The following is a 144,179-nucleotide window of genomic DNA, read 5'->3' on the forward strand; positions in this document are numbered from 1 at the left end:
CACTCGTCTATGCCAAGAAATATGGAAGACAGCTTCCTGGCCAACCAACTTAAAAAGATCCATATTTATGCCTATTCCCAAGAAAGGTGATCTAACTGAATGTGGAAATTATAGAACAATATCATTAATATCACACTCAAGCAAAATTTTTCTGAAGATAATTCAAAAACAGCTGCAGCAGTGTCTTGACAGGGAACTGTCAGAAATTCAGGCTCGTTTCAGAAGAGGACGTGGAACCAGGGATATCATTGCTGATGTCAGATGGATCCTGGCTGAAAGCAGAGAATACCAGAAGGATGTTTACCTGTGTTTTACTGATTATGCAAAGGCATTCGACTGTGTGGATAATAACAAATTATGGATAACATTGCGAAGAATAGGAATTCCAGAACACTTAATCGTGCTCATGAGGAACCTTTACATAGATCAAGAGGCAGCTGTTCAGGCAGAACAAGGGGATACCGGTTGGTTTAAAGTCAGGAAAGGTGTGCATCAGGGTTGTATTCTTTCACCTTACCTAGTCAATCTGTATGCTGAGCAAATAATCTGAGAAGCTGGACTATATGAAGAAGAACGGGGCATCAGGATTGGAGGAAGACTCATTACCAACCTGCGTTACGCAGATGACACAACCTTGCTTGCTGAAAGTGAAGAGGACTTGAAGCACTTACTAATGAAGATCAAAGACCACAGCCTTCAGTATGGGTTGCACCTCAACATAAAGAAAACAAAAATCCTCACAACTGGACCAATAAGCAACATCATGATAAATGGAGAAAAGATTGAAGTTGTCAAGGATTTCATTTTACTTGGATCCACAATCAACAGCCATGGAAGCAGCAGTCAAGAAATCAAAAGACACATTGCGTTGGGTAATCTGCTGCAAAGGACCTCTTTAAAGTGTTGCAGAACAAAGATGCCACCTTGAAGACTAAGGTGCGCCTGACCCAAGCCATGGTGTTTTCAATCACATCATATGCATGTGAAAGCTGGACAATGAATAAGGACGACTGAAGAAGAATTGATGCCTTCAAATTGTGGTGTTGGTGAAGAATATTGAATATATCATGGACTGCCAGAAGAACGAACAAATCTGTCTTAGAAGAAGTACAGCCAGGATGCTCCTTAGAGGCAAGGATGACGAGACTGCGTCTTACATACCTTGGACATGTTGTCAGGAAGGATCACTCCTTGGAGAAGGACATCATGCCTGGCAGAGTACAGGGTCAGCGGAAAAGAGGAAGACCCTCAAGGAGATGGATTGACACAGTGGCTGCAACAATGGGCTCAAGTGTAACAACAATTGTAAGGATGGCGCAGGACAGGGCAGTGTTTTGTTCTGTTGTGCATGGGGTCGCTATGAGTCGGAACCGACTTGATGGCACCGAACAACAGTTTCCTTGCCCCCTTACCTTCTCATCTTTGGTTTAGAGCGATTTTTGACGATTTAGTCTCCTACAGATGATTTTTTAAAGGAGCTCATTACTCATGGGTGACATGCTTTATTTTATGAGCCAGTCTCTTATTTAGATAAAAGTTGACCTCAAGGGATAATTTCAGTTTAAGGTTTAAAGAGTATCTCAGGGCAATAGTCTCAGGGAGTCCTCCAGTGTAAACCAGTCCAATAAGTCTGGATTTCTTAATAATTTGAATTCTGTTCCACATTTTTCTCCCATTCTGTCACATGCATCTATTATGGCCTTGATCAGAACAGTCAGTAGTAGTAGCTGGGCACCATCTAGTTCTTCTGATCTCAGAGTATAGATGAGGCCTTGGTTTATGTAGACTATTAATCTTGTAGACTACTTCCTTATCTGAGTCTTTGGTTTCCTTCTTTCTCTTTTGTTCCAGACAAATAGAGAACAATAGTTGTATCTTAGAAGGCTGCTCACAACCTTTTAAGACTCCAGACACTACACACCACTTTGGGGTGTGGAACATAAACTTTATGAACTATATTATGCCAATTACCTGAGTTGTCCCACAAGACTATGGTCCTAAGTCTTCAGACCCAGAAATTCAATCTCATAAGGTGTTTGGTTATATCCAAGAAGTATCCATAACTGTGTCCCCACGTGGTTTATTATATATGAATATATATGCGTGGATACACACGCCTGGATGTACACATACCTACTGATACATCTATCTGTGCACACATATATACCCACATATTCATACCCATATACATATATGCCTATATACGTATTTGTATAATCACAAGAATTTTTTGTTTGTTGTTGGTGTTGCAAAATCCTTCAGGGCTTTTCAAAGTCTTCTATCTACGTTATCTAATTCCATTCTCACACACTGTAAAGTAGGTAGTGATGTTCCATTTTACTGATGAACAAACTGGGAACCAGAGAGGTAGTTGACTCATCTAGCTAGTAAGTTGTGCTAGATAGTTTGTTTGCCCCTCGGGTTCACTTTCCCTATTCCCCACCCGGCTCTCTTCTCCAGGAGGCTGACCTGCATGGCCCGCATCAACAGCTCCCCTGCTGTCTGGCTTACAGTTGGATTGGGCCAATGGAAGAATCCAAGATGGGAGGGTGAAAGGAGAGTGAGGTAGGATTTTTTTATTAATTGCCTTTGCTCCCTTCCTGTTGGTTCACTATAAGTCAGCTGAGACCCTCAAATGACGGCCACAGCTTCTCTTAGGTGGCCTTCTCCATACTTCTACTCCCTCCAGCCTCCATTAGCCACTCCTTTCCTGTGCTTCTTCAGCCTGATAATAGCTCCCCACACTTGCTTTCCTGGGGGCCCTGCACCATCCATTATTGGTTTCCCTGACGGCTGCAATTGCCCAGTGTTAATGTGCCATCTCTCTTGCCAGGGTCACTTACCCAATTCTTTGGGCTCCACCTCTAAACACTTGCTGGCTCTGAAACCAAATCAGAAGAAAGAAACTCATAGCATCACATGGGGCAGCTCCTAATACCTGTTATATGTAAGGATTTTTCAGGGTACAAAAGCTCCTCAAATCAAGGCTACTCAGCTCATCCGGTCAGCTAGGGAGCACAAGAGTCTGTACCTGCAGACAGCTGTAGCTTTCTCTTTGTAAACAAGCCAACCCCAGCCACTGAGGCATTAGTAGGAGCAAGACAGTGACTCATCAGAGAAGCTGCAGTCACTTGACCCCCTGTGACTCAGACACACTTTGTTGTCAACAGGATGCTGAGCTGAATAAAAACTGAATAAACCCATGCTTTGCCTCGCTCAGGTTCCTGGCAATCAATGAGTTAAAAATCAATAAGAATATTATTCTATCTGATTATACTCTCAATTATTTTCCCTGTAAGCCCTCCAACCTCCCTCTGCCATCCTTCCTCTTTCCACCCCATTCTCAAAAAAAAGCTTATTACTGAAAATGAATCAGATGGAGGGCTGTGCTTCCAAGATAACCAGCAGGCAGCCACCAGCCAGCACTGCACTTCGTTTTAATCATTTTGTGGTGCTTGGTATCCACAACTCCAGAGCCCCACTTCTCCTGGCTTCCAACTTTAGCTTCTGCAAGGAACTCAATTTGAGAGGCAGTGTCCTCAGCTGACTGGCTTCAAATCCATCCTCTTCCCCAGTTCCTCTCTTATTTGAGACTCCATCAGTTTTTGTAAATTTAAGACCTGTGCCATTGACCTAGCCTCGCAAAATTTTTGGTATAATAACTAGATAGCGTGTTGAGCATAACACGTTCAATGAAATGACAACGAGCAATTACCAGGTGTCAAGCATCATGCTGAGGCCTTTACTTTGGTTATTCTGTTCAGTTGTCTAAGTAACCATCAGAGGTTGTGCATGCGTGCATGTATGTGTTCCAGATGAAGACAGGCTCATAGAAGTTAAGCGACTTAGCCAAAGTCACATGGTTAGTGATGATGGAATTTGAACTCAAATCTGTCTCTCAATTCCATACTTCTAACCATTGTCCTGTTCTGTGTATATTTAGTCATTCAAATTTCAAAAGCCAGGATTCTTTACCTCTAGAAAGAAATTCCCAAGAGAAGGCAAAATATGCCCTGTATTTTTTTTAATTAAATTTAGCACCCATTTATTAAGTACCTACTGTGTACTAGGCACTGTGCAAGGTACCAGTGGCACAAAGGTGAAGAAAACACAGTCTCTGCTTTCAAAGAGCTCACAATCTATTAGAGGAACAGTTTCTGAATTTCTTTTAAAAACCTTTGGTTTGCCTTCAGCTCTGGGATTACGTAAAATTTAATTTTTGCCTTCGTTTATGTCAATCTCATAACTGAGAATTTCTGCTTCCTACTCAACAACTTCAGCTGAGAACAGAAAAGGTGATTACTTATGTGGATGTGGGGAAAAGGACCTAGTTTTATGCTAAGTAATTTGGGCCTCGTCTTTGGCTCCTAAGAAATAACCATTGGAGTAATTGGGGGTGCTGTGGTCTGGGACTTCTAGGCTACACCTAAGAATTCGTGCTGGCAAGTAGGGGCTGGCCAGACCAGAAAAAATTCACCAGGGAGGTTGCTATCAACTAGTCTCACAAGGCATGATTTAGCCTATCATGTAAGGATGGCCAATAAAATCCCAGAACATGAAGGCTCAGAGAGCTTCCTGGTTGGTGATAACATCTGCTCTCAGTAGGATAACACCTCCCTTGGGACAAGGAAGCTCCACACTGGGAACCCTCCCAGACCATGCCCAGGTATCTCTTCATTTGTATCCTTTTTGAGTATAATAAATCTGTACCTGTAAATATAGTATACTCTGTGAATTCTATGAGTCATTCCAGTGAATTATCGAACCCAACGGGGCAATGGGAGCCGGCAGATCAGAAAGTGAGAGTGCTGTGTGGACTCCTGAGCTTGCGGCTGGCATTAAGCATAGTGGGAAATCAGCCCTGGTTTTGTGGCCAGCAGGTGAGAAGTTTAGGGTGTCATATAAACTCCCCAAACTTGCAGCTGGTGTCTGCCTATTTGGCAGTTTGAAGGATGGTGCCCTTTCAACTTGTGAGCTCTGATCTAGGCTCCAGTGGCTAGGGTCGGGGGCAGGGAGTGCTGTGGGGGTGGCTGGCGATGAGGATGGGGAAGGGAATGTGAAGATTGAATCAGTCCCCACATTTTGGAAATTGGATTTGTGTTGATCTTTACCTCACAGTGTATATTTTACAAAGAAACTGTACATTGCCCTCACTACTGCTAAAGGGAACAAAGGGACAAATGTTTGAAATAAGAACAGTTCCCAAGAGGCCAAGATACAAGGTCACGACACCCACACGGCAGGATTCATTCAAAAGGCATTTCTCGAGCACTTACTATGAGCCACGATTAATGCTGTGTTTGGTAACGCACACAGGAAAGACTGTCCTCACTCTCAGGGACTTACTATGAGCCATGATTAATGCCATGGTTGGTAACGCACACAGGGAATGCTGTCCTCTCTCTCAGGGACCTATAGTGTAACGGATAGAAAGACAAGTAAATCAGCCTGGCTGGAGAAAAGTCAGTTTGCACATGAACACAGGAGAGGAGAATCTGCTGGATGAGGGAGTAGCAGGGAAAATAGGGGTAACAGGAAAAAAGTGAGACTTCAGCCAAGACTTGAGGTTAAGTGAGAGTTACCCAAGGGGGACAGGTTGAAAGGAGAATTCTAGAAAGGAGACAACTTACACAAAGGCAGGGGAGCCCTAATGGTGCAGTAATTAAGCGCTCGTTGCTAACTGAAAGGTCAGCAGCTCGAACCCACTGGGCATTCAGTGGGAGAAAGATGAGGCAGTCTGCTTCCGTAAAGATTTACAGCCTTGGAAACCTTTTGGAGCAGTTCTACTCTGTCCTATAGGGTCGCTATGAGTAGGAATGGACTCAACACCAATGGGTTTTTATTGGACACATGTGTGAAATTCACACCATTAAAGTCACCCTATCATGTTGTTTTTTTAATCTTTTAAAATAGGTAATATAGTCATGGTTCAAAAATCAAAACAATATAAAAATATACACATTGAAAAATTGTGTTTCCACGCTACCTCCATCCTCCCCACCCCTGCCTCTTAGGTAACTACTCATGATACCAAAAATCAAACCAGCTGCCATCAAGTGGATCCTGACCCACGGCGATCTCACCACCGGGAACAGTCAGAGAAGCCTACTCCATAGGGTTTTCAATGCCTGATTTTTCAGAAGTAGATTGCCTTTCTTCCAAGGTGCTTCTGGGTAGCCTTGAACCTTTGAGTTCGCAGATGAGCACGTTGACTCTTTGCACCACTAGTCCCTCCTATATCCTTTCACTGCTTCTTTATGCAAATACAAATCAATACCAATATAGAAATACACATAATCCAAGCCTTTCTGAAGACGTGTGCATTTTTTACTAGGCTAAAGGTTTGCATTAGCTGCGAAAAGTAAAATATTATCCATTTTAACATTCAAAAGAATGATTTCTTGGACTGTTGTTATTGTTAGCCTTTATGGGTGGAGTGCCCCCAAATACCATTACACATAATGCTCTCCACAACTTCATTTTATAGATGAAGAGAAATGAGGCTTGGGAAGTTCATTTCACCGTCAGGTTCGGAGAGCTAGTGAGTGGCAGAACCAGAAAGACACCCCCTTCTTCCTGCACCCTGTGTTGGAGAACTCACTTACCACTCATCTAGTTAATGGAGCTGGAAATCTCAGTCTCCCTTACTCTTCCACATAGTCAATCACCAAGTCTTATCAATTCAAACCCCTCACTATCTTTCCAATAATGTATTTTTTGAATGCTTATTATATGAATGGAGTTCCTGGACAGTGCAAACTGTTAAGGAGCTCAGCTGCTAACCAAAAGGATGGAAGTTCAAGTCCACACAGAGGCACCTTGGAAGAAAGGCCTGGAAATCTACATCACCCCCGCCCCCAAAATCAGCCGTTGAAACCCCTATGGACTCAACAGCAACAAAAAATAAAAATAAAATACATTATTTTTTTTAAAACATGGAAAGAAAGAAAATTCTATGGCTGTTGTCATTGTTAGGTGCTGTCTAGTCGGTTCCGACTCATACCGACCCTAAGCACAACAGAATTAGACACTACCTGGTCCTGCACCATCCTTAAAATCATTGTTATGCTTGAGCCCACTGTTGCAGCCCCCATATCAATCCATCTCATTGAGGGTCTTCCTCTTTTTTTTTTTCTGTACTTTACCAAAGATGATATCCTTCTCCAGGGGCTGATCCCTCCTGACAACATGTCCAAAGTATGTAAGATGCAGTCTCGTCACCCTTGCCTCTAAGGAGAATTCTGGTTGTACTTCTCCCAAGACACATTTGTTTGTTATTTTGGCAGTCCACGGTATATTCAATATTCTTCGCCAACACCACAGTTCAAAGGCGTCAATTGTTCTACGGTCTTCCTTATTCATTGTCCAGCTTTCACATACATGTGATGCAATTGAAAATACCATGGCTTGGTACAGGTATATGTTAGTCTTCAAGGTGACATCTTTGCTTCTCAGCACTTTAAAAAGGTCCTTTGCAGCAGATTTGCCCAATGCAAAGCATCTTTTGATTTCTTGATTGCTGCTTCCATGGCTGTTGATTGTGGATCCAAGTAAAATGAAATCCTTGACAACTTCAATCTTTTCTCTGTTTATCATGATGTTGCTCATTGGTCCAGTTGTGAAGATTTTTGTTTTCTTTATGTTGAGGTGCAATCGATACTGAAGGCTGTGGTCTTTGATCTTCATTAGTAAGTGCTTTAAGTCCTCTTCACTTTCAGCAAGCAAGGTTGTGTCATCTGCATAACACAGGTTGTTAATGAGACTTCCTCCAATTCTGATGCCCTGTTCTTGTTCATACAGTGCACTTCTTGGATTATTTGCTCAGCATACAGATTGAATAGATACGGTGAAATGATACAACTCTGACACACAAATTTCCTGACTTTAAATCACTCTGTATCCCCTTGTTCTGTCTGAACAACTGCCTCTTGATCTATGTAAAGGTTCCTCATGAGCACAATTAGGTATTCTGGAATTCCCATTCTTCACAGTGTTATCCATAATTTGTTATGATCCACATAGTCGAATGCCTTTGCATAGTCAATAAAACATAGGTAAACATCCTTTTGGTATTCTCTGCTTTCAGCCAGGATCCATCTGACATCAGCAATGATATCCCTGGTTCCACATTCTCTTCTGAATCCAGCCTGAATTTCTGGCAGTTCCTTGTCAGTATACTGCTACAGCCACTTTTGAAAGATCTTCAGCAAAATTTTGCTTGAGTGTGATATTAATGATATCGTTCTATAATTTCCACATTCAGTTAGATCACCTTTCTTGGGAATAGGCATAAATATGGATCTTTTTAAGTTGGTTGGCCAGGAAGCTGTCTTCCATATTTCTTGGCATAGACAAGTGAGCTTCTAGTGCAGCCTCTGTTAAGACATCTCAATTGGTACTCTCTCAATTCCTGGAGCCATGTTTTTCTCCAATGCCTTCTGTGCAGCTTGGACTTCTTCCTTCAGTAACATCAGTTCCTGATCATATGCTACCTCTTGAAATGGTTGAACATTGACCAATTCTTTTTGGTATAATGACTCTGTGTATTCCTTCCATCTTCTTTTGACGCTTCCTGTGTTGTTTAATATTTTCCCCAGAGAATCCTCCACTATTGCAACTTGAGGCTTGAATTTTTTCTTCAGTTCTTTCAGTTTGACAAATGCCAAGCATATTCTTCCCTTTTGGTTTTCTATCTCCAGCTCTTTGCAAATACTTTGTCTTCTCGAGCCACCCTTTGAAATCTTCTGTTCAGTTCTTTTACTTCATCATTTCTTTCCTTTTGCTTTAGCTACTCATAGTTCAAGAGCAGGTTTCAGAGTCTCCTCTGACATCCATCTTGGTCTTTTCTTTCTTTCCTGTCTTTTCAATGACCTCTTACTTTCTTCATATATGATGTCCTTGACATCATTCCACAACTGGTCTGGTCTTTGGTCATTAGTGTTCAACACGTCAAATCTTTTCTTGAGATGGTCTCTAAATTCAGGTAGGATATACTCAAGGTCATATTTTGGCTCTTGTGGGCTGGCTCTGATTTTCTTCAGTTTCAGCTTGAACTTGTATATGAGCAATTGATGATCTATTCCACAGTTGGCTCCTGGCCTTGTTCTGACTGATGATATTGAGCATTTCCATTGTCTCTTTCCACAGTGGTAGTCGATTTGATTCCTGTGTATTCCATCTGGAGAGATCCATGTGTATAGTCACCGTTTATGTTGGTGAAAAAAGGTATTTTCAATGAAGAAGTCATTGGTCTTGCAAAATTCTATCATTTGATCTCTGGCATCATTTCTATCACCAAGGCCACATTTTCCAACTACCGATCCTTCGCATTCCAATCACCAGTAATTATCAGTGCATCCTGATTGCATGTTTAAACAACTTCAGACTGCAGATGGTGATAAAAATCTTCAATTTCTTCATCCTTGGCTTCAGTGGTTGGTGTGTAAATTTGAATAATAGTCATATTAACTGGACTTCCTTGTAGGCGTATGGATATTATCCTACCACTGACAGCATTGTACTTCAGGTTAGATCTTGAAATGTTCTTTTTGATGATGAATGCAACACCATTCCACTTCAAGTTGTCATAGCCAGCATAGTAGACTATTGTCCAATTCAAAATGGCCAGTACCAGACCATTTGAGCTTACCAGTGCCTAGGATATCGATCTGTACGCATTCCATTTCTTTTTTGATGATTTTCATTTTTCCTAGATTCATACTTCGTACATTCCAGGTTCCAATTATTAATGGATGGTCGCAGCTGCAAGAAACAGCTACAAACCCTGTAGAGCACAGTTCTATTCTGCCACACGTGGGGTTGCCATCAGAATCAATTTGGTGACAACTAGTTTGTTTTCATTTTTAGCTCATCAGTGAGAGCATTTTTAAGTCATGTGGCCTACGTTCTAATTCCATGCAAGAATCTAGTCTACCCCAGGTGACCAGGTGGTTATCCAGTTATCTACTTGAACCCTCCAGAGTTGGAGAAGCTTGTGGCCTCAGTTTGTAATCCAGTCTAAGGAGGCTTTAATTGTTGGAACCTCTATAATCACATTGTATCATATATACATTTTTTAAATTAGCTCCTTAGGACCAGAGGCTGTTTCTTATTCATCTCTGAACCTGCTCTAAAGAGGTGACTCAAGAAAACATTCAAGGAATAAATGGAGAAATCCATCTTTCATATTGAGATTAAACGATTCTCCTAGCCATTAAAGTAACAATCCTTTTTCTCTCTCAGGCATATCCTATTCAACTATGTTATCATGTCCAGTTAATAAACAGTATAAGAGTGAAATATTGGGGTCACATCCCAGGAGATGGTCAGGATATGTAGGAGGCCCTGCAGAGCTCTGGAAATAAGCCCTGATCCAGGAAGAGGTGAATGTGCTTCCAAGAAGAACAGCTTATGATCCTGATCCACCAGCTGAGAAGAAATGGGGTTCCTCCAGGGCAGTCACCAACCCAAAAATCACCACCCTGCCCTCTGCCAATCTAGGTTCCCATCACTCCAGTCCCAGTGCCCTCGAGTAGATTCCGACATCACTATCTTCACTAAATTCTTGCTGCCACAAACCAAGGAATCAAAGAAAGTGATACATGTATCTGTGGGGGTGTGTCTGTCTGTCTTCCAAAGACTGCCTCACTGAATTGTGGCCCTTCCGCCACTTTCTCTTCTCCCGGGGAACAACCTCCTGACCTGGACCACCATCACTGCATGTACCTTGGTGTATTCACATACACAGGGAGGGATGATCCAATAAGCAAGGTAAGCATGTGTTTATGGCATCAACAAAACAGGGGCACCAGCTGTCCAGAGCAAACACCCATAGATGTCAAGCAGACAGGACACAAGGAAAATCAAGCACTGCAGTGGAAGGGAACTGTCAGGGCACTAAATTAAATTGATACCAGCTCCAGTGCAAGAGAATGTACCGGCTGGAAATAAAGTTCACGTAAGGTCAAAAGAGAGCCCACACACAAAGTTGTTTAAGCTATGAGGCCCCTACCACTTCAATACCTTCGTTGGTATCTGCCTCCTATCGTCTTTTCTCATGTAATTAAACTCCTTATCTTGGCAGGTCTCTTGGGAGTATACTGTTTCTTTCCAATGAATAACAGGTGGGGGTGGGCTATCGAGTCTAACTCTTACTACAAAAACTCATTCACCTAATATGCAACCGGATCCAACATGAGCAATTACTGGGCAAGAATAAATTATCTTAATACATAACAGGTCTCTGATCCAGTCTGAGAGAACTCTCATGTACCTCCACATCTCCTGATCCAGCAACTCCAGCCAGGAGGGCCAGCAATGCTCTTTGCTTTTGCGCATGTCCTGGTAAAAAAAAAAAACAATGGGAACTCTACTCCCAGATGACTCAAAAAAGCAAGGGAACTCGAATAAGTCAACCATTGTAATAAATTCAATCAAGTTACTTTTTAATTGTACAGCGTTTACATACAGAACTCTGTCCTAAGTTTTATAAACAATAATATTTACAATTTTAAAATATATTTGGCATACACGCAGATGCAATCTGGCATACATTTAATATAACACAAACATGGGTAACAGTTTAATACTAACAGCAAATACCCCAAAAATACTGGAAATACTAATATTTATCTAGCACAAAAAGTTTTAATTTATGTATCGAGTGAGTTTCTTTTTTATTGTCTACTGCAGGAGACACAGTGCTTGATATTACTCTATATGTGCTAATCAGTGAGGTATTAGGCACAGCAAGAGGTTGTAAAATCCAATTATTTATTTATTGTGCAAGATATGTTTCTCTTTTGCACCAATGAGTGTGTTTCTAAATTCATTGTCCAAGAAAGCAACAAAGGACGTTTATCAAAACATTACATTTATATTTTATCAGAATATTTACATATCTCCATGCAAGGAAATTAAACAATTCCTTGAGGAAATAAATTAGATGAATATTTAGATATTATGAATTATATAAATCATTTTATTTTCCATTTCCCTTCAGACTTTCCTTTAAGAAATTGATTAATATTGTTATAAGTCACAAAACAATCTGCCCATTGAAAAAGGGTGCTATTGTTACATCAATTATTTATGTATCTCTGAATATGGGAGTTGAACAATTCCACAAAGAAATAAAATGTACATTTTATGAATTTTGTATAGGATAACGATTATAATTTCCTTTTCATTTCAGACCAATCAGGTATAACCTCACATTCAGTTCTCTTTCATTGACCACATACGATCACGTCAGCGACAGTATAATCACACGATGTATCTGGTCCTGCACAACGTGAACCAAAACACATCTTCAGATTGAGCATTCCCTTGAATGTGTATCATGCTCTTTGCAAGCGCTGTCACCTCCATCAGGTAGTAGTCCAAAGAACTGTGAAGATGCAGCATCAAAGGACAGAAGGTGAGTGTGCAGGTTTTAAGGTATTATTTCAAGATGAAAAACAGTTAGAGATCTGCAAAAGGCCCATCAACAAACATCATACGACAAATAAATGAAATTATTTCTGACTGCCTTTAAATTCATTTGCTTGGTAGAACCACTTAATTTTATATCCGGGTAAAATAAAACATCAACACAATTTCATATCCAGGTAAAATGAAACAGCAACAACTAAAGCTGAAAACAAAAAAGAAAGCTAGCAGAATATAAAAAGAAAAGGATTTGTGAATCCCTAAAGACAATTCCAAATTTAACTTCCTCTTTAAAATATAATTATGAGAAGGGACTTCTTCCATTGAATGCTCAAGTTTAATGGGTACAAATCATTGTACTAGTACTATAAGTGCTTAAGTTACTAACAGCAATATAAATATAACAGAATTTGCTCTGAATTCTACATTCATATCTTGCTATAGTAAAAAAATTAATGGTGTAGAAGGTGAAACTATTTTAGAATCTGAAATTGTCACATCTGCAGACCCCATAAATAACAGAAATATAAATCCTGCTTTGGGTAATAATCTTTCCAATGATGTAAACTACTGGATTGAAAGAAGGTCAAGTGATTGTCATCATCACAGTGGACCATTCAAAAATTCATGTAGAAAATTTCTGAATGGTAAACAAACAAGGTTCTGTAGCCAGAATATATTTCTGGGTGTAAAGATAATGTGAAAATTACAAGACGGAGTGGCTACTGTATTCTCCATCAGTTGGCTTTGTATATTGTTTTGTTTGCAAACACTTCAGCCCTAAATCATTTTAGTCTTGATTTGCTACAGATGGATTTAGCAGTTGGTGCAACTGGGATATGATTGATAAACATGAAAACAGCTCAATTCAAAGAGATTGGATGTTGTCATATTTAAACTGAAGATGGTTTTGGCTTAACTCATGAACTGGAAACACTAATGAAGAACATCAGTATTGGAAAGCCATTTTGCAATGTGTTGTTGCTTGCATAACAACTGCTGAGTGTGGACTATCTTTTAGAGGAAGAAATGAGGTGTTTGAATCTTCACAAGATGGAAATTTTGGGGGTTGACTTAAACTTGTTCTGTTTGATCCATTTTTCTCAGGTCGTATCTCATAATATGGTAACATAGGAAAGGGCAACCCATCGTATATGTCTAAAACAACATGTGAAGAATTTAAAAAATAAATGATAAAGCTCAATCAACTGTTTTCAGTGAAATAAGTACAGCTCATTATTTCAGTTAGTCTGTAGATTCTACTCCTGATTTTTCTCACACGGATCATCTAAGTATTGTGTTAAGATACATATCTCCAACAAGGCAAACCTGTGAAGCCTCTTATCACATTTACTAACTTAACAAGTCACACTGGTGAAGAAATTGCAAACCAAGTACTTCACTATTTAGGGGAAGTTTGCAAATTTTACCTTTCTAAGTGCAGAGGCCAGTCCTATGACAATGCTGCCAATATGTCAGGGCTTTATTAAGGAATAGAACAGATAATTTTAGAACATAATGAATATGCCATTTTCATACCACGTGCTGTGCATTCACTATGTAATACAGTAGATTGTTTTCCAGAAGCAGTTGGTTTTTTCTCTACTGTTCAGTTACTCTATGCATTTTTTGCCACCACTACTCACCGATTGGCAGTTCTTAAAACATTTTAGGCAATGATCAAGTATTAAAACATCTTTCTAATACATGTTGAGGAGTGCATGCTGTAGCAACAAGTGCAATCCTGAAATTGTACACACTCAAATTCTAGATGCCTTAGAAAGTATTGCTGAAGACCAGACACAAAAAGGCAATACCAAAAGAGAAGCTGAAAACATCACCAACAAAATGCAAGCACTAGAGTATGGATTTATGTTGGTTATGTGGAATAATATATTGCAGCATTTTCATTGGACAAGTCATGCTCTCCAAGATTCAGAAGTAAATTTAAAGACATGTGAAGATCTCTACCAGTCATTAACAGGGTATTTATATTACTTAAGAGAAGATTTTGAAAAATTTGAAAACACAAGAAATATTGCCAAATTATCAGTTTGCTCATTACCAAGCAGTTCACCATCACAGACACATTAGAAAGAAACAGGTAAATAATGGAAGTGTTCTGGAAGTATCATTGAGTGCCAGAGATCCATTTCACATAACCACATGCTACACCATCATTGACATACTTTAATCTTGCATGAAAAGAAGGTCAAAAGTGTATGAAGTTCTTTCAAATTGATTTTCCTTCTTAAACAATGTGGATACACCTGATGAAGAGTGTGTGAAGGCGTCCAAGAAATCAGAGCAGGCTTATCCCAATGACTTAAATACAAACATTTATGGGGAAACGTGACAATTTAATTCTTACATGAGAACTAAGTTTACAGATTCAGGAAAGACAAATTTTACTTAAGTAGGCATGTATAAGTCCGTAATAGAAGATAAAATACAATGCATATTTCCCAATGTTGAAAGTGCTTTATACATATTCCTAACTTTAATGATAAAAAAAACTTCACGGTAGAATGCTCATTTTTGATCCTAAAGAGACTCAAAAACCCACAGCATACAACAATGGTTCAAGAAAGACTCCATTCATTATCCTTATTATGTATGGAAGTTGTCTTAGTCATCTAATGCTGCTATAACAGAAATACCACAAGTGGATGGCTTTGACAAAGAGAAATTTATTCTTTCACAGTCCAGTAGGCTAGAAGTCCGAATTCAGGGCACTGGCTCCAGGGGAAGTCTTTCTCTCTCTGTCTGCTCTGGAGGAAGGTCCTTGTCATCAGTCTTCCCTTGGTCTGGGAGCAACTCAGTGCAGGAATCTCAGGTCCAGAGGACGCACTCTGCTCCCAACACTTCTTTCTTGGTGGTATGAGGCCCCCCTGTCTCTCTGCTCACTTCTCTCGTTTGTATCTCAAAAGAGATTGGCTTAAGATACTGTCTAGTCTTGTGGCTCTCATCAATATAACTGCAGCTAATCCATCTTATTACATTATAGAGATAAGATTTACAACACATAGGGAAATCACATCAGATGATAAAATGGTAAACAGTCGTACAAGGGAATCACGACCTAGCCAAGTTGACAGATATTTTAGGGGGACATAATTCAATCCATAACAGAAGTATATATTGTTCAGCAGCTTAATTGTGATGAAATCACTGAAGAATTCGTAAGAGCAAAGAATAGAAAGAAATGATTTTAATTATAACATGTTAGAGATGAAAGATTTGTCTAGAAATAAAATATAGTAATATTTGTTTTCTGATCCTTAAGTTTTATTTTATGACATCTTTTCATGTGTTGATTTATAATTACAGAATTTATTACAAAACTTAAGCATCAAAATTGAAGTTGTCTTAGTCATCTAGTGCTGCTAGATTTAAAACTGATCAAAATAATTTTTGCTGTGGGAGATCAACAGAATTTTACATTGATTGTTGAAAAAACTAACTTCATTGACTCATTTTCATTGTTGTAGAATATGTGGAATATTCTTTTTGTAGAAAATGTGGTATATAGTAAAAATTTCAGTACACAGCATCCACTAAAATGTTTATAAGCCAGGTCATTTCATTCTGCTACAATGGCACACGCTACTTCTGTGTTCAGTTACTAATATTACAGTCATGTTTTAAAAGAAGTTACATCATGGATAGCTAAGACACACACACACACACACACACACGTATCCGTATCTTATATATTCTGTTCAAATGTGTGAGTAAGCAGAGGAGGGGACACCACAGACGATCAGTGTTTAGGGCCCTCACATGCCTTAATCTGGCCCCGAACATACAGAAGTAATTTTTATGCCAAAGTAAAATATTTGGAGGGAAAAAGCACTAAGTGGAGATAATAAATTCACAAGGTTCAAGAAAGTAGAACATATTGAATGAGAGGCAGTCCTGCAGAGCAAGATCTGCTCTTGAGATAACTTTACTTCTCCGAGCTTCTGTTTCCTCACCAGTAAAGCAGGGATAGAGATACCACCTGCCTCAAAGGTTGTTGTGAGGAGTAAGTGAAATATAGCATGTAAAATACTTACCACAGTGTCCAGTACATGTTTGATTGCTAAATATCAGCTCATCATTGTCACCGTCATCCCACTTGGCCCACTGGCTGGGCACAGGTTCTCCTCCCTTCCCAGTCCACAGGTTCCTTCCCCAAACCTGGTCCCCAGGATCACGGCTGTTTCTTGCTCTTCCACACCACACTCCCTGAGGCCAGGCTTAACTCTTTCACTATTCAGGGGTTGTGAAAAGGAATCCTTTGTCTGGGCCCTTTGTCTGGATCTGGTTCACAGAATTGCCAGTAATCCTCTGATACCCACCCCCCCACCCAAGAAATTCTCTCACTCCCTTTTTTTCTCATTTTCCTTGAGGATGGACCAACACAATTTAGGCAGCTCCAAATTAGCTCCCTTCTTATTGCCTTCCGTTTACTCTTCCCTACCTTTTTAACATAGTAAAACAAGGATCCAAATATTTCTTAAAAACCATTTTAAAAAATTTTACTGCATGTTGTTGTTGTTGTTAGCTGCCATCAAATTGGCCCCCAACTCATGGCAATCCCAGGCATACTAAACTCTTCCACTTAATAAATCTCATTTTATCTTTATAGCAGCCCTATGAAGGACTACTATCCCCTTTTTAAAGATAAGGAGACAGATCCAGAGAGCTGATACAACTTGCCCAGGGACCCAAAGGTAGTTAAGAGTGGAGCTGACATTCAAACGGTTCCCTGAAACTCATGGTTGGCCCCTCGGCCACCTTCACCGAGTGCCGAGTCACTCTAGGTTATGAGCCTGAGGAGGAGATGCAGGACAAAATCTCTGTCTTCCTAGAGACGGGGTACTGGGACAGAGGGAGGGAGGGGGGCTGCTGCCCTTGTCTTCTCACTATTCTTACAGTGAAATGAGCTAGATATGCTGGTACACACCAATGGCACTGTGATAGGCTACCTTCAGCTTTCCACTATGATTATAAGAATTACTTCCAAAGAACCTAAGCCATCTCACTCCATCAAGTATTGATGGCACTCTCTGTGTGTTCAACACCTTAGAACACACAGAGACCTCAGACCTAGCCTAATAGCCCCCAGAAGCTTCTAGTCAGGGAGATGACATTAAGAATATGAGACAATATATAATAAATTGTGGAATTGGACAATGAAGTTTGTGAATGTCGAAGTAATTCAGAGAAAAAGTAGATTCGTGAGAGATGGCACAAGAAGGAAGACTTCATGAAGGAGAAGATACTTGAATGGAAATGAGAGAATGTGTTGTGAAAGAAATGAGGATTGGATGGCTAATAACAGATACTCCCAGTGAACTTAGTGTGCCAGGCACATATACATATAACCTCTCAGATTCTAATCAACAGGAAGGCAGGTGCTTTTATCCTCATTTTATAGGTAAGGAAACCGAGGGTCAGAGGTGTTAAGTAATTTATCAAAAGTCAAAAATGGTGGATCCAGGATTCAAAAGGAGGTATATCCAATACCAAAACTGGTGCTTCTTCTACTATCTGTGCTGCTTAATGCTGGCAGGTAAATCCAAGAGCTAAAACAAACATTTTTTGACCTATAAAGACATTCTGCCGAGAGAAAAAGAGTATGGTGAGAAGAGCAATGTAACTAGAATTAGCATACCAAATTTTAATTATGTTTCAGTATCCAACTTGTTTGATAAATCACTTAACCCTTTTCAATTTCCTTATCTATAAAATAGAGAAAATTCTAGCACCTATCTCACATAATGAAATATCGTATTTCATCCTCATAATATTATAAAGATGAAATAACCACATGAATATGACTAACACATATTAAACACCTAATTTTAAGTGTAAATTTTAAAAAGCAATTAAAACACCTGTATCATACTATATACCTCATTGGATTTACCTGAACTCATCTCTAACGACTGTTAGCATTTTTAAGACCCAAGCGGTGGGGAGCACTGTTAGAAAGGGCAGGGAACCTTTGGGCAGCCCTAAAACTATTAGTGGAGCCCTAGTTGTCAAGCGCTCAGCTATTAACCGAAAGATTGGCAACTAGGACCCACCCAGTGGCCATGTGGGAGAAAAATGTGGCGATCTGCTCCCATACATTACGGCCTAGAAAACCCTACCGGATATTTTACTCGGTCACACGGAATCACTATGAGTCGAGAGTCGATTTGATGGCACCTAACAACAACACATTAAAACTCTTAGAAGCCTTTGTGCTCTAAGAGCTATCACTCTCTCTCCAACTCTGACCTCCCAGGCCCCAGGCTGTTACCTCTGAGTGTTCTCTCCTGAGAACAAGGAGTTTAGGAGAGAGACCTCTACCACACAGAGAGTCAAACACCACCTCTGTGAGAGCACGAGCTGGACACACAGCCTACACTCCGTAAATAGTGGTCAAATAGAACTGAATTCCCCAGGTCCCTAAATGTCAGCCTCCGGGACCAACCATTTTGTGGAATCAAGAAATGATATGTCACCATGCCAGAAGGACACAGACATGTGGGTACGTGTGTGTGCACGAGAGAGAGGACACTAGGGAATTGAGGCAGAACCTTCTGTTCCAGTCCCTCCTCCTTGTTCCATAGCCCACTGGGCTGCATAGGAGCTCCTGGAAGCAAAGTGCTCAAGTCTCCTTATAATGGCTGAGTGCCAGGAAGGGGCCTTGAATCATCTCATCACCTGGTCAGCAGGAGCTATTTAAGCCAGAGCTGTCTTAGGAAGAAAAGTGTCCTTTTGTGAATTTCTTGGCTTTCTTCCTAACAAGCGATTATTTATAGTCCAAACCTAATACAATCGGAAATTCAGACTTAGGTTCCTGACTTGAGAAAAAAAAAATGACCACCTTCTATTTATATAACTATAGTTAATACCTTTCTTTCCAAGAGCTCAAAGTACTTGGTGGTTTTCCCTTGTAAATTCAGAAATACATGTTAGGGTTTGGAGGAGCTAGCAGTCCTGCTTGAACTAGAGGGGCCAGTACACTGGGTCACTGGTGTTAGTCTGACTTCATGCTATCCCGGTGTCACAGAGGCTGTTGGGAAAAGACAAGGAAGGGTGTCCTGTCCAATCACGTATGCACTCACTTATTTATTTATCAATAATCATTTATTAAGGACCTTTTTGTGTGCCAAGCCCTGCCCTAAGCACTTGGGAGAGAAGGGAGTTTTAAAGAAAAATAACCTAAAGGACAGGGTTATCTCTTTAAATGAGACAGGAAACCAGGCTGAAAACATGGGGCCTATGGAGTGTGCATGGTCTAAAGGGTAGCCCCGGAACACAGCAACTGAAAGGTTCCCTTGGGTTTTCTGAAGTAGAAAACTTGCATGACTTGACTAAGATTATACAGATGGCTTAAGTCAGGGACTGGCCTGAAATCCAGCCCTGACTGCATTTTAGGTGACCCCGTGAGTGCACTGCAGTGAAGAGAGCTCAGGCTTTAGAATAAATTCTAGCCTTACCCTTTATTAGCTCAAAATGAAACCTCACTAAGCTACTATTTTCTCATCTGAAAAACAGGGATAAAAAATACTCATTGTAAGATGAGGTGGTTATCAGGGTTAAATGACATGCTGTAATTTCCACTTCCAACAAGGGCCAGATGTCCTCTCCTACTGGAAACAACTAAATAAAAGACAAAATACATGAAACAATGGTTTTGAAGGCATTGGGCATCAGGCAACAAAGTACAGTGGTCCTTAAGGGATAGGAATCAAGTGAGGTGAGCCTTATGAGTGTCCCAGCTTACTGGCTTGAGTTTCCAGGCCACAGCGCAGGTGGAGGGGATCCACAAAACTTAGTGGACTCCCTGAGTTGAAGAGACAGAGCTGGGAGTCCAGAAAGACCAGGGCACTTAGAATTTCAGGGCAGAGAGTTTCGTATACAATAGAGGACTGAAAGGGTCCACGAACTCATACAGGTTGAGGGTTAGTTCTTGTTTCCAGAGTGGAAAATCTCATAATTCATGGGGTATTAGGTAGAGTTTTGCCACAATGTCGGGGAAAAATAAACCTTAAACTCTATGTTGCTCTATGTTCCTTACCACAAAGCTTTAAAAGCAAAACCTGAAAGGATCAAACTGTCTCCAAGTAATTTAACTGTGTTCCAGAATAAAGCCAAAGAATATTTACGGGTATACAAATATATCTAGCACTCAACAATGTAAAATGCACAATGTCTAGCATTCAATCAAATATTAACAAGCATGTAAAGAAGCGGGAAATAAACAACTCATAAAAACACCCAGTGCGCTCGAGTCAATTCCGACTCATAGCGACCCTATAGGACAGAGTAGAACTGCCCCATAGAGTTTCCAAAGAGCGCCTGGCGGATTCGAACTGCCGACCCTTTGGTTAGCAGCCGTAAAACAACTCATACTGAGGAGAAAAATCAATCAATCGAAACCAAACCCAAAAAGATACAGATGATAGAATGAGTAGACAGGACAGTAAAGCAGTTATTATAACTGTATTTCATAACATCTAAGAAGCTAGAGGAAAGATCAAATATTTTAAATAGAAATATATATAACACAAAAGATAACCCCAGTCAAGCTCACAGAAATGAAAACTATGTCTGAGATGAGAAATACAATGGAGGAAATTAATGGCACATTAAAGATTGCAGAAGAAAACGTTAGTGAATTTGCAGACCTAACAACAGAAATCACCCAGAATAAAAGAGCAAAAAAGAGACTGAGAAAGTAATAGAGGAAAAACCGAGCTGTGGAATAGCCTCCAGCAGCCTAACATATGTAATTGGAGTCCACAAGAGAGAGAAAAAAGAGGGAAGGAACGAACAGAACAAGAAATATGAAGAAACACTGGTCAAACATTTTCCAAATTTTATAAAAACTATAAACCAATAGATCCAAGAAGCTCACAGAATCCCAAGCATGAGAAACAAAGAAAACTACATCAAGACAACTGTAATGACGTTGCTTGAAAACAGTGATAAAGAGAAAATCTTAAAAGCAACAAAAGGAAAAAGATATATGAACATTATTAGGAACGTCTTTATGTCAATACATTCGACAACTTAGATGAAATGGACAAATTCCTTGAAAGACACAAACTACCAAAGTTCACCCAAAAAGAAGATTTTTTAAAAAGTCTAAATATCCCCATATGTATTAAATAAATGGTGTTTGTAGGTAAAATCCTGCCACAGAGAACACTCCAGGCCCAGACGGATTCACCAGTGAATGGCACCAAGGATTTAAGGAAGAAACAATTCCCACTCTACACAAACACTTTCAGAGAATTAAAGTGGAGGGAATATTTTCCAACTCTTTCTGAGGCCAGCATTACTTTGACACCAAAATCAAATAAAGACATTTTAAGAAAATTACTGACTCACATTCCTCATGAGCATAGACACACGCACAAAAAAAAGCTAAAGAAAAATTTAACAAATCTAATCCAACAGGGGTCCTGGTGGCACAGTGGATAAGTGCTCTGCCAACTGAAAAGTTGGCAGTTTGAACCCACTAGCCACTCCATGGGAGAAAGATGTGGTAGCCTGCATCTGTAAAGATTTACAGCCTTGGAAACCCTATGGGGAAGTTCTACTCCATCCTACACGGTTGCTATAGGGTCGCTATGAGTCAGAATCAACTCAACAGCAACAGGGTGTTGTTGTTAGCTGCCGTCAAGTTGGTTCCGACTCATAGTGACCTTATGCACAACAGAACGAAACACTGCCCGGTCCTGCGCCATCCTCACAATCGTTGTTATGCTTGAGCTCATTGTTGCAGCCACTGTGTCAATCCACCTCATTGAGGGTCTTCCTCTTTTCTGCTGGCCCTGTACTTTGCCAAGCAAGATGGCCTTCTCCAGGGTCTGATCCCTCCTGACAACATGTCCCAAGTATGTAAGACGCAGTCTCGCCATCCTTGCTTCTAAGAAGCATTCTGGTTGTACTTCTTCCAAGACACATTTGTTCATTCTTTTTGGCAGTCCGTGGTATATTCAATATTCTTCACCAACGTCAGAATTCAAATGCGTCAATTCTTCTTCAGTCTTCCTTATTCACTGTTCACTTTTCACATGCATATGATGCAATTGAAAATACCACGGCTTGGGTCAGGCACACCTTAGTCTTCAAGGTGACATCTTTACTTTTCAATACTTTAAAGAGATGCTTTGCAGCAGATTTGCCCAATGTAATGTGTCAAGCAACAACGTAATCTAATAATATTTTAAAAGAATAATGCATTATGACCCAAGTGGGTTCTATTCCAGAAATATAAGGTTGGTTTTAAAAAAATAATTAATGTAATTCACCATAATAACAAACTAAAAAAAGAAATTTCAACAGATGAGGAAAAAACTTTTGACAAAAATCCAACATCCATTCCTGATAAAAATTCTCAGTAACCTAGGAATAGAAGGCAGCCTCCTCAACCTGATAAAGGACATCTATGAATTGACTCAACAGCACACAACAACATGAAAAACTTACAACTAACATTACAAATAGTGGCCAAAGACTGAAAGCTTTCCCCACAAGCAGGAGCAAGGTAAAGATGTCTGTTCCCACTATTTCTACTCAACATTGTACTGGAGGTGCTAGCCAGTCTAATAAGACAAGAAAAAATACAAGGTATCAAGTTGGAAAGGAAAAAGTAAAACTCCTTTTATTCACACATGATTGTCTACATAGAAAACATTATGAAAACTAAGAAAAAAACTACTGGATTAAATGCATTAGCAAAGTTTCAGCATGCAAAATCAATATATTTCCATATATTAGCAAAGAACAATAAATAGAAATTTTAAAATACCATTTATAATAGCATTAAAAATATGAAATATATATGGATAAATCTCACTAAGGATGTGCAAGACCTGTACACTGAAAACTATAAAACATTGCTGAGAAGACTTAAATAAATGGAAGAAGACTCAATATTTTTAAGATGTCAATTCTCTTTTAATTGATCTACAGAGTGAATGCAAATACAATCTAAATCCCAGCAGGTTTTTGTTGTTTGTGAACACTGACAATTTGATTATAAAATTCATATGGAAATGCAAAAGGCTTAGAATAACCCAATTTTAAACAAGAACAAATTTGGAGGACTTACACTATCCGACTGCAAGACTGAATGTAATGCTATGGAAATCATGACAGTGTGTTACTGGCATAAAGACAGCCAAGAAGATTAGTGGGACAGAGTAGAGTCCAGAAAGGGATGCACACATATATAAACAATTGATTTTTTACAAAGGTGCAAAGGCAATTCAGTGGAGAAAAGATCATCTTTTTAACAAATGATGCTGCAACAATTAGATGCACATATGCAAAACCAAAACACCTCTGAGCCATAACTCCCATCATATACACAAATTAACTCAAAATGGACTCAGAAAATTGAAAGTTGTCAAAATGAAATGGAACACCTGAAGATAGATATCCTAGGTACTAGTGAGCTGAAATGTCCTGATATCAGCCATTTTGGTTTGTTTTTTTTTTTTTTTTTTATTGTACTTTAGATGAAGGTTTACAGAACAAACTAGCTTCTCATTAAACAGCTAGTACACAGGCTGTTTTATGACATTGGTTCACAACCCTACAACATGTCAACACTCTCCGTTCTCGAACTTGGGTTCCCTATTACCAGCTTTCCTGTTCCCTGGGCTGGGGTGCCCTTTTAGTCTCATTTTGTTTTATGGGCCTCTTTAATCTTTGGCTGAATGGTGAACCTCAGGAGTGACTTCATTACTGAGTTAAAAGGGTGTCCAGGGGCCATACTCTCAGGGTTTCTCCAGTCTCTATCAGGACAGTAAGTCTAGTCTTTTTTTGTGTGTGTGTGAGTTAGAATTTTGTTCTACATCTTCCTCCAGCTCTGTCCAGAAACCTGTATTGTGATCCCTGTCAGAGTGGTCAATGGTGGTAGCCAGGCACCATCTAGTTGTACTGGACTCAGATTGGTGGAGGCCATTACTGGTCCATTAGTCCTTTGAACTAACCGTTTCCTCGTACCTTTAGTTTTCTTCATTCTCCCTTGCTCCCCAACAGGTGAGAGCAGTGGAGCATCTTAGATGGCCACTCACACAGGCTTTTAAGACCCCAGGTGCTACTCACCAAAGTAGAATGTAGAACATTTTCTTTATAAACTATGTTGTGCCAATTGAGCTAGATGTTCCCCAAGACCATGGTCCCCACAGCCCCCACTCCAGCAATTTGATCCCTCAGGGAGTTTGGATGTGTCTATGGAGGTTCCATGACCTTGCCTTGTACAAATTGGGCTGGCTTCCCCAGTATTGTGTGCTGTCTTACCCTTCACCAAAATTACTACTTATCCATTGTCTATTTAGTGTTTTTCCATCCCCTTCCCTCCCCTCCCTCGTAACCACCAAAGATTGTTTCTTTCTGTGTGTAAATCTTTTCATGAGTTTTTATAGTAGTGGTCTCATATAATATTTGTCCTTTTGCGATTGACTTATTTCACTCAGCATAATACTCTCCAGGTTCATCCATGTTGCGAGATGCTTCACAGATTCATCGTTGTTCTTTGTAGTTGTGTAGTACTCCTTTGCGTGTATGTACCACTGTTTGTTTATCCGTTCATCTGTTGATGGGCATCTAGGTTGTTTCCATCTTTTTGCTATTGTGAACAATTCTGCAATGAACATGGGTGTGCATATGTCTTTTTGTGTTATGGCTCTTATTTCTCTGGGATATATCCCCAGGAGTGGGATTGCTGGATCATATGGTATTTCTAGATTTTTAAGAAAGCGCCATATCATTTTCCAAAATGGTTGTGCCATTTTGTATTCCCACCACCAGTGCATAACAGTTCCAATCTCGCCACAGCCTCTCCAACATTTGTTATTTTCCGTTTCTTTTATTTGTACCAGTAATGCTGGGGTGAGATGTTGTCTTGCTATGGTTTTGATCTGTACTTCTTTTTTTTTTTTCTCTGATGGCTAATGATCTCAAGCATTTCCTCATGTGTCTGTTAGCTGCTTGAATGTCTTTTTTGGTGAAGTGTCTGTTCATTTCCTTTGTCCATTTTTTAATTGGATTTTTTGTCTTTTTGTTGTAGAGGTGTTGGGTTTTCCTGTACATTTTAGAGATCAGGCTTTTGTCAGGTTTATAATAGCCAAATTTTTTTCCCCAGTCTGTAGCTTCTCTTTTGGCTCTTTTGACGAAGTCTTTTGATGAGCCTAATTGTTTAATTTTTTAGAAGATCCCAGTTATCTAGCTTATCTTCTGGAGTTTATCTGTTGTTAGTTATGGTTTGTATCCTGTTAATGCCATGTATTAGGGCCTCTAGCATTTATCCTATTTTTTCTTCTATGAGCTTCATAGTTTTTGGTTTTATATTTAGGTCTTTGATCCATTTTGCGTTAGTTTTTGTGTATGGTGTGAGGTATGGGTCCTGTTTCTTTTTTTTTTTTTTGAAGATGGACATTCGGTTTTACAGGCACCATTTGTTTAAAAAGGCTGTCTTTTCTCCATTTGATGGACTTTGGGCCCTTGTTGAAGATCAGGTGATTGTAGGTGAATGGATTTACACCTGGGTTCTCAATTCCGTTCCATTGGTCAATGTATCTGTCTTTGTACCAATACCAGGTTGTTTTGGCTACTATAGCTGTATAGTAGGTTCTGAGGTCAGGTAGTGCAAGTCCTCCTACTTTATTCTTCTTCTTCAATAGTGCTTTACTTATCTGGGGCCTCTTCCCTTTCCATATAAAAGTTGTCGATAAGTTTTTCCATCTCTTTAAAGAATGTTGTTGGTATTTGGATCTGGATTGCTTTTTATTTGTAAATCTCTTTGGGCAGAATAGGAAACCCTGGTGGCACAGTGTTTAAGAGCTTGGCTGCTAACCAGCAGTTTGAATCTGCCAGGCACTCCTTGAAAACTCTATGGAGCAGTTCTACTCTGTCCCATAGGGTCACTATGAGTCAGAATTGACTTGATGGCAAATGGCTTGGTATTTTTTTTGGTTGAGTGGAATTGTCATTTTCGCAATATTGAGTCTACCTATTCAAGAGCACAGTATGTTCTTCCATTTATGTAGATCTCGTTTGATTTCTTGCAGTAGCATTTTGTAGTTTTCTTTGCATAGGTCTTTTACACTCCTGGTTAGATTTATTCCTAAATACTTTATATTTTTTAGGGGCTATTATAAATGGCAACATTTTCCTGATTTCCTTTTTATCATTCTCTTTATTGGTGTATAGGAACCCAACTTATTTTTGTATGTTTATCTTGTATCCTACTACTCTGCTGAATCTTTCTGTTAGTTCCAGTAGTTTTCTCATGGAGTCTTTTGGGTTTTCTATGTAGAGTATCATATCATCCACAAATAGGGACAGTTTAACTTCTTCATTACCAATTTGGATGCCCTTTATTTCTTTTTCTTGCTTTATTGCTCTACTGGGACTTCAAGCACAATGTTAAATAGGAGTGGTGATAAAGGGCATCCTTGTCTTGTTTCTGTTCTCAAGAGGAATGTTCTCAGTCTCTCTCCATTAAGAATAATGTTGGCTGTTGGTTTTGTATAGATGGATATTGGCCATTTTGAATCGGACAAGCATATGGTCTACTATCCCAGGAATGACAAATTGAAGACGAATGGCATTGCATTCATCGTCAAAAAGAACATTTCAAAATCTATCCTGAAGTACAACCCTGTCAGTGATAGGTTAATAGCCATAGGCCTATAAGAAAGACCATCTAAAATGACTATTATTCAAATTTACACACCAACCACTAAGGCCAAAGATGAAGAAATTGAAGATTTTTTACCAACATCTGCAGTCTGAAATTGATCAAACATATGATCGCACTGATAATTACTGGTGACTGGAATTCGAAAGTTGGAAACAAAGAAGGATAGTAGTTGGAAAATACGGCCTTGGTGACAGAAACAATGCCGGAGAGCACATGACAGAATTTTGCAAGACCAACTACCTATTCACTGGAAATACCTTTTCAACAACATAAATGGCAGCTATACAGATGGACCTCACCAGATGGAATACACAAGAATCAAATCGACTAACTCTGTAAAAAGAGGTAATGGAGAAGCTCTGTATCATCAGTCAGGGACCGACTGTGGAACAGATCATCAATTGCTAATATGCAAGTTCAAGTTGAAGCTGAATAAAATTATAACAAGTCCAAGAGAGCCAAAGGACAACATTGAGTATATCCCACCTGAAGTCAGAGGTTAGATTTGATGCATTGAACATTAATGACCAAAGACAAGTTGTGGGATGAAATCAAGGGCATCATACATGAAGAATGCAAGAAGTCATTAAAAAAGACAGGAAAGAAAGAAAAGACCAAAATTGATGTCAGAAGAGACTCTGAAACTTGCTCTTGAACATATAGTAGCTAAAGCGAATAGAAGAAATGATAAAAGAACTGAAAAGAAGATTTCGAAGGTCAGCTCAAGAAGGCAAAGTATTATAATGAAATATGAAAAGACCTGGAGTTAGGAAACCAAAAAAGAAGAACACCCTTGGTATTTCTCAAACCGAAAGAACTGAAGAAAAAATTCAAACCTTGAGTTGCAACGTTGAAGGAGTCTATGGGCAAAAAAATTGGAAGACGTAGGAAGCATCAAAAGAAGTTGGAAAGAACACAGAGTCATTATACCAAAAAGAATTGGTCAATGTTCAACCATTTCAGGAGGTAGCATATGATCAAGAGCCAATGGTATTGAAAGAAGTCCAAGCTGCACCGAAGGCACTGGCAAAAAACAAGGCTCCAGGAATTGATGGACTGTCAATTGAGATGTTTCAACAAATGGATACAACACTGGAAGCATTCACTCATCTATGCCCAGAAAATTGGAAGACAGCTACCTGGCCAACTAACTGGAAGAGATCCGTATTTGTGCCCATTCCAAAGAAACGTGATCCAACAGAATGAGGAAATTATCAAACAATATCATTAATATCACATGCAAGTAAAATTTTGCTGAAGATCATACAAAAGCAGCTGCAGCGGTATATCAACAGGCAACTGCCAGAAATTAAAGCCAGATTCAGAAGAGGATGTGGAACCAGGGATATCATTGCTGACGTAAGATGGGTCCTGGCTGAAAGCAGAGAATACCAGAAAGATGTTTACCCGTGTTTCATTCACTGTGCAAAGGCATACGACTGTGTGGATCATAATAAATTATGAATAACATTGGGAAGAATGGGAATTCCAGAACACTTAATGTGCTCATGCAGAACCTGTACAGAGATCAAGAGGCGGTCATTTGAACAGTACAAGGGGATACTGCGTGGTTTAAAGTCAGGAAAGGTGTGCATCAGGGTTGTATCCTTTCACCATACTTATTCAACCTGTATCCTGAGCAAATAATCCAGGAAGCTGGACTATAGAAGAACAGGCATCAGGATTGGAGGAAGACTCATTAAGAACCAGTGTTATGCAGATGATACAACCTTGCTTGCTGGAGGACTTGAAGCACTTACTGATCAAGATCAAAGACAATAGCCTTCGGCATGGATTACACCTCAAAATAAAGAAAACAAAAATCCTCACAACTAGTCTAATAAGCAACACCAGGATAAACGGAGAAAATATTGAAGTTGTCAAGGATTTCACAGTACTTGGATCCACAATCAACACCTGTGGAAACAGCAGTCAAGAAATCAAATGATGAATTGCACTGAGCAAATTTGCTGCAAAAGACCTCTTTAAAGTGTTAAAAAGCAAAGATGCACTTTGAGGACTAAGGTTCTCCTGACTCAAGTCATGGTATTTTCAATCACCTCATGTGCATGCAAAAACTGGATAATGAATAAGGAAGACTGAAGAAGAACTGATGGGTTTGAACTATGGTGTTGGGGCAGAGTATTGAATATACCATAGACTGTCAAGAGAACGAACAAATCTGTCTTGGAAGAAGTATAGCCAGAATGCTCCTTAGAAGTGAGCATGGCAAGGTTTTATTTTACATACTTTGGACATGTTATTAGAAGGGACCAGTTCCTGGAGAAGGACATCATGTTTGGTGAAGCAGAGAGCCAACGAAAAAGAGAAAGATTCTCAATGAGATGAATTGACACAGTGGCTGCAACAATGGGCCCAAACATAGCAACAATTACGAGGATGCTGCAGGACTGGGCAGTGTTTCATTCTGTTGCACACAGGGTCACTGCGAGTTGGAACCAACTCGATGGCACCTAACAAAAGCACAACGCAGAAAAGAACAAGGTGATAAATTGGACTTCATCAAAGTTAAGAATATCTGCTCTTTGGACACTGTTAAGAAAATAAAAAAAGCAGCCAGAGAACGAAAGAAAAGATTTGCAAATCTCATATCTGATAAAGAACTTGTATCTAGAATATATAAAGAACTCTGAAAACTCAATAATAAAAAAATTAACAATCCAATTTTTTTAATGGGCAAAATATCTAAACATACTTTGCCGAAGAAGATATACAAAAAATGGCCAATATCATTAGCCATTAACTAAATCTAAATATATAAATATTAAAAATATTTAAATTAAAATATATCTAAATATCCAAAATTAAAAAGACATCTAAAATTAAGAAGACTGACCATACTAAGTGTTGACAAGGACATGGATCAACTGGAGCTTCCATAAACTGCTGCTGGGAATGTAAGATGGTACAACTACTTTCAAAAACAGTTTGGCTGTTTCTGAAAAAGTTAACCATACACCTACCATAGCAATTCCATATGTCCATACAAAAACTTGACATGAATGTTCACAGCAGCTTAATTTGTAACAGCCAGAAACTGTAAATTACTTAAACATTCATCAAGGGAGGAATGGATACACAACTTAAAGTGTAGCCATACAATGGAGTACTCCTCAGCAATGGAAGTCAATCAGCTATTGATACACAGAACAATACAATGAATCTCAAAATAAATTATGTTGAGTGAAAGTAGCCAAACAAAAAAGAGTACATACGATATGATTCCTGTAATATAAAATTCTAGAAAATGCAGACTTATCTATAGTGACAGAAAGCAGAACACTGGTTACATGAGGATAGAGGTTGGGGTGGGGGTGCAGGACAGAGGGAGAACAAAGGGGCATGAGGAAACTCTTGAAGATGTTCATTATCTTAATCATGCTAATTGTTTCATGAGTGTATACACATGTCAAATCTTATCAAATCGTACACGTTAAACACATGCAATTTGTCATACGTCAATTTTACCTCAATGAAGCTGCTTTTAAAAATTACACGATGTTTATATGGCACCTCTCACATAGTAGGTCCTCAGTAAATGTTAATCTCTTCCTTTTAACAAGTATGCTTTACAGCTATGAACTAACAGAATCTGAATTTCTGGTTACAGGAGCTCTTTTCTCACCAGAAGACTGCAGGAACCACGTCTAAAAGGCTAAACTGCTGAATCATCTTTCTTGTCAGTTTTTCGAAGGTTAGCAGCTCTGTATCAGCAATGCCCCAGACAGCCAGGCAGTGAGGAAGGCCAGCCTCGCTTCCCTCCTCTCCGTGTCATCCCCCAAGCCACCAGCGTTAACAGCCTAAGCCAATTTGATGACCCATCGGAAGGCGAGGTTCTCGGGTTTTGTACCCCCACTGCCCCAGCACAGTGTCCGGTACGTAGCTAAACCAAAAATAAAGCAAACCCATTGCTGTCAGGTCAGTTCTGACTCATCGCGACCCCGTGTGTTACAGAGCAGAACTGCTCCATAGGGTTTTCTTGGTTGTAATCTTTACAGAAGCAGATCACCAGGCCTTTCTTCCACAGTGCCACTAGGTGGGTTTGAACCACCGACCTTTTGGTTAGTAGATCAGCACACAATTCTTGTGCCTCCCAGGGACCTCAGTATGTGGCCAGTGCTTGGTAAATGTTGCGAGAAGGAAGAAACGAAGGAGAAGACCAAAGTTTCTACCCCTGCTCCAGCCCGCCTGCATGGTGGCCTCTGGCTCTCCCAACGTGTACTGCCTTTAGATTCTTAGAGATAATTGTGCCAGCTTACTCCTCATGATGGGTGTATCCTGAATTTCCCCAGTCCCACCAGCCTGGGGAACAGGTGAGGTCACACTAGCAGTAATGGAGGTCCCAGCAGAGCTTCCAAACAGGGCATTCCAAGAAGCCCCAGTGTGTCTCCTAAAGGCGCAGAGCTCAAGGCTGGCAGGCGTTGCTTTTGTTGTGGTGCGGGAGAAGGGCCATGAGGGCAAAATTGGTGCAGGGCCACCCCAGAGGGCTCCGACAGTAGCTAATGCACCCCTGAGAGGCTTGGCCTGGTCTCCAAGCAGTTCTGCTTTAGAAGGTTAAGTACAGCTCAGAACAGGAGGCAGCGGGAATACCCCCCCATTTCTGGCCCAGATCCAGCAGCGCTGTGGTGCAAAGACAGAAGGGGATGCATTGCCATTTTGGCATCTTGAGTGGTTTGCAGCTTTGCCAGTGCCAAGGGAGACCAGAGCAAAAGGCTGAGAGGCCGTTCTAGACTCCCGGGACAGACAGAAATCATCGAGGTTGGGGGAAGGGACATGGGCTTTAGGACTCACTATGCAAGTGAGAGCATGAGGTCTAGGAAATTGGAGCCATTACTGCTAATCTGACCTCATCTGCGCCCCCAGGCTGGTGGGCTGGGGGAATTCGGGATACACCCACCAGAAAAAGATCTCGTGGGGAATGAGCTGGCACAGTTATCTCTAAGAATCTAAAGACCATGCCTTAAGAAAATACACATTTTAAAATTCCCAATTAACTTTAAACACTGGCTTTTCAGAGTGTTGTTTTTCTACTCATCACTTTCAGATATGTTGAAAGTAAGCTTATCTATGGGTTCTTATTATTCCTGTAAATGCTTACCTTCCAAAATGCCTTCCAAAAGACTACAAGACCCTGCTGTTATGTGCTGTCGAACGACTCTAACTCACAGGGACCCAAAATGGCGGAGCAGAAATGCTCCCACTGGGTGGGTTCCAAAAGCCAACCTTTCAGTTAGCAGCTGGGCACTTAACCACTGCACCACCAGGACCCCTTATAAGATACTGTAGGCATAGTCAAATAAGTTCATTTCAATCATCTGAATGTGGTCCTCAGGAAAACCTAAAGAGCTGACTCTAATTAACAGGGAAGAAAGGCCTTGACCCACTGCCTTGAGGCCTCGCTCTGGGTGAGCTGAGCTCTGCAATGACTACAGTGTTTCCAATGCAACAGAGCAGTACCTGGGACATATTCCAAATCAAACCCAACCCACTGCCATAGAGTCGATTCCAACTCACAGCCACCCTAGAGGACAGAGTAGAATGGTCCCATATGGTTTCCAAGGAGCACCTGGTGGATTCCTACTGTTGACCTTTTTGGTTAGCAACCATAGCTCTTAACCACTGTGCCACCAGGGATTCCTGGCACCTATTAGGCACTCCATAAGTGCTTACTGAACACCAAAGCCAAAAACCAAACCCAGTGCTGTCGAGTCGATTCTGACCCATAGCGACCCTATAGGACAGAGTAGAACTGCCCCCCAGTTTCCCAGGAGCGCCTGGTGGATTTGAACTGCCAACCCTTTGGTTAGCAGCCGTAGCACTTACCCACTACGCCACCAAGGTTTCCCTTACTGAATAGGAGAATCATTTAATAATGTCCTCGTGAATTGAATCTGTTTGCAATGCTTTGACAGATTGCAAAATGTGTGCCACCTTCCTTGACCAAAATAATGGTAACTTCATCTTGCCTAACAACTTTCTTTGCATACTCTCGAACATTTGCTCATTAACTCCTTCAGGTAGTCTACTAGCACCCACAGGAGACTGGTAAAAAGCCAAGCCTTATTTTAAAGAAGACAGACAGAAATAGCTATTTCAGAGTTATAGATTAAATCACAACCTAATCAATGCTATCGCTACAAAATGTAGCAGACCGTGTCCTTCAGCAGGTCAACAAGCCCTGAGTGCCAGCTTCTCAGCCTGTTCCCACCTAGAACCAGAAAAGCAGACAAGAGTTTGTGTGAATGTGTCCCCTAGATGAATAAAATGTATCATTATAATTTTAATTTAGTGTTCACTTCTGTGCTTTTTAATAAAGGAAAAGCCTTGTTTTGCCACTCTTGGTTTACAGATACTTATATAGAAGGAGGAAACCCTGGGGGTGTAGTGGTTAAGAGCTTCATCTGCTAACCAAAAGGTCAGCAATTCCAATTTACCAGGTGCTCCATGGAAACACGATGGGGCAGTTCTACAGTGTCCTGTAGGGTCACTCTGAGTCAGAATCCACTCAACTGCAATGGATACATATAGAAAAGATCTGACAAATTCAAGCACTTAAAACTCCACAAAAGATGGCAAAGCATCCTGATTTCCACGAGAAAAAGACTTTTTTAAAACAATATGCTTCAAAGAGTTCCAGTGGCCTTCAAAGTGCCTCCCTCTTTCTAGGCCTGGAAGATAGTATCCTGGAGAAACTCTTCTAAGCCCTCCTGGTTATGGGAATCGCTTGGGGGCTTTGAAAAACGCATAATCCTGGGGTCAAAATGGCGAGCCAGTCTACGGTTGCAGCATCGGGCCAGTGGCTGAATGGTATTCCAAAACGGTATTACAACGCTGCAGGCAGGGGTCAATAAACTCAGGTTAGTGCGCGATGATACCGTATATGAGGATGGAGATGTGAAAGAAGCCGTAAGAAGGCTTCCTGAGAACTTTTATGGTAACAGGATGTTTTGCATTAAGAGCGCCCTGGTCCTGGCCATGAGGCACAGGTCTACCCTAAAGAGCAGTGGATAAAACACGAGGATAAACTCTACCTGGAACCATACCTGGAAGAAGTTATTCAGGAAAGAGGAAAGAAGAGATGGGCAAAAAAAAAAAAAAAAACCGTGTAACTGAAATCTGTGGATGCAGCTGTCCTGAGTATTTTTATGAAGTTCGTTCAACCTGAGATGTACAATTTAACAACTATCTGGGCTGCAATTGTATTACTTTAAATAAATATCTATGGTAATCCTAAAAAAAAAAAAAAATCCCTGGGCTGTACCCCTACCTAGCCCATCGCCCCTCTGAAGGCACGCTGAGACTCTGATACTGCAGGCCTGGGATGGGGTCCAGAACTTGCATATTGAAAATGATCCCCAAGAGGCCTTGTTGAGCAGCCAGGTTTGTAGACCACCTTCTACACTGAGCTGCTATATAGAAAATTCCTGGAACACTGAGCACAAAATCAGGCACTGCTTTCCCCTTGTTTTAAAGGGGAGGACTGTATCCCCTAACCTACCAAACCTGATGATTTACGTTGCTGTGTGCCAGAGAGTGGATTCCAACTCATTGCGCCCCTATATGGCAGATACCTACCCTATAAAGTTTCCTAGGCTGTAATCCTTATAGGAGCAGATCTGGTCTTTTCTCCCGAAGAGTAGCTGGTGGGTGCGAACCTCTGGCTTTTCACTTAGGAGCCTAGTGCTCACCCACCGCACCACCTTGGCTCCTTGATGCATACTCAGGAGCTAAAAACTCAAATGCTTGCAGGACCAGGAAGGTAACACACACACATGGAGGGGCAGTGGGGGCCGCAGCAAATGTGGCCATCTAAAAGGGACAGACTGCTCATGTACAGCCGAGTATGAACACAGGCTCCTCATGCTGCCACAACTTCCAAGTTTTCAGAAGCCAGAAATCCAGATTTTATATAAAGTTTCCTGTGAGGGCTAAACCACACACAGCACATGACTGAGAGGCCCTGCGAGCTCTGCTTCTGTGGAGCAGCACAGGCAAAGCCGTCGCTGCAAATTTCACTTCAGCCAACTTCCCCCTCCTCTACTAATTTACTATTGTTGCTGGGTGCTGTCCAGTCAATTTTTGACTCATAGAGACCCCATGTGGCATAGCAGAACTGTCCCATAGGGTTTTCTAGGTGTAACCTTTACGGGAGTAGATCAGCGGGTCTTTCTCTCACAGGTCCCTGGGTATGAACCGTCAACCTTTTGGTTAGCAGCTGAGCACTTAACTGTTGCCATCACCAGAGCTCCTACTAGTTTATTATTATGACAGAAATGACTTACACCATCTTGGCAGAAAACCTGCAGACATGCCAGCTCAGGCCCAGATGCACACCATTACATTTTTATGTATTTAACGCCTACTCGCCTTTTTGGAAGGAAGCAGGATGATGACTTGGTAATTTCAGGTTCATAACTCACGAGCGTCTTAAGTATGCTTCTTCGCTTTAAGCTCCCTCATGCCCTATTAACCTTATCCTATTGCTCTATTTCTGGTCATTATTTCTAAAATCAGGGATGTAGGGAGAAGGGACCCTTGGCTCCATGCAGGGCTTCACCCATTGCAGACACGGTAGGCTACTGACTCATCAGAGAAATGTAGGCAAAGTGGCAGTCTGTCCTTGTCAATGAGAGAAAGCAGGAAATACTGGACCAGATGAAACAGCTGCTCGAGAGTGCCTCTCTCCCAAAGGAAATTTTGTAGAAATCCCACAACTTAAATGTGTGGTTGCTAGTGCCATCTGCTGGGAAGCACGTGAACCAGCTCTGCTTGTGAGTCCTGAAAAGTGAGTTCTGTCTTTGGTTGCTTCAACCAAACCCATTGCTGTCAAGTGGATTACGACTCATAGCGACCCTATAGGACAGAGTGGAACTACCCCATAAGGTTTTTGAGGAGCGGCTGGTGGATTCGAACTGCCAACCTTTTGGTTAGCAGCCATAGCTCTTAACCACTGCACCATCAGGGCTCTTCAATCACTTGAACCCTTTGTCATCGAGTCGATTCCAACTCATAGCGACCCTAGAGGATACAGTAACCCAAAAAATATACAGTAGAACTGCCCTATAGCTTCCAAGGAGCCCCTGGTGGATTCAAACTGCTAACCTTTTGCTTAGTAGTCAAGCTCTTAATCACTGCATCACCAGCACTCCTCAGCCACTTGACGTGGCAGCTTTTATGGAGGCTGGGCCCTTTTCTGCCTGATGCAGCGAGCATCTAAGAAGACGCAGCCAACACCTGATCATCCTCTGTGCTGCTCCTGCGCCTGACGCGCCCATGCTGGAACAGATCAGTTTGCTTGACTGTCTCCCGAGCTAGGTGTTGAGTTGGTAACATGGGCTGTCTTTCCTCCTGGGATCCTTGGCACAATCAGTGCCTGGCACCAAACAGCCTCTTAAAAACAACAACAAAAAAAAGATGCCTATTGAATATATAAAATAAAAACCCAAGTTAACAATCCTGCTTCTTGTTGATGATTGTTGACAGATTACAGGAACCGGACGGCAAGACAAGCCTCAAGTGGGAAACTGGGCTGCACAGGGTCTCCTCTTCTGGGGTCTAAGCGTTAAGCAACTGTCAGGATGCTCGCTCAGGACCCAGCTGGCGGGGGGGTGGGGGGTGCAGGACAACCGCCTCCTCATACCACAATCACCCACCAGGAGGGCAAAGACCTAGGTGTCGGTGGGCAGGGAGAATATTCCAGTGAGCAAGTCCCTGCTGCTGCTTGCATCTCAGGGCAACTGGTGGTCACGGATGAGTACTAACTCCTTCCTCCTTCCCCCTTCCCTCATGCCGGCCATTCACAGAGCCCCCCTCCGCCACCCCCACCCAGCTGCGCAGCGGCACTATCCAGAAAGTATCTAAAAATTCAGACATAGAAGCTGCTCCCTGGACCAATGAAATCAAAATCTCACAGAGGTGGGGCCCAAGTCTAAGCAGTTTTTAGTTTCCCGGGTGTATCTGTTTCCTTTTGCTGCTATAACAAATTAAAACAAACTTATTGGCTTAAAACAAGACAAATTTATTACCTCAGAATTCTGTGGTTTGGAAGTCTGAAATGGGTCTCGCTAGGCTATCTTTGAGGGCTGTGACTGGTAGCTACAGCTTGTTCCTCATTTCATGCTCACTGAGTGCCTGGGCTGTCTCCTGACAGTGGAAGTCACAGGCCGAACGTGCCTTGAAAATGTGTTTTATTGGCCAAGATTTTAATACCAAGATATTTCTGTCTCCCTGTTACACATGCACACACACACACGATGTCTGGCTTGTCTAGCTACACTGGGACAGCATTCCAGCAGGACAACCCTCAGCTGTTGTCTTTACATGGGCATTCACTCTCCAGGCTGCCACAGGTCTCATCCTACCCTGTTTTACTTCTGGTTTGCTTCACATATTTAAGTTACTTGCCTGGCTTGGTAAGCCCTTGAGTTTACAACCCTCCCCTTCTCCAAAGTCTTCATGCCTAAACTTGGGCAGAATTCCGGTAAAGACCCATTGGCCTGTGAACTCTCCAGTGGCACAGATAGCTCTGCCCCCACAGACAAAACCCTTTCCTTACCACGCAGGGAGAGGCCGCGCAGAGTCAGACCAGGGTTCGTGTTAACAGCCTAAGCCACCAACTATTCTGACGAACACTCTCACAGCACGGAGAGCACACCTGGCCTCAGCAATCACACAATCTGCACGGTCTTGAGCATGTCTGAGAGGACGTACGTGTCATCCCAGCCCCTCCCGAGCCCCCTCAGGGTCCGCTCCAAGGCCTGGGCCGTTTCCAGGAGCTCCGGTGCAGCAAGCTTCGGCTCCGGGTGCAGTTGGCAGAAGAGGATCTCGTTGACTTCACCCTCAATTCGCCGGACATACAGGAGGGGGAATACTGCCTTGAGCCCCGCTAGCACTGAGTCCTTCAGCCCAGAGTCTCGGCACACGAGGTTGAGGATAAAGACACCTGTCAGGTGGAAGGAGAGAGTCAGGATGCCTGCAGACCAGGGGGACCATCAGAGGCAAGCTTCAGCTCTGAGGAAAATATCCTAAGAGAGGCAGTGGGTTTGCAGGACACGGAGCACTCAAAGGTAGAAAGGGAAAGGCGTGGGGAATACATGATGATATCATTTCCGCCCCTCAGTTTCTGAAACAATTGCTTTGAGAAAGAATTAATACCACAAGAAAGAACTTACCAGCTCCACAGGGATTATACACCCTTGACATACACGTCATACAGTATCAATGTATGAGAGGACCCAGGTGACCCTACACCAAATCGCAACGCCTGGGAGGCTGTGAACATCAGGGTTAAGAGTGCCAGCTTTCAGGGGACACGAAGCTGGGCTGGAGCCCCAGCCGGGACCTCATGTTATCTTGGCAAGCCTTTGCCTCAGTTTCCCACCTGAAAGTGTGCCTATTACATCCTGCCTAGGGCAGTGCACGTGGGAAGCAGTCAAGTGGTAGCCAGCACCGCCACGCTGGTGGTCGTGTACACTGCTACAACCGCTGCAGAAAACTGCTTGGCACCATCTATGGAAGCTGAACCCACAACCCAGCAATGACAATCCTAGGTGTATACACAACCGAAAGGCATGGAACAGAATGTTAATGGGAGCGCTATTCGGAAAAGTCCAATAGAGGAAATAACCCAAACACCAACAGTAAAATGGATGAGATGTCCTATAATCCAAAAAGATACTATTCTGTTACACAGGTGAGAAAGAATCGATGGATTTGTTCTTTGCTACAATGTTAAGGAGATGTGGTCCGAAGACACTACGCAGAAATAGAATGAACGACGTAGAACAACACTATGGATGAGTACCACAAACATGTCGAGGGAAAGAAACCAGGCACTTAAAGAGTGTACCCTTTGGAAGAGAGGGATGTTACTAGAAGGGGTTAAGAGGTGGGCTTCTGGGATGCTGGCAACGTTCTGCATTTGATGCTGGTAAATTAGGTGTTACTTGGGGAAACTCATTTTCTAAACAAAAATGCTATGTGCATTTTCCATTAAAAAGGTAAATTTTAAAAAGGGTCCTTCCTAGCTGCCCATCAACAGATGAATGGATTATCAAACGGTGGTACGCACACACAACAATAAAGAACAATGATGAATCTGTGAAGCATCTCACAACACAGATGAATCTGGAGGGCATTATGCTGAGTGAAATAAGTCAATCACAAAAGGACAAATATTGTAAGAGAACACTATGGCAAAAACTCATGAGAAGGTTTACACAGAAAAAGAAACAATCTTTGATGGTTATGAGGGAGGGGAGGGGTGGGAATAGAAAAACATTAAATAGACAATAGTTAAATTGTAACTTTGGTGAAGGTTAAGACAGTACACAATACTGGGGAAGCCAGCACAGCTTGTACAGGCAGGGTCATGGATGCTCCACAGACACACCCAAACTCCCTGAGGGACCGAACTGCTGGGCTGAGGGCTGTGGGAACCATGGTCTCGGGGAACATCTAGCTCAATTGGCACAACATAGTTTATAAAGAAAATGTTCTACAGTCTACTTTGGTGAGTAGCGTCTGGGGTCCTAAGAGTCTGTGAGCTGCTATCTAAGATACTCCATTGGTCTCACCCCTTCGGGAGGCAAAGGAGAACGAAGAAAACTAAAGGTACAAGGGAAAGATTAGGCCAGAGGACTAACGGACCACGTCCACCACGGCCTCCACCGAGAACGAGTCCAGTATGACTAGGTGGTGCCCGACTTCCACCACCGACTGCCCGGACAGGGGTCACAACAGAGGGTCCTAGACAAAGCTAAAGAAAAATGTAGACCAAAATTCTAACTCAAAAAGAAGGACCGGACTTGCTAGCCTGACAGAGACTGGAGAAACCATGAGAGTATGACCCCCAGACACCCTTTCAGCTCAGTAATGAAGTCACCCCTGAGGTTCACCCTTCAGCCAAAGACTGGACAGGTCCATAAAACAAAATGAAACTAACGGGGCACACCAGCCCAGGCGCAGGGGTTAGGAGGCAGGAGGGAATAAGAAAGCTGGTAATAGGGAACCCAAGGTTGAAAAGGTAGAGTGCTGACATGTTGTGGGGGTTGCTAACCCATGTCACAGAACAATGTGTGTACTGACTGTTTAATGAGAAACTAGTTTGTTCTGTAAACCTTCATCTAAAGTATAATAAAAAAATTTTTTTTAAAGGACTCTTCCCTCCTCCCTCTCCAACCTTTTACTCTCCATACCTTCAGGAGTCAAGATGCTTTTGACATTTTGCAGGAAAGCTTGGTCCACAAACGCTGGGGGTGGGCAGCTCATTCCCAGTGTTGGGTCCTTACTGTCCACGTCAAACATTATGACGTCGTAGCGAAGCCGTGCTGGGAAAGAGAAGCAAACAAGTCCTCGTCTTTGCTGGATAAAATAACCCTGTTCATATTCCACAGCAAGTCTCCTCCGTGACCTTGGTGAGTACCGGTGGCTAAGTCAGGAGGGGACATGGAGGATGTGGTTTGCCTGGAAGGGCACTGAAGTCACGGGTGTGCACACATCACAGCAGGATGGACCTTCACCTCATCTACCTCCACATAAGAATCTTCCAACAAAGGCACACATTAATGGGATCCACCCTTGTGTGAACATTGCTTAGTTCAGAATTGATCCATACCAGCGGTGTGCAGACCTGGCCGAACTTAGACTCACCTTGGGGGCATCTAAACCTTCACAGAACCCAGGCCCCTCTTCTGACCACCTGAGCAGAAACCCTGAGTGACAGGGGCAGAGGGAGGAGAGAGGGGAGCCTTGGGTGTTTTCTTAAGCTCTCCAGTAACCCTAAATACTGTCAGGGCTGAGAACCACTCATGTACACAAAGCAGCCTTCAAGGCCTTTGAGAGCTGACCCAGCAAACAATAACTTGACCTTAAGGAGATCTGGGGTAACTCAGCATATGTTGCCCCTGAGGAGAAAACGTCCCTGAAATTTGAGATAGTGTATCTTTTCTAGTTATTCGAACAATAGCTGGTTCAAGAAAGAGATGACTTTGCAAAGTGGGTGAGAAGGAACCTAGGATGCACTGGATCTGCTGTCATGACGTCACATAGTTTTAACAGAGGGCAGGACGAACAATGAGACTGTGCGAAGGATTATTCTATCATCAGTAAGTATTTACTCAGGACGACTACAGGCCCAGCACTGTCCATAAGCACAGATCTGAGTTTGGTCTTTCAGAGAGCAGAACATGCTGGCTCATCAAAGGCCACAAACACACAATGGCCCACATCTACAGCCCTCAGCACTCCAATCACCTGGACGGTTGTGGCAGTTAGAGAAGGCAGGCAAGGCTGTTCAAAACCCACCCACAGGTAAGAACAACACCAGCAGCAATCGCGGCTTGAGGACCTCCCACCTGCCTGGCGCCTGTGTTAAATGCTTCACATGTATTTGTTATCTTGGGCATGGGCCCCCAAACTGGCCCTCGTCTCAGCCAGCCAACCTGTGAAACTCTGATATGGTTACGGTTCAGTTTACAGTTAAGATTAAGGCAGTGTCTGCCCATCCCAGTAACAAACCCTAACCCCAGGCAACTTGAATTTGCCAGGCCCGTACTGGAAGCTATTCTAATCTAGTGAGAACTGGAGATCTGTTATGAAATGAGCAGAGCAGCAGAGGGTGCCCTGAGTTCCCCAGAGGGACTGAAGCAGCCTGACTTCTCCTCAGGCACTCAAGCTTTGTAAGCATCCAGGTCACCAGGAGCCTATATACAGAGTTTACAAAACCATGAGAAAGGCGGCTGTCTCCGGTATTGCAGAAAATCAACACGCCTTTTGTCTTAACTCTGGGTACAAATTTTTAGAGCAGAATGGAACCTTAACTCCGGCAGCAGGTTGTTGTTAAATGTTGTTGAGTTGATTCTGACTCATCGCAACCCCAGGGGACAGAGTGGGAACCGCCCCACATTGTTTCCTAGGCTATAATCTTTACAGACACAGATCGTCAGGTCTTTCTCCCACAGAGCTGCTGGATGGGTTACAACTGCCAACCTTTCAGTTAGCAGCCTAGCCCCTAACCACTGCGCCACCTGGGCTCCTTTCAGCAGCAGGAGGACTACCAAAATTCCTAGTGAACAGCATTTGAGTCAGGGTCTCTCAGCCTCGGCACTGCTGACATTGGGAACTCGACAACTCCCTGCTGCGGGAGGTCGTCCTGCACACAGTGGGATGTTGAGCAGCACTCCCGGCCTCCACCCACCAGGTGCCATGGCAGGCTCTCCCTAGGTTGTGACAAGCACAGGCACTGCCAGGTGACTCCTGAGAGGCAGCACTGACAAGCTGACAGGTGCTGATCTACACCAATGCTGTTTTGCTTTTTTACTGGCCTCCACCCCCAGCTGGAGGATTTGCAGGAAACACCTCCAAACACACCCCCCACCCTTTCTTCTCCCTTTCCTCCCCCAGCTACAGACTTTAGTTTCTTGGGAGGGTGAGGAAGCGCAGGCTTACAGGGTCAGAAGAGAAGCCCGTTGGTCTGTTAGCACCACTAGGGCCGCAACAGTCTGTTTCACTTATTGCTGTAGCCCAACACTAGCGCGTGCTCAGCGTGTGGTTGACACTCTGTATGTATTCAGTAAACACATCAACAAATGAACAGGGGAATGACAGGATGGCATTGATGCCACCCTCTTAGAGATGAGTTCTAGAGGCTCTTGCAGGCCTGACAAGCTTGGATCCGTCTTCCCTAAGCTCCCCTCCAAATTCCGCAACGGTAGTACCTTCTCCTCCTCGCGCCAGGCTGGTGACATAGTCCAGACCATCTGCGATGTGGACCTGCATCCGGTCGCTCTGAGAGAAGCCGAACCACTGGGTGGCCACTTCCAACATAGAGGGGTCAATCTCCACAGCATCAACGCAGGACTTCGGGAAATGATCGTGGACAAAGAGGGGGAGGCTGCCCCCACCCAGGCCTACCACCAACAATGCCAGTGGGGTCTCTGTGATAAAAGAATAGAGCATCACTTTGGCATCTGGGAAGCTTTGTACCAATCTTGGGCAGGGCAAAAAAGGGAATCAGGTTCTGCCCAGGAGATATAGGATTTAGAGAACTGGCTTTCTTGTCTCATCCCAGGAATTCAGGAATCAATTTGACATCTGAAAACTCAACCCTGACTTCACAATGACCAGGTCTGGAAGATGAACTAGTGTGTTATTATTATGGTCCTTTAAAGATCCCAAAGCACTCAGCTGACACTGAATCAAGGGTCCCCATGATAAGTGTTATTATTCTCCTCTAGGAAACAAAGGGACAATGACTTAAGAAATTTTTTTCACAATCACAAGGAAATGTAGGTGGCAATGTCCACTGCCCCACTTTGGACTCAGAGGCCACAACCATGCTCTCAGACAACCCAACAACACAAGGAAAATCCATCCAAGTTCCGTAAATTACAGAAAACAAAGGCCCAAGTACCATCCCTGAACACAGACCACAGGAACTTGTCTTGAAGAAAGGCAATAATCACCAAAAGGAGACACACCTTGAGGATTAAATCTAAGAACCTAGACTCCAGGGTCAACACAAAGACAGGTCAAAACATAGGGTGCTTCAATGAGGAACACGCAAGGATCTGAGAGAGGAAAGTTCTGAGTGTAGATAGAAAAACAAACATTTTTGCTCATGTGATCAGATCCAAACCTGTTATTAGTGATAAGGTATGACTGCACTATCTATATATAATACGGGCTTTTTTTTTTTTTTAAAGGAGCAATTCAAGTCAGAATTCCTTCTAACGCTCAAGTAACGTATTACTGAAAAGCCAGAAATTTTCTTAAAATTCCAAGGCACTGGTGACAAGATTTTAAGCCATCTAGTTACACAGGTATACACATATGTGAAAATTCATCAAGATGTAATTAGCGAAGTATGTCTGTTTGAGCACCGTGCTCTTTTAAAGATTTATACGGTATCAACTAGACAACAACTTGAAAGGTTGGACAGGAAGCTTGGGGAGCAGTGAGTTTATGTAAATGGGGGAGGAACCATTCGGAAAAGAAGAGTGAGAATGGTTGTACAACTTGAAGAATGTGATCAATGTCACTGAATTGTACATGTAGGAATTGCTGAATCGGTTTATGTTTTGCTGTGTACATTTTCAACAATAAAAAAATTCATCTAGCTTAATTTAAGATTTGTGTACCTTACATTCCTCAATGAATATATTTTATATCTCACCTTTAAAAAGAAATGAGTAGGAGAAAAAGAATGAGATATTTAGATACCAACACACGAAGCCGTTTCAAGGTTACAAGCTAAGCTTGAGGCAAAAGTTCATTAACTCAGCCAATGGCTGGGATGAAGGAAATGTGTGCATTTGCCAGTCCACAACCACTGTTCTCAAAATGCAATGCAGCTGACACCAACTGCCGATGTCTGTAACCTCACACGCTCCCCTTACCTAGGAGCAGCTCCGAGTTTCTCAGCAGGGCGAGGCCAGCGATCATGGCTTTGTGGTGTTCACAGCAGAGGTAACTCTTGTCAATAGCTGCAGGGACCGCATCTGGCGTGTCAGCAGGCCGCTGCTTCTTCCTATCCTTTTTGCGCTTCTTCTGGGCTAAGTGAGAGAGAAAGAGAAGTGAAGTCCTATGCTTAGTATGCTAATGCAGGGAAGCAAAGGATACCAAGAGCTGGCCTGAACAGATTCACAAGAGCCAACTGTTGAATATGCAGGGATTTTGCAAGCTGGCTGACATCAATGCTGGTAGCCGGAAATCAGCCACAGTGGGAGTATTTATACCATGGAAATTGGCAAACACTACAAACCCAGAGAGACTTGTTAAACATTTAACAGCACAGCGCTGGATATTAGGGAGTCAGAAAAGGCAACGCGGCAAAGCGGCAAAGACACCCCCAAGAGCCTGGAAAAGGTCAGCTGAGGAGCCCCAGCACCTCCCTGCTGAGAAACGTAAGGCCGCTGCCAGGGAAGACGTTTACTCATAAAATTCTTTTAGTAATTTAGTAATCACCTTCTCTGTACCAATTAGTGTTGCAGGGCTTTTATTCTTTTAGCTCTTGTGACTGCCCTATAACAACCCTATTATTCAATTCTCAGCAGGTGGAAAAATTGAGGACCTGAAGAGTTAAGTAAATAAGCCCAGAATCAGTAGGTAGTGCAGCCAGGAGTAGGACCTAGGACTGCCTGTCTCTAAGACCTCTTGTCTTTCCACTGTGCCACACGGACAGCCAACGCGTACCTCCCTGCCGTGCAAGGAAATCCCAGGTGTTCACGTAAGAGGAGAAACAAGAGGCCCCGCCACTGCCCTCTGCCCACTCCCCAGATTGCTCAGGGCTCTCACACTGAACAGACGATCCGTGTTTTCAGAGAACAGCCTCATCCCTCGCAGCATCAAGACTGATGTGCACCACGTGGTGCTCTTCAGAAACAATAAATCGTCTTTAATATGCCTGCTTTCTTACTGACCAATCCTCCCAAGAGGTGGGCCGTTCTCACGGGGAGAACATGATACCAAGAAAGCAAGAAACCTGGCAGCCGTGGAAAAACCTGAAACCCAAACTGGAGGGCACGATGTTCTTTGCAGAATTTTTACTGAGGTTTTAGAGATGAAACTGAACTGGCCCACAGCCAGAGTGGCCACATAACAGGGCAGGAGCTCGATAAACCCCTAAAGAATCCCATCCTGCTGAGGGGTAAATCCACAACACTAGGGTTCTGAATTCTCTCTCCAGCTCCTCCCAGGCAGCCCTGCCAGAAGGACAGACGGTCAGGTAAAGAGAGTGACTGGGAATCAGAAACCCAGTCTCAGATTCCATCACTCAATCTCTGTGCTCGAAAGGGAGGATGTGCTGAGGAGGGGCAGAAGGGAACTTCAGGAGATGGCCTAGGTCTACACTGTTCACCGCGGTAGCTGCTAGCCACCAGTGGCCAAGTAAACCACAATTAAATAAATATTCAGCCCTCTGTCACACCAGCACATCTCAAGCGCTCAGTATCCACACGTGGCCAGTGGTTACTACACCCGACAATGCAGATAGCAAACATTTCCTGCACTGTGGCAAGTTCTACTGAATAAAACTAAATAGCCTCTGGAGTCCCTGGGTGGTACAAATAGCTAACATGCTCAGCTGCTAACTGAAAGGTCAGAGGTTCGAGCCCACCCAGAGTTGCCTTAGAAGAAAGGTCTGGCGATCTACTGTCGAAAGATCAGCCATTAAAAACCCTATGAGCACAGTTCTACACTGACACACTCAGGGTCCCCATGAGTCTGAATCAACTTGACGGCAACTGGTTTTAAATGACGCCTAAGGTACCCGTGAACTCTAAAACAGGTGACAGTGAGTTGTGTGGTGGAGGAGGGCAGAGCTCACCTGCATCCCGTGTTGCTGGCACACCTCACAACGGCCTACTGAAATAATACACAGGAGCACACGAGCAACCTGACAACAGAAGCTCTTTAACTGAAGGTATTAGAGTGATTGCAGTGTTCACTTGGTAAGCCACCACCCTGCTTCCTGCCATTTCACAGCCAGGTCTGCTCGAGAACAGAACATATGCCTCTAACTGCTTATCACCACTCATACCCTAAAATCCCAGATGGTAAGAAAGGGCAACCCAGAGCCACGTGCCTCGGGGACCCAGGTCCATCCACATCCCAGCCAAGCTCTCACCCTAAATGGAGAGTCCACGGCAGGCCCACTCATCGCCACCAACAAGCTCACCTCTGTGAGACACATCCTTGAGCAGCCTGGCTTCTGACTGCACCACGTTCCTGTTGTTGAGGAAGATGAGCCGCCGGAAGAAGTGCTTGTCATCCCCCTGCACATCCTCAACGACAAAGTCACCACTCATAGGGCTGCAGTCTCGGTGCTGGACCGTCCGGATGCCAATGTCCCCACCCACAGACAGAAAGGGCACCTGAAGCACAGCCAGAGACACAGGACAGGGTGAGTCACCAGCTTCAGCAAGGAAGAGCACCTGCAATCCCTCCCTTTTGTGTGTATGTAAGGACCATTGTTGTTGGGTACCAAGGAGTGGATTCTGACTCCCGGGGACCCCATGTGACAGAGGAGACTGCCCATAAGATTTTCTTTTTTTTTTTAATCTTTAGGGAGCAGATTGCCAGGTTTTTCTCCCATGGAGCCACTGAGTGGGTTTGAACCGCCAACCTTTTAGTTAGCAGCCAAGTGCTGAACCATTTTCACCACCAGGGCTCCTTCTACATAAGGACACAAAGCCCATTTCAAGGTTCTGGGCATCAACCAAATTCCAAAGATTTGCTATTCTACTGGAGCACTTTTCTGGGGCCCAGAAGTAGATCTCAAAAGGTTTAATTCATCTTTTGAAAATCAACTAAACACATAACCATTAGTACAATGCAGTTGGTTCTCCCGAAAAAAATCTAAGAGCATTTATCGGTGATCCCAAAAAGGTCTCACAATGGTCCAGAACAAAGAAAGCCAGAGGGAACCCTCAGGAAAGGGCTGTAATTACAAGAAAAGGAATCTGAACAGGATAAACATAATAAAATTCAGGGTAAGAACCACCCCAAATTTAGAGAAATTTCTCTTCCTCCAGTTATTGTTTTCTTCCCATTTTTTTTAAACCTCAGGAGAAAAACACATTTTGCCCCTAAACTTTTCCTTTGGTCCCCCAGTCTTCACATCTTTGTTTTTAAAGACTTCTAAGAATGGTAATTATCATCAGTGACGCCTGGCTTTACAGAGAAGTCAGACATAGTAAGAGAAGGTCACAAATGAACCACCCAATGGGAGCTAGCCTTGCTGAAAGAAGTCTTTCTGATGGACACCAACCTCAAAGCCTGCCCAGGAAGAATCAAGCACACATCCTTCTGTAAGCTCAAGTCAGTCTAGTAGGCAGAACCACGGGCTGAGAACCCAGGTTCTTTTCTTCAGATCTGTTACGACAGTACCGAGCCTCCAGGTACTTGGATTTGCCCCTATCAGGAAGGATAAACTCTTACCATACACCCTGGCTATGAGGTCAGCTGGCAATTACGCACGTGACTGGGAAGGCACAACACAGGCGTCGTCTCCTGACAACACCGCGTCACCATTCTGCACAAACCTTCAGTTTCCTTTCCATTAAAACACCAGACCAGCCTTGCTGATACCCTGAAAACTGTGCTGACCTGTGTCTGGGCCCCTTCCCATTCCACCCTCAGATAACGATGGACCTGAGAAGTAGAATGGCCAAAGAAGTCCCGTGCAAAAGCGGGGAAGAAGAAACGCAGGGTTTGGGGAATCCATGCTGTGAAGTGCCGGAGACTGTGGCGTGTAGGGTGTTTCCTTCCAGCTCGCCCTTGGTCCGAAAGGCCCCAGACACAGGTGCTACTATGGTTCTGAACAAGGGCACCTGCTCACCCTCCTCTAAGTGCCTGGGACAGGGGAAGGTGTTTTTCTGTCCACTTAGCCCTGAGCTGCTGACATACCCTCCAGAACAGACTGGGGTCACCGGCTCTGGTCCTTGCTCCTTCCAAGGCCCCCGCTGCCCTGCTGGCTGCTAAAGTGACTTCTCCAGAGACCTGTGCAGCTGCTGCCAAAGCTCTGCCTTGGTTACCTGCTGCTGGGCGGGCATCCCCGCCGGGGTCAGCTCCATGACTCTGGCCGACAGCTCGGCCTGGATGCTGTCCATGCCTTCGTACTGCTGACCTCGGTGAAGGGCCACTGTGACCAGCCTCCTGAAGCCTGCACTGGCCGCCAGCTGCTTCCGACCCTCCTCCATGCCGAAGAGCCACTCGGTCTCCCGGCCCTGGGGGACTGGGAAAAGGGACTTGGTGACAGGGAGTCCTGAGAAGAGGGTTCAAGCCCACATCTAATGTGCCCCACATGGCAGACAGCCAGCCCCCGCCAGGACCAACATCTCTTCCAACCATGACCCACTGAGGCCTATCGATTCCCTAGTGCGCAAGGCCCAGAGCAAAGCAGCCCATCAGACAGGAGGCAGGGCCAAGGGGTGGATAAGAAGTGTGAGCGTGTACATAGGGGCACGGAGGCAGGCAACTAGTGCAAGAAAAGTAACAAGAATGCTAGTGCAGACATTATGGTTAGCAGTATACAAATACAAACTGATCAGATCCTCACAGTGGCACAAGACGCGGGCATTACTGTTAGTATCACTCCCATTTCACAAATGAAGAAATTGAGACCCAGAAGTTCCATTATTTGCCCAGGTTCACAGAGCTAGTAAATGGTGAAGCTGGGCCTCAATCCAGGCAGATGGCTTGAGTCCATACTCACACCCACTGCACTGTTTGTTCCCACGAGTGGAGTTAACATCATGGAATCTCTCTTGGAAAAACGGCTCGGCCACCAAAAACCAAATTATCTGCATGACCATATCAGCACTTTGCATTTGACTAGAACGTTCTACTTTTGAAAGTATTTCCTCACGCTACCTCTTTTGATTCTTAAGGTAAATCTGGTGTCATTTATCCCTGTCCATAACAACAGATAGCACTTATAAAGCACTTACAACATGCCAGGCACTGTTCTGAGTGCTTTTACATGTCTCACGACTACACAAGACTATCATTATTCCCATTTTATAGACGAGGAATCAGAGGAGCAGAAACAAAAGTAACTTGTCCAATGTCGCACTGCCAGAAAGTGACTATACCAGGACTGGAACCCAAATGGTCTGTTTCCAGAGCTCCTTTTTTCAGCTACTACTCTGTACCACCTCTCCAAAGTCAGCAGACAAGCACAGTGACTTCTCTTGGTGCTGCAGCTCACAGCTCACAGAGCTGGAACTAGAACCCACGCCTTAGGCCAGCTGTCCAGTGTTGCTTCCACTGCTCTATGCTACAAAGGAACACCTCTACACGTGTGATTTGCCTAAGTTCCTATTATTTCTCTCTCCTCCCTATCAACCTTATCCTCACACTTAGTCAAGCCTTTGGAAAAGAAGACAGGAAGGAATAAATCTCAGTCTAAGCAGCAGCTGGAGAGCTACTTTCCCTTCACATGCCTTGCCCCTAGCTACTCTCTCTGGGGCCCTGCAGGATACAAACAGCCAAGACATAGCCATCTACCAAAGTCCGCACCCCAGCCCTAGCCCCAACCCCTGGAAGCCAGCCCCTCCAGGGAAGAGAAGGAGCAAGGCCAACTCACTGATGAAAATGGCAAAATGATTGTCCCTCGATGGTTTCACAGTGGAGCTGTCCACCACGTGGAGGGTGTAGCGCGGCTCCCCCGTGTCCCCATCACACAAGTCCAGAGACACACTCCCCAGCCCAGCCTTGCGGCGTAGCTGGCTGCACAGCCAGGCATACTGCTGCCGTTCCAGCACCGCCTCAGCCAGCCGCTCAGCACTCTCCAGCCGCACAGGCTTGCCCTGCTCCTGAGCACACAGCTCAAAGATCTGCAGGGCAGAGCCAGGGACTGGTCTGAACTTGGTCATGATGAAGGCAAAAACGGGTAGGGAGAAGCGATGCTCTGCTTCCAACACCTGGTCCTGGCTGTTGGCCACCTGGTGCACCCTCACCATCCACCCCTCCCCAGCGAAGTGACCCACTGCTTTCTTCAGGACGTGAGCCTGTGCCAGGGAGATGCAGAGGTAGCGACCGCCCACCTGCAGGACACGGCCAACCTCAGCCAGCATCCTGTCCACCTGCTGCAGGGTCTTCTCCTCCTCGTCTGTCAGGACAGCGTCCAGGGTGCCCTTGTCCAACACCACCTGGAACGAGGCATCGGGAAACTCCATCTGCATCATGTCCATCTTCAAGAAGCTCATGTGGGGCCGCCGGCTGGCATTGTGTTCCCTCATTTGCTTGATGACAGCCTCGCTGATGTCAATGTTCACGATATCCTGATAGCCCACATCGTACAGCTGCTCGCTCAGCTCTGAGTTGCCGCACCCAATCACCAGCACCTGGGGAAAAACACGTACGAGAGGGAGATGGTGATCAAAGCGAGCGAACGTGCTTCAGACACTTCAAGGGATCTAGTCTTGCCTTGGCTGCTGCATGTTTTCAGGAAGTGGAGATGCTACTGTCAGGAGAAAAGAGCATTCCAGAGTTGATCTGGACTCCACCCTGAAACATCACTGGTTAGAGAAACTCACTAGTGAAAACCACGTTTAGCTACAACGATACAGACTATGTGAGAGTGGGCTTTCTATGTTGCAAAAAACAAACTGATCACGGGTGTTCTTTTCTCTGAAACAAGCATCTATTACTCAAGAACTGAGAGGAAATCATAGGCTCCAAATAGAAGTTACAATTGAAATCCCCTGCTGTTTACTTTACTGTTGAAACCTAGGCCTGGTGTGACCCTATTTCCTCAATCCACTCATTTTTTTTTTTTTTTTTTTTTTACTCATGTCAGCTCCACCAGGCAGTAAGTTGTGTTTTGTGAAGACTCAAATCTTACTCCCACCTCAGGTTTCCAACTCATGATATTCAGCTATTTTCTGAAGCACCACCTATAATGCACTGTTGTGCCTCTCTCTGGGGAGGATCTCCCATGTGGTCTTCAAAACTCAACTCAGATGTCACTATAACTGGAAAAGCACGGTACAAAGAGAAGTGCACGCATTCCGAAGCCAGACAAGCCTGAGTTCAAATCCTCGTGTGAGCACTTACTACACCTACCTTATCTGGGGCAAAAAGCTAGCTTTCAGAGTCTCAGTTTCCCCGTTTGTAAAATGCATTGACCACCACTCCCCAGAGAATTATTGAGAATCCATGATCACACACACACACACACACACACCATCCTGTAAAAGTCTTGTTCCCTCCACCAACTTAGGTTTTTCTATTCTTCCTCCTTGTTTCTGTACAACCCCATCGGCTACAGAACCTCCAATGGTTGTACTTACTACTTCCCACATTTAATCATCGTCTCTAGTTCTGGAAGGTGCTCAGGGTTTACGTTTTAACGCTCTCATAGCCCAAAGGCTAAGCACAGTTCTGAATATGGAACTCGAGGGCGCACTGAACAACTATTTGAAAAACAGTTACTTATCAGTGAAACCAGGAGCACTGCCTGCTCCACTGGAATACACAGTGACAGAGGAGCCCAGGGGTCACACTCAGAGAAGCTACAATTTCAGGAGGAGATATCTAAGTTGGACTGCTAAAGACATCATTCTTCCACTAAAACCATTCGAATATGAGCTGGAGGTGGGCGAAATTCTGCTACCTGAACACCTGAAAAACCTCTTAGTGAATTTTTAAATTTGACTTTTTGCCAGAACTGTGCATTGGAATCGTGAAAATACGGGCCCGAATAGGGCTCTAGGCCTGCAACTCTCTACCAAGTGCAGGATTACTGCTGCTAGTTCCTACCTAGGAGCCGTGGTGGCAGTGGTAAAGCGCTCCGTAGCTAACCGAAAGGTCGGTGGTTGGAACCCACCAGCCGCTACAGGAGAGAAAGACGTGGCAGTCTGCTTCCGGAAAGATTTACAGCCTTGGGAACCCTATGGGACAGCTCTACTCTGTCCTACAGGGTCGCAGAGTCCGAATCGACTCGCCCGCAACAGGTTCGGTTTTGGGGCTTGGTTCCCACCTTCCCGAGCACACAGGGCTATCGAGCCGCGCTCCTTACCTTTTCTCTGGGCTTGATATATTTGTGTAGCACCCCGCACAGTTCCAGGTAGGTTCCATACCACTCGAAAGCTTTCTTTCCTCGCAGCTGGAAGAACTTCTCCCAATACTCGACGGAGCCAAACTCCTTGGAGCTTTTAGGTAAGAGATTCATGTTCCCACTGCCTGAGCTGCGTCTTCGAGACTCTCCTACTCCGTCTCAGGTGCCGTCCGAGGGGCTCATCCACACGCAGGTGTCGGGACACTGCAGTGGGAATTCTTGCCACAGGCAAACAACCCCATCGATTTTTCCCCACTCAAACACCTTTACAGGTCGAGCGCACGCGCGCGCAACACCACGCCAAAAACACACTCATCCCCTCCGAGCGCCCGAAGCTCCAGCCCACGTGGTAAGCCCCTCACACTTTCCCAGAGCGTAGAACGCAGCAACCACATCCGGGTTCGGGGATTTCCGATTGGTCGGCCGCCCAGAGCGTTCCAACAACTCATTCGTCACAAATTTCGCTCCTGGCACCCCATTGGTTGAGACTCGCGCGCCACGCCCGCACTTTGTCGCAGGGTCGGAACTTCACAATGACGTAGCGGGGTGGGACCACGGGCCGGAGTCGGGGCGGAAGTGGCCGGATTGTCCGGATGTGAGCCTGGCGTCCGGGCGCCGTGCTGGGGGAGGCTCCCTGGGAATGGGGCCTCCAGCTCGTGCGGAGGACGTGCGGGCCCCTCGGGGTCTGATTTCGTTTTGTCTCGGAGCTGGCCTTGTGTCTGGTTTGAGCTGAAGGCCGCCGACGGGGTGTGCAGTGGAGGAGGGGCCGAAAAGAAAAATGAGTAGGGGTGGGGCAGGGGATGAGCAGAGCCAGTCGGTAGTGGAAGAGAGCTGCCTGTCCCAGCCCTGTCCTCATCTCCATCTCTTCTCCTTAATTAGCCACTTTGCTTGTATAATTAAGGTTTGAGTTAGAGAACAATGGCACGTGGCTGTAAATTTTCTGCACCAGAATGCAGGGTTCACGATCAATAGCGTGAGAACATGAAATCCTGGGTGACAAGGTGACAGCTAGGTACTCAAAGGTGCCTCATCTCCCTCAAGGCATAGTATGCAGAATTTCAGACTTTCATTTTGATACCCTGCTGTTACCTATAAGTAGTTGCTGCTATTTGGTATTTTGTGTGTAATGAACTTACTGTACTTTCAGATGCTTACCTGTGCTAATCCCCTAAGGAGATTCCTGTGAAGGACCCTATTTTTAAAAGACTAAAATAGGTATGGTTCTGGAGGTTGGAAATCCAAAACGGGTCTAACCTCCAGAACTGTAAAAAAGTTAATTTGTATTATTTAAGCCACTGAATTCATAGTAATTTGTTATCGCAGCAATAGTCGACCTGTCCACCTCCACCCCCGCCAAATTGTCAGCACATAGTACAGCATAAGCAGGAGAGTGAGAAAGTAAGCAGTTGGGATGGAGGGTTTGCTGTGGGAGAATAGTAGCAGAAACTGAGGTGAAGGTCAGGTTTTGAGGGTTCTTTGTTCCTAGCATTTAGATTAAATCTTTCAGGCCACAGGACACCAGCTGAGGACCAGGGTTGTGGCAGTTGAAAGGAGCAGATAGGAGACATGTTCTCACAAGAAACCGAAATGCTTAACGACTGGATGATGACGGAATAAAAGACTGAGTGAATCAGAATGGCTTCCACATTGACCTCTGGATGACTGGGGGAATAGTCTATAAAAAGAAACAGAAGGTGAAAGAGGTGTCCTTTGTAGAACTGTTGCTTGAAAGAAATTATGAGATCATCACACTAGTAAAAACCAGAGCTAAAAGCTGGTCTACCCACCCCCATGCCTATCCCAGGGCTCCTGGCCACCTCACATTTTATCGTTGGTGTCCAATTGCAGTCTGTCGTCCAAGACATGAAAATGCTTCATGAGCAGTAGGTTGTAAGATTGGTTAAAGGAATGTCTCCTTGGTGAACAGGGAGTGGCTCATATAATGCTGGAAACTATTTCATTCTGGAAGTCTTTTTTGGAAATGTGTTTGTTTTCCACATTTGGAAAGTCAGAAATTGTCTCCTGTGTCTTGGAATAATCGAAGGCGGGCAAGACATACTAGAATAATTTTGTAACCATTTTATTAACTGAGAATCAATACTTTCTTGAAGATACTGTTGACCTGAGAAGTCATTTGCAAACTAATGTTGCATTCCTAAGATTGGGAAAATCATAATAGTATTTATTTTACTTTGTACAGCACTTTGCAATTTGACAAGCATTTTTCTCATATGCGGTTCTGAATTCACCAGAAGTTAGTTGAGAGCTGCAGGGTTAATTCTGACTCTAGCAGATTTGACCCCCTTTGACTGGGAGAACATGTCAGCCTTGCACAAGACTAGTAAATTAATATCACTTTAGGAGATGATTACACGCTAGTTTCTTTAAAATGTATGTGAGTGTAACTGAGACAAAACTTGAATTAATTGAGGATAAACTGAAAATATTATATGTGACTGAATGAATTCAGCCTTACTTGTCTCTGGGTATTTGATTCCCAAGATCCTTTTTTTAAGTAGTGTCCTACCCTGTTCTGTGGGCATCTGTAGAGCACTGATTTCTTGATAAGCATGGACCGCAGGCACATATATAAATGGCCAGTTGTATGCCTTTGGGGATAACATTTTGAAAGTGCGGAAGCCAGGGAAGGGGGCAATGGTGCCCAGGGCATTGGGCCCTAGATGAAGAGGCTCACAAAGCTTCCTTGTAGCCTTCCCCTGCCCCCGCTCTGGGGAAAAGTACAAGGGTCAAGCATTACAATGTTTTCTCCATAATTTTGTTCAAAACCTCAGGTCTTTGCAGGAAAAAAAGAAAAGGAAAAAACCTTGAAAAACAACTTGTTTTTCTCTTAAACTCGAGCACTTGGCACCTTCAACCCTGTGCATCTTACACATTCCATTTTATTGGATGATCTCTGTCCCTGGCACATAAGAAAATATTTTTCCACCACCTACGGAAGGGATTTAAAATATTTAATAAAGAAAATTTATTTAAGTGCTCTACCCAAGGTATTTTTTAACACTCAGATCCAGAGCCCTCAATGAAACTAGGAAAACAAAACTCCCTCCAGTCCAACAAAGAAGTTATAGTTACTGATAATCCTCTCTAAAACAAAAACTGTTTTCTTGCCACGAGAGGGCAAGAAAGTTCTTTTCCTAAGAAGATTCTCAAGTTTAACATGCCAGAAATTTTTATTGTCCTTTATCTGTCCTGGAGCTGTGCATCTTTATTCTCAGTATTCTGACAGTAGAAAAAGGTTTTCCTAATATATGGAGAGTTCATCCAAACAGCAACTCTAGTGTTTGAAGAGTCAACAAAGTCCTCAGAGAATTGGTGTGGGTATGTCTGGACATAGCTGGCAGGTGGAGGGACCCTTGGCCAAATTAAATTCCTGTCATTTAGTCGGTGACTGTATGTCATAGGAGGCATTGGCGGTTCAGTGGTAGAATTCTTGCCTTCCAAGCAGAAGACCTGGGTTCAATCTCTAGCTAGTCTGTCATTGGGGGTTTGTGTGTTGCTACGATGCTGACAGGTTTCAGTGGTGTTTCCAGACTAACACAGACCAGGGAGAAAGTCCTGAAAAGCAGCCAGTGAGAACCCTGGGAATCATGATAGTCTGATCTGCAGCTGACGTTGGGGATTGCTCAGGACTAGGCAGCATTTCTTTCTGTTGTACATGGGGTCACCATGAGGTGGGGGCAACCTGATGGCAGCTAACAACCACAACAGTCTATCATAAAGGTTAAGGACGAGGAACTTGGGATCAGAAAGATTTACTGCTTTCTCAGTGTGTCAATTTGGCCCAATTTCTTGACTTGGGGTCCTTTGCCTAATGGCTTCCTTTGCTTCCTTTCTTGACCACACAACAGCCACAGTGATCTTTATTTTCATTTTTTTAGAACCATTTTTTAAAATTGAGGCATATTTCATAGAACATAAAACTTACCATTTTGAAGTTTAGACTTTAGCAGTCTTTAATATACTCAATATGTCATTCAGCCATCACCACTATCTTATTCCATTAAATTTTTATCACCCCCAGAAGAAACCCCCTATTATTAGCAGTTAGTCTCAATTCTCCCCCCCTCCCAGCCCCTGGCAACCACTAACTTTATTTTCTGTCTCTATGGATTGTCTATTCTGGACATTTCAAATAAATGGAATCATACAATATGTGGCCTTTTGGTCTGGCCTCCTTCACTCAGCCTAATGTTTTTTTCAGTGTTCATCTGTGGTATAGCATGTGTCAGTACTTCATTCCTTTTTAGGGCCAGGTAATATCCCATTGTATGGATAGAACACATTTTATTGTCCACATATCAGCTGATGGACATTTGGGTTGCTTCATCTGTTTGGCTATTGTTACGGATTGAATTGTGTCTCCCCAAAATACGTGTTGTAAATCGTGACCCCTCTACCTATGCACATACTCCCATTTGGGAACAGGGTTTTCTTTGCAATGTTAACGAGGCCATATCAGTGTAGGGAGCGACATAAGCAAGCAGGAATGGGGGAAAGATAGATGCCATGTGGAGATCTCCAAGGGACGCCAAGAAGAACGCAGAAAAAGCTGAGACAGGGATTTTCCCCCAGACAGAGAGAGTCTTCCCCTAGAGTTGGCGCCCTGAATTTGAACTTCTAGTCTCCTAAACTGTGAGAAAATGAATTTGTTAAAGCCACCCACTTGTGGTATTTCTGTTATGACAACATTAAGAAACGAAGACAGCTATTACGAATAATGCTGCTGTGAACATTCACGTGCATATTTTTGCGTGGACATGTTTTCAGTCACCCAGATGGACCTAGGAGTGGAACTGCTCAGTCAGATGGTAATTCTGTCTAACTTTTCGAGGAACATAGTGACCTTTTAAAAGTGTTAATCTGTTCTTGTCACTCTCCAGTGGCTTCTCAGTGCATTGAGGATGAAATCTGGACTCTCGGCATGCCCTTAAGTTCCTCCATGATCCAGACCCTGATCATGTTTCCAGTCTCATCTTCTACCACTATCCCAGCTTTACCAAGCTCCAGCCATGCTGGCTTGCTTCCTTGTCTTCAAAAATGCCGAATTCCTTCCAGCCTCACAGCCTTTGGTTTTGCTCTTCTCTCTGCCTGGAGCAGCCTTTCCCTTGATTTACCTTCTAGTTTCAGCTTAAACATTTCCTCCTCAGAGCTACCTCCTCTAACAAGCCTATTTGAAGTAGGTCCCCTTTGAGTCTCAGACTCAGACACTTTTGTTCCCTTCAGAACACCTTGCACAATTTGCAATTGTATAATTTTTTTTTCTCTTTCCTGCTAGAATATAAATTCTACGAGGACAGCAACTGTGTATCTTAAACCCCACACCTAGGTTAGTAATGGGCACACGAGGCACAACATTTTCTTTTTTCTAAATGAGCAAATGAACCTATGTAAAACGGAAATGTTAATATCTGCTTGTGTAAATTAGATGCTGTAACTTATGTGCCACAGAGTAAGAGCCCAACCATTATTTTTAGGGTATGACATATCAATATGTACCAGGCATTTAAAACTCATTTCAACCCCGAGATTCTCTGGAATGGTACGAGGGTGCTGGGAAAGGCAAAGATATGTGCTTATTAGTAAGCAAAGAGCCTGCACTCTAGTCAAGGATGGTGTCTTAGGCTGGGTTCTCTGGAGAAGTACAATAGGGGAAGGGGATAGATAGATTTGTCTCAAGGAAATGGCTCATGCGGTTGTAGAGGCTGGCAAGTCCCAGGTCCATGGGTCAGGCTTCAGGCTGGAGGCTTCTCCCGACTCACATAGCTGTACGGGCTGATGAACAAAAGATCAGCAGGTTAAGATGACAGGCTGCTGGATCACAGGCTATGGAGGTTGATGAATCCCAAGACTGGCAGGCCGCTGGCTTACAGCTGTCGAAGCTGACAAACCCAACATTGGCAGGTAAGATGGTAGGTTGTTGGCTCAAGTCCCAAGAACTGGAGGTCAGATGATGATGAATTGGATACAGGATCCACAACAAGCAAGCAAGCCTTACTAAAATGTCCGTTTATATATTAGATGCAGGCCACACCTCTGAGGAAACTCCCTGTCATGGATTGACTTGTGTCCCCCCAAAAATATGTATCAACTTAGTTAGGCCATGATTCCCAGTATTCTGTGGTTGTCCTCCATCTTGTGATTGTAATTTTACGTTAAAAGGATTAGGGTGGGATTGTAACACCCCCCTTACCCAGGTCATCTCCCTGATCCAATGTAAAGGGAGTTCCCTGGGGTGTGGCCTGCACCACCTTTTGTCTCTCAAGAGATAAAAGAAAAGGGAAGCAAGCAGAGAGTCGGGGACCTCATACCACCAAGAAAGCAGCATCAGGAGCAGAGCGTGTCCTTTGGACATGGGGTCCCTGTGCCTGAGAAGCTTCTAGACCAGGGATAGATGGAGGACAAGGACCTTCCTTTAGAGCCTACAGAGAAAGCCTTCCCCTGGAGCCTATGCCCTGGATTTGGACTTGTAACCTACTAGACTGGGAGAAAATAAATTTCTCTTTGTTAAAGCCATCCACTTGTGGTATTTCTGTTATGGCAGCACTAGAGGACTAAGACACTCCTCTTGCAACTAATTGGATGAAAACATCTGATCACATCATAGAGGATGACTACATCTTTATATAACTGCCAAACCTCTGAGAATCATGGCCCAGCCAAGTTGACACAACCTTAACTATCACGGTCCACCCCTTGTCATCTTGGAACCTGTACACATATCTTTAAACCATATATAATCTCTAAACAAAGACAACTACAACTACATAACTTGCCCCAACACAATACAACTAACATATGTACAACCAAAAACACACTAGCCCTGTTTACATGTTATATTTTATAAGTGGAGAAAACAAAAAATATTTGATGCACACATACAAGAAAGGAATACTCATAACAATTATAGTCCTGGAGGGAGAGAGCAGGCTGTCTCATCAGGGAGAGAGTAATTGGGAGTGTGTAGCAAGGTGTATATGGGTTTTTGTGTGAGAGACTGACTTGATTTGTGAACTTTCACTTAAAGCACAATAAAAATTATTTCAAAAAAAATTACAGTCCTCATTTCTGCGATTGGTCATGTGGTCGTAACTGCTATTTGGAACTACCTAGTTCATTCACTCATTCCATATTCCCTTTGCCTTCAGCAAGCACCTCAGCTGGTTGTGGTTCTTTGCCTGGTGTGGTGACCCAAATTTTCATGCCTAAAGGGTCTGGGCCATTAGTAGTCATGTTGGAATTGGGTTGCTGTAGTTTTCCATTGATTTTAATCACAGACCATGGTAGTACTAAGAGATGCCCTAAGGGATCTCCAGTATTCCAGACATACTCTTTTTTACCTCCATTATGCAACATCAATCTTATTTCCCCTTGGTATTCAGGATCAGTCACACCAGCCAATATGGTAACTCCCTTCTTTGCCTGTTGATCCGGAGACATGAAGAGCCCAAAGTGTCCAGGTGGCATTCTTAGCTTCCTAGTCAACAGAATCCATGTTGTGTCTCCAGGTGGGAGTATTCCATCCTTTGGAACTAAGACCTCTAGAGCTGCAGATCATAGGATTGCGGGGATAGGAAGCAAAAATTTTGTGAGTGGGTCATTATGGGTAATAGCGAGTGGTGCCATACCCATCTCCACCCCTTGATTCCTGGAACCATGAATCCTGGCTATGGGAGAAACAGCACCATATATTGGACGCTGGTTTAGAGCATATACGGACACCTGGAGAACATTGCACCAATCCTACAAGGTATTGCTGCCTAGCTGGTGCCATAATTGTATCTTTAGAAGGCCATTCTATCATTCTATCAAGCCGGATGCTTCAGGATAATGGGGAACATGGTAAGACCAGTGAGTTCTATGAGCATGGGCCCATTGCTGTACTTCATTGGCTGTGAAGTGAGTCCCTTGATCTGAGGCGGTGCTGTGTGGGATACCAGGATGGTGAATAAGGCATTCTGTGAGTCCATGGATGGTAGTTTTGGCAGAGGCATTGTGTGGAGAGAAGGCAAATCTATATTCAAAGTAAGTGCCTATCCCAGTAAAAATGAAACACTGATCCATGCTTGAAGTGGTCCAACATAATCAACTTGCCACCAGGTTGCTGGCTGATCACCGTGAGGAATGGTGTTGGTCTCTGCTGCTGGCAGGTTGGGCATCCTGTGATGCTGGCCATGTCAGCTTCAGTGCCTAGAAGTCCATGTTGCTGGGCCTATTATAACCTCTATCCCTGCCACCATGGCCACTTTGGTTATCAACCCACTGGGCAATGAGGGGAGGGGCAGGGGAAAGCAGATGTCTGCTTTCCACAGAACGTGTCATACAATCCACTTGATTGTTAAAGTCCTCCTCTGCTGAGGTCACCCTTTGGTGAGCATTCACATGAGATACAAATATCTTCACTTCTTTGGCCCATTTATAGAGGTCTATCCAAAGAAAAAATAATTAAAAAAAAATTTTTTTTTTTTTTATCCACGTATCTCTTTCCCTCTACCTCCTTGTCTCCAGTTTTCCATTCATGTTCCTTCCAAGTCCCTGACCATCAAGCCAAACCATTGGCCACAGTCCATGAATCAGTATGAAAATGTACATCTGGCCAATTCTCCTCCCAAGCAAAGTGAGCGACCAGGTGCACTGCTTGAAGTTCTGCCCACTGGGAGGATTTCCCTTCACCACTGTCCCTCAGGGAGGTCCCAGAAAGGGGCTGTAGTGCTGCTGCTGTCTACTTTCGAGTGGTGCCTACATATGGTGCAGAGCCATCTGTAAATCAGGCATGAGTTTTCTCTTCCTCAGCCAATTGATCATGAGGAACTCCCTATGAGACCATAGGTACAGACTGGGAGATGGAAGGTAATGTGATGGGAGTGGATACAATGGGCATTTGGGTCACTTCTTTGTGCAACTTACCTGTGCCTTCAGGTCCTGCTCAGGGCCGATCTTGTATATACTACTTCCATTGAATGATGGAGTGCAGCTGTGCATGTCCAACTTTATGGCTCTGTGGGTCAGACAACACTCAGTTCATGATGGGCAACTCAGGCTGCAAGGTGACTTGGTGTCCCATAGTTAAGTGTTCAGTCTCTACTAAGGCCCACTAATAAGCCAAATGCTGTTTCTCAAAAGGAGGGTAGTTATCTGCAGAGGATGGCAGGGCTTTGCACCAAAATCCTAAGGGCCTACACTGTGATTCACCAATAGGGGCCTCCAAACAGCATCTCTTGCTGCCACGGACACTTCAAGCACCATTGGATCAGCCGGATCATGTGGCCCAAGTGGCAGAGCAGCTTGCATGGCAACCTGAACCTGTTGCAGAACCTTGTCTTGTTCTGGGCCCCACTCAAAACTAGCAGCTTTTTGAGTTACTTGATAAATAAGGTGGAGTAGTAAACCCAAATGAGAGATATGTTGCCTCCAAAATGTAAGTGGCCTGCCAGGCATTGTGCCTCCTTTTCAGTTGTAGCAGAGGCCAGATGTAACAAATTATCTTTCACTTTAGAGGGACTATCTCGACATCCCCCACACCACTGGACTCCTAGAAATTTCACTGAGGTGGCAGGCACTTGAATTTTTGTGGGATTAACTTCCCACGCTCTAACAAGCAAATCTTTTACCAAGATGTCCAAAGTAATTGACACTTTGTCCTTACTAGGTCCAAAAAGTGCCCACCAGAGGACGGAGTACCCACTACCACCAAGAAGAAGAGCTAGGAGTGGAACACATTCTTTGGACCTGGGATCCCTGTGCTGAGAACCTCCTAGACCCTGGAAACAGAGAAGTGTAACACCAGATACAGTATAAGATTGTGAGAAGCAGTGGCAGCAGAACCAGGAAACTGGTGTAAGATGGTGCAGTGAGCTTCCTGGTCCAAGGAGCAAGGCCATTACAGTGGGTGTACTGAGCCACAGAGCGAGAGAGCTGAGTGCCTTCAGGCAGGAGGCTTCCTGGTGGACTCTTTAGTGGAACTAAAGAGGTTTGTAACACTTGCTTGAGCAGGGCAGAGGCCAGGCCAAGGAGTCAAGGGCTGGAAAGCAAGGCCTACCTGTGAGTTGTCCTGATTGAGGAACTGTATCCTGAGTTGTTTCTAATCCTGAATTGTAACATGTTACTTCCCTAACATACCCTACTCTTGGTACCAAATGTCTTAGGCTGGGTTCTCTAGAGAAGCAAAACCAGTGAAAGGTAGATAGATACAGATAGAGATAGATAGATATAGATATATCTCAAGGAAATGGCTCTCACAGTTGTAGAGGCTGGCAAGTCCCAAGTCTGTGGATCAGGCGTCAAGCTAGAGGCTTCTTCTGACTCATGTAACTGCAGGCGCTGACAAACCCAAGATTGGCAGGTCAGGCAACAGGCTGCTGGTTCACAGGCTGTGGAGGCTGACAAATCCAAGATCAGCAGGCAAGAGGGTAGGCTGCCGGCTCACGGGCTGCAGAGGCTGAGCAGTCCCAAGATTGGCTGGCTGGATGGCAGGCCACTGGCTCATGGACTACGGAGGCTGACGAATCCAAGATTGGCAGGTAAGACAGCAGGCTACTGGCTCACAGGCTGTGGAGGCTGATGAATCCCAAGATTGGCAGGCAATACAGCAGGTCACTGGCTCAAGTCCCAAAACCCAAAGGTCAGATGATGAATAGCTGGATGCAGGATCCAGAGCAAGCAAGCGACCTTTGCCAGAACGTCCGTATATATACTGGATGCAAGCCACACCCCCAAGGAAACTCCCCTTACAACTGATTGGCTGATCATATCAGATCATATCATGGAGGTAATTACATCACAAAATGAAGGATGACTACATCATTACTTAATTGCCAAACTACATCATTATATAACTGCCAAACCACTGAGAATCATGGCCCACCCAAGTTGACACGCACCTTAACCATCACAGAGAGCAATCATGCCACCAATAGGCTCTTCCATGCCTGGGACATACAGATCCAGATGCAGTTGTTTGTCTTTCATTCAGAAACTCCTAGTACCCCCAGGTCCACCCACACCTTGTGAAGAGGCTGGGATAATTCAAAGCAGGACTTCTAAATCTGGGGGCCCTTGGGTGTCCACGGATAGAATTCAGGGGGAGAAAAAATTTTTTTTTTTTCTATGAACTTGGATGGGGCAAAAATTACATCTTTATTTTCACTAACGTCTAGCAGAAATTCAGCATTTCTTTCACTTATAAATGTAGACAAAAAATCAAGCCCCCTCCAAAAAAAACTCCTTAGCATTAGCAGTAACTGTGATTTTGTTTCCAATAAAAATCACTAAGATTTCTGTATCACAATATAGTTGTTGTAGCTATCTTGAAATATTGTTTATGTTCATTACTAATAAAAACCATAGTAGATGTTAGGCCTGCCACTCAATTGTATTATTTAATGAGCTAATACAAAAGTACGTATCTTAGTGTATCACAAATTTTGCATTTAAAATACTTTGATAACATTATTTCAATGTAACTGGCTTCCATTACAGTCCTGTGGGTTTTATTTTGATGCATTTACAAACATTATTTTAAGCATAGGCTCCACCCCAAGGGAGCCTTGGTAGATAAAGTGTTTATTAAGCATAATGCCTGTCACTTTATAAGAGGGTCATGAGCGATTCTTCACGGTCCTGATAAATTTGTCTCTTACACTTTTGGCTCTGCCTTGAATCTGTAATTATGTAGAGAATAGAGTAGAAAGGCCAGCTTGGTGCTTCAGGAAAACTTGACTACATTTTTTAAAAATGTTGCTAGGGGCAGACTTACTCACCTGAATGTTTCATCCTCTAGGAAAGTTTGAACTGTATCTCTTTAAGGTATTCTGATGACTCATTCCATTCCTTCCGAATAACTGCTCATCTACCACTTGTGGCCATAGCACCCCAACTTCCGGTAACAGAGAGCTTGTGATTTGTGATGTCATTTTAACTCAGTAAAGTAAGACTGTGATTCTGAGACCAAATTTTCTTCGATTGTGTATTAGGGCTTGAAATGAGTCTCTACTTAGAGAGAAAGAGGGAGGGCGGGAGGGAGGGATCAACTGAAATCATAAAGGCATTTAAAACTCTGATAAAGGGAAACTGTCTGACAAACGTATGTGTATATATATATAACTCTGTATATATAATGGCGGTAAAAGTTTATGCTTAATACAGCCTATTTATACATTTCTTCTCATTGCTGAAACCATAAAAGAATATGCTTTTTGTAATTAATTTTTATCATGCAAAAGGTATGTTTATTATTACATTATTGGTAGACACTGTTTTTCAAAACAAGTTTATACAGACTTCAAAAATCCTAGAGTCAGAGAAGGTGAAATCCATTTAACTGCTGTTCAAGCCGCGTTGTGTGCTGCTGCTACACTCACATTCACAGTTCTCAAAGTAAGAAAAACTAAACTTTTTAAATATCAGCTTTGAAGTAGATACGTTTTCAGTAAAACATTCACTAGTCAGGTTTGTTCTTCTAAAATGGGAGGAAAGGCTTTTAGTAGGAGATGTTTTTTTAAAAACCAAACTCAACATGTCAGCGGCAAATTCTAGTTAGAAGTAAATCAGTTCTGAGTGACCAAAGGGCAAAGTCGTTTCTCCAGCTGGAGTGAAAACTGGAATATAAATCACAAGCTTTAGAGAATTCCTAGAGCACACTGTGCGCTGCTTTAGTACAAAATAAATTTGAAATAGGATTCTCAAATTTATGACTTAACAGCACAATTTTTATCCACTCGATAAAATATATTCAGAGGCGTCAAAGGCCAGGAATGCCGCTATTGATGGTTATTCACAAGAACTGGGAGAATGTAGCACTGATTTAAGGAGCCTTTCTGAAATCCAGTGATGGAAAGCTAATGAACAACCCTGTCTGGTCAACACAGGAAGCTCCAGTTTCACATTTAGCTACAATACTGAATAACACAGTCACTGTTCTGATACATTTTTATTTGGGGGACGAAAAAAAATCCCCCAAACAGAATCATGGCTTGGAAGTAGTATTATCGTATCGAGAGCCTGGAAAGACACCACAAAATCACCCCCAAGTAGAATCTACCTTATAAATAGAAATTCTGGAACCGACAAGGACAGTAACCGAACTTAGAGTAGCCTGGGAAGATGGGAGCGTGTGGCCACAGCAGCCACTGGGCAGACAGGAAGTCTGTCTGCACGTAGATGCTGGCGCCAATGCAGGGGTGTCTCAAGCGTCTGCTTGGAGCCCCGTGTCAGTGCAGGAATCCTGAGATCACATGCAGATGCAAAAGCTTGTGCACACATTTAAAAAAAAAAAACTTGAAAAATATAAACTCAAAAGAAATTTTTCATCAAGAGTAAACTCTTTATCAGCCCATGTTGCAATAAACAGGTTCCAAAGGAATCATGAGTCCATCTGTCAAGGTGTCCTTCAGAACGACTCTGTTAGGGGTTGAATTGTGCACCCTCCACCCCCTCCCCGACACACACACAAAATATGAGCTGTAAATCCTAGTGCACCCGTGGTTATAATCCCGTTTGGGAATGGATTTTCTTTATGTCACAGGGGATGTCTTGAGTCAATCTCTTTTAAGACATGGAAGGAGCAGATTTGGATGCCAGACCACATGAAGATCACCAAGGAGCCAAGGAATAGAAGCTGAAGAGACAAAGACCTTTTCTCCTCCCGAGCTGACCAAGAGAAAAAGCCTTCCCCTGGAGCCTGCGCTATAAATTTGAACTTCTAGCCTCCTAACTTTGAGAAAATAGATTTCAGTGTGTGGAAGCCACCCACTGTTAGTATTTCTGTTATGGTAACATGAGATACCTGTTGCCGTCGAGTCGATTCTGACTCATAGCAACCCTAGCAAACAGAGTAGAACTGCCCCGTAAGTTTTCCAAGTAGTCCCTGGTGGAATCGAACTGCTGCCCTTTTGGTTAGCAGCAGTAGCTTTTAACCACTATGCCACCAGGGTTTCCAGCAACATTAGATAAAAAGACAAATTCTAAGTGCTAGTATTTTTTAATTTACTATCATAATGTCTTAGAAAACAAGGTTTGTAATTGCTGTATTATAAAGGAATGAGGAAAAAAGTGGCACAGTGATTGCCAAAATGCTGTCTTTAAAATTACTCCATCAGGATGGCTATGCCTGAGCTACAGGCCAGAGAAATTTCCTACAGTTTGTCTCATATCCCGTGTTCCAGACCTGGACCTACTTAACATTAAAGAGTACATTATGAGCTAGTATTGTGAATTCAGAATTACAGAAAAGATGCTATGAAGTTTTCTGGTTACTTTTTTTTTTTTTAATGAAGTTAGATGCTTAATAAACTCAAAATGATGAAAATGACCAGAGCCAGAAGGTCCAGGGAGTTCCCTGGGGTGTGGCCTGCATCACCTTTTATCTCTCAAGAGATAAAAGAAAAGGGAAGCAAGCAGAGAGTCAGGGACCTCATACCACCAAGAAAGCAGCATCAGGACCAGAGCGTGTCCTTTGGACATGGGGTTTATTTATTTATTATTAATGATTAAAAATAAACACAAAATACGAAAAATTGAACATATGACATGGCAAGCCACGGATGATTTAGAAAGTTGTTTTCCAGTTAACACTTTTTAAAAAGTATTTTGGTTTTTTACCCTTTATGAATAAAAGACAGAAAGTGCCTCCAAGGAGACAGAATGTGAAATTAAAATGGAACTTCAGGTATATTGATAAAGTGCAATGACTACATGGAATTCCAACATAAATATTTATCTAAAGGCAGTGATAATGACTGATGAGGTTTACAGTAATCAAACTGCCTTTGTTTCATTTCTTCACTTTTTTTTTTAAGTCAAAATTTTCATTGCTCGTATTTTTTCCCCTTCCACAGTCTTGAAATGCCAAAAGAAAATCATACCAGTCAGGTAAACTTTGACTAGCCAGTCCTCAGTAATAGTAATATAACAGTACAGAGAAAGAGAGAAGGACATCTGTACAAATGAAACGGAGAAAGTCTCTACTTACTAGCCAGTCCCCCAAAAGAGTAATACAACAGTACAGAGACAGAGAGAAGGACATCTGTACAAATGAAATGGAGAAAGTCTCTACTTACTAGCCAGTCCCCCAAAAGAGTAATACAACAGTACAGAGACAGAGAGAAGGACATCTGTACAAATGAAATGGAGAAAGTCTCTACTTACTAGCCAGTCCCCCAAAAGAGTAATACAACAGTACAGAGACAGAGAGAAGGACATCTGTACAAATGAAACGGAGAAAGTCTCTACTTACTAGCCAGTCCCCCAAAAGAGTAATACAACAGTACAGAGACAGAGAGAAGGACATCTGTACAAATGAAACGGAGAAAGTCTCTACTTACTAGCCAGTCCCCCAAAAGAGTAATACAACAGTACAGAGACAGAGAGAAGGACATCTGTACAAATGAAATGGAGAAAGTCTCTACTTACTAGCCAGTCCCCCAAAAGAGTAATACAACAGTACAGAGACAGAGAGAAGGACATCTGTACAAATGAAACGGAGAAAGTCTCTACTTACTAGCCAGTCCCCCAAAAGAGTAATACAACAGTACAGAGACAGAGAGAAGGACATCTGTACAAATGAAATGGAGAAAGTCTCTACTTACTAGCCAGTCCCCCAAAAGAGTAATACAACAGTACAGAGACAGAGAGAAGGACATCTGTACAAATGAAACGGAGAAAGTCTCTACTTACTAGCCAGTCCCCCAAAAGAGTAATACAACAGTACAGAGACAGAGAGAAGGACATCTGTACAAATGAAATGGAGAAAGTCTCTACTTACTAGCCAGTCCCCCAAAAGAGTAATACAACAGTACAGAGACAGAGAGAAGGACATCTGTACAAATGAAACGGAGAAAGTCTCTACTTACTAGCCAGTCCCCCAAAAGAGTAATACAACAGTACAGAGACAGAGAGAAGGACATCTGTACAAATGAAATGGAGAAAGTCTCTACTTACTAGCCAGTCCCCCAAAAGAGTAATACAACAGTACAGAGACAGAGAGAAGGACATCTGTACAAATGAAACGGAGAAAGTCTCTACTTACTAGCCAGTCCCCCAAAAGAGTAATACAACAGTACAGAGACAGAGAGAAGGACATCTGTACAAATGAAACGGAGAAAGTCTCTACTTACTAGCCAGTCCCCCAAAAGAGTAATACAACAGTACAGAGACAGAGAGAAGGACATCTGTACAAATGAAATGGAGAAAGTCTCTACTTACTAGCCAGTCCCCCAAAAGAGTAATACAACAGTACAGAGACAGAGAGAAGGACATCTGTACAAATGAAATGGAGAAAGTCTCTACTTACTAGCCAGTCCCCCAAAAGAGTAATACAACAGTACAGAGACAGAGAGAAGGACATCTGTACAAATGAAACGGAGAAAGTCTCTACTTACTAGCCAGTCCCCCAAAAGAGTAATACAACAGTACAGAGACAGAGAGAAGGACATCTGTACAAATGAAATGGAGAAAGTCTCTACTTACTAGCCAGTCCCCCAAAAGAGTAATACAACAGTACAGAGACAGAGAGAAGGACATCTGTACAAATGAAACGGAGAAAGTCTCTACTTACTAGCCAGTCCCCCAAAAGAGTAATACAACAGTACAGAGACAGAGAGAAGGACATCTGTACAAATGAAATGGAGAAAGTCTTTACTTACTAGCTTGTCCAGAGGCCCACCAACATTAACTGACATTGAGTTCACCAAGATCTCGTGACATTCTTAGAAGCCGGTAGCCTGAGAAATGAAACCGGAATTGAAAAAGCCGTAGACTCTGTAAGGGTCATTAACAAAGTGCTTCTAGGATCTCCACCCTTTGGAATGCTGAAACGCTTTCTCTTGCTTTCACTTCCCTTATTTTCTTCTCATTCAAAAGGTAATTTTAAAAAGTTAGAATCGCTTCAATAAATATTTATTGTGTGCCTGCTCTGTGCAGGGTATCATGGAGGTTGAAAGGGAATCTAAGACACAGTTCTTGATAAAGGAACAGTCAGAACCATGCTAGCCCGGATCTTGGCAGCTGCTGAGCCATCCTTTTGTTCGTCTTTTTGCTAAGACGTATTCACTAAGGCAGCTGCTCCAAACCTCTGCAATTCTTTATGCTGCCACCTCCCACACTGCTTCCCTAACCCTTGGCAAAAGACCTCACTTGCCTTTTTACTGAACATTTTAAGCCTATCTGATATGTGTTTCCTTAGTTTCTCTCTTTTCCATTTCAAAATTTCTGTATCTTTATCAATCACTTCATTCCTTCTTGCCTTCACAGAAGGACCATCTCTCCATCTTGCCAGGTCTCACCTCTTACACTCTTAAACCCTGGCCCTCCTGCCTCTGCAGGGACATCGCCTCGTTGTTGTTCCTTTTTTGATTTGGTTTGATGATCTCTCTCTCAGGCTAGCCTGTTTCTCCCTGTGATAGTTAAGGTTGTGTGTCCACTAGGCTGGGCCATGAGTCTCAGTGGTTCAGCAGTTGTGATACAGTTCGGCGGTTGTGTAATGATGTAATCACTTCCATGATGAGATCTGATATAATGTAATCACCTCCATGATAAGAATGCTATGAGCAGCCAATCAGTTGAAAGGGAGTTTCCTTGGGGGTGTGGCCTGCACAAAACATATGTGGACTTTCCAGCAAAGCTCCCTGGCTTTTGCTCTGCTCTGGATCCTGCTTTCAGCTTGACAGCATCTGACCTCCAGTTTTTTGAACTTGGGCTAGCAGCCTGCTTTCTTACCTACTAATCTTGGATTTATCAGCCTTTGCAGCTGTGAGCCAGCCGCCTGCCGCCTAGCCTGTGTATCTTAAGTTCGTCAGCCCCTGCAGCTACGTGAGTCAGGAGAAGCCTCCAGCCTGACACTTGACCCATGAACTTGGGATTTGCCAGCCTCTATGATTGTGTGAGCCATTTCCTTGAGATAAATCTCTTTCACTTCCTCTCTCTCTATATATATGCTTGGCTGGTTTTGCTTCTCTAGAGAACCCAGCCTAAGATTCAAAAAAAAAAGCTTAGTTATTTCTAGATAGTATCTTCACCACACTATCTTCAAGCTGCAACTCAATGTGCCTTTTCCCTTTACAATGAAATTTCCTGAAAGAGGTAATCTGTACTCCGCAATTCCACTATAAGTTAAACTCTTACAATCTGGCTTCCACTTTCGTGACGTTTCTGAAACACTTCTGGAAGATCAGTCATGGCCTAGGAATCAAATCTAGTGGCTCTTTCTAGCCTTCTTCCCTCACCCAACATTTCACTGGAGTTTTGTTTTTGTTTTTTAATTGTGGTAGATATATATGCAACAAATCTGATGTTTCAGCAATCTTCACATGCACAGTTCAGTGACATGTTCAGCATTTTATTCAACCATCACCCTCTCTGAAAGTTTTGATGCTAAAGACCTCTCCTTCTTTGTTACACTGCCCTGTCTTCATTGTTCTCCCACCACTCTGACTACTTCTGATTGGCTGCTGCTTGTCCTCTCACCCTAATTTCTGCCATTTTCTATATATATACCCTTCCTTGGGAGTCTTCATAGGGATGATGGTTGAAGTTGAATGGCAAGGTGAGGCCTCCAAAGAAAAGTGCATGTAAACAAAAGGGCAGATTTCATCACCTTGCTTTCTGTCTTCCCCTGTGTTTCTCTTTAGTGGACAAAAGGAGTGAGAAGAGAAATAGGTCAGGGTTGCATTTCTTTAGAGTCCCTGGGTGGTACAAACAGTAAAAGAGGTAGACTATTAAGCAAAAGGTTAGAAGTTCAAGTCCACCCAGAGGTACCTTGGAAGAAAGCCCTGGCAATCTACTTCCAAAAAATCAGCCATTGAAAACACTATGGAGGATGGTTCTACTCTGACATGCAGAGGGTCACCATGAGTCGGGGTTAACTTGAGGGCAACTGGTTTGCATTTCTTTATGTAGGACCATAGCTCCTGTCAGACAACTTCAGCTGTGACTTTGGCCTTGTTCTGTTGACCCTCCCTGCTCTTGCCTCTTCATACTTAGGCATAGTAATAGCTTCCTCCTATTTTGAGTCATCTTCGAAACGCTGGTGGAATAATGGTTAAGAGTTTGGCCACTAATCAGAAGATTGGCAGTTCGAGGTGCTCCTTGGAAACCCTATGTGGCAGTTTTACTCTGTCCTGTGGGGTTGCTATAAGTCAGAATCAACTCAGTGGCAATGGGTTTGTTTTGTTTGTTTTTTTTGGCTCTGAGTCCAGAGGCATATTAGCACCCCTAGTTAATTCCAGTTGTGTTTTCAATTTATTTTTAAACTCCAACAAATAATTCACTTTTGATTTATAAATCATCTTAGCCAATCCTATTTGCTAATACATATATAAATATATATGATATAGAAATTTATATAAAAACATATATTTATATACAAAATGTAAAATATATACTAGTCACTAGTATATTTATATATTAATTTATATATAAAATATGTTTATATTTTTTAATATATAAAATGTATGCATTATAGACATTAGCAAATACGAGAATTGGCTGAGATGATCTATAATATATATATTCCATAGTTCATTTGACTTATAATGACTCACTTACTTGGCTCAGATTTAACAGTTGCTTAGTTTTGTATTTCTGTGAAAGCCTGTGAGTTCCTGGAACACCATGAAGAGAGTAGCTGTCACGTATCTGACAGATGAATTTATTCACTGTGGTTTAGCACCCAGGGTATATATTATCATCTTCAGCAAGAAACTGAAATTGTATTTGACCTTCAACAGGCTAAAACCTCCTGAATCAAGTCAGATCATTACAGAACGGTAAGCTCAACAGATTCTACCTCTATGATGCTTTAAGAATTAACTACCTAATTTCTATCTTGAGAGCTGTCATGGATTGAATTGTGTCCCTCAAAAATATGTGTATCAATTTGGCTATGCCATGATTCCCAGTATTGTGTGCTTGTCCACAATTTTGTGACTTTCCTATGCGTTGTAAATCCTATCTCTATGATGTTAATGAGATGGGATTAGTCGCAGTTACGTTAATGAGGCAGGACTCGATCTACAAGAATAAATAGTGTCTTAATCCAATTTTCTTTGAGATATACAAGACAGAAGCGAGCAGAGAGACATGGGGACCTCGTACCACCGAGAAAGTAGTGCCAGGAGCAGAGCGTGTCCTTTGGACTGAGGGGTCCCTGTACAGAGAAGCTCCTACAACAAGGGAAGGCTGATGAGGAGAACCTTCCTCTAGATAAGACAGAGAGAGAAAGCCTTCCCCTGGAGCTGGTGCCCTGAATTTGGACTTCTAGCCTACTGGACTGTGGGAGAATAAAATTCTCTTTGTTAAAGCCATCTACTTGTGGTATTTCTGTTATAGCAGCACTAGATGACCAAGACAAGGGCAAAGCATGTGGCCAAATTTAGATAAAATATTTATCTCGCCTTAATTCAAACATGTAGCTCTACAATATTTACAAGTATACCCAGAGTTATCATTTCCTATTCTTGGACAAATTTGATAATCTCATCTCTGAACTGTGGTTTCTACACTGAAAAAGTGAGGAAAATTATAATGTTTCTAAGGCGGTTGTTGTGTAGAAATGAAATAACATATGCCAGTCTCTAAGCATAGTGCTTAGAGAAAAGTTGGCATTTAATAAATGGAAGCTACTTTTAAGTTTTAGAGAAGTTGCAGTAAAACAAATCAATTCACAGCACAATTAGAGCATACACAGGTTGCTCTGATGTTGCCATCTTTGTGCGAGGCAATTTCTTTAAGGTAAAATCCTTGCAACTTATCATGACACCAATAAACAAGAAGACTTAGAAAAGGAACAAAGTCTCTATGAGTAGTACGTCTTATGATGTCACACCTCAAGTTCCCTGAGTAAAATGTAGAACATTCTCATTTTTATATATAAAACCCGTTGCTGTCAAGTTGAATCCGATTCATAGCGCCCCTATAGGACAGAGAAGAACTGCCCCATAGGGCTTCCAAGGATTGGCTGGTGGACATGAACTGCTGACCTTTTGGTCAGCAGCTGAGCTCTTAACCACTGTGTCACCAGGGCTACACACACACACAGTTCCCTGGTAGCACAAATGGCTAAGTGCACTGCTGAGCAAAAGGTTGGTGTTCGAATCCACCCTGCAGCTCCACAGGAGAATGACCTGTAGTCTCTTTCCATAAAGATTGTTGCTTTTGTTAACAGGTACCATCGAGTTGGTTCCAATGCATAGTGACCCTATGTACAACAGAACGAAACACTGCTGGTCCTGTGCTATCCTCACAATTGTTGCTACGTTGTAGCCCATTGTTGCAGCCACTGTGTCAATCTGTCTTGTTGAGGGTTTTCCTCTTCTTCGCTGACTCTCTGCTTTACCAAGCATGATGTCCTTCTCCAGGGACTGATCCCTCCTGATAACATACCCAAAGTACGAAAGACGAATCTTGCTACCTTCCCTTCTAAGGAGCATTCTGGCCATACTTCTTCCAAGACAGATTTGTTCATTCTTCTGGAAGTCCATGGTATATTCAATGTACTGTGCCAACACCATAATTCAAAGGCATCAATTCTTCTTTGGTCTTCCTTATTCATTGTCCAGATTTCACAAGCATATATGAGGTGAATGAAAATATCATGGCTTAGGTCAGGAGCACCTTAGCGCTCAAAGTGACGTCTTTGCTTTTTAACACTTCAAAGAGGTCTTTTGCAGCAGATTTGCCCGATGCAATGCATCTTTTGATTTCTCGACTGCTGCTTCCATGGGCGTTGACTGTGGATCCAAGTAAAATGAAATCCTTGACAACTTTAATATTTTCTCCATTTATCATGATGTAATCTTTAAGAAAACCCTGTGGGGCAGTTCTACTCCGTCACATGAGGTCACTATGAGTCAAAATCAATGTGATGGCACCTAAAACAACATAAATATTTAAGAAAAATTAAACTACAATAGAAACTGTCCTAACTAACCAGACTCCACTTAACCTGGTTGCTGTGTTACTCATCACTTTCCCTTCTCTTTGCAAACCACAAATGGTGTAACTGAGACCACTGGCAAGTTTTCTTATGGATGTTAAATTAAAAAGTAGCATTATTATATATCAGTGTTAAAATTTCTGAATTTGAAAACTGTACCATGATTACAAAGAAAATGTTCTTTTTCTTAAGAAATACTCGAAGTATTTAGGGGTAAAGGGACGTGATGTCCATAACTAACTCTCAAACAATGTGGGGGGAGTGTGGGGTAGCATATATCTAAAGACAGAGAATAAAGCAAATGAGGCAAAATGGTAACAACCCCCTTGAGTTAAGCCATGTAAACTCTCTGGCCTGCTGATTCTTCCTCTGTTTGGAGAAAAAGAGAGATGGGCTGAACTCTTTCAGTGTCCCTCAAACTGTGAGTCATGAAATCCATTTAGGGGTTGAGGCCAGCGTTTAAAAAAATGTTAACAGCCAGTGAGCCTGGATAAAAGGTTTGTAAGAGTTCTTTGTACTTTGTAAGTTTGAGATTGTTTCAAAATAAAAAGCAAAACACACTAACACCATATTTACCAGGACCCAAGGCCCTCTGAGCACATGAGGCTAATGGGTTAACTGATATGCCTGTGCACTTCCTTTCTGAACTAGTTATGTGCTTGTCAAGAGTCAACTGGTGAAAGATAACAAACAAGGGCGAAGCATGCACAGCTTGACAAAGGTAAACAATATCACTAAAATGTACACAAGAAAAAGGGCCTTTTGATAATTGCTAAGGCACACATACTTTTGAAGCAACAGCAGCGACAACCAAAAAATATATGTGCAGGTATATCTGTGTGTATGTATCCATATGTGTGTATGTATGCATATGTGAAAATCCACAGGTTTTACGCATATGTGAGTATATGTTGTATATATAGGCATATGCATGTGTATGTGCATGTTTGTGACTGCGTGTACATATATTCTTATATATGATAAAGTACATAGGGGCACAGTTACAGATACTTCTTAGATATAACCAAACACCTCGCAGGATTGCTTTCCTGGGTTTGAAGGACTAGGACCTTAGTCTCGTGGGACAGCTCAGTCAATTGGCATAATATAGTTCATAAAGTTTATGTTCTAATCCTACCTTGGTGAGTAGTACCTGGGGTCTTAAAAGCTTGCGAACAGCCATCTGAGATACAACTATTAGTCTCTACTCATCCAGAGCAAAAGAGAGAGAAAGAAACCAAAGACTCAAAGAAGAAACTAGCCTATAAGACTAACAATTGACAGGAACCATGTCCTCATCAACCCTGAGACCAGAACTAGATGGTGCCTGGCTACCACTACTGACTGTTCTGATCAGGGCCCTGATAGAATGGGAGAAAAAATGTGGAACAGAACCTCAAATTCCTAAAAAAAAAAAAAAGAGAGAGAGAGAGAATCTACTGGACTCTTTGAAACTGGAGGATTCTGAGATTATTGCTCTGAGATACACTTTAAACCTTGAACCAAAACTAGCCCGAGATCACCTTTATTTAAATAACAGGTTGGCTCACAAAATAAAGAATATCACTGGTGAGTACTGTGCTGCTTTAAAAAATTATCTATATGAGATCAAACAGTCAACCATTACTTTAAAACAAAGATGAGAATGTAAGACGGCAGGGAAACTAGATTGATGAAAATGGAACAACCAGAATGGAAATATTTAACCAATGCCACTGAACCATTTGCATAGAAATTGTTGAATGGGAACCTAAACTGCTATGTAAACTTTTTCTGAAAACACAAAGAAAATATTGCTTTCAAAAAAAGAGTCAATTTGTATTTGTACACTAAAATATTTTTACTTTTATCATACCTATGGAATTTAATTAAATATTTAAACTAATGAAATGTAAGTCGATTCCGACTCATAGCAACCCTACAGAACAGACTAGGACTGCCTCATAGGGTTTCCAAGGAGCTGCTGGTGGATTCAAACTGCCAACTTTTTGGTTAGCAGCCAAGTTCTTAACCACTGCGCCACCAGGCCTCCATAACTACAAATACAATATTATTTTCCTATGAAAACTAAATTGATAAAGGTGAACAATAAAAATCCATACTAATGGAAGATACTTACTGGTACACCAGTGTTCATAGTAGTGTTATTCACAATGGCCAAAAGGCAGGAACAACCCAATTGCCCATCAATAAGTAAATGTACAGTGAAACGTGTGAGAGCTGGAACTAGAAGGGACTGCCTTGTTTTTCTGGGTCTCTTAAGTTTTTTGCCTTTGATAATCTTACCACTTTTCTGTATGAGTGGAAAATATTTTGGTTTTCCTGCTCTGACATGTTTTTGCTTTGCACAGATTCCAGTTTTCACAGGTTTTACTGTATAAACAAAATGTGGTCTATACAGAGAATGGAACATTAGTCAGTCATAAAAAGGAATGAAGTTCTGAAACATGCTATAACATGAACTTTGAAAACATTATGCTAAGTGAAATAAGCCAGATATAAAAAAAAAATATCGTATGATTCCGTTTACAGGAAATACTTTGAATAGGCAAATTCTTAAAGACAGAAAGTAGATTAGAGGTTACCAGAAGTTAGAGGGGAGGAGAGAAGGGGAGTTTATTGCTGATGGGCAGAGTTTTGCTTGGATGATGAAAAAGTTTTGAACAACATTGTGATTTCTCAAGTAATGACACTGAATTGTATACTTCAAAATAGTTAAAATGGCAATTTTGTTTTTCATATTTACCACAATCAAATTTTTATAGAATCATTGTAGAATTATGTATGGGTAAGAAAAAACTGTAAAACTTTAGGAAAAATTGTACAAAATCTAGACAGACTTTGCACTCAAATTGATTCAGTGGTGTCTTTGTTTTTGCTCCACTTTGAAGAAAATGAAACTAGAAATTGTAAACAATGCAATTTGTAATAAAGACAATGGGATGCTCGAACCAGCAGATTCCTGCTTGGTTAAAAAGTCTTGGCCCTACGCCAAAGACTGGTGCACCACCCCGGGCCAGGTTAATACATGAGGTCTCTAAGTATAGTGTGCCCACTTCACTCACACTGAAGGAGCCAACTCAGTATGAAACATCTCTATTTTATGCTCAGATTACATAGCTGACACGACGTTTTCCAGGGAATCATACCCTTCAAATCCACCTGGGTTCCTAACGCATTTACCACAAACGATCCTAGCCCAGGGGCATGCTGCTAAAGGAAGTCCGTACACACGGACTCTCTTGCTAGCAAATGCCATTTAAGAAGTTTAGGTTGCATCTCCTGCTTGCTTGCCGATCTGCTTAACTCTTTCCTTCTCAGTCACTTAGGGACGAAAAGTGATCTTCCACTGTCGATTTACATTTGAGGGATGGTGAACTTTTGTTTATATGCTTATAATTGATTTATATTTTTGTGTTGGATGAGATACGATTGCAACAAAATATTAAAAGCTGGAAAGTAGACGAATCAGTGGTGATCATCTTAGTAGACTTGAGAAACTCGACTCCTAAGCAGGCCATGAAGCAACCCGATTTATACAGCAAAATTAGAGGACCAAGATCTGAATAACTGGAGTTCAAGAAAGAGAAGATAGGATGAAATAATTCAAGTTGGTAAGGCTGGAACCTAGCTCTAACTCCAAAGTTCAGTACTATTTATACCCTTTCAGGATGAGTATATGTATTTGTTCCATATTAACTGTAAAATGACACTTTCAAAGCTTTCACGAATGTCAGGGATAGTCAAAGGGACTTTGTTCAGGTGAAAAAAGGTTGGGGCTTGCAGTACTCACCCTTCCCCAAAGAATCATACCCAATGATTGGCAGGATTAAAGAATTATGGTGAAAAAATAAACTAATAAACAAAGAGTGGATCATTCATAGAAGCTATGCAATGACATACCCCCACTGCTCAATAATCATATAACATTGCCTTAAGTTGACAAAGAGTATGGGCTGAGGGTATAATTGGCTAAAGCTATAATTGGCTGAGGCACCAAAGCAAGAAAGCCCCCATAGACAAGCAGATAAACCCGTGAAAACAACTAATCTAATGAAAAGAACATCTGTATGGAAGCCCTGGTGGCTTAGTGGTTAAGAGCTACAGCTGCTAACCAAAAGATTGGCAGTTCAAATCCACCAGGCACTCCTTGGAAACTCTATGGGGCAGCTCTACTCTGTCCTTTAGGGGCACTATGAGTTGGAATAGACTCAGGGGCAATGGGTTCTTTTTTTTTTTGGTATCATCTACAGAATCTGGGATAGTCTCACCATCATGCCCAGGCAAAGGAACTATGAGAGGCTTCCGTTCAGTCTAAGTCAGCCTGGTTCTCAAGCAGTAGACTCACAGGTAATGTGTGAGTCTAACACCAGGCTTTCAGGAGCTTCCACCTACAATGCCGTGGCTCGCTGTTTCTCACCAATCAGTCAGAATCTCAAAGTAGTGCCTGGGCATAAGCGCTTTCTAAAGCTCCCTGGTGATTCAATGTCACATGATTCATCTATGGGTTGAGAGTCTTTGCCCTAGACAATGCATCTTTCAATTTGTTGGTGCATTTTTAAGTCAAAGCAAACACCAACCAAAAGAGCAGCTGGTAAGAGGGTGTCTATTCTTTCCTCTCTTTCTGTGTCCCAGAGCTTTCCTCCTCTTGTTGTCTCCTCCTTCTTAGACATTCATCCTTATTTTTATGATGTCTTTTTAAAGTGCCTGGCACAGCATTTCAAATAGTTAAAACACAGTATCAGCAAATGACCCATAGATAACTTAAAAAGATGTGTAGTAAACACATGACAGGAAAAAGGAGTAAAACAATCCAGCTGGGCATGTGTGGGAAGAATGGATAAATAAAACAAATAATAGAGAGCAGAGACAACATTAGTTGTTTGTATTAGTATATCCAGCTATTGCAGGCATAGAAGTTTAAATATGACATGAAATGGGGAGGGGAGGAGGTAGTGAACAGAACAGGCATGGTCACCCAGAGGTGATTTCCCACCTGAAACCTGAAGGCTCTACCGTATGTTTGGACTTAATTATTCTAGGTTACAACTAAGATACAAACTGTCTTAGTCATCTAGTGCTGCTATAACAGAAATACCACAAGCGGAGGGCTTCAACAAAGAGAAGTTCATTGTCTCACAAGCCAGTAGGCTAGAAGTCTGAATTCAGGGTGCCGGCTCCAGGCGAAGGCTTTCTCTCTCTCTGTCTGCTCTGGAGGAAGGTCCTTGATGCATCAATCTTCCCTTGGCCTGGGAGCATCTCAGCACAGGAACCTCAGGTCCAAAGGACACGCTCTGCTCCCAGTGCTGCTTTCTTGGCTTATGAGGTTCCTGTGTCTCTCTGCTTGCTTCTTTTATAGCTCAAAGGAGACTGGCATAAGACCCTATCTAATCTTGCAGACCTCATCAATATAACTGCCACTAATTCATCTTATTACATCAAAGCAATAGGGAAATCACATCAGATGATAAAATGATAGACAACCATATAATCATACAAGGGAATCATGATCTAGCCAAGTTGACAGATTTTGGGGGGCGGGCACAACTCAACCCATGATAGAAGGGAGAGAACACTGTCCAAACTAGCTGTGTGAGCTCAAGCAAGTCTCCTCTTTGAACCACAGACTCCTCATACCTAAAACGAGGAGACCCGACTAGCAACGCTCAGCATCTGTTGCCAGGTCTAACTCTGATTCTATGAACAGGGATCAAACGGACTTCCTTCCCTCACAAAAGGCCCTACACAGCCCGAAGCCTTGGGCTGCGAGCCATCCTGCTCTTCCTACTCGACTTCCTTTGCGGAGGCTGGGGTGACCCTCTAACCGCATCATCAACCTCAGTCACGAGCACGCCCTCGGCGCCCCACTGCCGCATCCCCCGAGCGCCCTCGCGCGAGCCTGGTCCTGGCTGGGACCTAGAGACCCAGTTGTTCCTCCCCGGAAGTATGCTGTAGTTCCGGGATCCGGGTCTACGCTCGGGCGGCCACAGGTCTGCCCACACAGAGGAGGACCTAATCGACTCTCTCGACGATCTTCGCGTCCTGGCCCCGCCCCCCCGCCCGGCGCCAGGCCGCGGAGCGCCGATGGGCTCGATGAGCCGGGGGCGCCCTACGGCGGAGCGGCGGGGGACGGGTCTGCGGCCGCTGCCTCGGGCTCCCGCCTTCCTGCCTGCTGCCCGCTCCTTCCCCCGCCCGCCCGGCAGAGCCTGCTCTGGAGAGCCGCCCGAGCTCCCCCACAGCCACAGGTACTGGCGCCGGCGGATCGCCACGGGGGGGCCGGCGTTGGAGGAAGGGAGCGGGGACGACGCCCCTGCCCCGCCTCCCCCAACGTCCGGTCGGAGCGGGCCCCTGGCCGGGGGCGGGGGGCGGGGGGGGGCGGGGGGCGGGGGAGGCCGGGGGGCGGGCGAGGCCGGGGGGCGGGCGAGGCCGGGAGGCGGGGAGGCCGGGACCCGGGGGGCGAGGGGGGGCGGGGGGCGGGGGAGGCCGGGCCGCCGGCGGGGGGCGCGGGCGGAGAGGCTGAGGGATGGGGGCCGGGGTGCCGCGCGCGGGGAAGGTGGGCGAGCCCTGGGGTGTGCGGATGGGGGCGGCTGAGAAGAGGCCCGGGCCCTGAGGGGTGCTCTGGGGGGTGGGAGGACAGCAGTGCCTGGGACGGGGAAGGCTAGGCGGAGCGGGCGGAGCAGGGAGGCCGGAGGCAGCAGCCGCGGTCGGCGGACGGGGTCTGTGCGGCCCCCGGCTGTAGGAAGGGCATGGAGCTGAGGAGAAGGAGCGTCGGCCCTGCGGCGTTTGGATGACGGGGAGGTGGCGTCGGTCATTCACGCTTTGACAGGTTTTGTGACTGGCGTCTCCAGGCTCTGTCCGTCCGAGACACTTTATTTCCGTGAAACTGCACCCACCAAGCCTGCTGACGCGCGAGGGGGGAAGAGGAGGCGGGAAGGGAGTGGAGGCAGAGGAAACGGAAGCCTCTGCTCGGATTCAGGCTTTTTGCCAAGTGAAATACATAGGGTTTTTGCATAAGGCAAAAAAGAAGCCAACATTGATTAAACAACGTGTTAGAAGTTTATTACGTGTAAAACCACTGAATAGGGAAACCACTGGATAGAGAACGTGCCACTTCTTAAAAAATACATATATTAAAATTTCAAAGTACGGCGATGACATAGGAAGCATATCCTGATGTGACAGTTTTCAGTGAGGTTAGTGGTTGTCTGTCCTAAGTGTTGCAGTAGGTCTTGAAGGCGCTCTTATTTCATATGTACCTAGGCACAAACACCTAATTTCCATGGACTGTTTTGCCGGTGAAATCTTAGAATATGTGCCAGTCTGATTTCTGCGCATGGCTCATTTCTACTGGTTATTTGGTACAAATGTCGTCAGTTGCCCTGATGTATCAGTGTAGCTAATTAATGCCTCCTCCTTTGCTCATGGCATTTCTGTTTGGCAGACAGTGGTTTCTTGCTTTCATGAGCCTGATATTTGGATTATCAGATCTGGAAATCATGTTTGCTCATCATTAAACTTGTGGCTTTACCCTGTATTTCATAAAGATGTTATGCCAGTCTGTTGTTTGCTTTGGGATGTTGAGGCAGCCCGTTTGTAGGATTTAAAAGGTAAATAAGCACAGGTGTGCATACCTGATATGTATTTATGTATATATGTATATGAAGCACCTCAGATTCTTCAGTTGCTTCCTTTGTCATCCATTTTTCCATGCATTCTGAAACATTTCTGCATGGACGAATCATTCTGAAATCAAAGTATGATAAATGGCCAGAGGTACTGACAGAAATATTGTGAAATGAAGAACTCTGCAAGAGTTTGGTTGTTTCAGGTGTTTAAATTCCTACTTCGGAAGCATTTCTTATCCAAGAAAACTGTCTGTGACAATTTATTTTGACAGGAAGCTGATATAAAATATTAACTTTTATTTGGTTTATGAAAGTGGACTCTGACAGCATTTGAGGATCTTAGAGGCGTTTCTTCTTGTGGGGCTTTTCTGAGGGCTACCTACTGGGTAGTTAGAGGGAAGGGTGCCTTTCTAAAAGAATTTTATAACCTGGTGAGCAACCAATTGAGTAAATATTGAAAGTGATAATGCACAGCCTTAGACTGGTTTCAGCTTATATTTCTGCTATTTAAATGAGTTAAGTGACTAACACTGTTACTTATTTCTAGTAAGCCTCAATTTTCTTTTAATTTCCAGTGCCTGCTTTGAGGGAGTGTTGTAAGGATTAAAAGAAAGTGCAGGTGAACACAGGAGCAGAGTGCCCAGCACGTAGTAAAACATTTAGAACATTTTAGGTGCTCTTGATAATCACCTCCTAAGCCGAGATTCTGAAATCTCGTATTGCGTAGGACAGCTTTTTCTCACATAAATGTTGACTATGTTGCATACCCAGGCATTTTTCTGGAAAGTCATAGTGCATATGAGCGCATTAAAGGCTGTGAGAAGTTCTGTAGCAAACAAAACTGCCTTCATTTAACCCAGTCATTACGAAACTTGTCCTGTGCCTTGAATGTTAGAGTTTGCGGAATGTTTTTGCATGTATTATCTAATTTGATCATTCCAACTCCATGCAGAAGCCTAAAAATCACCATTTTACAGAAAAGGAAATGGAATCTTGTTTCAGCAGCTAAAAGCGAGAGAACTAAGACTTCCACTGTTCTCTGACTCCAAGTTAAAATCTTAGAGTCATTATGTTTCAGTTTCAGAGGACCACTTCCTATTTTTCCCTTTTCCGGGACTATTTGCTCTTTTTTTTTTGCAAAAACCTTAAGTCACTCATTTCCTCTACCCACCCCCCCCAAGAAAAAAACCAAACCCAGCGCCATCAAGTCGGTTCTGACTCATAGCGACCCTACAGGACAGAGTAGAACTGCCCCATAGAGTTTCCAAGGAGTCCCTGGCGGATTCAAACTGCCAACCCTTTGGTTAGCAGCTGTAGCACTTAACCACTACGCCACCAGGGTTTCCTCATCTCCTCTACAAGTGCTCCTAAGGTTTTAGCTGTTTCCCATGGTTTTAGCACCTCATACATGTCGAGGCCCAGCATGAGAGGGGAGTAGTCAGAGTCAAGAGAAGTGAGGCTTACATCCAAAAGTCTCAGATCTGATGAAATTTATTTTCTCTTAAAGGTGGTAAATTGTTACTCTACTGGGAAGTAGGAAAATACTGCGTGAGTAAAAACTATGCCTCCCAAGTTCAAACGCCACCTGAATGATGATGACGTTACTGGTTCTGTGAGAAGTGAAAGGGTGAGTCGAGAATCTTCAGCTTTAAAACAGATTCAACATAGGTTTTTGTTCCTTTTAGAAATAATTTGTTTTTTTAGAAAAACCTAAAATGTATGGCTATATTCTAATCCTATTTGTTTTAAATATACTGGGAGGTATGTATTACTTGGATTGGTGACTCATTGAATCCTACTTCCATTATCTACCAAATCATGCTCATAGCTTCTTTCTCATCTTTGGAAGAAACTTCGTACAAAGTCACAATGTCTTATTCAGAATCTTTCAGATTTTAGAAAGGTAGTTAAGTATGTATTATCTAATAGCTTTTTGGGGACTTAAAAAAAACCAAACTAAATCCATTGCCGTTGAGTAGATTCCTACTAATAGCGACCCTATAGTTGGGTAACGAAAACTCAGACCCATTGCTGTTGAGTCAATTCTGACTCATAGTGACCCACTAGGAAGAGTAGAACTGCCAGATAGGGTTTCCGAGGCCGTTAATCTTTACAGAAGCAGATTGCCACATCCTTGTCCCACAGACCAGTTGGTGGGTTCAAACCGCCAACCTTTCAGTTAGCAGCAGAGTGCTTAACCACTGCACCACCAGGATTCTGGGACTTGGTTAACACCTTGAAATAAAACACATTAATATTTCTCAGTGATATGTGTGATTAGTTTAAGTATATAGTTAACATCAATTCAGGTCAGGTTTCCCTTCAAATGAATTTTGGTACCAAACTTACAAAACCTTCTAGTTTTTAGAACTTTTTAGATTTTGGAATTTCAGGTAAGGGATTCTGGACCTGTAATTGCCTCAGAGTCCAGAGGATTTTTTGTATAATGGTTTAATTTCTGGTTTATTCCAGAAACATTTTATACAGGTAGGTAGAAATCTAGAAATTATGTAGCATTTTGGAAGAAGACAGTTGGTATTTGTTCTAGACAAGTTGTTCTTAGAATAAGTACTCAGTGAATATAGAGGGAAGGAATAATGTTCTTACTCCTTTTTCCCAGCATCCTGAAGCCCTCCCTCACTCCCTTCTTAGCATTCATTCATTCACCCAATAAATATTTATCACCCACCTTCTGTGTGTTAGGCAGTGTGCTCAGAACTGGAGGGCAGAGTCTTTGCCAGTAGGGGGCTTATGGTCTACTTGACTTTGTTTTACATGTTCCTTCTTATACAACCTTCCCAACCCCATATTATCCACTTTATCCAACATTTTATGATTCAGAAGTGTAAATTGAGTACAGCATAATAAACATTTGTCTTCCTTATTCTCTTTCAACAGTTTTTTTTTAAGGTGGTTAGAATCTACCAGTAGATTAAATCCTAGTAAGCTTTTTAAAGTAAGCATTATGTATATGCTTAAAAACGTAATACGTATAGTCCTAAATCAGTTCCACTACTGAGACTGTAACTATAACATTTTGTATTTACATTATGAGTTGATGGCTTTTAGAATTTATTGTAAAAAATAGGATGTTGGCCATTTATTTAGACAGACCTCCTTTTTGGATGTTTATCAGATTTTGAAGCTTAAGAACTGATAAGTCCTAATAATCTATAAGTTAAAATTTTAAAAAGTATTGCCCCCCTTTCTCATTGTACTTTTCTTTTGTAACAGCTGTATTGAAATATAATTCACATACCATACAATTCACCCATTTAAATTGTACAGTTCATTGGTATTAAGTATGTTCACAGAGTTGTGTAGCCATTACTATAGTCAATTTTAGAACATTTTCCTCATCCTAAAAAGAAACCGTTTGCACTTTAGCAGTCATCCTTCCTTCTCCCCATCCCTTCAGCCCTAGGCAACCACAAATCTATAGACCTGTCTGTTCTGGATATTTCATGTAAATGGACTGATAGAGTATGTGACCTTTTGTGACTGGCATCTTTCACTTAGCATAATGTTTTCAACATTCCTTCATGTTGTAGCAGGTACCAGGACGTCATTCCTTTTTATTGCCAAATAATATTCCAGTCTATTTTTCTTTAACAAAGAGAAATTTATTTCTTCACAGTAAGTGGCTGAAAGTTCAAATTCAGGGCTTCAGCTCCAGGAGTAGGCTTTCTCTCTCTGTTGGCCTTCTCATCAATCTACCTGTGGACTAGGAGCTTCTCCACACAGGGACCGTGGGTACAAAGGACGCGCTCTGCTCCTGGCACTGCTTTCTTGGTGGTATGAACTCTCGTGCCTCTCTGCTCACTTCTGTCTTTTATATCTCAAAAGAGATTGGCTTAAGACACAGTCTAATCTTGCAGATCTCAACAATATAAGTGCTACTGATCCAGCTCATTACATCATAGTAATAGGATTTTCAACACATAGGGAAATCACATAAAATGGTGGACAGTCACACAATACTGGGACTCATGGCCCAGCTAAGTTGACAGGCATTTTGGGGGGGACACAGTTCAATCCATGACACCATCCTAGTGGTATCTTACTGTGTCCCATTATACTTTGACATTGTATCCCTAGACCTGACTTGTTGAATGAACGAGTGAAAAGGCACTGGTTTTCATGGTGTGTTTCCCAGTGTACAGCTAAAGGAAACACACCATATCTTTAGTATCTTCATCCTCTAAGCTACATAAACTGCATCATAAATGTAATGATTGTCTCCTAATACTTACCAGCTAGAATATCACTCAAGAAGTAGTAGTTGAAGGAATGAGTTAATGCATTGATTTCCCTGATTATTATTGATTTTGAACATCTTTTCATGTGGTCATTGGCCATTTCTTTTCCTATTGAGAATTGCCTAATCCTATCCTTTGACTATTTTTCTATAATATTTGTTTCTTACTGATTGGTTGGAGCTCTTTATATCATACAAATATCAGTTCTTTAGTCTGAATGTATGTTGCAAATGTTTTTTTCCAGTCTGTTACTTGCCTTTTGTTTATGACATCTTTTGTTCTTCAAGTTTTAATTTTTATGTAATCAAATCCTTCAATCTTTTTCTTGAAGGCTTCTGGGATTGTTACCTGGGAATAGAATAACTTGCCCATCTTAAGAGTTAAATAGTATTTCATATATTTTCAGGCTTTGGGTTTTCATAAATAAATGCATTTAATCACATTTTAAATACTATTGTGGCCATACCCTATAGGTTTTGAACCGTAATGTCCTCATTGTCATTCATTTCTAAATCTGTTCAACTTCCATTTACATCTTAGCATAAGAGTTTTTTTTTATAAGAGTTAATTAAAAGTGTTTTAAAATTTCTATTATTTGTTTCAATTTTTACTGCATTGTGGTCAGAGAACATGGCCTGTGTAATTTCCTTTTTTTTGGAATTTATTAAAATTATTTTGTGGCTTTTTCATTTTTTGGGTATTTGAGAATAAAATTTGCTATTTGGGTACAAAATTCTATACATTTGTTTTTTGTCTGTTTGATTTGACCATCTCTGGAGGTTATGTTAAAATTCTCCCTGTGATTTTGAATGGGTAATTTCTCCTTGTAATTTGAACAGCTTTGACTTTATATATTTCGTGCTATATTGTTAGGTGTACATTGTTGCTTCTTAAATCTACTTGGTGGATTGTGTGTTTTATCCTTAAAAATCTTATTTGATCATTTAATGATTTTGCCCTAAGATTCCTCTTTGAATTTGTATTGCTAACTCTTAACATTCTTTTTGTTAGAATTTGCTGATGTACGTTTTCCTTTTTTTCATTCTTTATTTGATATTTATTTTAGGTGAACTACTTATAAACTGATAGGGCTGGATTTTATTAAAACCCTAATCATAGAGTTTTTTATTTTAAATAGAGGCATTCAAACCATTCACATTTATTGTGATAACCAATGTGTTCGGGCTTTTTCTGCACTAGCTGCTCCCTCTGCCAGCAACCAGAGCTCTTCATCCTGAGCTTTGTTTGGCTGGCTGCTTGTTATCATTTGGATCTCAGCTTAAATTTCACCTCTTCGGAGTGATTTTCCATGACAACGGAATCGCATGTAGCCACTTTGTCACTTTCTGTCCCACCACTGTTTTAATTCTCTACAAAGCATTTATCCCTGTCATATACTTTTCTATGAGAGCTTGGACCTTGTCTGTCTTGTTCAAAGCTGTGTGTGCTTGGTACTTGGAACAGTGCCTAGTTCCTGAGACATGCTCAGAAATATTTTTTAAATGAGTTTATTGAGTACATCTTTGTTTTTATTTTCTCTTTAATGTATGTTATGTGTTAATTATTATACGGAGGTACAATATTATATTTTTCTTTTTCCTCTTTTCCCTTACTTTGTTTTTTTTCTCAACACTCTCCCTATTCCCAGCATCACTAAGCAATTGAGAAATTTTACTTTCTTTTGTTTGTTATTGGTTAACTTTATATTTTAACAATAATGTTTAAATCTGTGTTCTGTGGAAGCACACTAAGAAGTATGCCTCTTCCATTGTTCTTTTTCCATTTTAGCTCTTTTCCTCCCCCCTCTACTCCCCTCCCCTCCTCGCCAAGACAAGTATATTATTATGCTTTTAATTCCTCATTTTGCTCTCCCATTCGCAGCTCTTGGCCTTTGTTAGAAAAGTGTTCGGCTCATTTTTAGGCTTTTTCTTATGTTAAGCCTTTTTTTTTCCCCCAGTAGTAAGTTACAGTTGACAATCACATTATCATCATCCATTTAGATTTGACCAGACATTTTATTAGATTGATTGATAGTATGAATCTCTGTCTTACGATTTTTGCTCTGGTTTAATTTTCTTTCTGGCTGGTGTAATTCTTTGAGTAATTTCCTCAGAAGAGGTACATGGACGATGTCTTCATTTCCTGTTGCTGCTGGGACAAATTACCACAAACTTAGTGACTTACAGTAACAAAGATTTATTATCCTACAGTCTGGTGGTCAGAAGTCCCGAATGGGCCTTCGTGGGCCAGGACATCTTTCCTCAGGGGCATTGAGGGACAGTCTGTTTCCTTGCCTCTTCTAGCTTCTAGAGGCTACCTTCATTCCGTGGCTCATGTTCCGTCCTCCATCTTCAAAGCCAACAGCATAACATCTTCTGCCTCCTTTTATGAGGACCCTTGAGATTATATTGGGCCCACCTGGATGATCTAGACTAATCTTCTCACCTCAAGTTCTTACATCTGCAAAGTCCCTTTTGCCTTGCAAGGTAATATATTCACAGATTTCAGGGACTAGGGTGTAGACATCTTTGGAGGATCATTTTTTTGCCTGTATCAGGTGATGTATGAGACCTTGTGTATCTGAGAAGGTCTGTTTTTCACTCTTATTTAGCCTGTTTTTTGGGCTTTATCCCCCCTTTTTGGGGAAAGGCAAGAATACTTTCACTTTAAGGAGAATAATTGCATTTTATAACGCAAAATTATAAAGTCATTTCTGTTTAGAAGTTCAGATATGTAGAAGGCTGTTTGTGGACTGAGAAGCTAAAAGGTGGACTGTGCCAGTTATGAAGCTCTTGCTTCTCAGCTCCAGACCTACCCACCTGTACTTTTGCAAACTGTGTTTCTCCTTTACCTATGTTAGTTTCTGCTAATAGAGAGAGACAGGAAGGCAAGAGGAAGGAGAAGGGACTGGATTCTTCCTGACCGTCTGCAGTTCCTTACTCCCACAGCCGTCTTCAATGGCCTTTCAACCTTTGAGTCAGCCACAGGATTCTGAAATTGTAAACCTTTTCTTTGGGGATTCTTTGAAGGTTGTTCCATGTCTTTTAACTTCCAGTGAAGTATAAGTAATCACTCTTCCTTCTGTCTGGAAGCTTGGAGTTAAGAAATCTCATCAGGATAGGACTTGTTTCATTACTCCTTCCTGGCAGTTAGTCCTCTGAATCTGAAAACTCAAGTCTTTTTCTTCTTTTAACAGAGAAATCTTTTGGAAGATGATTCAGATGAAGAAGAGGACTTTTTTCTGTAAGTTTTTAAACATGTATATATAGCTTTGAGGTGTAATTGACATATAGTAATATATACGTATATATGTTTAAGTGTACAGTATGAATTTTGACATATGTCTACATTCTTGAAATGATCACCAAAATCAAGATAACAAACATAGCCATCACTCCAAAGTTTTCCTCATCACCTCTGGTAATCCATCACTCTCCCAGTCCCCAGGCAACCACTGATTTGCATCATGTCACTATGGATTAATTTGTGCTTTCTAGAATTTTATATGATTGGAATCATTAAGTATGTCCCTTTTTACTGGCTTCATTTACTCAGCATAATTATTTGGAGATTTGTCCATGCTGTTGCGTGTATCAATAGATTGTTTCTTTTTATTGTTGAGTAGTATCCCATTCTTTCTTTCCTTTCTTTTTTAATGACCTTTTGCTTTGTTCATGTATGATGTCCTTGATGTCATCCCACAACTCGTCTGGTCTTTGGTCATTAGTATTTGACACATGCAGCAAGTCTGGTCTTGAAATGGTCTCTAAATTCCGGTGGAATATACTCAAGGTTGTTGCATGTGATATTCATGATGTTGTTCCATAATTTCCACATTTGGTTGGATCACCTTTCTTGGGAATAGGCATAAATATGGATCTCTTCCAGGCAGTTGGCCAGGAAGCTGTCTTCCATATTTCTTGGCATAGATGAGTGAGCACCTCCACCGCTACATCTGTTTGTTGAAACATCTTAATTGATATTCCATCCATTCCTGGAGCCTTGTTTTTCGCCAGTGACTTCAGAGCAGCTTGGACTTCTTCCTTTAGTACCATCAGTTCCTGATCATATGCCATCTCTTGAAATGCTTGAACATCGACTAATCCTTTTTGGTATGATGACTCTGTGTATTCCTTCCATCTTCTTTTGATGCTTCCTGCATCATTTAATATTTTCCCCATGGAAACCTTCACTATTGCAAATTATAGAACAATATCATTAATATCGCACGCAAGCAAAATTTTGCTGAAGATCATTCAAAAACGGCTGCAGCAGTATATCGACAGGGAACTGCCAGAAATTCAGGCGGGTTTCAGAAGAGGATGTGGAACCAGGGATATCATTGCTGATGTTAGATGGACCCTGGCTGAAAGCAAAGAATACCAAAAGGATGTTTTATTGACTATGCAAAGGGATTCGACTGTGTGGAAAATAACAAACTATGGATAACATTGAGAAGAATGGAAATTCCAAAACACTTAATTGTGCTCATGAGGAATGTTTACATAGATCGAGAGGCAGTTGTTTGGACAGAACAAGGGGATACCGATTGGTTTCAAGTCAGGAAAGGTGTGCGTCAGGGTTGTGTTCTTTCACCATACCTATTCAATTTGTATGCTGAGCAAATAACCCAAGAAGCTGGACTATATGAAGAAGAACGGGGCATCAGGATTGGAGGAAGACTCATTAACAACCTGCGTTATGCAGATGACACAACCTTGCTTGCTGAAAGTGAAGAAGACTTGAAGTACTTGCTAATGAAGATCAAGGACCACAGCCTTCAGCATGGATTGCACCTCAACATAAGGAAAACAAAAATCCTCACAAGGGGACCAATGAGCAACATCATGATAAATGGAGAAGAGATTGAAATTGTCAAGGATCTCATTTTACTTGGATCCACAATCAACAGCCATGGAAGCAGCAGTCAAGAAATCAAAAGACGCATTGGGTAAATCTGGTGCAAAGGACCTCTTCAAAGTGTCGAAGAGCAAAGATGTCACCCTGAAGACTAAGGTGCACCTGACCCAAGCCATGGTATTTTCAGTCACATCCTATGCATGTGAAAGCTGGACAATGAATAAGGAAGACCAAAGAAGAATCAATGCCTTTGAATTGTGGTGTTGGCGAAGAATATTGAAGATCCCATGGACTGCCAAAAGAACAGACAAATCTGTCTTAGAAGAAGTACAACCAGAATGCTCCTTAGAGGCAAAGATGGCGAGACGGCGTCTTGCATACTTTAGACATGTTGTCAGGAGAGATCAGTCCTTGGAGAAGAACATCACGCTTGGAAGAGTACAGGGTGAGTGGAAAAGAGGAGGACCCTCGATGAGGTGGATTGACACAGTGGCTGCAACAATGAGCTCAATCATAACAATGAGTGTAAGGGTGGCTCAGGACTGGGCAGTGTTTCGTTCTGTTGTGCATAGGCTCTCTATGATTCGGAACCGACTCGACGGCACCTAACAACAGCAACAGCATACTCAAGGTTGTATTTTGGCTCTTCTGAGCTTGTTTTAGTTTTCCTCAACTTCAACTTTGAACTTACATATGGGTGAAAAGACAGGAAAGAAAGAAAAGAACCAAAATGGATGTCAGAAGAGACTCTGAAACTCGCCCTTGAACAAGGAGTAGCTAAAATGAACAGAAGAAATGATGAAGTAAAAGAACTGAACAGAAGATTTCAAAGGGTAGCTCGAGACGACAAAGTAAAGTATTATAGTGAATATGCAAAGCGTTGGAGTTAGAAAACCAAAAGGTAAGAACACGCTAGACATTTCTCAAGCTGAAAGAACTGAAGAAAAAAATCAAGCCTCAAGTTGCAATAGTGAAGGATCCCTGAGTAAAATGTTGAATGATGCAGGAAGCGTAAGAGAACATGGAAGGAATACACAGAGTCATTGTATCAGAATGAATTGGTCAGTGTTCATGCATTTCAGGAGGTACCATATGATCAATAACCATTGGTATTGAAGGAAGAAGTCCAAGCTGCACTGAAAGCATTGTCAAAAAACAAGGGTCTAGGAACTGATGGAATACCAGTTGAGATATTTCAACAAATGGATGCAATGCTGGAAGTGCTCACTCGTCTATGCCTAGACATTTGGAAAACAGCTACCTGGCCAACTAACTGGAAGAGATCCATATCCATGCCCATTCCAAAGAAAGGTGATCCAATGGAATGTAGAAATTATTGAACAATCTCAGTAATATCACACAGAGGTAAAATTGTACTGAAGATAATTCAAAAACAGTTGCAGCAGTACAGGGACAGAGAATTTCCAGAAATTCAAGCTGGATTCAGAAGAAGATGTGGAAGGAGGGATATCATTGCTGATGTCAGATGGATCTTGGCTGAAAGCAGGGAACACCAGAAAGATGTTTACCTGTATTTTATTGACTATGCAAAGACATTTGACTGTGTGGATCATAATGAATTGTGGATAACACTGCAGAAATGGGAATTCCAGAACACTTAATTGTGCTTATGTGGAATCTGTATGTAGACTAAGGCAGCTGTTCAAACAGAGCAAGCGGGTACTGTGTGGTTTAAAATCAGGAAAGGTGTGTGTCAGGGTTGTGTCCTTTCACCATACTTACTCAGTTTGTATGCTAAGCAGATAACCTGAGAAGCTGGACTATATGAAGAAGAATGGGGCATCAGGATTGGAGGAAGACTCATTAACAACCTGCAATATGCAGATGACACAACTTTCCTTTTTGAAAGTGAAGAGGACCTGAAGCGCTTAATGATGAAGGTCAAAGACTACAGCCTTCACTATGGATACCTCAGCATAAAGAAAATAAAACCCTCACAACTGAATCAGTAAGGAACATCATGATAAACAGAGAAAATATTGAAATTGTCAAGGATTTTGTTTTCCTTGGATCCACAGTCAGTGCTCATGGAAGCAGCAGTCAGCAAATCAAATGCCGTATTGCATTGGGCAAGTCTGCAAAATCCTCTTTAAAGTGTTAAAAAGTAAAGATGTCCCTTTGAGGACTAAGGTGCACCTGACCCAAACCATGGTATTTTCAGTCATCTCCTATGCACGTTAAAGCTGGACAGTGAATAATGAAGACCAAAGAAGAATTGATGCCTTTGGATTATGGTGTTGGCAAAGAATGTTGACTATACCATGGATGCCAGAAGAGCAAGTCTGTCTTGGAAGAAGTACAGCCAGAATGCTCCTTAGAAGTGAGGATGGCGAGGCTTTGCCTCACGTACTTTGGATGTGTTTATCAGAAGGGGTCAGTGCTTGGTAAAGTAGAGGGCCAGTGAAAAAGAGGAAGACCCTTCAACGGGATGGATTGGCATAGTGGCTGCCAGCAATGGCCTGAAGCATGGCAACGGTTATGCAGATAGCACAGGACTGGGCAGTGCTTTCTTCTGTTATACACAGAGTCCCTATGAGTCGGAACCGACTTGATGGCACCTAGCAAGAACAACAATAATGACGAATGATGTTTCGTGGTCCTATTTGTCATTCGCACATCTTCTTTGGTGAGGTATCTGTTGAAATGTTTTGCCTGTTTTGAAGTTGGTCATTTGTCTTCTTATTAAGTCATAAGAGTTCTTTATATATTCCAGAAACACATTTCGTTGTTGGATATGTGTTTCGCAAGTATTTTCTCCCAATCTGTAACTTATTTTTCATTTTCATAACAGTATCTTTTACAGAGCAAAGTTTTTTATTTTGATGAAATCAATTTATTGAAAAATTTCTTACGTTGTTTTTGCTATCTTGTGTTGTATTTCAGAAATTTTTGCCAAACCCAAGGGCACTAAGATATTCTGTGTTTTCTTCCAGTGGTTTTATAGTTTTTAACTCTTACACTTAGGTCTGTTACCCATTTCAAGTTAATTTTTGCTTATGGAATGAGGTAAGGATGAAGGTCCTTTTTTTTGGACATGTGGCTGTCCAATTGTTTCAGCATCATTTGATGAAAAGATTATCCTTTGCCACTGAACTGTCTTGGGAACTTTGTACAAAGTAACGGACCATATATATGGCGTGCTTTTTTTTTATTTCTGTACTAGGAAACCCTGGTGGCGTAGTGGTTAAGTGCTACGGCTGCTAACCAAAGGGTTGGCAGCTTGAATCTGCCAGGTGCTCCTTGGAAACTCTGTGGGGCAGTTCTACTTTGTCATATAGGGTCGCTATGAGTCGGAATCGACTTGACGGCCCTGGGTTTTATTTCTGTATTCTTTTCTTCCATTGGTCTATATGTCTGTCTAATATCAATATCAATATCACACTTTTTATTACTATGATTTTATAATAAGTTGCAATGTAGTACAGTGTATGTCTTTCAACTTTGTTCTCACACAGAGTTCTTTTGGCTATTAGAGATTCTGTGCGTTTCCATATAAATTTTAGAATCATCTTGGTAATTGCTTAAAAAGTTGCTGGAAGTTTGAGATTGCATTCAATCTATAAATAAATCTGGCGAGAGTTAATATCTTAACAATACTGAGCTTTCTGACCCATGAATATGTCATATCTGTTTAGATCTTTGATTTCTGTCAGCAGTTTTATAGTTTTCAGTGTCTAAATCTTGTACATTTTTTGCCAAGTTTATCCTTAAGTATTTTATAACTTCCTGATGCTACTAAAAATGGCATTGAAAAAATTTTAATTTCCTGTTACAGGCAGTCCCCAGGGTATGAACATCTGACTTGCGTGCAACCCATAGTTATGAACCAAACCCTGTAAGGTGTATTATATTATATTAAAAATTTGAGGTACCTACAACAGTTTGTAATAACAAACGGGTGCAACTTTGTGATGTGCATCGAACCATTGTTATTACTGTATTGTTATTATGTTAAGGATGTTTTTAGTGTGTCTGGAAGTGTTTCTTTAATCCTTTCCGTGCTTAGAAAGGTGTACTGTATACTGAGACAAACATTTGACTAAATGGCGTTAGGTATGAACTGTACCTAATTGTTCTTACAAATGTGACTTAAAGAGAGATTTAGGAACAGAACTGGCTCGTAATCCAGGGAATGCCTGTGTTCATTGCTAATGTATAGAAATGCAATTGATTTTACAAATTGCCTTGGTATTGTGTAACCTTGCTAAATTCACTTATTATTCCTAGGAGCTTTTTTGTAGATTTCATTAGAATTTCTGCAGAGGTGATTATGTCATTGGCAAATAAAGGTACTTTTACTTCCTCCTGTCCAATATATGGAGCCCTGGTGGTGCAGTGGTTAAGAGCTACTGTTGCTAACCAAAAGGTCGCCAGTTTGAATCCACCAGCTGCTCCTCGGAAACCCGATGGGGCAATTCTCTTCTGTCCTATGGGGTCGCTATGAGTCGGCATCGACTTGACTGCCATGGGTTTGGTTTTTTTGGATCCAGTCTATGGAGTCCTGGGGGCACAGTGGTTAATACCTATGGTTGCTCACCGGAAGATCAGCGGTTTGAATCCACCAGCCTCTTCTTAGAAACCCTGTGGGGCAGTTCTGCTCTGTCCTGTAGAGTCGCTGTGAATCAGAATCATCTTGACAGCAGGGAGTTTGATTTTATGCCCTGGTGGCGCAGTGGCTAAGAGCTCATCTGTGAACCAAAAGGTCAGCAGTTCGAACCCACCAGCTGCTCCCTGGAAACCCTGTGGGGCAGTTCTGCTCTGTCCTGTAGGGTCAGTGTGAGTTGGAATCGGCTCAGCAGCTGTGATTTTTTTTCCCCGGTTTATGCCTTTTGTTTTTTTTCTTTTAGCCAGCCTGTTGCTCTGGCTAGATCCTCCAGTACAGTATTGAGTAATCGTGGTGAGGGAGGACGTTTCTTGCCTTATTCCTGATCTTAGGAAAAACTGTTCAGCCTTTGTCCCTTAAGTTGGATATTAACTGTAGGTTTTCTGTAGTTTCCCTTTATTAGGCTGAGGAAGTTCTCTTGTACTCCTAGTTTGCTAAGAGTTTTTTTTTTTTTTTTTTTTAATCAGAATTGATGTTGGATTTTGTGAAGTGTTTCTTCTCATCTGTTGAGATGATCGTACGGTTTTTCTTCATTTGTCTGTTAAAGTGCTGACCTATATTGATGAATTTTGGAACTTTAAACCAATCTTGCATTCTTGGGATAAACCCTATTTGGTCATCATGTAGTATCCTTTTAAACGTTGGAATCAGTTTGCTAAGATTTTTTTAAGACTTTTTGTGCCTGTGTTCATGAGAGATATTGGTTGGTTGATAGTTGTTACGGATTAGATGGTGTCCCCCCCAAAATGTGTCTCAACTTGGCTGAGCCATGATTCCTGGTATTGTGTGGTTATCCTCCATTTTGTGATCTAGTATAATTTTCCTATGTGTTGTAAATACTAACCTCTATGATGTTAATGAGGCAGGATTAGAGGCAGCTATGTTAATGAGGCGGGACAGGAACTCTGGGATTAGGTTGTATCTTGGGTCAGCCTCTTTTGAGATATAAAAGTGAAAAGAGAGGAGAGGGACTTCCTTACCACTAAGCAAGAAGAGCTGGGAGTGTAGCACATCCTTTGTAATCAGGATCCCTGTGCTGGGAAGCTGCTGGATGAGGGGAAGATTGATGACGAAGAGCTTACCCCAGAGCTGACAGGAAACCTTTCCCTGGAGCTGGCGCCTTGAATTCGGACTTCTAGCCTCCTAGACTGTGAGAGAATAAACTTGTTTGTTAAAGCCACCCACTTGTGGTATTTCTATTACAGTAGCACTAGATAGCTAAGACGGAATTTGTTACCGGAGGAGTGGGGTGCTGCTCTAACAGTTTCCTACAACGTATAAGTGGTTTTGAAACTGCAAATGGGTAGAGACTGGAAGTGTTTTAAGGTGCCTAATGGTAAAAGCCTAGATTGCCTTAAAGAGACTATTGGTGGAATTATGGACGTCAAAGACAATTCTGGTGAGGGGTCAGAGGAAGTGAAGGGAGCTGTTACATTGGAGAGGGCGGAGACTTGGAGAAGCAGCAACAGAGGAATGATAGCAGCAGAAGACGGCACTAGAGAGCTGAGAGCCTTCGGGCAGGAGGCTTCCCTGTGGAGCAGGGTGCCTCCTGGCACTTATTGGTGGAGTGAGGCTCCTTGAATCACAGAGCGAGAGAGCTGAGTGCCTTCCAGCCAGTGTTTACTGGCGGAGTGGGATGCCTCCAGGTACTTATCAGTAGAGCTTTGTAACTCCTACCCTAGCAGGGCGTAGGCTGGGCTGGCCCAAGAGGCCTGAGGGGACAAGAGGCCAAGGAACCAGGAAGCAGAAGCTGAAGAGGCAAGGAGCACAGGAAGCACAGCTGCTTCCGTCTCAAACAGTATGACCATGACCCCTGAGGTCTCAAAGGATAGAATCACAGCCTGCTGGGTCTCAAAGGGTAGGGCCACAGCCTCCTAGGTTTCAAAGAGTCAGGTCTTCACTAGCTTGATTCCAGAGAGTGGAACTTCCATTCACAAGTGCCAGGGGATGGAGGTAGGGCTTCCATGCCAAAGGGGCAGAAGAAGGAAACCTACTGGGGGCGAGGGCTTAGGGTCACCACTTAGACAAACAAGGAGAATGGGGCTGCCCAAATCCAAGGGAGCCAAGTTGCCATCCAGTGGGCCTAGAAGGTGTAGCTGAAGCCCAGGGCTGAGGGGCCTCCACCCAGAATTGGGAAAGTATGGTCAACACCTCTAGTGTGGAGGGCAGGGCCATTGCCTAAATGGTCTCAGAGAACAGAGGATTATTTTCAAGGCTTGAGAGCTAATGTCATGTGTTCTGCTGAGTTGTTTGGTGCTTCTTCTTGCCCTCCGATTTCTCCTGTTTGTAATGAAAAAGTCTACCTTGTGCCCGTTCCACCATTGTACTTTGGAGGCAGATAACTTGTATTCTAGATTTCACAAATGAAGAGGAATTTTGCACCAGGATGGAATATGGACTTGGAGTTGATTTAAAACTTTTGGGATGATATGTTAGGGTAAAAGTCTTTTACATGTGGCAAAGACATGAATTTTGGGGTGCCAAAGGATGGATTATGAATTGAATTTTGTTCTCCCAAAATGTGTGTCAGTTTGGCTAGGCCATGATTCTCATATTGTGTGCTTGTCCTTCCTTTTGTGATCTGAAGTGATTTTCCTATGTCTTGTAAATCCTAACCTCTATGATGCTAACAAGGCAGGATTAGAGTTACGTTAATGAGGCAGGACACAGTCTGCAGAATTAGGTTGTATCTTGAGTCAATCTCTTTTGAGATATAGAAGAGAAGCAAGCAGAGAGGAGAGGGACCTCATTACAACCATGCAAGAAAAGCTAGGAGTGGAGTGAGTCCCTGCTGCTGAGAAGCTCCTAGACCAGGGGAATATTGATGACAAGAACCTTGCCCCGGAGCTAACAGAGAGAGAAAGACTTCCCTGGAGCTGGTGCCCTGAATTTGGACTTCTAGCCTCTTAACTGTGAGAGAACAAATTTCTGTTTGTTAAAGCCATCACTTGTGGTATTTCTGTTACAGCAGCACTGGGTGACTAAGAAAAGTTACATCTTTTTGTTTCGTTTGTTTGTCTTAAGTTACTGCTGGGCCCCATAGAATGAGTTGGGAAATGTTCTCTCTCTTTCAGTTCTCTTGAAAAGTTTGTGTAGTATTGGTATTATTTCTTCCTTAAAAGTTTGGTAGAAATTAACCTTGAATCCATCTAGTTCTAGAATATTCTTTGTGGAAATTTTTTTTAACTTTTAATTTAAAATAATTTTACATTTATGGAAGAGATACGTAGATAATACAGAGATCCCATTTGCCCTTCACCTGGCTTCTCTTCGTTAGTTTTATGTAACCATGTAACATTTATCTGTAGTAATCTCCCTCTCACATTTCTAACAGTAATTTGTGTCTTTTCTCTCTTTCTCCTGATCAGTCTGACTAGAAATTTATCAATTTTTAGTTCTGAAAGAATCAGCTTTTTTTTCCCCATGAATATTTTAAAGCCTCATGTTACTTAATAGATAAGACAAACATAACTGCTTCTTTTTTTTTTTTTAAACCTATACCTGCTGGCGTAGAGGTTAAGTGCTGTGGCTGCTAACCAAGTGGTTAGCAGTTCGAATCCACCAGCAGCTCCTTGGAAACTCTATGGGGCTGTTCTACCCTGTCCTGTAGGGTCGCTATGAGTTGGAATCTATTGGACGGCAATGGGTTTGGGTTTTTTTGTTTTATATTTGGGTTAATTTTAACCCGATAATTTTCAGATTATATATTTTACTTTTATTGTTTCCTCATTTAATGGCTGCTTTTACTTGCTTGGAAACCCTGATGGCATAGTGGTTAAGCGCTATGGCTGCTAAGCAAAGGGTCGGCAGTTTAAATCCGCCAGGCGCTCCTCAGAAACTCTATGGGGAAGTTCTACTCTGTTCTCTAGGGTCGCTATGAGTCCGAATCAACTCGACAGCACTGGGTTTGGTTTGGTTTTGGTTTACTTGCTTTGGAGACCCAGGTGGCGTAGTGGTCAAGTGCTACGGCTGCTAACCAAAAGGTTGACAGTTTGACTCCACCAGGTGCTCCTTGGAAACCCTATGGGGCAGTTCTACTCTGTCCTGTAGGGTCGCTATGAGTCGGAATCGACTCGATGGCAATGAGTTTGGTTTTCAGTTGACCAGTTCTTTTTTGTTCTTGCCTAGTTTTAAGGGATAGCCTCTGGTTCCAATATTGATATTTTATGAGTTGCAATGTTAACTTTCACTTTGAATCGAATGCTGGTCCAGTGAGTGTTTAGTTAGAGCTTTAAAGATTTAAGGAATATAGAGTAATTAAGGCAAAGATGATATATTCTGTTTATAAATTATGTTAAATTAACTGTCTGTAGGCAGACTTTTCCATCTAAAAATGTGTTTACTTCCTCAGTAGTTGTTTTCTTCACTTCGTTGAAAAATTGCTATATGCCTAGAAGTTTAAGAACCTATTTTATTTTTAGCCTTGTGGTTTATACTTTCTTCTGTATCTTCACAAGAATGATAATTACTTAAAATATCAGAAAGTTTTCACGTCAAGAATATTAAAATGAACAATAAACAGATGATAATTTGAGAAATGTTGATATTTTCATACGTTCTTGTATTTTCCCTTTGCTTTATGTTGGTAAGTTTAAGATGAGTAATAAATGAAACATACTTAAAAATGTTTAGTGTTTTGAGTGAATTTTTTCTCCCCATGTCCCTGCCAGTCAGCATAGTATCATAGCCTAAGGTCAAGGTGAATTATACTTTCAGTTGTTATATTTCAGCAGTTATTGATTAGAACCACCTGTATATAATATATAATTAATGATTATATAAACCTTGATTTCTCTGAAAGTTGTAACAGTTGGAAGTGTTGGGTTAGCTATGGCCAGCAGTAAACACCAATGAAGTCAAGAGAGGCTTCCACATCATTTAGCTCCAGCATTACCAATAACGGGTGGATCCTTGAAAGAGATGACTGATCATGTTTAGAATTCAGCTTAGTTGTCTGTGTATGTGTGTGTGTTTTCTGGGTTTTTTTGTTTTTTTTTTTAAGTACTATCACTACTAATATTTGCTTGGTATTTCATTTTAGAAGGGGACCATCTGGACCAAGATTTGGACCGAGAAATGATAAAATTAAGCAGTAAGTTCCTGAGACACTCATTTGTTTAAATGACCATCATATTTCTGTGTAACCAGGTGCTGGCATGAACCAAATCTGGCTGCCACCTGTTTTTGTAAATAAAGTTTTATTGGCACACAGCCACACTCATTTGCTTACATATTATCTACTGTTGCTTTTGAGCTACAGTGGCAGAGTAGTTGTGACAGAGCCCTTATGGCCAACAAAACCTAAAATAACTACTATCTGGTCCTTTTCAGAAAAAAAATTTGCTGACCCATGATGTAAACTAAATGTAATTCCTGGATTATAAAAAAGCCCAATTCTTTTTATTTTCCCAAAGCTATAAGGAAATGCAATTTCTGGTTGGTGGTTTTTGTTTTTTTGTTTTAACTTGATTGCCTTATGTCAGATCCACTTATTAGTGTAATCTGAAGGTCTGTTTTAGTTTTAAATCTATAGCCTGATTCCCATTTTTAGAGTGATAATAAAAGTAATATGACAGATTTAATTGTTTGAAGAGTAATATCTTTTTTATCTACTTCCAGAATCTTTTCATATCTGTAACTTATCCTAATCCATGTATCGATCTAAGTTTTATGGCTAATTTTCAGTTTAAAGCCTTTGCTGTATATACAGTAAAACTTGCAAAAGCCGGAACCTTTGTAAGGCGAAACCTGTCAGAAAAGGAAAATTCAAAATTTTCCGCTAATGGAGAGTGATAGAAAAGTGGTACACTGCACCCTGTCAAAGGCAGAAAACTTGTGGGACTCAGAAGAACAGAACAGTCCTGGCGAATTCCAGCTTTCCGAGGTGTCCCTGTGTTATTGGTGTTAGATGCTGTAGTGAATGTATCTAGTGTTTGAAGGCTATGCCTCCTGGCAGGGAGGGAGAAAGAATGGATAAAGCAGTGAATCACACATTAGGTTGAGGGAAGGACCCTGGACCAACTGACCAAGCTGTAAAGACTATGGAAGGCAAACTGAGGGGCCAAGGGTCACTTTCCTAATCCTGGAAATAGCTGGCACTGTAATAGGTTATCTAGTTATCGGTCAGATATTTGGGCTTTAGTTAGATAGCTGTTGGTGTGAAGAAATACGTCCTCGTCCTAAACCTCATTCTAGCTAATAGATTTCAAGATGCAGAACCAAGGTACCGACAAATTGATTAAAGTACCAGATGTGGTGTATTGGTTTTCTATTGCTGCGTAACAAATTACAAGACCTCAGCAGCTTAAAACCACACACATTTATTATAGCACAGTTTCCATAGGTCAGGAGTTCAGGTGTGGCCTGGTTGGGCCCTCCGCGCAGGGTCTCGCAAGGCTGCAGTCAAGATGTCGGCCAGGGCGATGTTTCGCCTGAGGCTCAGGATCAAGCTCATGTGGCTCTTGGCAGAATTCATTTGCTTGTAGCTGCAGACCTTGCGCTGCTGCTTTTCCAAGGCCAAAAGGAAGAATGTGTTCAGGGAATGCCTAAGCCCTCTCTAAAGGGCTGACCTGATCAGGTCAGGTCCACCAAGAAGAGTCTTTATTTTGATTACTCAAAGTTAAATTCATTCCAACCCAACCCACTGCTGTCTAGTCAATTTCATCTCAAAGCAACCCTATAGGACAGGGTAGAACTGCCCCATAGGGTTTCCAAGGCCGTCAGTCTTTGCAGGAGCAGATTACCACATCTTTCCCCCGCATAACAACTGGTGGGTTCGAACCACTGACCTTTCCATTAGCAGTGGAGCGCTTTAACGACTGTGCTACCAGGGCACCTGTTAAACTGGTTGGGGACCTTAATTACATTAGCACAATCCCTTCACTTTTGTTAGATAACAGTATAATCACAGGAGTGCTATCCCATCACCTTTGCCACCTTTTGTTGGCTAGAAGCAAGGTAGAGCTTTCACCCATGCTCAGGAGGAGAGAGTTACGTGAAGGCGTGGGTATGGGGGCAGGAGTCACAAGACCTGTCTTACAGTTCGCAGTATATTATGCAGTGTTGAAGTTCCACTGTTCCATTATACAAATTAACTAATAAGGATTTAAATTGTTCTTCCACTGATATGTGTGGGACATTTTACTGCTGCTCAAAAGCTGAGAGCTGGTTGATTTCAGAACTGTGGCAGACAATGTACAGGGTGAGCCTGGAACATCAGAAAGTAAAGAAATGCTCAAAGTGTGCTGGAGATGTGTGAAAAGGACATAGAAACCAATGTGAATGGGCCCCCACTGGCCAAACCTGGGCAAGAATTAGCGTCAAAATAAACAATGAAAGTTCAGTATTATAATCCATCAGCATCCCCATTTTACAGTAAGAAATTGAGGCTCAAGTAACAAGTGTCAGAGCTAGGGGGAACTGACCTCAAAATGACTTATATAAGATGTGGATAAGTACATTTCTCGGAGCAGTGTAAATGACAAATGTGGAGTTACAATCTATTGCTGAATAAATGAAAATAGAAAGCAAATCCTCAGGTTTGCAAAGTGGTGCTTTTGTCTCTGGTATGACAAGTTAGAGCCTTCCCTCCTTCTGGGGGGTGACCCCTCATTAATAAATTGCACCTGGACTATAAGTGAGCTACAGATACCTGGTGAGAAGCCATAACTTTGAGCCTTCCCTGAGTGTGGTATAACTTGTATACTTGAGCATGCTCGTTGTTGCTAGGACCCCGGAAGCTCTGCTTATGGGGCTGTGACAGGAGAAGTAGTTTCTCTGGAGAATGACAAGTCTAAGTGTCAGGCACACAGGACAAGGCAAGTCCAGGCCTGACTGCTTTGTCTGGTAAACATACAGTGAGCCACTTTTAGATTCAGACAGTTTATTACCTACATAGACAGTGATTGGAAGTTGCCAGCTCCCCAGGTCCTTGTCCCACACACCAAAAATGGCAATACCAAAACAAAAGGGCGGATGACTACAACTCGAGTTGTGGGATACACCGTTGCTAAGGAACCAATTCCAGATTGCAGCTGAGTTGCCTGTAGGCAGCAGATACGGCCTGCAGAAAGCTTCATACCTCATCAGAACCTGGGAGGTGACAAGACTCTTTCTTCTGACAGCCTTCCAGGGGAGATGGGTGAGTGGGAAATGGCCTTACAAGCCACTTATCCTCTCCTGTTCCAGGAGGCTCATGGAACATTTTGCTAAGACTCAGATTAGCTGTGGTTCTGGCCTTCTGCTGCCAGCTCTTTATGAAAGCGCCAGGATGCCACGGCAGAGCTGTTCCTTTACACTGAGCCAGAGCGACTCTTGTACCCACCCACGGGGTCTTGTTCTCTTACGCCTCGGCTTCTACTAGAGAAGGGGACTCCACTGATGACGCACTTGTTTTTGTCCTTTGTTTCCTGTCTGGTATCCTGCAGAGTGAGCCTGGTACTGGGTGTGGCCTACGGGGTCTTTTGAGTATGATTTTCTAGCTGAGCCCTAAAACCACTGCCAGTTGTACAGAGTGGGTATTATAGACTATATGTCTAAGTGTGTATGCCAGGCATACACACATGGATATGTATATGTATATATTAAATTACCACAATAACTTTGGTGATTACAGAACTTTAGAATATTAAGTATAATGGTTCTTGCTCTAAAGCGGAGGGCCTACCAGATTTGGTAAGAAAGTTACATCAGAATACACAAATTACACTTTGTTGAGACAACCTCATTGTCTTAGTTATTCTCTCACACTCTAGGAGGATAGAAGTCCGATTTGAGGGCACCAGCTCCGGGGGAAGGCTTTCTGTCAGCTCTTGGGAAAGGTCCCTGTCATCAGCCCTCCCCTGGGTCTAGGAGTTTCTCAGTGCAGGGACCTGGGTCCAAAGGACTTACTCTGCCCCTGGCTCTTTTTTCTTGATGGTGTGAGGTAGCTCCCCTCTCTGCTCCTTCTCTCTTTTATGTCTCAGAAGGGATTTACTCAAGATACAGCCTAATCCTGTAAATTGTGTCCTGCCTCATTAGCACAGCTGCCTCTAATCCTGCCTCATTAACATCGTAGAAGTTAGGATTTACAGCACATGGGTAATTGTATCAGATTACAAAATGGAGGACAACCACACACTATGGGAATCATGACCTGGCCAAGTTGACACACATTTTTGGAGACCACAGTTCGATCCATGACATACACCAATGCTCATCTAACCAAGGCCTGACTTACCATTGTGCCCAAGATGGTGGAGCACAATTTACATCTTACGCAAGGACAGTTCTCTGGTGTTAACTTAGTATCCCAGATTGTTAGCACTGGTGAGTTTCTTATGTTAAGATACGTTATTATCTGTCGTTACAACATTCAAGTGCAGGGTATTTCTTGTCTGCATGGGCAGATACGATATAGCAGCAGCATTGTTGCTTTGTTTGAATTTGACTGGCCACTAATTATTATTTTGCTAATATTTATTGTGTTTTCGGTGAAGGTCTACACAGCAGTTTAGGTTGCCATTGGTTACATTCTTCACAGTGTGTGTACCTTCAAAGGCCGCAGATGAGGGTGTAAAGTATGAAAACTTCTCTATGAGATATGGGTGAGTGTGGCATGTTGCAGACTGTGACTTTCTCTCAATGGAAGAGAGCTGGCATTTATCAGACGTGTGCTAAGTGGTAGATGCTGTGTTAAGTGCTCGAAAAACACTGTCACCTTTAATTCTCACAACTGAGATGAGATTATTCTCTTCATTTTAAAGGTGAGAAAATAGGCTCAAAGAGGCTTGCAAAGTGACTTGCCAAGTTGCGCACACTGTAAGTGGTAAAGCTGGATTGCAGACTCAGGTCTGTGCGCATACAGAAGTCAAGCTGTCTCCTCTCAGCTACGGAGCTTCCCTGTTGATATCGGAACAGGGAGATTTCAGGAACACAGTGCTATCAGACTCTAAAACCAAAACAAACTAAACCGCTTGCCGTTGAGCCCATTCCGACTCATAGTGACCGTATATGACGGAGCAGAACTGCCCCGCAGGGTTTTCTAGGCTGTAATCTTTACAGAAGCAGACTGCCATATCTTTTTCATGCTGAGCAGCTGGTGGGTTTGAACCATTGACCTTTCCGTTAGCAGCAGAGCGCTTAGCCACTGCACCACCAGGGCTCCTGTCAGACTCTAGGAGGATTTGGAATAAAGTTGAAAACGTCTTTTTCTTTCTGCATGTCTTTATCTTTTCCTGGGTATGTTGTTCTCTTTCCTGTCCTTTCTTCTACCACGTGACCCTCCTTTAACTGACAGTGATACAAATCTCCACTCCTCCTTCACAAACCTGCTTTTCCTTTGAGATCTTAATTTTCTGTTTCGTTTTGGCTATCGTCCACTACCGTTCATTTGCTCAGATTATTAATCTAGGAGTCCTCTACCCTTTTCTCTCCCTTGCTCTCCCATCCACACCTGATCGATCACTTAGCTTTTGAAATACTCCTCTTACATACATATATTCCTTAGCCAAGAGCTTTCCCACTGTCCACCGCCTCCTTTACTCTACCCAGTTACTCTGATCCAGGCTGAATTCACACAGGCTTCAATGTCTCCTAGAACACACTTTACGTGTCCATTTTGGAAACCGAATGTTTTCATGTGTTTCTAACATACTTGGGCAAACTCTTTATTACCCTTAGTGTATATAATATAAGGAGCCCTGATGGTGCAGTGCTTAAGCACTTGGCTGCTAATCAAAAGGTCAGCGGTTCTAACCCACCAGCTGCTCCACTGGAGAAAAGACCTGGCGACCTGTTCCCGTAAAGATCACAGCCTAGGAAACCCTACAAAGCGGTTCTACTCGGTCTTACAGGCTGTCTATGGGTTGGGATTGACTCGACAGTACACAGCAACATCAACATGTATGTAATATTCATAGCTGTGTCTGTGTGGCGCCTCAGCAGCCTACTGAAAAGGAGATGAAACTGTCAGAATCAAGCTGTCTAACTAAATTCTGCTGTTAATGGGCATTCTGGTAGTATATTTGTGGGTTACATTACTAGTCAGAAACAGGGCTAAAAAGAAACCGTCTAAGTTAAATATGTTGTCTTTAATTGCCTGTGTACTTATGCTCAGAAACGGAAGAACGTTGTTAGAAAGCCTTAAACTTAAAAATTGTATAGTTGAACAATTCTCTGAGAACTTGCTATTTTCTATCATAGCTAATAAAAGTTTTGAAAATTGTAAATATTCTCAAAAGAAGAATAAGTACTTTATCTTTTTATTTCAAATAGTGTTCAGAATCAGGTGGATGAAGTTATTGATGTCATGCAAGAAAATATCACAAAGGTAATTGAAAGAGGGGAGAGACTAGATGAACTACAGGACAAATCAGGTACAGACACTTTATCTGTTTCTTGGTGGTGTTAATACGTGTTTTAGTAGCTTATTTCTTCTCCCGTTTGTCTAGCCAAAGACTAGGAATGATGGCTTAGGAAACTGACATTTGGTTCTTAAGTTTATGATTTTAATGGTTTAATTTTAACTCCCTCGACTTCCTGTCATCCTCTTACTGTATGATTTCTTAAATTGTTCAGTTGAGAAGAGAGAATTTAAAAATTCATTGTTGGAAAGTTAGAATAGAAAAAACAACCCTTGGTTATATTTTTCTTTTGCTTTATCGTGTTGTTGTTCGGCTTTGTAGTTCTTTTGAGCGCAAGGATTAGAGGTGTAATCGCTTTTTTCCAAAACTTATTTCAAACTTATCTGATATTTTATTTTATGTTTTCTTTGGTAACTTCATAGTCCTTTACCAACAGGCATTGGTCTTTGTATCTATAACAGTTCCTGGCATATAGTAGGCACTCAAACATTGTTTGAATGGTGGACAGCTGAGTACCTGATCATTAATCCTTGACAGACTTATTTAACGGAAAATATATACTGTTTTGCTTCAAAATCAGTCCACTTTGATATCATCTAGGAATCTAACCTTCACATGTAAATATCTTTCTTTAGATGTGCCAAGCATTTAAAATTTTAAAGGACATTTCCTTACCAGAATTTATGTTTATTTAAAGGCATTGATGCCGTGGAAAGACTTCTCTTAATCTTATAGTCAAAATGGATTAAATAAACTGATTTACAGCAGTTATTTTTTTTTAAATACAAAATGCCAGAATTTGTGGGTGGAAGAAAGGGAGGATGTTGTTTTCGTGCTTAAAAAGGAATGAGTTTGTAGAATTAGAAATGAATATTTTCTTTGTGTGACTAGATAAACCAATCCTGTTATGTCGTTTAATCCTTCTCTCCGTCCTCTGTGTGATATAGAAAGCTTATCGGATAATGCAACTGCTTTTAGCAACAGATCCAAGCAACTTCGAAGGCAAATGTGGTGGCGTGGATGCAAAGTAAGTGAATCAGAAGGTATTAGTAATATTGGATAGCGTCTCAAGTGGGTTTTAAAGATGCGAAGGAAGAAGGGCCTCTAGATCATAAACTCTGAGAACACGGGCAGCAGCTGTCTTGCTTCTTATTATGTCTTCTGAACCTGGGACAGGTAGGAACGCAATAAACATTCCTCAGAAGATTCCTGTTGGCACGGGAATAACTACAGGAATGCATCGGGTGCCTAAAGTGGTGCTTTCATACATTTCTTCATAGAAAATAATCCACGTTTCAGTAATAACTGGCTCTAGTAACAAATGTAAATTTTTATATTTATATTCTTTTAACTTACTATTAGTACTTTTTAGAGGCACTTACAGCATTAAATGTAGCAATACTAAAAATAATAAAATGGAAACTACAGAAAAAATAGAATTTTCTGTTAAAAGCAGTTCACATATTGGAATTTGTTATGGAAAATGAGGTTAAGAAAAAAAGGCTCTCCTCTCCCTTGTTATTCCAGACAGTGTTCAATTAGACTCACAGAAGTTTTTAACAAGGGAAAGAAGTGTAGAATCACTCCATACTAATATATTCCTGCAAAACATTTTATAGAAGCTAATTTACTTCAAATATGGCTGCTAAACATTAAAGAGTTTCTTTTAAGATTTTATGGTGAATTTTGTATCATGTGAGCAAAGCCTTTATTTTTCTCATAAGTCTATGTGTCATTTTTTACTTTGTTGAAAATTTTAGACGTGAGTTCATTATTATTAGTCTCATTTTCAGATTTAACAATAACTTTTCTGAACTTGAGCTTGCTGTCTGCTAAGTCTTTCTTCCAGGAGTGGCCTTGGACTCACTGTTTTCTGTCTACTTGTTGACTCCTCTTACTTTCAGAAGTAGACCTGCGTTTCCCACCCTTGCCTAGAATATTGAGTCCTTAAATTTCCAATTGTGTACACTGGCTTGAAAGAACAGAAGGTCCATGAGCCGTTCACGCTCCCCCATCACACGTACCCATTCATGTAGCCACCACAAGGTGATCAGAGTGTGCAGCTCACCAGGACTGTCTTCCCCCGCTCCGAGCAGACAGCTGCTCCAGGCCTCTATTTACTGACCCACTTGGGCACACACACAGAGTTCACTACCTGTCTTACCTTTCAGTGTGACTGGGGGCAACCCTTTACGGACCTTTACCTGAGGATGTGGAGGGAAGCTATTACACAGAAGAGCGGGCAGCTCAGGCAAGCTAGTGTTCAGGATTCAGAAACTCTGTCTGGGGAGAGTGCCCAGCCTTCTTTAACCATATGTAAGGACTTTCATTTTATGCTTTATGGGGTTTAGGTAAGGTTTAGGGGGAAAAAATGGAACTAGATTCTTAAACGGTGTCTGTAGCACGCCGAGGACCTTTGGGGATCACTGACAGCATGTATTGGAAGCCATTTTTCTATAACTTAAGCAGATCGTTTAGAATAGCAACTGTAGCTTCAGTCTCACACACCCCATTAGCGCCTCACTGTGTTGCCACTTGTCCAGGACTGCCTCTGCATGCCTGCCACGCTCTGGGCTGTTTTTCATAATGATGATTTAGGAAGGGGTTTAAGAAAAGGGACAGAAAACAGATCAGGGTTGCCAGTGATGAAGATTGCATATAATGGGGCATGAGGGAACTTTGTGAGGGGGTGGAAATATTCTGTATCTCGATTGCGATGGTTGACAACTGCCTTATTTGTCAAAACCCATGGAAATGTACTTTAAGAGGGTACATTTTACTCTATATAAACTACAGGTTCCCCCCACTATCTGAAAGTAAAGCATTCCTATGAAACCTTTTGTAGGCCAAAATGTCATTAAAGGGAAGAAGCAATTACCATTAATTTATATGGGAAAATTTTTGATTGTTCCCAGACCCAAAAATTAACCTACCATATCATACCAAATAGCACATAAAACCTTCACAAGCTCTCCTAGGCTTTTTTCACACCTTAGGATGCATCTTGCTCATGGATGCATGAAATAAACCGAGATAAAGCACAGACATGGTCAAACCCGTGACGGCTTGATGCTGAGATGCTGAGTGTGGTTCCCAGGGAAGGAGCTTGGTGTTGCCACTCTAGCTGTTCGGGATTCGTGCTGCTGCTTTAACAGCTTGCTGCAAAACAAACGCCGGATGCGGTTACTGCTTTTCACCTTTTTTCATAAAAGTGAATATCCTCTTCATATTTCTTTTGGTTAGCGTAAACAGGTACTAATGTAGGTCTTTCATAAAAGTGATGTAAAGCAAACTTTCGAAAAGCGGGAGATACTTGTATACCTTAATAAACCAGACAAATAAACAAGCAAACTAGCGACTAGGGGGTAGTGGAGAGGGAGAATCCCTGACACCTCTCTAAGCATCTAGGAGCTCAGATAAATGGGTTTTTGTCCATGTCATCTGGAAGAGATCTTTGAGCATATATGAGTACAATACTGCCATTTTTGGCTATAAACATTTTCTGGCAGTGCTAGAAACCCAAGGAAGAAAACTCTACTCATTAAGGTGTCAAAAATTTATATTGATATTTCCATTTAAATCTTTTAAATGTTAAGGTTAGCACACATTAACAGGGCAAATTCATGTATGTTTTGGGCAAAGTTGAAAAACTAAGATTGTAATTGCTTTAGAAGTATTGTTAGATTAAAAAAAAAGATTAAAGTATAGTATTATGTGAACCCATATACCTACTAAAAATATAACTCCTCTCTCCATCTGGTCTCAGTCTGTTTCTACAGTTTTTGGTTATAGTAATTAGTAATTTTTATAGGCATTGGTGTCCAAATTGTAAAGCTTCCATATATTCCTCCTGGTCATTTTGTTATTGTCATGAATGTAATGCCACTGAACTGTCAAAGTAATTTATTTCAGTGACAACTAATTAGCTAGTTGGTTGCTATTTATAATCATCACAATGTTTCATCTGTTTATATTAACTGGGTATCTTTTTTTCTGAGTGAACCATCTTTAATCAGTTATGTGTGAAAATGTTTGATGAAAACAAGGCTTTCATTTGAATTCATCAGGAAAATCAAATCAGTTTATAATTTAGGCATTTTAGGATTAAATATGAGTGGGACAATTTTTATAAAGAGAGATGAGGTGGGCTTAAAAATTAAGTAGCTGATCAAGGACTAATCTTACTGAAACTGGCACACAGAATGCTCTTAGGTAAGATATTGATTAAATTAGGTTACTCATCAAGAGTCTAAATTATATTTCTCAAATGAAGCTAAGAGAGAAGGAACTTAAACTTTGAGAATAAGTGCTATAAAAAATGCTGCTGTAATAGTGCAATTGGATGCGTGTGTTACTGGTCATATCCTGGCTCTCAAACAGTTACTAAAATATTGTCTGCTTTTCCTGGCCTCATGTTAGAAGTCAGCCTGAGAGAGAAAGGGTCCAGGTCCTTGAAGACCTTGTTACTATTCACTGTAGAGTACAGCCTTGAACAATAAAGTGCAGCCAAAAAAAAAAAACTTAAATTTGGGGATGCAAAACAGTCAGCAAGTTTATATGACAAAAATTTTGACTAGAGGAGGCAGGGCCAAGGTGGCAGAATACCCAGACAATTCTGGCAATCCCTCTTGCAATGAAGACCTGAAAAAACAAGTGAAACGATTATATTTATGGCAAGCTAGGAGCCCTGAAAATCTAAGGCAAAGATAGAAAACCGACTGAGCAGCAGGGTCAGGGAGAGATAGTTCAGAAGTGGAGAGGAGTTGCCGAACCTGAATTGCTGGGATCCCTCAGGCACCATTCCCAGGAGTGGCTGCGGCGGGCTGGTATTCAGCCACTGTTTCGTCAGGGAGAAGCAGCCAGCTGCACAACCTACTCACACCTGTGGAACCAGAGAATAATGGCGAACTTGGCAAAAGCTAAGTACTTAATGTTTATTTTACTGTGCTCCCCTGCCCCAAGCCAGCTTCAGAGGCTGGTGATTTCCCTGGGCCTGAGATAGGCCCTACTGAGCACCAGGAACCATTCTTGTGGCCCTGGAGAAGGAATAAATTTGCAATTCGGGAAAAAGATAATGTGCTAGCTCCACTAACCTGGGGAGCTCCGGACAGAAGCACCTCCTGTCCAGGTGTAAACAGTTGTTGGACTTTGAGTACTTTTCCCCCCTGCATGGACCTGTGGGCCTATTTCAGAATAGGCCCTTGTTGGCAGACTGCAACTGTTTCAGCTGTGTGGTAGAGAGGTGCGTCTTCAATATTTGACACTGCTTTAGCTATTAAACAGAGTCCTCACCTACCCACATTTGGGGCCTAAGGACTGGTGGCTCCACTTAGGTCACCCAGCCACCCACGACGGGTGTAAGGATAACTGGTACCTCCCAGTCCTTAAGACCCAAAGCATATGGGTGCCCACGGCCCATCTGCAGAACCCACCCACCTGTACGCTCTAGGGAACAGGGATGTGCTTTCCTCAGAGACACTTGGGGGATGAATCTCAGCCCCTTGGCTTGTTCAGAGCTTGACCCCCTGCTGCAACCAGATACAGATACCTACACCAATCATTGCTGCCGGTCTAAGACTGTAGGACAGAGCCTGTACCACACACTTGATGAGCAGCTACCTGGACAACTGAGCTGAATCCATACAAGAAAAGTGAATGGACTCCTAGACTGATATACCTGATAATACCTCTAGCCATCTGGTGACAGGACATCAGAGCTTCAAAGGCAAAGATAATCAAGCTAGCTCATTCAAGCAACCCATTTGGGCATATCAAAACAAAACAAAAACCAAGAAGCTAGGATACAGTAAGCAAACATTAAATAAACTAATATAATAACTTCTAGATGTCTCAGAGACAACAGGTCAATATGAAATCACATAAAGAAACAGACTGAACACTTCAACAAGCTCTCGAAAGAATCCAGAGATCTTCTAGATGAGAGTGCTCTCCTGGAATTATCGGATGAAGAATACAAAAGATTAATATACAGAACCCTTTAAGACATCAGGAAGGTGATCATGGAATATGTGGAACAAGCCAAGAAACACACAGATTAAACAGTTGAAGAAATTAAAAAGGTTATTCAAGAACATAATGAAAAATTTAATAAGCTGGAAGAATCTATAACGAGACAGCAATCAGAAATTCAGAAGATTAACAATAAAATTACTGAATTAGACAACTCAATAGAAAGAGAAGCAAAATTGAGCAAGTGGAAGGCAGAATTGGTGAGCTTGAAGATAAAGCACTTGGCACCAATATATTTGAAGAAAAATCAGATAAAAGAATTTTTTAAAAATGAAGAAAACTTCACAATCATTTGAGACTCTATCAAGAGAAATAACCCATGAGTGATTGGAGTACCAGAACAGAGAAGGATAACAGAAAATAGAGAATTGTTGAGGATTTGTTGACAGAAAACTTCCCTGATATCATGAAAGATGAAGATATCTATCCAAGATGCTTATCGAACTCCACATAAGGTAGATGTTAAAGTCAACAAGACATATAATCAAACTTGCCAAAACCAAAGCTAAAGAGAGAATTTTAAGAGAAGCTGGGGATAAACAAAAAGTCACCCACAAAGGAGAGTCAGGACTACTCAGCAGAAACCATGCAGGCAAGAAGGCAAGGGGATGACTTATGTAAAGCATTGAAGGAAAAAAACTGCCATCCAAGAATCATATATCCAGCAAAACTCCCTCAAATATGAAGGTGAAATTAGGACATTTCCAGATAAACAGAAGTTTAGGGAATTCATAAAAGCCAAACCAAAACTACAAGAAATATGAAAGGCAATTCTTTGGTTAGAAAATCAGTACTATCAGATATCAACCCAAGACTAGAATGCTGGACAGAGCAATCAGATGTCAGCCCAGACAGGAAAATCACAAAAATAAATCAAGGTAAAAAACCACTCAAAACAGGGAAACAGTGATGTTATTCTGTAAAAGAAGACAACATTCAAACAATAAAGAGGAACTAAGAAATGTAGTCATAGATCTTTCATATAGAGAGGAAGACAAGTTGATATAAAGAAATAAAAGTTAGGTTTAAATGTAGAAAAATAGGAGTAAATATTAAGGTAACCCCAAAGGAGACAAACTATCCTACACAGCACAATAAAATACAAGAAAAAAATAGAGACTCAGCAGAAACAAAATCAGCAACAACGAATAAGAGGAAAAGACAGTATATAAACTACTCAGCACAAAAAATTAAGTGGGAAAAAGAAACTGTCAACAACACACAAAAAAAGACATCAGAATGACAGCGTTAAATTCATACCTGTCCATAATTATGCTGAATGTAAATGGACTAAATGCACCAATAAAGAGAGAGTGGCAGAATGGATAAAAAAAACATGATCTGTCTATATATTATCTACAAGAGACACACCTTAGCCTTAGAGACACAAACAAACTAAAACTCAAAGGATGGAAAAAAAATATATATCAAGCAAACAACAATCAAAAAAGACAGGAGTGGCAGTATTAATTTCTGACAAAATAGACTTGAAAGTTAAATCCATCATAAAGAATAAGGAAGGACACTATATAATGATTAAAGGGACAATATAACAGGAGGATATAGCCATATTAAATATTTACACACCCAATGACAGGGCTGCAAGATACGTAAAACAAACTCTTTAACAGCATTGAAAAGTGAGATAGACACCTGCACAATTATAGTGTGAGACTTCAACACACCACTTCTGGTGAAGGACAGGACATCCAGAAAGAAGTTCAAAGGCACAGAATATCTAAATGCCACAGTCAACCAACTTGACCTTATAGACATACACAGAACACTCCACCCAACAGCAGCCAAGTACTTTCTTTTCTAGTGCACGTGGAACATCCTCTAGAATAGACCACATATTAGGTCACAAAGCAAGCCTTAGCAGAATCCAAAACATCAAAATATTACAAACCATCTTCTCTGATCATAAGGCCATAAAAGTAGAAATGAATAACAAAAAACAGGGAAAAGAAATCAAACACTTGGAAACTGAATAATACCCTGCTCAAAAAAGATGGGGTTATAGAAGACATTAAGGATGGAATAAAGAAATTCATTGAATCCAGTGAGAATGAAAACATTTCTGTCAGAACTTTGGTACACAGCGAAAGCAGTGCTCAGAGGTCAATTTATATCAATAAATGCACACATCCAAAAAGAAGAAAGGGCCAAAATCAAAGAATTATCCCTACAACTTGAACAAATGGAGAGCAACAAAAGAAACCCTCAGGCACCAGAAGAAAACAGATAATAAAAATTAGAGCAGAATTACATGAAATAGAAAAACAGTTGAAAGAATTAACAAATCCAAAAGATGGCTCTTTGAAAAAATTAACAAAATTGATAAACCATTGGCCAAACCAACAAAAGAAAAACAGGAGAGGAAGCAGATAACCCGAATAAGAAATGAGATGCGCGATATTACAACAGACCCAATGGAAATTAAAGGAATCATATCAGATAAGTATAAAAAATTGTACTGTAACAAATTTGAAAACTAGAAGAAGCAAATGAATTCCTAGAAACACACTGCCTACCTAAACTAACACAAACAAATAGAACAACTAAATAGACCCACAACAAAAAAAGAGATTGAAAAGGTAATCCAAAACTCCTACTAAAAAGTCCTGGCCCGGTCGTCATCACTGCAGAGATCTACCAAATTTTCAGAGAAGAGTTAACACCACTACTACTAAAGGTATTTCAGAGCACAGAAAAGAATGGAATACTCTCAAACTCATTCTATGAAGCCAGCATATCCCTGATACCAAAACCAAGTGAAGACACACAAAAAAAGAAAATTACAGACCTCTATCCTTCATGGACTTAGATGCAAAAATCCTCAACAAAATTCTAGCCAATAGAATTCAGCAACATAAAAAAAAAAAATTCGCCATGACCAAGTGGGATTCATACCACGTATGCAGGGATGGTTCAACATTACAAAAAAAATTAATGTAATCCATCATGTAAATAAAATAGAAGACAAGAATCACATGATTTTATCAATTAATGCAGAAAAGCCATTTGACAAAGTTTAACACCCATTCATGACAAAAACTTTCCGCAAAATAGGAATAGAAGGAAAATCCCTCAGCATAATAAAGGGCATTTATACAAAGCCGACATCTTCCTAAATGGTGAGAGTCTGAAAGCATTCCCCTTGAGATGGGGAACCAGACAAGGATGCCCTTTATTACCATTCTTACTCAATGTTGTACTGGAGGTCCTAGCCAGAGCAATTAGGCTAGATAAAGAAATAAAAGGCATTCAGATTGGCGAGGAAGAAGTAAAAGCAACTCTATTTGCAGATGACACGATCTTATACACAGAAAACCCTAAGGAATCCTCAAGAAAACTACTGAAAATAATAGAAGAGTTCAGCAGAGTATCGGGATACAAGATAAACATACAAAAATCAGTTGGATTCCTCTACACCAACACAAGAACATTGAAGAGGAAATCACCAAATCAATACCATTTACAGTAGCCCTCAAGAAGATAAAATACTTAAGAATTAATCTTACCAGAGATGTAAAAGTCCTATACAAAGAAAACTACAAGACACTACTGCAAGAAACCAAAGGAGACCTACGTAAGCGGAAAAACTTACCTTGCTCATGGATAGGAAGACTTAACACTGTAAAAATGTTCTGCTAAAAGCAATAGATAGATACAATGTAATTCTGATCCAAATTTCAATGACATTTTTTAATGAGATGGAGAAAAATATCACCAATTTCATATGGAAGGGAAAGAGGCCCCAGATAAGTAAAGCATTACTGAAAAAGAAGGACAAAGTTGGAGGCCTCACTCTACCTGATTTTAGAACCTGTTATACTGCCACAGTAGTCAGAACAGCCTGGTACTTGTACAACAGATATATAGACCAATGGAACAGAATTGAGAATCCAGACATAAATCCATCCACGTATGAGCAGTTGATATTTGACAAAGGCTCAAAGTCAGTTAAATGGGGGAAAGATGGTCTTTTTAACAAATGGTGCTGGCATAACTGGATATCCATCTGCAAAAAAATGAAACAAGACCCATACCTCACTCCGTGCACAAAAGCGAACTCAGTGTATCAAAGACCTAAATATAAAATGTAATACAGTAAAGATCATGGGAGAAAAAATAGGGATGTTAGTGTCCCTAATACATGGCATAAACAGTATATAAAACATTACCAACAATGCAGAAGAAAAAGTAGATAACTGGGAGCTCCTAAAAATCAAACACCTATGCTCATCCAAAGACTTCACCAAAAGAGTAAAAAGACTACCTACAGACTGGGAAAAGTTTTTAGCTATGACATTTCTGATCAGCATCTGATCTCTAAAATCTACATGATACTACAAAAACAGAACTACAAAAAGACGAATAACCCAGTTAAAAAATGGGCAAAAGATATGAACAGGCACTTCACTAAAGATGACATTCATGTAGCTAACAGATACATGAGAAAATGCTCACAATCATTAGCTGTTAGAGAAACACAAATCAAAACTACGATGAGATTCCATCTCACTCCATCACGGCTGGCATTAATCCAAAAAACACAAAATAATAAATGTTGGAGAGGTTGTGGAGGGTCTGGAACACTTGTACACTGCTGGTGGGAATGTGAAGTGGTACAACCACTTTGTAAATCAATTTGGCGCTTCTTTAAAAAGCTAGAAATAGAACTACCATACAACCCAGCAATCCCACTCCTTGTAATATATCCTAGAGAAATTAGAGCCTTTACATGAACAGATATATGCACACCAATGTTCATTGCAGCACCGTTTATAATACCAAAAAGATGGAAGCAATGTAGGTCCCCATCAGCAGATGAATGGATAAATAAATTATGGTATATTCATACAATGGAATACTGCGCATTGATAAAGAACAATGATGACACCATGAATCATTTCATAACATGGAGGAATCTGGAAGACATTATGCTGAGTGAAATTAGTTGCAAAAGGACAAATATTGTATAAGACCACTATGATAAGAACTCGAGAAATAGTTTAACCGCGGAAGAAAATATTCTTCTATGAGAGTGGGGAGAGAGGGAGAGGGGTTTTCACTAATTAGATAAGAACTATTTTAGGTTAAGGGAAAAACAACACAGAATGCAGGGAAGGTCAGCACAGCTGGACTAAACCAAAAGCAATGAAGTTTCCTGAATAAACTGAACGCTTTGAAGGCCAGTGTAGCAGGAGCAGGGGTTTGGGGACCATGGTTTCAGGGGACAGCTAAGTCAATTGGCATAATAATATCTATTAAGAAAACATTTTGCATACTGCTTTGGAGAGTGGCGTCTCGCGGCTGGCAGGCGTACATTTAAGATGCATCCATTGGTCTCAACCCACCTGGAGGAAAGGAGAATGAAGAACACCAAAGACACAAGGTAATTATGAGACCAAGAGACAGAAAGGGCCATGTAAACCAGAGACTACATCAGCCTGAGACCAGAAGAACTAGATGGTGCCCGGCTACAACTGATGATTGCCCTGACAGGGAATACAACAGAGAACCCCTGACGGAGCAGGAGAGCAGTGGGATGCAGACCCCAAATTCTCATAAAAAGACCAGACTTAATGGTCTGACTGAGACTAGAAAGATCCTGGTGGTCATGGTCCCCAGACCTTCTGTTAGCCCAAGACAGGAACCATCCCCGAAGCCAACTCTCCAGACAGGGATTGGAGTGGGTAATGGGATAGAAAATGGTACTGGTGAAGAATGAGCTTCTTGGATCAAGTAGACACATGAGACTGTGTTGGCATCTCCTATCTGGAGGGCAGATGAAAGGGCAGAGGGGTTCAGAAGCTGGCCGAATGGACATGAAAAGAGTGGAGGGAAGGACTGTGCTGTCTCATTAAGGGAAGAGTAATTAGGAGTGTATAGCAAGGTGTATATCAATTTTTATATTAGAGACTGACTTGTTTTGTAAACCTTCACTTAAAACACAATTAAAAAAGAAAGTTTTTTGACAACCTTCCCAGGAATGTGACTGTTTATTGATGATTTAGTGTGATGTGATACAATGCACAACAGAAAGCTTTGACGATTAAAAAGTCCAACGTTAATATCTTTCTTATGCCTTTTTTTTTGTGTGTGTCTTGTAGATAAAAGCCATCATGGCTTTGGTTGCTGTTATCCTTTTGGTAGTGATTATCAGTAAGTATTTACTGGAGTATTACTTGTTGGGGACATCATTTGTTTTAGAGTTCATTTAAATTCCCTTTTAACTTTATTTTTGGTTGGCTTAGTATGACTGATGTTTGGTTATTGGGTTTTAGTATGACTGATGTCAGGACAGAGTAATGACATCTGACCTGAGGCAGGGGCTCATAACCTGGAACCTATGAATCCCTGGAAATGCTCTAAATTGAGAATGTGCAGATGTACATTTTTATGAGGAGTGAATTTATATCTTTTCTCAGATTCGCAGTGGAAATTTTCCTCTACCTCCCCGCCCCCGCCCCCCCCCCAAAAAAAAAGTAGGAATGAGTGACTTGTCCAAGGCCAAAAATGGGTACTGTTACACTCAGGACCACCCACATTTTCTGTCTGTTGTTAACTATCAGGCGTGGCAAACTTCATCTCATAACACTCTGTTTGAAAGACCAGATAAGTTCTCCAGATGATGAAGGGTTATTTTGTTTATTTCTTTGGTGTTTTTGAATTTGAGCATGATTTTAGCCATTAGAGCATAGCTCCTGCTCCTTTTTTCCTTAATATTCTTTTTTTATGGTCAGATGATTTTTAATATCTCCTTTTCTCCAAAACCTATTTACCTGTGTTTACCGGGATTTTGTGTAGATTTGGAAAGTATCTCAAAATTAAGCATTTGAAGAACTCTATTTCACTGTTCTCTTTTTAAACAGAAAAAAGTTTTGCTGAAAAGAAATACATATTGTGGACTGTTTGGAAAATGTGGAATGACATACAGTTAATGTAACTGTTGTGTATACTCTAGTCTCATGAATGTGAGCATGCTTTTTGAAAATAAGATAATATACATACTTTCTAATAAATATATTGTGAATTTTTTTTCTGTGTTGTTAAATACTTTTTACAATATTTTAGCAGCTACATGCTGTGCTTATACTATCAAAATCCCGTTGTTGGATGTTTAGGTGATTTTAGGAAAGTTTTGCTTCTTTCCCATTTAAGTTACTTAATATCTGAGATAGAAATTGAGTCCTCATTAGCCATTTCCAAAAGTGGTCACAGCTATGTTTAGGAATATTTCTTCTCATGTAGCATGTGAATCTGATTTTGATATGTTCCTCTTTTCATTTTTTCTCTTGCAGTTCTTATAGTTTTGAAATACCGTGCTTGATTTGATGACAGAGATCTTCATTAAACAAGATCCGGGACAATAATAGTAATAAAAGGTTGCTGCATCAGTTAAATGAAACCTATGTAGGTAACCTTCAGAACTTCTTTTTCAAGAAACTGAGAAGAGGCAAGTATCCCTTCAAATTGGAGCATTGAGAATGTCCAGTTATCTTCTTCCCTTCTAACAAAATGTGCTTTTAATAATTATGTTTAAGGCAAAAATAACCAGCCTCTATTTTGCCATATTCCAAGGGTCTAATTTGAAACTAGATACTTGCCAGTTCACGATTTGTGTGTATAGTTAAATACTGATGATGATATTTCATGCTGTTATTTTAATGGCCTAAGGACTTGAACTACTGCCTCAGTGTGGGAGTCCGGCAAGGTCAGGGAGCCTCTGCAGAGCACCAGAACATTGTGCTGAGAGAGATGCATATCCGTTTGGTCAATGTTTGCAAGGAGATCATTCTTCTCACGTTACTGTTGCTTCGCAAGCAATTTCTACATGTTTATGGGTGTAAGAAAACTGAATGTTGTAAACATTGCTGCCTTCAGGCACAACTAAAAACATTCCAGTAAACCTATTTTTTACCTTATAAGGGAATGTATAATAATATTTTGGCATTTGTACTATGGAAATGGGAAACATGAATAATGGAAAGTCATAGCTTGTCACCGTAAAACTGGAGATAATGAAATATTCGGAGAACATCATTGGAGTGTTTGAAAATGACCAGTATATAGCTGCAGATCATGGTCCAGTCTGTTTTCAGTTAGCCTCCAGTAAGGTGGGACCAGTGATAATATGAGTAAATGAAATCCACAGGTCATTTATTCCCTAGTTTCATTTTCACTAATAGCTCCCCCCTTTAACTCCAGCCAGCCCTTTAACCAGAAGTACTAAAAGTAGCAAAATCATCTGCTTTGAACCGATAACCTTTGCGTTCCCTTGATCGTTTTCCGGGCGATGCGTGTTGTGCAGTAAAGGGTCAAATCAGCCAGTAGTAATGAGTAATCAGGAGCCTGGGTAATCTGTGTGCAGGGTTTGACCCGTGTTTATAATGTTATGTTGTTAATTTTAAAATGTGCCAACCTCCTTGTGTTATTCAAGTCATTGTGAAAGTACGTAGTCCATTAATCATGTGTGTGGGGAGGAAGCTTTGTAATAAAATTGGATATTCTTCAGAAATCTGTGTACCTGGACATCCTGAGAGAATATACTCTCTACATTTTATGAACTCCCTAAATTTGAAATAGGAATACTAGACAATAGGAGTATTTAAATAGAAAAAAAAGATCCTGTATAGGTTTTTACTTTTATTTTTTTGTTACTTTAATTCAAAATGTATGAAAGATAGAATCCGTTTATGGTTTTTTTAGTTCGTTTTAAATTCTGCAGGATTACTACCAAGAGGCAAAAATGTTCTATTTAGAATGGAGAGGAATTTGAAAGGAGAGAGCAGATTAAGAGACATTCAAGATACGTGCAAGTTACGAAGATGTAAATATAACTGTTAAATTTTATAATTTGTTAAGAGCGTTAAAAAAAGAGAGAGGTCTTACATACTATTGGAGTATGGTCTCTCCATTCTTTGTAGATATCAGCTAATGTAAACAGCACCTGGGCTCTGATAAACCCTTTGAGAAAATGGGAGACCCAGGAAAAGAACAGTTCTAGAATTGCAGTAGCTAATAGTTTCAGCTGCAATGGAAATCTTTGAGTGGGCAGAATCAGGCCTGATGTGTGTTACATGTGTGCTTTATTTGGGATTGGAACTAGAATCAAAAGTGGTTAATTTCCCATCGGTTAGTGTAGAAATCTGATTTCTCCAGGATATCCATAAGTAAAGATGAAGAATGTTTCTCAAAGACAGTACCAATCAGAATCCACGTTTCTAGTGTTTCTTTTAATAAAGCATACCACTTTCAAATAAATAAGTATAAAAAATGGAGTAATTACAAATTTTAATCATAGAAAATAAATTTTATATGACAATATTATAGACATTGTTCTCTTTGTAGTTAAATACGCTTCGGAGATTACTGGCGGCTGACCTGTTAACCGTCAGAACTTTGTAATGGGGCTGGTTTGAGTCACAGTTTATCACTTCATCTTCCTGGTCTTGAGTAGTCCTGAGACAGTTACAGTGGTAACCTAGGAGACACGAGTCGTCTTAACATCAAAAACAGAAGAAAAAAAGATGTCTTTCAAACTGATGCCAGGCCCACCTTCCTTCCCTCCCTTAATCATTGGTTTTCTCGTTCAGCTCAGATCATCCTGCGCTTGAGAAGTGAAGTTTTACCACCATCAAAACTGTCATTATTTAACAACAGTGAAGATCAGCAAAAAATTGTAGCTTTTCAAATACTAGTTGATACCGGTGAAATCAGGTCATTCTGTTTTCATAATGCCTGAACACACACTTGTGGTTTGTGTTTAATTACAGAAGCCTGTTACCCTGCAGCGATTTTACGATGATAATGCTGATCGGTTGACCCCCTTCTGACTCTAACTATATAACTATAACCTGCGGTCTTTTGGTTCTTTTATCCTAGCAAGGCTCACTGGAAATCGTCCTCAGAATGTATAAACTCAGAGATTTCTGGATGAAAGGAAAGTTCAGTATTGAAAGTGGAGCATTACCTAAAAAGAAGGAAGAACATTGAGCACACATCAGATACAGAAATATTCATGTTAGCTGTCCTATATAGTCTTTCTGTGCAGCTATTCTGCATTAGAAAAACTTCAGCATTTTTGATAGCAGAAATTGGCATCTTTCAGCTCTGCGTGCATGTGGATACCCTGGAAATGATACCTGTACAGACTGAAGAGGCAAGAATAAAGAGAAATTGAAATCCCTCATTGTCAGTACGCCCTTAAGCATGCGTGATGCCTCCTCAGCATTGTTGCCCACGCTGACTCTGCGTCTGCGTCTTTGTGTGCGGTGTGACTAGGAAATACGCAAGAAACTGGTGTTCACGTTGAGACTGAATGCCATTAGATGTCCGTGGTTGCACTGAGTCAGAATTACTAAGTCAAGGAGAACTCACTGTCCTGTATAACTCACTGTCCTGGATAACTCACTGTCCTGGATAACTCACTGTTCTGGATAACTCACTGTTTTGGATAACTCACTGTTCCGTTAGTCAGATCTGTTTTCATATGGAGCTATGACTGGAGTCAGTGTTTTTTTTCTGTGAGTGAGGAGTAAGAGCATGAATCAGTCAAAAGCACTTGTCCGTTTGTTTCAGAATGCAGTGTAGTACTCGTGTTTGTGCAGGAAGTCGCCACAAAGTCACGCTGGGTCGTAAGGAATGGAAGGTACCCAGCTCCTCAGTCTGTCCTTCATTGCCTTTTCCACGTTGTAGGCGAGGGGCACCATTCCTTCGACTGGTGTAGGGCTTGGGCCTTCTTTGTAAGTTTGACACTGGTCTCACTTTTTTGGGGGGAAACTAAGTAAAGTAAGGGACAGGGGACTGCAGACTCTTCTGGTTCCTGCTGTATGCCGAGAAGCTGCTTGGAGCAAATGAATAGGAATTAGAAGGAAAGTATGACAGACCCAACTAAAGGGAATAAATGCGAACACGAACTTGTGAAAACACCATATTTTTGTGTCTCCCCAGCACAAAGCTGTACACCTGGCAGGCGCTGGATAAAGGTGTGTTGAATGAATGTTTCAACAATGGATGTGCGTAGGAAGTCCCAAAGGTGGCAGTATGCTAGCGTGTGCGAGTCGTCCTGCACGGTGCTCACTTCGGAGGTGGTGTGATTGACGTAATAATGGGGCCTTTAGCCTTTACTAAGAGTTACTAGTGCTATTGTATAATCATTGAATATAGAATTCTGGTTTCAGAGTATTCCGTTAGGTTCTTTGAGGAGTCCTGGTGGAGCAGTGGCTAAAGCACTCGGATGCTAACTGAAAGGTTGGCGGTTTGAGCCCACCAGCTGCTCTGCAGGAGAAAGATGTGACAGTCTGTTTCCGTGAAGATTACAGCCTAGGAGACCGTATGGGGCAGTTCTGCTCTGTCCTGTAAGGTTGCTATGAGCCAGAGTTGACTCAGTGGTAATGGGCTTATTAGGTTCTTTACAATTGAAGAGCTCTTGGAATAAAATTATTAACTATTTTAAGACTACAAAGTAAATTGCGTAAATCAGAGATTTTGATCAGTAAAATGTCAGAAGTCAGACTAAGAAAATACAAGCACTTTGCTTTTTTGCCTTGGGCATATGCATTGTTTCACATACCACACTCCTGTATTTAACCATTTCGATAAGTGCCTTTGATGTTAGAAGATGTTTGATGGAAGATGAACTAATGTAAATGCCTTGTGCCCTCTTCTCTAGCTTCTCAGTTCTTCATAACTATTTTTGCCAGTGTTTCGAAGTTCAGTGCTTTGTTTTCCTCTCAGATATTTATTTGTAGCCCCCCCCCCCCACAGTGAATAGTAAACTAAACTGTTTCATAGAAAACAGTTTAAGCTTAAGCACTTTGGCTTATTCAGCATGTGTTACCTGCTGCCTTAACTTCACAGCATAGCTTATTTAAAATAAATGTGCCTAATAAGCCCTAATTTAATCATTCCTGTTTCCCAATAAAGTACATAGAAGAAAAAAAGAAATTAGTTTACCAAAAACTATACCTCATATATAACCTGTTGACAGACTGTTGACAGGAGGAATTCCTAAGTGTGAAATCACTGAGTCTCAATGCTGAGAAGACAATTGGTGGAAAATACTCATGCTTTACCTCAGTGCCTCCCACTTGAAAGAGGAAGGCAATATCTTGGCTCAAGGACTCAGACTCATATGTCACAATCAGAAAGCCTGGCACCGATTCCTCAGCTGCTGGGGTGCTGCCTTTAGAGGCAGCTAGAGTACACATTCTCTCCAGCCCCTCTACCCACACACTAAACCGAACCAAAACCAAACCCAGTGCCATCGAGTCGATTCCGACTCATAGTGGCCCTATAGGACAGAGTAGAACTGCCCCATAGAGTTTCCAAGGAGTACCTGGAGGATTTGAACTGCCGACCCTTGGGTTAGCAGCTGTAGCACTTAACCACTACACCACTGGGGTTTCCACCCACACACTAGACTGTCAGATACCCAGAGGAGGTGTGGGAGGGGGATGATACTGGGGCAGGCTGTACCCTGGGACATGTAGTCGCCACAAGTAAAGTGGAATGTAGATGGAAAGTACCCTGCGGATGAGTGATGGTATTTAATATAATTTGACCATTCGGTCTGTGAGAGAACCAGGTGGGAAGGTCAGATCCCACCTACATCCAGCAGAGTCATACTTAGTAAATACCTACTGAATGCTAAAAACTGCACTGGAGCAGTAAACCGCCTGCTTTTCAGCTACAGATATAACACAGGGTTTGGGCTAGTAGCCAAATGTGTTCATTGAGAGGGGCCAAGGGCAGTGAATGCACGCATCCCCTTTATCGAAAAGTAGGTCTAGATCTCATCATCTAAGGATGTGTTACCCGATTAGAGTTCGTGCCCTGGAGGAGTCGAGCCAAAGAAACATACTCCAAGTCCGAAAGAGTGAGAGTTTATTAAGGAGATGTCGACATCACCGGGGACCAAGCAGCAGCACTGGCTGTCTCTTTGGAGCCCCCAAGAGCAATTTTACATTAGTGCTTACAGAGAATCTTACAAGCGTTACACGTGCCTTTGTAGCCTGCAGATGGCCTGTCTGGAGGAGTTATTCATTACAAGATAGTGACAAAAGACTGTATCAGACTAAAGAGATACATGCTGGACATCTCTTTATCAGGCTAAAGATAAACATATCAGGCACCTGGCCTCTGGTTTTCCTGTGGTGGGGGGGGTTGTTAAGTCACAGAACAGAACAAAACAAAGTTATTTGCCATCAGATTAAAACAAAGAACAAAGTCATTAACATTAGGTCAAAACAAAGTCATTAACAGAGGTATGTGAAGGAAGAGGCAGGCAGAGGCTGGAGAAAAACTTATTGGTTCATCATGCCCTTTTGTCACGCTCTCAGTCTCCCATTTTGAAAAAGGAGAAAACGTGCTGGGGAGTATTTGGGTCACAGGATGTCTAAAAAGTTAGAGCATGGGTCTTAGGAGTAACTGTAGCAGCAAGGGAAAAAACATGCCCCATCGCTCCCAGTAGCAAACAAGCATGCTGCTGTTTCTTCTGTCTTAAACTCTCTCTTCCCCACTTCACCTGTCACTTTGACCCCATATCTTTGCTCCTCTTCACAGCAGTAGTCCTTGAAGATGTCCATACTTGCTGCTCTAGTTCTTTTTTGACTATTTTTTTGGAAATATTTCAGTCAAGCTTTTGCCGTCATTCTCCACCAAGCCTACTCTTGTCAAGGTCACCAGTGACCTCTGCACTGCTGTATCCAGGGGAGGAATCTCAGCCTTCATCTTTGCACATCAGGACATTTGATGCAGTTGATTACTCGTTCCGCCTTGATACACCCTTCCCGGGCTTGGTGTCCTCTTGCCTTGCTGGTTGCTTCTCCTCTTCTCACCAACTCTTAACGCTGGAGTGCTCCAGGCTCAGGTTCTCAGTCCACTGTCTCTCCACAGCCCTTGGTACACTAACTCCGTGGGTAATCCTGTAATTGGAAATGCTGTCTGTATGCTGACAAACCTCCAGTTGATGTCGTCCACACAACTTGAGTTCAGACTCATAGCCAGCATTCTGTTTCACATCTTCATCATTCATTTCAAATTTAACAAGTCCAAAACAGAACTCTAATTCCCTCTCCCAAACCTACTCCCCATGCGTTTGTTCCCATCCGCATTGAAGACAACTGAGTCCTTTCAGTTACTTAGGCCTAAAACCTCGGAGTTATCACTGATTCCTTAATTTCTTTCACAGTGCACATCCAATTCATTAGAAAAGCCGCCTGGTTCTGTTACCAGAGAATAGCCTCGGTTCTTATCTTCGGTGTAGGAAAGAATTCGAACACTGAGACAAATAGTGCAAAGCAAGCAGAGGTTTATTAGTTAGCAGGGGGTTAATAGTGAAAGTACACTTGATCAGGGAGTGTCAGGCGGGCTACTCAGAGAGAAAGGGTCTGAGAGCCTGGGTACAGTCGTTTTCTTAGAGCTTTATATCCTTTTCTCATGGCACCGCCTTCCCTTTTGTTAACTTTCTTAGGGCTGGAAGCTTTGTTGGCTTAACATTTAACCAAGTCAGGGACCCTGTAGCGACCATTTTCTCTCTTTCTTTCCCAAGTGCAAGCTCTCCCCCTCCCCCTTATAGTTCTACCTTTAAAATATATCTAGAATCTGACCAATTCTCATTGTCCCCACTGCAACCACCTAGTCTTAGCTATCATCATCTCTCACCTGGAATACTGCAATTCTTGTCTAATTCCGTGCCCAGTTAGTTTACCCAAGTGGTCCCTCCTACCATAGTCTGTTGTCAACAGAAGGGTGAAAATGATTCTTTCAAATTGTTATCATGTCATTCCTTTGCTGAAAACTCTCCAATGGCTACCCACCTTCCTTAGACTAGAAGTCAAGTTACCTTTCTGACCTCCTTGCCTGCATTCTCCCCCTCACTGACCGTGCTGCAGCCACACTGGCCCCTTCCTGTTCCCCAAACACACCACGGCACCCAGCTCAAGTTCTGGGTTCTCACCAGTTCAACTTTCATCAATAAAGACACCACCAGGGTTAGGAACAGAGAGGATTTATTCCGAGCCTGTACACAAGCTGAGGCAGAGGAATGTAGCCCTTAGATTCTGCCTGTCTTAGGTTACACGGGTCACATCTTTATCTCTGAGGAAGGAGGAAGTTCTTAAATCATACAAGTACAGGTGTTCACATTCTCTAACATACTAAGCCAATGAGCACAATACAGTCCTAAACTTATTGTAATGTTAGCATGTCTCATTATCCTATCAAGTCTCCACCTAGGGGAGTGGTTTTCATTGTGTTCATGAGCCCTTTTCTGACCTGTGGGCTTGAGGTTCTGGTGCAGGGGTTGGTAGTTGACAGTTGTGTTCTCGTGGTTATTGTTCTGAAAGTTTAACAGGGAGTTGTTTTGTTCCTAGCAAGCTTTGTGTAAACTAGACTCTTTCAGGACACACTGACGGTGTCAACCAGGCATGCTTGTGCCCCAGGCCTTTGCACTTGCTGTGTCCCCTGCCTGAGAAGCTCTTCCTTCTATAGCTACATGGTCAGTTCCCACACATCCCTTGTCTTTGGTCATATTTCACCTCAATGAAGTCTCTCCTAGTATGCCGTCCAACCCCTTACCCTATTTTTCCAAAACATTTAACCCTAATAATTCTGTAATTTCTAATTTGCTTAATTATTATGTTTATTATTATTGTTATTTATTGTCTTCCTCCCAAATCGCAAAATGTAAGCTTTATGAGAAAAGGTATTTTTGTCTGTTGTTCTCTGATACATGCTGCCTTAGGCTGGATTCTCTAGAGAAGCAAAGCGAGAGAGAGAGATTTATATCAAGGAAGTGGCGCACACAGTTGTAGAGGCTGGAAAGTCCCAAGTCCGTGGGTTAGGCGTCAGGCTGGAGGCTTCTCCTGACTCACATAGCTGCAGGAGCTGACAAACACAAGATTGGCAGGTAAGACAGCAGACAGTTGGCTCAAGTCCCAAGAACAGGAGGTCAGGTGATGAGGAGCCAGGCACAAAATCCAGAGCAAGCAAAAGGTACCAGGTTTTACCATATGTATTGGATGCAGGCCCAAGGAGACTGCTTTCAGTTGATTGGCCGCTCATATCAGATCTCATCATGGAGGTGATTACATTATATCAGATCTCATCATGGAGGTGATTACATCATTACATAACTGCCAGACTACATAACTACCAAACCACCGAGAATCATGGCCCAGCCAGGTTGACACACAACCTTAACCATCACTATCTCACTATGCCAACCCCCACTGCAACAGTGAGTGTTAGAGAGTACTCAATAAAAAATGGTTGAATGAATGAGTCACTTGTTCAGAAGATACAAAGGAAGGCCATAATTTTGAAAATTGTGTACTACAGGAAATAAATGGATTTTTCAAATACCTCAACATGTGCAATAGGATGCAAGACATGGCATCCATAATTCAAAAAGCCATAAAAAGAGAAAAGGGTGAGACAAAAGAATAATTACATGAGTTATGAAGACAATCAGGTCAGCTAAAAGGGGGGAGCAAGTTAAAATAAGTGAGTTTCCAGGAAACAAGTTGCACCATAATTTATGAAACCCTTTACCAAAGCAGTAAAGAATAGAATTGGCTGCAGAATACCGGTGACGTGGAAGGGGTACTCAAGAAGCTGCCACATAATACAAGAGGAAAAAGACCAGATCTGTAGATGAAGAGGGTGATGATAGATCTAGAGACAAAAAAATAAATTATATAGTATTCTCAGGAAATAAATCCAAAAAAGTGAAGCAGAAGCAATAAATAAAAAAAGAGATCCAAGATGAGAGTGTAGTTGATGCCACATAACGTCCCTCAGATTAAAGACCTGAGAAAACAAGTGAATTAGATATAGAGGCCAGCTTTGGAACCCTGAGCATCAAAGACAAGGCTGAAGGATCAGACAGAGCAAGTGCCAACTGGATGGAGAGACTACAAAGACAGCAGACAGGAGAATCACAAATGGCCAGCACTGTGCCAGGTGAACCTGCACAGTGCGGCCATATTGAGACAAAGCAAACAGCTGTCCCGACCAAACCCCCGTCACCTTTTCCAGCCAAACAGAAACAGCTCTGCACCCATGTCCGGAGTCAGGCAGGAGTGCTTCCCGCCCTCTGAAAGTTAAGGGCACTTACCTCACCCAGAGCCCATCCCAGCCACCCCGCATGTGGAGGCCCATAGACCTGCGGTGCCCCCCCACCCCCTCATCTGTCACCCCTGCACGATCACAGTCTGGTGGCACCGACCACCGCCCTGCACCCTGAATCAGGGTCCTGCTGACCAGCGGCACCCACTTCTCTGCCTAGCCACCTGTGCCAGGGGCTTGTGGACTGGTGGTGTCCCCTCTTCCACCCACCCACATCTGGGGCCTGCAGATTGGGTGGCACACCCTCACCCATGTCATGGGCTCACCCACCTAGTGGGCACCCCTGCCTCGCCAGCTCCGCCACTTGTACTGTCACCTGAACATATAACCTGCTTCCTCCCCTTGCTGCTTTTCTGCTGGGCCTTAAAAGGGTGCCATAGGGAACCATCTTTATTGTCACCAAAGTACTCCAACATGCTCAAGCTCTTGTCTGAACAACAGCTCTCCCCTCCTTTCCTTCCTTTAAACCAAATTTCCCCTTTTTTGCCTTTCAGGGGAAGACTACATATTCTCCTAGGTCCCATAGAGCCCAGGGATGGAGGGAAAGAGGATGGAGGTGGGAGAAGTTTTCTTACTCCTCAGTGCTCTTACCAGATACCCAGATGCCCATTGTCTACGCACACACACACACACACACACGCACGCATGCACACGCCCTCTGTCTCTCTCTCTCTGCTGGGTTTACCATCATGGTAATCCTCACTACCTTAGTTCCACCATTATCCAGGACATCATGAATGTATGTGTGGATGACTTACCCAGCTCCCTGGCTATGTAGTTCCTGACCTCATCCATTCAGTGATTTTCACCTGCTCAATTTCTTTCCATGACTTCATGCTGGACATTAATTACCTGGATTTGTCCTGGCCCTTAATCATAAACTCTACTATTCCACTAATTACAAACTCCTACCCTTCCAACTCCTTTACTGTCTTCCTGTGACTCAGTCTCATCCAGAATCCCCAGCCCTGAACAATCTTAAAAGTTCACAGGCCCTTTTTGGCTTCACTTTCTTCCCTTCTTCCAAGAATCTCATGGCCCATCTTTCCAATTATTATTTTGCCAATACCCTTAACTGTTTTTCCTACTTTGTCTTCCACCCAACTCATCCTGCACAATCCTGGCCCAAAAGCCATCCAAGTGTTCCCTCCCAGTCCCTCAGTTGCTGAGCGTTTCTGGGAAATCTAACGATGGACCTGGGCCTCCGTGGAATCCTCCAGTGCTGCCCACTTTCCCCTTCCCGCTTTCCCTCAGTGGTTGTTCAAAACCTTTCTCCTCAAATATCTTACAAGCCCCCTTCTCTCGTATTCTCCCTACCCCACACTATTTCTCAGAAGATAACCCAGCTTCCTACTTACTGAGAGGAATCTGTGTCAACAGGCAGTAAATTCTTCACATGCCTCCCCAGATACCTAAAAACTAACCTCCATCTGCACATTCGCTTTCTTCTTTACTTGGGTCCCGGTGGAGAGAGAAGTTCTCCTTCTACCCAAGGTTCACAGCAGGCACTCGAGAGATGTTCCACAGAAGAAGGGGGGAGGAAGAAGGAGAAGTAAAAGGGAAGGATGAAGAGAGGGAAAGTAGAAGGAAGAAAGGGCGGAAAGGAGGGAGGGAGGGAGGAAGGAAACCAGAAAGCCTTCCAGGTAAAGTGAACGTCTTACAGAAGTTGAGAAGAGGTTTTATGTTTTATTCTATTTTTTAATGGTCATATTTTATTTGCACTGCCCACAGGATAACCTTATGGATCTGGTTTGGATAGATATTACGGAGACAGCTTGTAGATTATGTTTTTGTAGCATCTTTTTTAAAAAATGTTAATGGAGATGTTAGAAGCTCATGATTACATCAGAATTTTGGGAGTAAGGTTTAATAAAAAAAAAAATAGTGTAGGCAATTGTGTTTTAAATGCCTTTGAATTCTGAAACAAGGAAGACGAGAACAATTGTCCTGTAACACTAAAAGATTTTAATTAAATACTTCCACCATGAATTGCAACGCAGTGCTAATCCATGTATTAATATAAAGAGAATTCTAAGATTCATTATGCTTATTTTTAGTTAAATTCAGGGAAAGAATATGTTCTATTGATTTCTTATACAGTTTTTAGTTCCTCTCATGAATTGTGTTTTTTTTTCTACATTCAAGTTTTAAATCCACAAAAAGCAACTCAAGGACATTTTAGACTTGCTCAAGTAACGTCTTTATAGTGACCCCCAGTGGCAAAAGGAATGAACAGGTCGGTTTAGTAATACACGTTTAGTGGTCTTTCACAAGGATAAAGTCTTATTGATAGTAACAGTAAGTTCCATTTTTTGGAATTTCCTGTTTGTCAAAGTGCCTTCACAGTTTCTTTTGATTAATGCAGCACCCCTAAAAGTACAAATGGCATTATTCTTATTTTTAAAAATCTAACTTATGAAATCAAAGCAAACATGAACGCACACACATATTTATATTTAAGTTATAAACCTATTCTCTTTAATAGTACCTTCCATAACCAAGGCTATATTATTTTTCCCATTTAAAATGGTATATCAAAGAGTGTAAGCTTTTATAAAAAGCTTTTTTAAGCCTACAAGACAACTATGTTTTGTTGCCATGTTTTCAGCTCAAAATTAGGCTCACCTTGCTTTTTTAAAGCTTTTTAAAAGAAACAAAAATTTTCTCTATATTTGGACAAGCCCATTTATCAGTATACAGATGAGCTACTCTGTACAAATGGGCTGAGTTCTAACATAAGATTTTTAAAACTTACTTGAATTTTATATGCATGAGACTCTTAAAATTCAAGTGTGTACAATGCAGAATAGCAACATGACTTTGAAATCTGCATCTGTGATTCTCAGACTTCAGACTATATTATTGCGACTATATCACCCATATGCCCCATCAGAGTTCTGCTCACTGGACTGTCAGGCCATGTGCATTTGTGATCCCTGCATTCACAGAGCAAACATCTAGCTTATTCCTTGCTCAAGTCTAACACACAGAAGATGCTCAGCTTAAAAGGATGATAAATTGAGCAGATCTGAGATAAAAAAGAGATTTTTCAAAGACCATAAACATTTCGGTCTTAGATCTCATTACTTTCTGCATTTGGCGGGGGGCGGGGGGGGAACTGATTTTTACGAGTCTCACTCATTATTAGAAATGAGTTAAAAACAGCCCATTTGAAGTCAAAATATAGCTTCTTTTAATTACACATGTAAATTATTTCTTCTTAAATAATAAAATATCTTCACACATGAATTAATACAGTTAATATCAGGTAGGATTTGGATGCTCAAAGCAATTATTTAGCATTTATTAAGCCTTTTAATTTGGCCCAATATTTAAGAATTTGAAGGTAAAATGGGAATCCAGTGAAGCGTAAAGATAAGCTGTAGAGACAAACACACTGTCTGAAGACAGGTTTCCTCTATGGATTGCTTTATATTTGCATTTCATAAACATACTATATTCCGAATGCTGACTTAATGCCTGGATGGTTAAAGGCTCTGTGTAACAGCACCTACGTGACCAGATAGAAAAGTAACCCCTGCTAAATGTTGTCGAAGGTCAACGCATGTCAGTTTACACCACCCATGGGCTTTAACTTCTTCCAAATGAAAGAGGCAGACTTGTCGAAAGGCAGAATCTTGAGGAGGTAGGTAGGATGCATGCATAAACAAATAAATAAAACAAGTCTGCCTCCAGATTAGTGGCAAATTCTGGTCCAATACATAAGTTTCATCTCAAAAGAGAAAATGGCACCCTCTTTCCCACCCAGAGGCTTCATCCTTTGGTTATCTTTTCTACTCCAAGGTCTCTAGTCATGCTACATTTAGACATGCAATTCACTTGCTGTGAAATAAATGACCATGAAAGGAATTCCCAGGCACATTTGCCTCCTAGTCAGGCCTTTGAACAAACCTCTATTGCAGACAAAATGCTTGATGCTAAAATACTGCTTTGCCTGGAAGATAAAAGGCAGTGAGGCAGTCAACATGGCACTATAGACAGAAGCACCATGCCATCCCTCTGTAGCCAAGACCAAAAAACTTAGTAAAACAGATATGTCAGTCCTGGAACCCTAAGCATCAAATGAAGGAATAAAGAACTCGATCACACGCCAAATGGAAGAAGAAACTGACAGAGGACAGAAAACGAGGAGAGCTATGAAGTGGAATGTGACACAGCTTTGCCATCTTGGAGCACAGCAACAACCTGGACAGGGAGTACAGGAAGGCAACTTCACAGAGCTCCCAACAGGAGACAGAGTGCCGGGTAACCAAAGGTATATACTTTCCCACCCCTCAACCTTCTGCCTTGTATGCTGCTTCAGCCACTTCCCCAACAGGCCACGGTCGCTTGGCCAGAGAGAGACTGGCTCACTGCTGCTCCGGGACTGCCCTGCCCCCACCAGCTGGCTACCTCACTGTCAAATTTTTTTTCTCTTTTTCTTTCTCAGTCCCACCTAGCCCCCTGGACTGCCTCTGCCCCTTCCTGAGGGATTTGCCATACCACCTGGCAAGAGAGACACCAGCTCGCCATCACCCTGATTCCACTCTGCCCCCAAAAGCTGGTTCCATCAGTGCTATATATACATTTTTAATTTTTTTTACTTATTTCTTCTCTCTCTTTCTTTCCTTTCTCTCACCCATCTAGCCCTGTGGGCTGCCCCCACCCCTTCTTGAAAGGCTATGCTGCACTGCTCAGTAAGAGAGCTGCCAGAACATGGCCCCCCTGGGTCTGTCCTTCCCCCACCCACTGGGTCCTGTTGGGCCACCCCTTTTTAATTGTTTTGTTTCTCAGTTCTTTCCTTTCTTTCTCCAACCTAGCTCAGCACATTACATCCTCTCCCTTCCCTACTGCCTCTCTGCACTGCCCACTGAGCACCGCACCCCTGAGCAGCACCAGTACAGAACTCCGGACACCTGGACCCTGCTCTGTCCTGCCCACTGGCCCCACCCCACTAAGCACTATGCCTCTGAACAGTGTCGCCCCAGACCTCAAGACCCCTGCACAGCCCTCTGCACCACCCCCTGATCCAGCTCTGTAGAGCGTCACGATGGGAGCAGGAACGGTGCAGACCCCAGGACCCTGGCTGGTGCCCCTGGCCCCAGCTCCATGCTCCCCTTCAGGGCAGGCATGGTCTGCCAGACACCCAGGCCTGCCTACTGTGCTAACCCCAGACCTACCACATCAGCCCCAGTTCGTGCCACAGACAAATGACCCATCCCCACCCTGCCCCCCTGGACATGCCCTGCTGCATCATAGCTGAGCAACTGGCCTTGCCCGCCTGGACAAGGTGGTGATAACTATTGTGCCCACAGAAAAGGAAGCAACAAAACATCTGCCTTCTTGCCCAGATATAACCAAATAAAAAAAAAAAGCAGAATGAAACAAACCTACAAACAATAAATTCTGAATGTCTTGAAGACAGTGCAAACTATCAAAACAAAAAGAAAGAAGACAGGACAGCTCCAGTAAGTGACCAAAATAAAACACCAGATGACCTTCCGGTAGAAGAAAATGCACTGGAACTACATGATATGGAATTCAGAAGTCTAACATTCAGGGATCTCAAAGAGATTAGGAAAGAGATAAAGGAAAACAGACAAAATCTGGAAAAAACAGACAAAATCAGGGAAAACACAGACAAAACAAAGATTAAGAAAATAATACAAGAACAAAATGTCAAGATAAACAATTGGAAATCATACAACAACAATTAGAAATCAAAAAGATAAAGAATAAATTTAAGAAAGGGACAACACAGTAGAAGGTTTTAGGAGCAAATCTGAAACAATGGAAGACAGGATCAACAAAATTGAAGACAAATCATGGATACCATTTTGAGGAAAAATCAGAGAAAAGAGTGAAGAAACTTGAAGAAAACCTAAGTACTATATGGGAAACAATCAAGAGCAAAAATTTGCTGTGATCAGAGTTCTAGAACAGGGAGAAGTGGAAAACATAGAATCACTGAAGATTTGCTAACAGAAAACTCCCCTAATATCATGAAAGATGAAAAGCTGACCATCCAAGAAGCTCAGTGAACCCCATATAGGATAGACTCCAAAAGAAAATCATCAAGATATATGATAATCACACTTACTAAAGCAAAAGACAAAGAATCCTGAGAGCAGCTCGAGGAAAATGAAAAGTCACATACAGAGGAGAAACAAGACCAAGCTCTGATTACTCAGAAGAAACTATGCAGGCAAGAAGGCAACGGAATGACATATATAAAGCCTTGAAAAAAAATGCCAACCAAGAATAATATATCCTGCAAAACTTTCTGTCTAGCATGATGGTGAAATTAGGACACTTCCAGATAAACAGAAATTAAGGGAATATGTAAAAACCAAACCAGGGTGTCAGCTCCAGGGGAAGGCATCCTTTCTCCGTCGGTCTTGGAGGAAGGTCCTTGTCATCAGTCTTCCCAAGATCAAGGAGCTTCTCAGGCACAGGGACCCCATGTCCAAAGGATGTGCTCTGCTCTCAGTGCTGCTTTCTTGGTGGTGTGAGGTCCCCGACTCTCTGCTTGCTTCCCTTTCCTTTTATGTCTTGAGAGATAAAAGATGGTACAGGCCACACCCCAGGGAAACTCCCTTTACATTGGGTCAGGGAGGTGACCTGAGTGAGGGTGGTGGTACAATCCCACCCTCATCCTCTCAACATAAAATTACAACCACAAAATGGAGGACAACCAGACAATACTGGGAATTATGGCCTAACCAAGTGATACGCACATTTTGGAGGGGACATAATTCAATCCATGACACCAACCTAGGTAGCAAACTCTCAAGGATAAAACAAAACTCAAAGATTTACAACAGGGAACAAGACAGGCCAATCTGTAAATGACAAGAATGTTAGAACAATAAAAGAAGGAATAAATAGTACAGGTATAGAACTTGCCAATGGAGAGGAAGTCAAGGTGCTACCAAATTATAAAAGACTAGTTCAAACTTAGGAAGATAGGAGTAAGTTTCAAGATAACCACAAAGAAGTTTTACAAACCTACTCATCAAAATGAAGAAGAAAAACAAAGTCTCAGTAAACACAAAATCTACAAAAACAAAAGAAATGAATAAAATCCACAAAGAAAATTGAGCACAGGACAGCAAGAACAAAGAAAAAGCATCACACTAAACATAAATGGCCTAAATGCACCCATCAAGAGACAGAGAGTGACAGAATGGATTAAAAAAAAAACGGGACCCATCAATATGCTGTCTACAAGAGGCACCTTAGAAACAGACATAAATATATTAAAAATCAAAGGATGGAAAAATATATCAAGCAAACAGCTACCAAAAAAAAAAAAGAGCAGGAGTGCCAGTACTAATCTCAGACAAAACAGACTTTAAAACAAAATCCACCATAAAAGACAAAGAAGGGGATTATATAATGATTAAAGGGACAACCCATTATGAAGACATAACCATAATAAATATCTACACACCCAATGACAGGGCTCCAAAATAAACTCTTAACAGCACCGAAAAGAGAAACTGACAGTTCCACAATAATAGTAGGAGACTTCAACACACCACTTTTGGTAAAAGAACATCTAGAAAGAAACTCAACAAAGATACAAAAGATCTAAAATCCAAAATCAACTGGCTTGATATAGACATATACAGAACACACCACCCAACAGTAGCAAAGTACACATTCTTTTCCAGTGCACATGGAACATTCTCCAGAGTAGACCACATCTTAGGCCACAAAGCAACTCTCCACAAAATCCAAAACACTGAGATAATACAAAGTGTCTTCTCTGATCACAACACCATGAAAGTAGAAATTAGTAACAGGAAGAGCAAGGAAAAAAAATCAAATTCATGGAAACTGAATAACGCCTTGCTTAAAAACCGCTGGGTAATAGAAGAAATCAAAGATGAAAAAAAAATCTGTAGAATCAAACAAGAATGAAAATACATCATGCAAAAACCTTTGGGACACAGCAACGGCAATGCTCAGAAGTCAATTTATAACAGTAGATGCACACATCAAAAAAGAAGAAAGGGACAAAATCAAAACGTTAATTGTATAACTCAAACAAATAGAGAATAGCAAAAGAAACCCACAGCCACTAGAGGAAGAGAACATAGAGCAGAGCAGAAATAAATGAAGTAGAAAATAGAAAAACAAATTGGCATCCAAATTGGTAAGGAAGCAGCAAAACTGTCTCTATTTGCAGATGATATGATACTAAACATGGAAAACCCAAAAGACTCCATGAAAAAACTACTAGAACTAACAGATTCAGCACAGTAGCAGGATACACGATAAACATACAAAAATCAGTTGATATCCTATGCACCAATAAAGAAAACTGTGAAAGGGAAATCAGGAAAACAATACCATTTATAATAGCCCCTAAAATTTTTTTGAAAAAAAGAAAAATCTAAACAGGGACTTAAAAGAGCTATACAAAGAAAACTACAAAACACTACTGCAAGAAAACAAGAGACTTACATAAATGGAAAATCATAACAAGCTCATGGATAGGAAGATACAACATTGTGAAAATGTCAATTCTACCCCAGGCAATCCACAAATACAATGCAACCCCAATGCAAATAACAGCAGCAATTCTTTGAAAAGTTGGAAAAACTAATCATTAACTGTATATGGAAAGGGAAGAGGCCCTGGATAAGTAAATCACTATTGAAGAAGAAAAATAAAGTAGGAGGACTCCCACTACCTGACCTCAGAACCTACTATTCATCTATGGTAGTCCAAACAGCCTGGTCCAGATACATTGACCAATGGAATAGAATTGAGAACCCAGATGTAAATCCATCCAGCTAGAGCCACCTGATCTTAGATAAAGGCCCAAAGTGCATCAAATGGGGAAAAGACAGTCTTTCTAACAAATGGTGCTGACAGAACTGGATGTCCACTGCAAAAAAAAAAAAAAAAAGAAACAGGACCCATACCTCACACCATACACAAAAACTAATTAAAAATGTATGAAAGACCTAAATATAAAATTATAAAGATCATAAAAGAAAAAATAGGGTCAACACTAGGGGCCCTAATACACGGCATTAACAGGATGCAAACCATAACTAACAATACAGAAAGACCAAAGATAAGCTAGACAACTGGAATCTTCTAAAAATTAAGCTCTTATGCTCATCAGAAGACTTCGCCAGAAAAGTCAAAAGAGAACCTACAGGTTGGAAAATATTTTTGGCTATGACAAATCCAACTAAGTTCTAATCTCTAAAATCTACAGGAAAATCCAACACCTCTACAACAAAAAGACAAATAGTTCAATTAAGAAATGGGCAAAAGATACAAAGAGACATTTCACCAAAAAAGACATTCAGGCGGTTAACAGACACATAAGGGAATTCTCAGGATCCCTAGCCATTAGAGAACACAATGAGATACCATCTCACCCAACATTCCTGTCATGAATCAAAATAAATAAATAAATAACATGTTGGAGAGGCTGCAGGGAGACAGGAAATCTTATGCACTGCCGGTGGGAATGCAAAATGGTACAACCATTTTGGAAAACGATATGGTGCTTCTTTAAAAAGCTAGAAATGGAAATACCATATAATCCAGCAATCCCACACCTAGGAATATATCCTAGAGAAATAAGAGCTGTCGCTTGAATAGACATATGTACTCCCATGTTCATTGCAGCATTGTTCACAATAGCAAAAAGATGGAAACGCCTAGGTGCCCATCAGCAGATGAATGGATAAACTATAGTGCATACACACAGTGGAATGCTATGCAACAATAAAGATCAATGATGAGTCTGTAAAGCATCTCACAACATGGATGAATCTGCTGGGCATTATGCTGAGTAAAACCAGGCAATCACAAAAAGACAAATATTGTATGAGATCACTACTATAAAAACTCATGAAAAGATTTACACACAAAAAGACAATCTTTGATGGTTACAAGAAAGGGGAGGGGTGGAGATGGAAAAACTAAATAGACAATAGATAAGGGGTAACTTTGGTGAAGGGTAAGACAGTACACAATGCTGGGTAAGCCAGCACAAGTTGTCTAAGACAAGGTCATGGAAGCTCTATAGACACATCCAAACTCCCTGACCTGTGGGCTGTGGGGACCATGGTCTCGGGGAATATATAGCTCAATTGACATAACATAGTTTTTTTTTTTTTTTTTAATAATTTTTATTGTGCTTTAAGTGAAAGTTTACAAATCAAGTCAGTCTGTCACATGTAAGCTTATATGCACCTTACTCCATACTCCCACTTACTCTGCCCCTAATGAGTCAGCCTGCTCCCTCCTTCCAGGCTGTCCTTTCATGACAATTTTGCCAGTTTCTAACTCTCTCTACCCTCCATCTCCCCTCCAGACAGGAGATGCCAACACAGTCTCAAGTGTCCACCTGATACAAGTAGCTCACTCTTCATCAGCTTCTCTCTCCTACCCATTGTCCAGTCCCTTCCATGTCTGATGAGTTGTCTTTGGGAATGGTTCCTGTCCTGGGCCAACAGAAGGTTTGGGGACCATGACCGCCGGGATTCCTCTAGTCTCAGTCAGACCATTAAGTCTGGTCTTTTTATGAGAATTTGAGGTCTGCATCCCACTGATCTCCTGCTCCCTGAGGGGTTCTCTGTTGTGCTCCCTGTCAGGGCAGTCATCGGTCGTGGCCGGGCACCATCTAGTTCTTCTGGTCTCAGGATGATGTAAGTCTCTGGTTCATGTGGCCCTTTCTGTCATAACATAGTTTTTAAAGAAAATGTTCTCCACGTTACTTTGGTGAGTAGCATCTGGGGTCTTAAACGCTTGTGAGTGGTCATTTAAGATACGCTACTGGTTGCACCCTGTCTGGAGCAAGAGAGAATGAAGAAAGCCAAAGACACAAGGGAAAGATTAGTCCAAAGGACTAATGGACCACAACTTCCACCAGACTGAGTCCAGCACAACTAGATGGTGCCCAGCTACCACTGTTCTGACAAGGATCACAATATAGGGTCCCAGACAGAGCTGAGAAGAAGGTAGAACAAAACTCTAACTCACAAAAAAAGACCAGACTTACTAACCTGACAGACTGGAGAAATCCTGAGAGTATGGCCTCCAGACACCCTTTTAGCTCAGTAATGAAGTCACTCCTGAGGTTCGCCCTTCAGCCAAAGATTAGGCAGGCCCATAAAACGAGACTAAATGGGCACATCAGCCCAGGGGCAGGGGCAAGGAGGTGAGAGGGGACAGGAAAGCTGGTAATGGGGAACCCAAGGTCGAAAAATGGAGAGTGTTGACATGGTGTGGGGTTGGCAACCAATGTCACAAAACAATATGTGTATTAATTGTTTAATGAGAAACTAATTTGCTCTGTAAACCTTCATCTAAAGTAGTATTAAAAAAAAAGAAAAAAGTACAATAAAAAAAGAATTCAGCATTATATATGTTAAAACACACACACACACACACCACGACCAAGTGGGATTCCTACCAAGTACGCAAGGATGGTTCACTATTAGAAAATCAATCAATGTAATCCACCACAAAAATAAAAGAGAGGAATCACATGATCATCTCTATTGACACAGAAAAGGCATTCAATAAATTCCAATACCCGTTCCTGAAAAAACTCTCAATAAAACAGGAACAGAAGGGAAATTCCTCAACATAATAAAGAGCGTCTATACAAAACCAACCAAAAAAAAAAAAAAAAAAACACCAAACCCAGTGCCATCAAGTCAATTCCAACTCATGGTGACCCTATACGACAGAGTAGAACTGCCCCATAGAGTTTCCACGGAGCGTCTGGCGGATTCGAACTGCCGACCCTTTGGTTAGCAGCCGTAGCACTTAACCAACAGCCAACATCATTCTCAATGGAGAGAGGCTGAAAATATTCCCCCTCAGAATGGGAACAAGACAAGAATGTCTAGTATCACCACGCCTATTTAACATTGTGTTTGAAGTTCTAGCTAGAGTAATAATGCAAGAAAAACAAGTAATGGTCATCTAAGTTGGTAAAGTAAAAAAAAACCAAACCCATTGCAGTGGAGTTGATTCCAACTCATAGCAACCCTACAGGACATAGGGTTTCCAAGGAGCACCTGGTGGATTCGAACTGCCAACCTTTTGGTTAGCAGCTGTAGCTCTTAACCACTACACCACCGGGGTTTCCGAAGAAGAAGTAAAACTGCCATCCCTGGTTAGATTTATTCTTAAGCACTTAATTTTTTTAGGGGCTATTATGAATGGTATTGTTTTCCTAATTTCCTTTCCATAGTTCTCTTTATTGGTGTATAGGATACTGTCTTAGTTATCTAGTGCTGCTGTAACAGAAACACCACAAATGGATGGCTTTAACAAAGAGAAATTTATTTCCTCACAGTAAAGTAGGTTAAAAGTCCAAATTCAGAGCATCAGCTCCAGGGGAAGGCCTTCTCTCTCTGTTAGCCTTCTCATCGATCTTCCCGCGGACCAGGAGCTTCTCCACACAGGGACCCCAGGTCCAAAGGATGCACTGTGCTCCCGACACTGCTTTCTTGGTGCTATGAAGTCCCCCACTCTCTGCTTGCTTTCCTTTCCTTTTATCTCTTGTAAAAGATGGTGCAGTCCACACCCCAGGGAAACTCCCTTTACACTGAAAAAGGGATGTGACTTTAGTAAGGGTGTTACAATCCCACCCTAACCCCCTTTAACATAAAATTACAACCGCAAAATGGAGAACAACCAGATAATACTGGGAATCATGGCCCAGCCAAGTTGATGCACACATTTTTGGGGGGACATAATTCAATCCATGACAGATAACAACTGATTTTTGTATGTTTATCTTGTATTCTGCTACTCTTCCGAATCTATTAGTTCCAGTAGTTTTCATGTGGTGTCTTTGGGGTACACTATGTATTGTATCATATCATCTATGAATAGGAATAGTTTTACTTCTTCCTTAGACCTTGGGTTCCAAAACACCTCACAATATGGATGAGTTTAGAGGACATTATGCTGAGTGAAATAATCACAAAAGGACAAATAATGTATAAGACTGCTATTATTAAAAAAAGAGAAGTTTTACACATGGGGGGAAAAAATTCTTTTGATGGTTACCAGGGATGGAAGGGGGAAGGAGGAAAAATTACCAACTAGATAGAAGACACATGCCAATATTGGTAAAGGGAAAGCAATACACAATATGGGGGAAGTCAGCACAACAAGACAAAGGCAAAGGAAGACACTGAAAGGAACACAAGAACAAAAGGGCAACTATGGCAATTACTATAACAAAGACAATCCTGCAACAATAATATTAACAAACAATAATTTACAAATGGATACCTAGGCAGATACGTATGCTATAGAGGTGTGAGAGGGTGTAAGGGGGAACATCCACCTGCAGAGACAGGCTTGGTTGTGAATATTTCTACGTAGGTAACTGTAGGTGCTGCGTGTATGTTAATATAGACAGTAGCGCACAAAGACCACAGTCACAGAAACTTCTTAGACTTAACCAAACACCTCACAGGACAAAGTTCCTAGGCTTGAAGCCCAAGGACCATAGACTCGGGACATCTATGTCAATTGTCACAACACAATTCATAAAGACAATGTTCTGCATCCTACTTTGGTGAGTAGCCTCTGGGATCTTAAAAGCTTGCAAGCGGTCATCTAAGATACAATT

At 41.9% G+C, this 144,179-nt stretch overlaps 2 protein-coding genes and 1 pseudogene across 4 annotated transcripts; 2 read left to right on the forward strand and 1 right to left on the reverse strand.

The window, feature by feature from the left end:
• The first annotated feature begins 33,831 nt into the window (after positions 1–33,831).
• Positions 33,832–34,266, forward strand: LOC135230569 (cytochrome b-c1 complex subunit 7-like; annotated as a pseudogene).
• Positions 34,267–37,000: 2,734 nt separating this feature from the next.
• Positions 37,001–53,116, reverse strand: METTL13 (methyltransferase 13, eEF1A N-terminus and K55). 3 transcript variants are annotated; one of them, XM_003415229.4, is made up of 8 exons: positions 52,680–53,113; positions 50,244–51,003; positions 48,691–48,890; positions 46,833–47,028; positions 44,554–44,709; positions 42,874–43,092; positions 40,354–40,485; positions 37,003–38,099 (listed from the first exon to the last, which is right to left on the reverse strand). In XM_003415229.4, exons 1-8 carry the CDS (start codon positions 52,830–52,832, stop codon positions 37,825–37,827), a joined length of 2,091 nt encoding a protein of 696 aa, XP_003415277.2. In that variant the 5' UTR covers positions 52,833–53,113; the 3' UTR covers positions 37,003–37,824. The 3 variants fall into 3 exon arrangements, with proteins under 3 accessions (XP_064138998.1, XP_023410015.1, XP_003415277.2); XM_064282928.1 differs by lacking the exon at positions 42,874–43,092 and having other exon boundaries at positions 37,001–38,099; positions 52,680–53,116; XM_023554247.2 differs by lacking the exons at positions 46,833–47,028; positions 48,691–48,890 and having other exon boundaries at positions 37,002–38,099; positions 52,680–53,115.
• Positions 53,117–72,341: 19,225 nt separating this feature from the next.
• VAMP4 (vesicle associated membrane protein 4) lies at positions 72,342–114,777 on the forward strand. The gene is made up of 8 exons (XM_064280016.1): positions 72,342–72,496; positions 80,507–80,909; positions 89,745–89,791; positions 101,074–101,124; positions 105,509–105,616; positions 107,286–107,340; positions 108,322–108,401; positions 112,169–114,777. The coding sequence occupies exons 1-8, from the start codon at positions 72,342–72,344 to the stop codon at positions 112,374–112,376; spliced, it is 1,107 nt and encodes a 368-aa protein (XP_064136086.1). The 3' UTR covers positions 112,377–114,777.
• Positions 114,778–144,179: the final 29,402 nt, after the last annotated feature.

The sequence above is a fragment of the Loxodonta africana genome, chromosome 3 (assembly GCF_030014295.1).
Source record: "Loxodonta africana isolate mLoxAfr1 chromosome 3, mLoxAfr1.hap2, whole genome shotgun sequence".
Classification (NCBI taxonomy): Eukaryota; Metazoa; Chordata; class Mammalia; order Proboscidea; family Elephantidae; genus Loxodonta; species Loxodonta africana.

Excerpts from the sequence above, each read along its gene's own strand:
- METTL13 (XM_003415229.4), bottom strand. The coding sequence starts at position 52,832 with ATGAATCTCTTACCTAAAAGCTCCAAGGAGTTTGGCTCCGTCGAGTAT. Across the intron at positions 47,029-48,690 it reads GGATGCCCGCCCAGCAGCAG|GTGCCCTTTCTGTCTGTGGG; the intron begins GTAACCAAGGCA and ends GCTGTGCTTCAG. Across the intron at positions 44,710-46,832 it reads CAAGGATGTGTCTCACAGAG|CCCAGAAGAAGCGCAAAAAG; the intron begins GTGAGCTTGTTG and ends TCTCTCACTTAG.
- VAMP4 (XM_064280016.1), top strand. The coding sequence starts at position 72,342 with ATGAAGAGAGTAGCTGTCACGTATCTGACAGATGAATTTATTCACTGT. Across the intron at positions 80,910-89,744 it reads GAGCTCCCCCACAGCCACAG|AGAAATCTTTTGGAAGATGA; the intron begins GTACTGGCGCCG and ends TTCTTTTAACAG. Across the intron at positions 107,341-108,321 it reads TGCAAGAAAATATCACAAAG|AAAGCTTATCGGATAATGCA; the intron begins GTAATTGAAAGA and ends TGTGTGATATAG.